The sequence below is a fragment of the Globicephala melas genome, chromosome X (genome assembly GCF_963455315.2).
Source record: "Globicephala melas chromosome X, mGloMel1.2, whole genome shotgun sequence".
In the NCBI taxonomy this organism is placed as follows: Eukaryota; Metazoa; Chordata; class Mammalia; order Artiodactyla; family Delphinidae; genus Globicephala; species Globicephala melas.
The window spans coordinates 13,175,092-13,319,270 of record NC_083335.1 but is presented as its reverse complement, the minus strand read 5'-3'; the positions used below and the strand labels follow the sequence as shown (position 1 = coordinate 13,319,270).

The following is a 144,179-nucleotide window of genomic DNA, read 5'->3' as shown; positions in this document are numbered from 1 at the left end:
ATAATCACCCCATGTCTCTGCATAAGTGGCAGAGACAACTAACTTTGAATCCTGGTTCTGCCACTTAATAGCTTTGCTAATTCGTTACTTTGGATGAGCCTCACTTTCCTGTTCTTAACATGGGGACATAATGATATTTACCTTATAGAGATTATTGTGAGGATCAAATGAGCTAACTTGTGAAAAATGCTTAGTACAGTGGCTGGCATGGAGTAGTTCCATAGTAAATGCTGCTATTATAAAGGTCATATGCTTAAGTGATAATAAGCCGTGTTTTTCTTTTTTATATCATTCTTATCTTTTGAATCTATTCTTACGTTTTTGTATCGTTTTTATCTGTATCATTCTTACCACATTTCCCTCTGAAGAGAATTTTAAGAAATATACCATATGTTTCAGTACTCAAGGATCATTTGTATAACATATCCTTCAAAGGCTTGGGGAAGAAAATCACCTTATAAATCCATCTGGCCTGGGTGTGTTTTGGAGCGTGTGAGTCTTTAATATTTCTCCTGTTTTCTTCTGCGTTTATTAGAACGTATTCAGATAATTCTGACAGTTTTGTCCAAGTGAAAGAAAAATATGAATTTCAGAAATTTTCTCTGCAACCTGAGAATGTTGATCTAGTCATTATCTATGTTTGCAATGATTTCAAGATGCAACTAGTTATTGGATGGCCTCATCACTCCTTCTGTAAGAAATACAGTCTGCATCATTTTACAAAGGGGTTACCTTGGAAGCTGACATTTATTTGACTGTCTAAACCTTTTTAAAAATGAGAGTCTGCTGTCTTTTTTTCCTGTTTATCTAATCAGAACCTTTGTGTGAACCCCAACCCCCCAATTCCCAGCTCTGAATGGAAAATGGAAAAGGCTTGTCAGAAATGGATGAATAATCAGTGTCTATAGCCCTTCAACCACCCTAAAATAGCCAGAGGCTTCTGTATGGAATGGCCACAAATGATGTCGTGGGGCTGCAGGCTGCGGAGCCATTGCTAGAACAGCAGCAGCAAACAGGACTATTTGCTAATGACATTAGGTGGTGACAATAATTCCACAGGTTCAAAAGAGAAAGGAGGTGCTTCACATTTTTGTGCATAGCACGACCCTGCCCGCATGTCCAATACTGTAGCATCAGTTGACCATCTTTGAAAAAGAATAATAAATGAGTTATGTGCCTTCGCAGAGGAGTAAAAACATAATTCTGGTAGAATAAGTTGAGAGTTCAAAAGTCCCTCAAAACCATGGGGCACTGATATCCGAGAGCGTTTTACTTTTCATCATCTTTAAAAACACAGCAACATTTGTTTGATGATGGATTACAATAATCCTTTTGTTACTAAACCATTACATAACTTTTAGAATTCTTTCCTGTATCCATCCAAGTTAATTAGATTTATTGGAAGAACAGGCCACTTGAGAGGCTGCTGCATCCTTACCTACAGTCTTAGCTTTACATCTGTATGTGTGTTAAGACATAACGAGAGTACATTCCCTAAGTGTATTTAAATGTTTGCTTACCTGCTGTATTTGACTGGCTGCAGGGAGAGGGACAGGAGTGAAAATTTAAATCCAAGTAATGTGAAGCACTGACCTTTGAAGATCCATTAGGAGCAGTGGTTCTGAGGCTATCCCAAAATGCAACGAGAGAAGTGTAAGTTATTCAGAGACTATAATGTACATACATTGTTTTCAGAACTCATCTAGTGGGTCAGTGAGTACACAACTTGATTTTTCCTGGGTCGTGATCCCAATCACGCTGAAGGAAAAGAGAAGAAAAGAAAACGTTGTCTAGCTCTACCCACTCCACTAAAGTGGAAAGTAATTCCAAGGTGAGTCTACCCCAGAGAGCAAATGGGCCCTTTTAAAATGCTGAGGGGAGGGGACAGCAATTTCCTACTGCCTTTGAAAACACTCCCTAATGACCTGGTGGCATGGAAATTTGCCTAGCTTCATTTGTCACACCACCCTGGATACAAGGGGGACAGTTTACCAGGCTCAAATTTGTTTATAAGGTTGTTCTCCCCTTCAGTGTGGAAAAGAGAGAATAATAAAGTCTCATTTGCAACTTTCACTGGTCAGAAATTTCCAGCAAGAGACAGTGTTGAAGCTGTGCTATGCTGAGAACCAGCAAACTGACCTACTTGTGACTTGAAATTTATGATAAAACAATTATTTCAGCCATGCAATAACAACAAAATCAAGCCAGCTTGTGTGGGATTAGGGAAAGCCAGAGTGTCCCACAGGAGATGTGGTTTGCCACGGTGGGCAGAGGTAAGGGAACCAGTGTTGACCCAAGTTATGTTTAGCATAAAGACTCCTTTGTTGACTCGCTGTGATAACAGTTCCTCATTTGTTAGATCATTGGGTATAAAGTTATATAATTCAGCCTTGCCCTTCTCTCCAGCCTACTGTGGTAGCCAACACCTCCTACTTTTAGCTATGGCAGTTCCTGGACTGCAAAAGCCATTTCCTATATGTCAGCCAACTTTGACTTTTAGAGTAGGGCAGGTCATTTGGCAAGTTGGAAGGGAGGTGGGGAAAGGTGGTTAGGAATGGAAGTGTCTTTTTTCCTTTTTTTTCAAATAACTAGAAACTCCTGCCTTCTGTTTGACTTATGCTACGATTCTACCCACTATTACAAACCTATCAGACACCGCCCCTGCACGTTGTCCTGATAACTTTCACAGTGTTTGTCAGATGCCACAAAGGGTTTTTCTCAATTATTTAAAGAGCACAAACTGCTCCTATTATCCCACATTTAACAGTGATTGATTTCTTGCCTAATATCAGCTGGAGAATTCTATTTGGATCAGTCGGGCAGAATTTTTTAAAACGTAATGAGCCTGAGAATTCACTCCACTCTTCTATCTCACTGCTGCTTAAATATCTCCTGTAATGTTTTTGCACTTTCTGCAGAGCATGTAGAACTCTGTACTGGGGTAAAGCAGTTCATTGCAGGAAAGCAGCCCATGAATTGCTATGAGCTTGTCACTGAGGATCCTGCATATGTGTGTGTTTTCAGCTACAACTGTCCTCCTAAGATTAAATAAAAGCATGCGTTTATTATTGTGGGGCTCCAATTAAGGGACAGCTGGTGTTCCTATTACACTTGCATTAAATCAGAACTTGTAATTTAGCTATCCAGATGTACATTATTTTAAGTCAAAATATATAATTGCATTTGCTTTGTACATTTGTCATTCAAAAGTATCTGGTACCCTACCTTAGGGCTCCTCCTACCCTTCAAACTCCGTTAAAGAGGGGGAACTATTCGCACAGATCAATGATTCCCTTTCTGAGGTTAGCGTCTTAAAGGCAAATAAAGGATTTATAGAAGGGACAGGACCCAGGAAGGCAGGTGTTGAGTATTGGTGTGTATATAAATATATTTTTTTTGCCTTCAGTGGGCCGACATATTTATTCACTAAGGTCATTTTTGGAATTACCTATTTCACCTTACCTGTATCCAAAGTGACTATAAAAGTACAGCTTTGAACCACACTGCATTTCTCATTGGCACTTCTGTTCCTGCAGCTCTAGAAACTTTGCTGCCTCCCTCCCCCGCCCCCTCCGGGGCTGTGTGCAAGCTCTGTTTGTTCTCACTTTTGTAAAACCTGAGCCTTATGATTTGTCCCCCCTCCCCTTCCCTTAACAATGAAATAAAAAGCCTTTGCAGCGGGGGCTGGGCCGGCGGGTTGGGGGGAAAAGGCGCCACACCCCCTGAGAATAAAGCCCGCGCTTCGCTCCGGGAGAACCGAGCACGAATGAACGAACCACACAAAGAATATATTTGGCGACGGAACAGCGCCCTACAGGAAGAAAGTGCCCGCACTCAGAGCGGGATCCGGCGCGCGACTTTTTGGCGCTCTCCGGGAGCAGCGAGAAGTAGGCGGAGGACAGAGAGTCCCGGGCTGGGCGCGGGAGCGGGGGCAGCACGCAGCCCCATTCCCACGCGTCCGGGGCTGGGAGCGGCGCGCGCCGGACCAGGTGAGGGCGGCGGCGGCGGCGGCGGCGGCGGCGGCGGCGGCGGCGGCGGCGGCGGCGGCGGCGGCGGCGGCGGCGGCGGCGGCGGCGGCGGCGGCGGCGGCGGCGGCGGCGCCGGTGCGTGGTGTGCCACGCTACCTGGCCGGGCGGGGCGGGGCCGGGCGGCCGAGGGCGGCAGCGTGCCGCCTCCCAGCCCGGGAGCGCCCGCGTGCCGCTCCACTGCCCGGCGGAGTTTGGCGGGAGTTGCCGTTCGGGCGCCCGAAGCCCCCTCGCCGGCGCCATGCCCTCGGCGCGCCGCGCGTGTGCCGGGCGCTGGGCGCCGCGAGGGCCTGCCCGCCGCAGGGGCCTGGGCCGCCGGGTCAGCGGGCGCTGCCGGGGGCCGGCGGGCGGAGGGCACGCCTTTGGTTGCGGCCGGGCGGGGTTTGGACCGGGGTTGCCATGGCAGCCGCTAGCCCGGCCCGGAGCCCCACGCCCGCCTGCCGCTGGGGAGCCGGGGAGCTCTAGGTGTGCTCCAAGTGGACTAAACCAAGCGCTAGGGAGGCGCGGGGAGGGCCGGCCCGGGTTCCCCGCTGTTCCCCGGCCCGCCGGCCGGCCCCGGGGAAGGGCCCCGAAGTAGTCGAGTAAAAGAAAATCTTCTGGCCTCTGGGCCCGAAAGGAGGCTCGCCAAAGCACGGGGCGTGGGGGGAAGAGGGGATCGGAGGGATTGTCGCCTCCGTCCTGGAGTCCCCGTGTGCGTGTCTCTCGCTTGACATTTTATACCCCACCGCGGCCGACTCGGAGCCGGGTTGCCCGTCCCAGCCCTGAAGTTCTGTAGGTGGGGCGGGCTTTAATTTGCTTATATCTAATGATTTCAGGAGCCTCGCTTTAAAATGGCGGCATTGAGTATCCACCCCTGCTAGAGGCTCTCCCGGCACCGGGGCCACCTCGCGCAGCGCTGCTTTTGCTTCTGCCGCTAACAGATGGCATGTGCTGCTGTCGCTGCCGCTGCCCCCGCCGCTGCCGCTGAGAGCGGGACCCCTTAGGCTCTGGGTTCGCAGTAGCAGCCGAAGGTAAGGATGGCGAGGAGTTGGGGTTGTTGAGCGTGGCTGCCTTCCTAGGACGCCGACGAAATCGAATGCCTTTTAAACTTTACTTTTCAAAATGGCAAAGAGAAGGAAAAGTAATCCTGCAACTTTTTGCAATTTTAGGGCTTTGATCTGTCTTATTGTTCTGCTTCCTTCTTTCTTTTTTCCCTTTCTTTTTACTTCTTCTTCCTTTATATATATTGCATATATAACCTATATATAATATACATTTTGTAATTTAAAGGAACTTGCATGGCATATTATCAGCAAATGCTTCTAGCCACTCATTTCCCCGTGGCCATGCGATATCGTGGGCAGTGCCCCAGCTTTCATGCTGAGCCGTGTCTCTTGCCGCTCTGGATCAACACATTTGGGCAGCTTGCTTTTACTACCGGCATCTGAAGGGCCTGAAGGTAGATTTTAGGAGACTATTGAAAAGGTAACTTTAATTTTTAGCGTTCACACAAATAGCTCTTATGGTCAGAAAATGAAATTAAATCAAGACGAGCAACCCAAGTTAACATTCAGGTGATTCAATTGTGTAGTTTTGTCATTAGTAGACCTACTGTGTGTTTTCTGACTATTGATTGGTATAGATTGATACAACAGTGAGGGTGAATTTATTGTTGCTGTAATTAAGGTAGTGTGTTTTCCAAAAGATCTTTTTTCTTAGATGTTCCTTAAATGCTAGTGTTTATGAATTGGGCATGGATCCCCACAGCCTAACGCTACACATGTATTGAGTTCATGGGAGACCATCAACTAAAACAAAACTACTGCAAGATTTAATTTTGAAATGGTTGATAATTTTTCGCTCTGTTGACTCCCTGGTTTAATGTCTTTGGGTGGTTACTGATATAATGGTTGGAAAGTAGACTGTTGAAATAGCTGTACAAAAGACTAGACATCGGTGTTTAATACAATTGACCTGAGGTTTTTTTCCCTTTGATGAAAGGCATATTGTCAATGAAGCTTAACAGAGACCTCAGATTTTTCTAGTTACATTCACATTTTCCATTTTGCCTATGAAAATCTAGTCCTTAATGGTTTTTTTAAATAAATTTATTTATTTATTTTTGGCTGAGTTGAGTCTTTGTTGCTGGGCACGGGCTTTCTCTAGTTGCAGCGAGCGGGGGCTACTCTTCGTTGCGGTGCGTGGGCTTCTCATTGCAGTGGCTTCTCTTGTTGCGGAGCTCGCGCTCTAGGCGTGCGGGCTTCAGTAGTTGTGGCTTGCGGGCTCTAGAGCGCAGGCTCAGTAGTTGTGGCGCATGGGCTTAGTTGCTCTGTGGCATGTGGGATCTTCCCGCACCAGGGCTCGAACCTGTGCCCCCTGCATTGGCAGACGGATTCTTAACCACTGCACCACCAGAGAAGCCCCTTAATGTTTAAATACTTTTAAAAGTTGTTTAAAAAATGTTTCTCAATATGTAATACTTTGGGGGGATGCTTTCATATTCATTGAAACTTCCCTAAACATAGCCTAAAAGGGCTTCTGCCCACAGCTCAGCTGATACTATTCTACCTCTGTCCACTTTCGACTTCTCCCAAAGCAGTAGAAGCTACTTGGCTGGCAGATTCTCCTGTTATTAAATTAAGCAAGCTTCTCGGGAGTGGCGGGGGGAAAAGAGATTGTTTTGCACTTATTAGAAATGGTGCAGTTTTCCTGCCCAGATGCTGTAGTGTGCCTAAAAAGAACTTAACTGTTTCCAGTGGAGTTACTATGTAATCCGTTTTCCAGATTATTGTTGGGAGAAGTGTTTGGGGCAGTTCATTGCTTCACATCTGAAAGGAGAGTTCCTCCTGCAGGTAGAGAAATAGATACTTGCATCCTTGCAAGAGAGCAGGGGTGACCAAAAGCAGCTTCCCACGTTTTTAGTGATTACATCCTTAGATTTCAGCTCATGAAGCTTTGCTTCCTCATGTGCTGCCTCGTTGCTGAATGACTTTGGACCAAATGCATCCTTAAAAAGGGGGTGCTGGGGTGGGTGCTAAACCTTGGGCCCAGAACAGACAAGCTGAACTAGTGTCAGAGACATTAGGAAGACATTTTGCCAGTTAAACATTCTGCGGCTTCATATAGTGATGAGATTGGAGACCTTGTGTGAAAACAGGTGAAGGAGTTTGTCAGAAAAAAAAATATTTTGAGAGAGAATTGATATAGTGCTGGGCTAGGGGTGGTGACTGAATGTTTCGCTCTATTTCTAAGAGCTACTTCATTTCTCTAATTTCCTTCGCTGCTTTAAGGCCTCATAATGATTCCCAGGACTATTATAAAGTCCCTTTTTTCCCTCAACTGTCCACTGAAGGCATTTCACAACAGCTGCATTTTAAGGGGGATAAAACCTATGATTCTGAGCTGGTATCTGAATTCTCTTTGGTAATCTCCTGAACCTACCTTTTACCTAAGCAATGCTTTGCACAAATTAGGTGCTTAATAAATGTGGAGTTAAAAAGAAAAATGAGTAGTCGGTAAACTCACAGAGGAGCAGATTTCGTGCTCAGCTTTTAATTTAAACAGAAGATTTTCTGTTTTTTGTGAGCTGGCAAGAACCTCAAAGTTTGAAGTAATTTACAACAGCATTCCCCTTAATTGCTTGCATTTTATTTGCCTCAAATGGGTTCTCTTGCTTCTCACCGCAGTGCTAGGCACTTGTGTAATTCATCCTTCTGACCAGTAGGTGTATTATTATCTGCCCAGCTCTACCATATGAAAAAGTAATCACAGCAGCCTGGGGAAGAAAGGTTTTGTCTTTGGAGGCTGTACAGTACTGCACGTGCTGGAACAGTGGCCATATGTGGGCTGCTGTTCAGATGCTGACAGTGTAGTCGGAAGTACAGTTTTGTTCTCCACCCAACTGTCTTTATATGCGAGACGGAAGGGAAGGAAAGAAGAGAGTGAGAAGCCCTAACGTGATGAAGATTTTCCTTCCGAAAAATGTACACTTATCCTGCTTAACAGCGCAGTCAATTCAGGAAGGTGGCAGAATTGTTCTGTTTCGAAATAAATCACGTTGTCTGATAGGATTACAAACAGGGATTGGGGCCTAGCAGACAAGAATAAGTTACAGTCCATGTTTGACAAGTAATTTGATCCTGTAATTAAAGTTAGATAATGGTCACTGCCATGTTAAAACTATCAAGTGTCTGAAAGAGCAGTCAGGCTACACTCACCTTGACTTCGTTAAGGTGCTTCCATACAGTTGAGTTTTCTTATAACAATGTCTAGTAGGGTGAACAGATGGATTTTTTTCCCATTATAAATGTATGTGATGTCAAGAAAGTAGAAATAAGTTTTGTTTCTTTGGGGGAATTTGCCTCTCCCTACGTGTGACGCACTTCTCGATCCAAAAAATAGAAAGAAACCCATGCCTCAGATAAAATGAAGTGGGCATTTTTCCTCTAAGAGAATAAACTGTTTGGGAGCAAGTAGTTTAATTGCCAACCAACCCAAAACAAACAAATACAAATTATGATCCAAAAGAAAGCAATTAAATCTGTATTAATGTAGGGTTTTAGATCTTAAGGAATCCAGATGGTCTGTGGCATTCTGCTCTTCCTCAATGGTTATATATTGCCTCAAGACAGCCAAATGACAATGTTGGAAAGGCACCTTCGAGAATTAGAATAAATAAGTTATCAGTTACATTACCGGGTGTTAATGACATCCATGTGACCTAAAAGGGGTCAGAAAAGTTTTTTTTCCAGATCATTCTAGTAAAGACAATATAAAACCATCATTTACTTCTACTTGGTTTTAAATAGAGTGACAGTGTTTTTAAAAGAGTGATGGAGAAATAATGCAATCTGGGAAGAGGGACCTTATTTTTATTTGAGAAATAAAGGTACTCCCAAGTTGTCTGGACACATGAAAGCACACACATGTGCACACATGTGCAAACTAGTCTTCATTTTACGACAATTTATACAGCCGGGCATTGATTTATTCCTGGAAGATTATGGGAAAAATACCTATTTTTACAGCAATCCTCCAACTCTAAGAATGAAAGAAAAAATGCTTCTTTTTTAAAAAGCATTCATAATAAATGCTTGTATTACATGATTCTCTCTGAGGCTCTGTATGTTCAATTCCAGTCAGTTAACTTTCAGAGAAAGGATACGTTGATCACAACTCAAGAGGAAACAGAAATGAAAGGAAGCTTGCTTTAAGCACGTGTGTGTGTTTGTGTGTGTATATGTAAGTGAATATACATATGAATGTATATAACATGTACATTGTATATAACATGTATGTTGTGTATATTCACATACGTATGTCACACACGTGTATATATATATATATATATACTTTTTTCTCTCTATATATGTATATGATCCTTTTCAATAAACTCAAGCATAGTAACCCCAGAACTCTTTATAATAGCCATGAGAACAAAGTGTTAAGGGGTAAAAAGGAGACCAATGAGAGATTTAGGAATCAATTAGGCACGCTTGTTAAAATATTATGTCCACTCTTAAGTCCTTCCTCCATCAGCATTAAGTTGGCTCATGAGTAGAAGGAGTGCTTTGTTTCTGACGTTAGGCAGGAGTTCATTTTATGCCCACACAGTGGGTGAACTTGAGGGGCCCAGAAGTGAAGGGCCTCCAGTTGAGAAAGGCAGTCTGGGCAGAATTGCAGGAGGTTGGTATTAGACTTCCAGCAGGCTCTGTGATCTCCTTAGGCCATGGGGGCATCCTAGGGACTGACAGTTTGGCGGATCTTGTTTTCCAGTGTGGATCACTCAAATTAGCTTAAAATTGTCCCCAACAGTTATTCTTTGAATCTCGAGCTTCTTGGCATTGCCCGCAACTGGTGTGGAAATCTGAAAATGGTTTCTAAGGCTTATTCAGGTTTCCTTGAATGTATGAGTAACTCCTTATTAGGCAAGTTCCTGGGTCTCCTTACCTCATATCACCAGTGCCTGGCACATACTAGGCAGTCAGTAAAACTTGGTTAAGTAAATGGGAGAATAGTCTTTCTAACTTGTTCTTTTATTTTATGAACAGCCTTCCTGTGATTTCAGGTAGCGTTATCTATTTTTGATTGACAAAAAAAAATTAACCCAACAACAAGCAGAATATCCTGCTGGAGGCGTTGATAACAGCTCTGTCACAAGTCCAGGGAAAAGCAAGAAATGGCAACCTTTGGGCTGAGACCTCGAGGAGTAGCCTGAAAACCAGTTGCTCTTTTTCTGTCACCTGTAGTTGCATTTAGTAGATCTCCAGCACATCCCAGAGAAATCAGTCTGCAACAAGAAGTCATGTAGCAACAGTCCTTCAAATCATTTCACCAGATAAAAAAAGGAACAAAATCAGAAATACCGTGACTCAGATGCCTCGTGTCATGTATAGTTTAGAAAGTGATGAAGTGAGACAAAACCCAAAAAGGACACTGAGAGCTGTCTCATTTTCAGTCAAACACTGATTGCCCATTTAGAGGGTGAATTTGCATAGGTTTTTATTTACCAAGATACAGGTATGAATAGCGCCTCTTTTTACTGTGTCCAGAAAGCAAAGTCCACACAGTGGAAGAGACAAGAGCTGCCATTTCAGATCCACCACAATCATCTTTTGTGCCCGGAGGACCATCAGTCTTTAGGTACAGCTTTTGTAGCCTCTCCTTATATAGCGGCATGAAGAAACCAAACAAGGGGGTGGGTTTTTATTTGGGGGGGGGGTGGCCTGTTAGCAAAAAATGAGAGTGAAAGAACCAGAGAGCTTGCATTTCACCTTTTGTTTTTAGTCTTCAACCTTCACGCGGGAAAACAAAACAAAGCAGAACAAAAGCACCGTGTACAATATTAGCTTGGGCATACATCCCATAGTATAATTCCCCAGCTGTTTGCTTTACAAACTTAGAAAATGAGATTGTCACCTAATGTTAAGGTGGCTGCTTTATTATGATTGGATTCATGTACTATATAGTGGTTTTTCTGAGTTCTGTTTAAAACGTATAGAGAAACGCGCTCAACCAGAGGCATGGCACAGTGGCAGAGATCACATTTCACCTCAGCACCCAACTGGAGTTTGCGTTTGTCCTCTGAAAAGCAGGCATTCAATAACTGGCCCAATTGTGGGTGCTATTTTGTTAAAGAACACGTTGATGTTTCCCCAAATTCTTGCTATCTGTGATAGATGAGGATTCCAAAGAAGAGAAGTGGATTCTTTTCAGAAGTGATTTTGAGAAAAATTTAAACTCCTAAGTCGTTGATGTCAGCATTTTTCCTAAGTAATTGGATAGCACCAAGAAAAACCTTATTAGCTCACGCAGAAGTATGAAGTGAAAAATAGTACAGATTATAGGGTCACATTTTATGTCTAAAGTCTTCAAATGCAGAAAAACATGGGGGGGCGTGGTCGAGGAGGTGCCGTGTAATCTGATCTGTTTCATGAATGCCTATAGCAGTGGCCTCAGCCACAGACACGGGCTGTGTCAATAAGTGCTCTGCGGCTTTCTGAAGCCAGGGTCTGGGCTGGAATCAGGTTGACAGGCTCCCCAAGGGAAGGCATTTTTTGAGAAAGACATTAGAGTTTGGCGGAACTTTGGCCAACTAGCTGCCCTGCTACCATTTATTAATCCTCTTTCTCAGAGAGATAAACCTGGTTTTGCTGGGGGACTCATTCGGACATACTGTAGCAATAATACGAGGGCAAAATGCTTGTGCTTCCCGACTGAAACTTCCCCTCCAAAGCTCTTTTGTGACTGAGGAGTTGACAGGCTGGAGAAATGTGACACAGGGCTTGGCATTTCACAGTGCTAGAAAAAGAAGAGAATACCTCCATATGTTGTGAAGAGTGTGGTGATAATAATAAAGGATCTAAAATGTGATTCCCTTAGAGAGCTCTCATACATGCACATACTTTGAAGTTGCACAAGTCATGTTGTGGGCTGGTGAGAGAGAGAAAGAGACAGAGAGTCAGAGGGAGAGAGAAACCAAATTTACGAAGCTAGTTCCTCTTCTCTGGGATATTGTAGTCTGCAGTTTTCTCTTACTAATCAGATGCATGCAAATTGTGGTTCTGAATATAAACCCAAAATTAACAGGAAACATCTAGGCTATCTAATGTCTGATTCTGAGCACTTTTACTTTTCCTAATGTGGTCTGTTATTCCTGTATTCATTAAAAGTGCAGAAGTTCAAGTGACTGGTTGTATGACCTGTGCTAAGGAAAATTTTTTGGAAAAGTTACTTTTTTCACTTGCAAGCTTAGATCATCTAATAGCCCTCCTCATTGCCCTTCCATCTATCCCCAAATAAGTTTCCATAGTATTTTTAGCCACCTATGAAAACAGTTCAGACGGAGGCAGTGAGAAATGGTGACAAGCAATGACAGGAAATGCCGTTTGCGCTGGTCTCCTTCATAACTTAGTGAGGCCACAGCTGGCTGATTTGATTTTAACTTCCTGTTTGGGGGCTACTTGGGTCAAAAGTAGCAGTGTTTTCTGTATAGAGATTTTTTTGGCTTTATTCTTTAGGGCCACAGTAAATCTGTCACTGGACTGCATGTTTTATATATTTTATGGACTATCATGTGGTTTGAGTTTAATTTGGAAGGCAGTGCTTTTACAGTCAAGATTCCCCACCACCACCACACACACACACACGTGCAGCTTTAGGGTCTGGGGTTGCATGGGCCTTTGAAAGTTTATAGCTCTATTTACACAATAGTGATTGCTGAGAAGGGCATTTCCTGCCAGTTAATGACTGGTCGGAAAGGCCAACAGTCCAAATCCAGGGAGAGACAACCATTCATTAAATGCCACTAAGGGACCAGGGCGCTTTTATCACGAAGTGGTTAGGAGAAAGTGAAAACGCAGTCTGCCTTTTGAAGAGCCCAAAGCAGCGCCGGCAGAACCAGATATGGATGTGCTGCCTTGTGGTATGAAGAACGGAGCTTCTTTTCATGACAGGGACCAACTGACTTTCCCACAGGGTGCCAAATCAAGACGTGGGTGAGGAGGGCATTTCCTTCAGGTTGATGACCCAGTGGAGAGGGGACAAATAAAGATAAGGGCCCTGAACTTGCCAAGTATTAGCTGCCTGAAAATGGTCAACTCACAGGTGTTACAGCTACCTTAAAAACCTTTAAGATCACATGGTTGAATTTCCCAATTGGTTGAATAACTGATCATTGCCAAAGTGGACAAGAATTTAGGGATGGAAAGAATGATCTCTTTTCAAGGTCAGTTTAGCAGGACACCGATATTCCGTTTCAATTCCCTAATATAAAGAAAAGGTAAATAATATGTATGAAGAATGCTTTGCCTCTTGTGGAAGCACCTTTGAGGGCTGTAATATTAACCATTTAACCTAAGACATTCCCAGGAAACAGTTTTGTCCGCAGTATAATTCTTGCCTGCTATAAAGCAGCTGAGGTGTGAAGAATTTGGCATTGATTTAGAGCGAAAACAGAATAGGACCGAGATTAGGTTCACATCCAGGAATTACTGACTTCCTGGCCTGTCCTTTGCTCCCTTAGCTTCCTAAGCCTTCAATTTGCTAAAATGTTAAATGTTTATAAAGGATAAACATCTGTTCTGAGTTCTTTAGTAGATACCTCCACATAAGGGAGGTTGTGGGACACCCTGACTTCAGAACTTGGCTTGGTCCTTTACCTTGAAATTTTCTTTCATATCTATCAGATTTGGTGGGGGGATGGCAGGGGTGGACTGAACCTCTAAAATACGGGCAATCATAATAGGCCAGACACCTGGGTTTCTTCATGGGATTGAGAAATCTGTCACAGGCGGCACAAACCAAATATTAAGTTTCATTTTTGGGTCTGGAAAATGTCATTACGTGCTTTTAAAATATTCAGTAATCCAAAGATTGCTGGTTATAACCAGTTCAAACAATAAAAGTTTTCCAAAGTTTAAAACACTACAAATGACCTGTATACCAATTACTGTTGTTATTATTAGATGCGGCCTCGAGCACATTTATAAACAAAGAAATGACTTGGATGAACTAAAAAAAAATTTGAAAACATGACTTTCTTATTTTGAGCATTCTTGCATTTGAATGTTAAGACACACTAAACTTCTGCGAGCTCAGATTAAAGACAATATTCTGATTTACAAAACGTTTTGGATTAGGAACAAATAAGGTTCTTCTGAGTAGATGTCCTATTACCTGAATTAACACACATTTGTAATTAGCAACACAGCTGCATTTAAATAATGATCCAGAAACCTTAGAAGTATCTTGTTCTAGGAGTTTAAGTACCCCGTCCATCTTCTTGACATCATGTTTTGTTTAGCAAACCCTTTCTTTGTAGGTTATCCCCAAATATATTTCAAGCTGGTTCGGATTCAGTTACCACAGTCTGTACTAGTGGCCTCAAAATTAATGAAGATTTACCCTACTATAAGTGAAGCCAATACCATTACCTTGTGGCGTGTGAAAAGTCTATTTGTTCTATCAGCGTAGTCTTCAAGTGGTGGGCAATAAGTCATTAGTGCATAATGAAGTCTGTTTAGTAGGTTATGACTAACATTACTTTTAAACAAAATTGAATAAAATATACAGCAAGAAAACATCAGACTATATCGTGTAGTAGGCTTAGATATTTTTTGTGAGACTTATTTCAGATCTATGCACATATGTACTTAGGATGTAAAATGTATTTCTCACTATTTGTTGCTGTTGAAAAGGTTTAAAAGTCAGTGTTTTAGTAGATGTTATTTCAAACCAGGTCAGAAATGTTTTTTCCTCTTTTTTTTGAAGGGAAAGTGGTCAAGGGATACTGGGGTCTTGGGTGCTGACATACTGAATGATGTTGGTTAAGTTCCTTCACAGTTGTGTGTCTGTTTTTCAAACTGAGAAATGAGACATACTGCTGTAGGAATGCTGTAAGATTTAACGTCTATGATATGTTGTAGTCCCGAGGGTATACACTTTATGTAAGTATTATGTATTTACCAAGTGTTATTGATAGACCATGAGACACAGAAAATAATGCTAGCTAGGAACAGAAGACAAAAAAAGACATCTTAGAAAAACAACAACAATAACTAAAAATCTTGGGATGGCTGGGTGTGAGGTGCTTGTAGCAGCAAAAGAATGGTTAAAAAGTTTAAATGTAGAAAAAAGCCCACATTAATATGAGTTTAATGAGTTCAAAAATTGGCTTTGATTTTTACAAATCTAAAATGGTCATATCAAGAGAGAAGAAAGCTGATTTTTAAATAAATATAAATGTACACATTTACCATGTTTGGAAGAAAACCTGTGGGTGGCTATTTTCTTCTGCAGTGAGAAAAGGCACACATTAAAATGAATTTTAAAATTGTGGATGGGAGGCATAAGCCGAGAGTCTGTTAAATATACCTAGATCAATAGATGGGAATGATTACACAAATAAAGACAATGGTAGTAACATAGCCTTTCTAATTACTTTTTTGTACTGATGAGAATTAGGCCCAGCAGTAGGAAAAAAAAGATTTACTCATATGAGGTACTGAGTATAATCCATTAAGAGACTGGAGGCCACCTTAGAAATCTGGACAATTTGTGCATATTCCTTTGAATTAGATCATTGTGAGGGGGAGGAAAATATTGCCTTCTGGGGTACTGTTGCATCTCTCCAGTACGTACAATCATAAGGATATTGTCCTTACCCACCCAGCCCCATCCCCAGTTCTCTGCCAGTGCCATGAAATCTCCTTTATGGCTGAACATGCTGACTTCATTCCCAAAGGTCTTTTACTGTGGACATCTTTCAGAGCCTTAATGCACTGCTGCTTTCTCCACACGGAGAATTTGAAATGAAATTAGGCTTTTCATCTCAGACATTTAAATGGTAAACTTAACTTACTACTCTGGAAATAAAATACAATCTCAGCTGTAATCAGTTGGTAACTAAATTCTGTCAATTGTAAATGAGTTCTTATCTCCCTCTTCAGATATACCATATTTAAAACTTGTTAAGAATAGAGAAAGGCTTACACATCTAATGGTTGTGTAATTAGCAATCAATTTATTAAATGGGATGTAAAACAAATTAAGCATCATAATAAAGTGTTATACCGTCACCGACAAAAACGTTCCATGCATTACTCTATTCATGATGATAAAAACTAAAAAATGATGGATTAATCTGCATACATTTCCCGATCTTTGGAGCGACAGGTTTTAACTATTTCTTATTCTGTTTGTTAAAGCTGTTTAGAGAGCGCTAATATGTATGTTTTTAGGCCACAGGATAACTCTGCCTATAGCATCTGTTTCACCATAAACAACATTTTAGTAGCGTAGAGTAGGTAGAATAAGATGTGGGCAGTTTAAGTGTGAGTTATTCAGGATTTTCAGTTGCAACAAGCATGTGGTTGTTTGTATGTTTTGGGCAAACAAAATTAGTCATTGGTTTAGGGTGTCAGCTACTTTTTAAAATTTTTAAATTTTTTATACAATTTTAAAGGTTACACTCCATTTACAGTTATTACAAAATATTGGCTATATTCCTTGTGTTGTACAGTACATCCTTGAGCCTTTCTTATACCCAATACCTCCCACTCCTTCACCCTTATATTGCCCCTCACCTCCCCACTGGTAGCCACTAGTTTGTTCTCTGTATCTGTGAGTCTGCCTCTTTTTTGTTATATTCACTAGTTTGTTGTACTTTTTAGATTCCACACATAAGTGATATTATACAGTATTTGTCTTTGTCTGACTTATTTCACTTAGCATAATGCCCTCCAAGTCCATTCATGTTGTTGCAAATGGCAAAATATCATTCTTTCTTATGGCTGAGTCGTATTGCAATATATGTATTTATTTTTATTTTTAAATTTTATTGAAGTATAGTTGATTTACAATGTTGTATTAGTTTTGGGTGTACAGCAAAGTGAGATATATATATATATATATATAAATTTTTTTTTCAGATTCCCTTCCCCTGTAGGTTATTACAAAATAGTGAATACAGTTCCCATGCTATACAGTAGGTCCTTGTTGATTATCTATTTTATATATAGTAGTGTGTATATGTTAATCCGAAACTCGTAATTTATCCCTTCCCTGATCTTTCCCCTTTGGTAACCATAAGTTTGTTTTTGAAGTCTGTGAGTCTGTTTCTGTTTTGTAAATAAGTTCATTTGTATCATTTTTTTAGATTCCACGTTTAAGTGATATCATATGATATTTGTGTTTATCTGTCTGACTTACCTCACTCAGTATGATAATCTCTAGGTCCGTCCATGTTGCTGCAGATGGCATTGTGTCATTCTTTTTTTGTGGCTAACTAGTATTCCATTTTGTGTGTGTGTGTGTGTGTGTGTGTGTGTGTGTGTGTGTACGTACATATCACATCCTCTTTATCCTTTCATCTGTTGATGAACACTTAGCTACTTTTTTCACTTTAGCCCTGTGGGTCTATTTTGTGAATACTTGGCAAATTAATAGTGATAAGAAAAAGCTATGGAAGAAGGTGTGCTAAATCCAACTAAACCCCAAGCTGTCATTCATTTTACACATCATCCTCGCTTTTCTCAGTCTGTGAAATATTATGATCCCTTGTGTAACACATCTGTCAAATTTCATTTAAAACTTCAAGGTATACATGGAACACAAGACCTTCGGCAGGTGAGTTTATTTTGTTTATTGTGAATGAAAATTTCCCTCAGAGGCAATGAGACTGTGAGGGCAAACTGTCTTCTAGAATGAAGAAGGAAGATGGAAAGAAAGAAAGAGATGCTAGATTTGCTAGTCTTTTGCTTGGATAATTCCTTTTATCATATTCATCATTTTCGTGGGACCCTATTGGCCAAAAGAAAATTAAGATGTTGGTATTGCTGTTGGCAGAGTTTTTCCTAACTGATAAGTGAGGAAAACCTCTTGGTTCCAAGAATCACCACCATTAGTGCTTTCAGGAAGCCTGCAACGATTGGACATAAGAAAAACAAAAGCCTGGTCATCTCAGCTCTAGGACAGGAGCTCTGGTTCCTGTTGTTCCTCATGTTGAGTAATAATTCAAACAAGACAAGACAAACCCCTCTTGAAATGAGAGGTTGGTTGGTTGGTTTGTTCTTAAGTGAAAATAAGCTGGGTTTCCTTGAATCCCTGTAGAAGGAGTGTTGTGAAGCACACATGCAAACTTCAGAGTCTTCAAATTTTTAGCTTCCTAGAGCAGGACAGAACTTAGGTAATAAGAAGTCAGAGGGCTTCCCTGGTGGCGCAGTGGTTGAGAGTCCGCCTGCCGATGCAGGGGACACAGGTTCGTGCCCCGGTCCGGGAAGATCCCACATGCCGTGGAGCGGCTGGGCCTGTGAGCCATGCCGCTGAGCCTGCGCGTCCGGAGCCTGTGCTCCGCAACGGGAGAGGCCACAGCAGTGAGAGGCCCGCGTACCGCCAAAAAAAAAAGAAGTCAGAAAGTAGAATCAACAACCATTGCTTTTGTGTCGTTGAGGGTCCGTTTCTGATTTGCTGGGTGTGAATAGTGGCATAGAACTTAACCACGTGAGATGTCAGAGGCCTGCGACTTCCCTTGACACCTTCTTATGCTGGCAGGCTCAGACATTGGCTCTTGGAGTTCTTGGGTGGCAGTGCTTACTACCACCTTCGCCTCCAATCTTAATATCTGTAGGCAGGAGTTTATATATAGGAATAAAATTTGAACCCCCGTTTTCAGGCCCAGTAAAAATGTCCTATAATAGACGTTTAGAGTCAACTGACATTTATCGAATACTTACTGTAGCCAGATGCTCTGCTACGTGCTTTCATTATTGTTATGACAACATTTTCCCTAGCTATGAAATGCAATTGGTTCTAGCCAGGCAAGTACTCTCTTTGGCATGAATAGATATCAGGCTAAAAATTGCACCTTCAGCTCTTTGCTCACTTTTTTTTTTTTTAACATCTTTATTGGGGTATAATTGCTTTACAATGGTGTGTAGTTTCTGCTTTATAACAAAGTGAATCGGTTATACATAAACATATGTTCCCATGTGTCTTCCCTCTTGCGTCTCCCTCCCTCCCACCCTCCCTATCCCACCCCTCCAGGCTGTCACAAAGCACCGAGCCAATATCCCTATGCCATGCGGCTGCTTCCCACTAGCTATCTACCTTACTACGTTTGTTAGTGTGTATATGTCCATGACTCTCTCTCGCACTGTCACAGCTCACCCTTCCCCCTCCCCATAACCTCAAGTCCGTTCTCCAGTAGGTCTGCGTCTTTATTCCTGCCTTACCCCTAGGTTCTTCATGACATTTTATTTTCTTAAATTCCATATATATGTGTTAGCATACGGTATTTGTCTTTTTCTTTCTGACTTACTTCACTCTGTATGACAGACTCTAGGTCTATCCACCTCATTACAAATAGCTCAATTTCGTTTCTTTTTATGGCTGAGTAATATTCCATTGTATATATGTGCCACATCTTCTTTATCCATTCATCCGATGATGGGCGCTTAGGTTGTTTCCATCTCCGGGCTATTGTAAATAGAGCTGCAATGAACATTTTGGTACATGACTCTTTTTGAATTTTGGTTTTCTCAGGGTATATGCCCAGTAGTGGGATTGCTGGGTCATATGGTAGTTCTATTTGTAGTTTTTTAAGGAACCTCCATACTGTTCTCCATAGTGGCTGAACCAATTCACATTCCCACCAGCAGTGCAAGAGGGTTCCCTTTTCTCCACACCCTATCCAGCATTTATTGTTTCTAGATTTTTTGATGATGGCCATTCTGACTGGTGTGAGATGATATCTCATTGTAGTTTTGATTTGCATTTCTCTAATGATTAACAATGTTGAGCATTCTTGCATGTGTTTGTTGGCAGTCTGTATATCTTCTTTGGAGAAATGTCTATTTAGGTCTTCTGCCCATTTTTGGATTGGGTTGTTTGTTTTTCTGATATTGAGCTGCATGAGCTGCTTGTAAATTTTGGAGATGAATCCTTTGTCAGTTGCTTCATTTGCAAATATTTTCTCCCATTCTGAGGGTTGTCTTTTCATCTTATTTATGGTTTCCTTTGCTGTGCAAAAGCTTTGAAGTTTCATTAGGTCCCATTTGTTTATTTTTGTTTTTATTTCCATTTCTCTAGGAGGTGGGTCAGAAAGGATCTTGCTGTGATTTATGTCATAGAGTGTTCTGCCTATGTTTTCCTCTAAGAGTTTGATAGTTTCTGGCCTTACATTTAGGTCTTTAATCCATTTTGAGCTTATTTTTGTGTATGGTGTTAGGGAGTGATCTAATCTCATACTGTTACATGTACCTGTCCAGTTTTCCCAGCACCACTTATTGAAGAGGCTGTCCTTTCTCCACTGTACATTCCTGCCACCTTTATCAAAGATAAGGTGTCCATATGTGCGTGGGTTTATCTCTGGGATTTCTATCCTGTTCCATTGATCTATCTTTCTGTTTTTGTGCCAGTACCATACTGTCTTGATTACTGTAGCTTTGTAGTATAGTCTGAAGTCAGGGAACCTGATTCCTCCAGCTCCTTTTTTCGTTCTCAAGATTGCTTTGGCTATTCGGGGTCTTTTGTGTTTCCATACAAATTGTGAAATTTTTTGTTCTAGTTCTGTGAAAAATGCCAGTGGTAGTTTGATAGGGATTGCATTGAATCTATAGATTGCTTTGGGTAGTAGAGTCATTTTCACAATGTTGATTCTTCCAATCCAAGAACATGGTATATCTCTCCATCTATTTGTATCATCTTTAATTTCTTTCATCAGTGTCTTATAATTTTCTGCATACAGGTCTTTTGTCTCCTTAGGTAGGTTTATTCCTAGATATTTTATTCTTTTTGTTGCAGTGGTACATGGGAGTGTTTTCTTGATTTCACTTTCAGATTTTTCATCATTAGTATATAGGAATGCCAGAGATTTCTGTGCATTAATTTTGTATCCTGCCACTTTACCAAATTCATTGATTAGCTCTAGTAGTTTTCTGGCAGCATCTTTAGGATTCTCTATGTATAGTATCATGTCATCTGCAAACAGTGACAGCTTTACTTCTTCTTTTCCGATTTGGATTCCTTTTATTTCCTTTTCTTCTCTGATTGCTGTGGCTAAAACTTCCAAAACTATGTTGAATAAGAGTGGTGAGAGTGGGCAACCTTGTCTCGTTCCTGATCTTAGTGGAAATGCTTTCAGTTTTTCACCATTGAGGATGATGTTGGCTGTGGGCTTGTCATATATGGCCTTTATTATGTTGAGGAAAGTTCCCTCTGTGCCTACTTTCTGCAGGGTTTTTATCATAAATGGGTGTTGAATTTTGTCAAAAGCTTTTTCTGCATCTATTGAGATGATCGTATGGTTTTTCTCCTTCAATTTGTTAATATGGTTTATCACATTGATAGATTTACGTATATTGAAGAATCCTTGCATTCCTGGAATAAACCCCACTTGATCATGGTGTATGATCCTTTTAATGTGCTGTTGGATTCTGTTTGCTAGTATTTTGTTGAGGATTTTTGCATCTATATTCATCAGTGATATTGGCCTGTAGTTTTCTTTCTTTATGACATCCTTGTCTGGTTTTGGTATCAAGGTGATGGTGGCCTCGTCGAATCAATTTGGGAGTGTTCCTCTCTCTGCTATATTTTGGAAGATTTTGAGAAGGATAGGTGATAGCTCTTCTCTAAATGTTTGATAGAATTCGCCTGTGAAGCCATCTGGTCCTGGGCTTTTGTTTGTTGGAAGATTTTTAATCACAGTTTCAATTTCAGTGCTTGTGATTGGTCTGTTCACATTTTCTATTTCTTCCTGATTCAGTCTTGGCAGGTTGTGCATTTCTAAGAATTTGTCCATTTCTTCCAGGTTGTCCATTTTATTGGCATAGAGTTGCTTGTAGTAATCTCTCATGATCCTTTGTATTTCTGCAGTGTCAGTTGTTACTTCTCCTTTTTCATTTCTAATTCTATTGATTTGAGTCTTCTCCCTTTTTTTCCTGATGAGTCTGGCTAATGGTTTATCTATTTTGTTTATCTTCTCAAAGAACCAGCTTTTAGTTTTATTGATCTTTGCTATCGTTTCCTTCATTTTTAAAAATTTATTTCGATCTGATTTTTATGATTTCTTTACTTCTGCTAACTTTGGGGTTTTTTTGTTCTTCTTTCTCTAATTGCTTTAGGTGCAAGGTTAGGTTGTTTATTCGAGATGTTTCCTGTTTCTTAAGGTGGGCTTTTATTGCTATAAACTTCCCTCTTAGAACTGCTTTTGCTGCATCCCATAGGTTTTGGGTCGTCGTGTCTCCATTGTCATTTGTTTCTAGGTATTTTTTGATTTCCTCTTTGATTTCTTCAGTGATCACTTCGTTATTAAGTAGTGTATTGTTTAGCCTCCATGTGTTTGTATTTTTTACAGGTCTTTTCCTGTAATTGATATCTAGTCTCGTAGCGTTGTGGTCGGAAAAGATACTTGACGCAATTTCAATTTTCTTAACTTTACCAAGACTTGATTTGTGACTCAAGATATGATCTATCCTGGAGAATGTTCCATGAGCACTTGAGAAAAATGTGTATTCTGTTGTTTTTGGATGGAGTGTCCTATAAATATCAATTAAGTCCATCTTGTTTAATGTATCATTTAAAGCTTGTGTTTCCTTATTTATTTTCATTCTGCATGATCTGTCCATTGGTGAAAGTGGGGTGTTAAAGTCCCCTTCTATGAATGTGTTACTGTCGATTTCCCCTTTTATGGCTGTTAGTATTTGCCTTACGTATTGAGGTGCTCCCACGTTGGGTGCATAAATATTTACAATTGTTATATCTTCTTCTTGGATTGATTGCTTGATCATTATGTAGTGTCCTTCTTTGTCTCTTCTAATAGTCTTTATTTTAAAGTCTATTTTGTCTGATGTGAGAATTGCTACTGCAGCTTTCCTTTGGTTTCCATTTACATGGAATATCTTTTTCCATCCCCTCACTTTCAGTCTGTATGTGTCTCTAGGTCTGAAGTGGGTCTCTTGTAGACCACAAATATATGGGTCTTCTTTTTGTATCCATTCAGCCAATCTGTGTCTTTTGGTGGGAGCATTTAGTCCATTTACATTTAAGGTAATTATCGATATGTATGTTCCTATTCCCATTTTCATAATTGTTTTGGGTTCATTATTGTAGGTCTTTTCCTTCTCTTGTGTTTCTTGCCTAGAGACGTTCCTTTAGCATTTGTTGTAAAGATGGTTTGGTGGTGCTGAACTCTCTCAACTTTTGCTTGTCTGTAAAGGTTTTAATTTCTCCATCAAATCTGAATGAGATCCTTGCTGGGTAGAGTAATCTTGGTTGCAGGTTTTTCTCCTTCATCACTTTAAATATGTCCTGCCAGTCCCTTCTGGCTTGCAGAGTTTCTGCTGAAAGATCAGCTGTTAACCTTATGGGGATTCCCTTGTGTGTTATTTGTTGTTTTTCCCTTGCTGCTTTTAATATGCTTTCTTTGTATTTCATTTTTGACAGTTTGATTAATATGTGTCTTGGCGTATTTCTCCTTGGCTTTATCCTGTATGGGACTCTCTGTGCTTCCTGGACTTGATTAACTATTTCCTTTCCCATATTAGGGAAGTTTTCAACTATAATCTCTTCAAATATTTTCTCAGTCCCTTTGTTTTTCTCTTCTTCTTCTGAAACCCCTATAATTCCAGTGTTGGTGCCTTTAATGTTGTCCCAGGGGTCTCTGAGACTGTCCTCAGTTCTTTTCATTCTTTTTTCTTTATTCTGCTCTGCAGTAGTTATTTCCACTGTTTCATCCTCCAGGTCACTTATCCATTCTTCTGCCTCAGTTATTCTGCTACTGATTCCTTCTAGAGAATTTTTCATTTCATTTATTGTGCTGTTCATCTTTGTTTGTTTCATCTTTAGTTCTTCTAGGTCCTTGTTAAATGTTTCTTGCATTTTGTCTATTCTATTACCAAGATTTTGGATCATCTTTACTATCATTATTCTGAATTCTTTTTCGGGAGAGTGCCTATTTCCTCTTCATTTGTTAGGTCTGGTGGGTTTTTATCTTGCTCCTTCATCTGCTGTGTGTTTTTCTGTCTTCTTATTTTGCTTATCTTACTGTGTTTGGGGTCTCCTTTTTGCAGGCTGCACGTTCGTAGTTCCCGTTGTTTTTGGTGTCTATCCCCAGTGGCTAAGATCGGTTCAGTGGGTTGTGTAGGCTTCCTGGTGGAGGGGACTAGTGCCTGTGTTCTGGTGGATGAGGCTGGATCTTGTCTCTCTGTTGGGCAGTTCCACATCTTGTGGTGTGTTTTGGGGTGTCTGTGGACTTATTATGATTTTAGACAGCCTCTCTGCCAATGGGTGGGGTTGTGTTCCTGTTTTGCTAGTTGTTTGGCATAGGGTGTCTGGCACTGTAGCTTGCTGGTCGTTGAGTGGAGTTGGGTGCTGGCATTGAGATGGAGATCTCTGGGAGATTTTTGCCATTTTATATTATGTGGAGCTGGGAGGTCTCTTGTTGACAAGTGTCCTGAAGTTGGCTCTCCCATCTCAGAGGCACAGCACTGACTCCTGGTTGCAGCACCAAGAGCCTTTCATCCACACGGCTCAGAATAAAAGGGAGAAAAGGTAGAGAGAAATAATTAGTAGAAGTAGGAAGAAAGAAAGAAGGAACGAAAGAAAGAAAGAAAGGAAGGAAGGAAGGAAGAAGAAAAGAAGGAAAGAAAGAGAGAAAGGAAGGAGGGAGGGAGGGAGGGTGGTACGGTGGGACGAAGGAAGGAAGGATGGAAGGCAGGAAGGCAGGAAATAAGAAAGATAGAAGATAAAGTAAAAAAAAATAGAGTAAAATGTAATAAAGTTATTAAATTAAAAAATAATTATGAAGAAAAAAAATTAAAAAAAAAACGGACGGATAGAACCTTAGGACAAATGGTGGAAGCAAAGCTATACAGACAAAATCTCATACAGAAGCATACACATACACACTCACAAAAATAGGAAAAGGGGAAGAAATCATAAATCTTGCTCTCAAAGTCCACCTCCTCAATTTGGGATGATTCGTTATCTAAAGGAGGGAAGGATGGAAGGAAGGAAGGAAGGAAAGAAAGAAAGAAAGAAAGAAAGAAAGAAAGAAAGAAAGAAAGAAAGAAAGAAAGAAAGAAAGGGAAAGGAAGGAAGGAAGGAAGGAAGAAAAGAAAGAAAGAAAGAAAAGAAAGAAAGAAAGATAAAGTAAAATAAAATAGAGTTATTAAAATTAAAATTAATTATTAAGAAAGAAAAAAAATTAAGAAAAAGACGGAGAGAACCCTAGGACAAGTGGTGGAAGCAAAGCTGTACAGACAAAATCTCACACAGAAGCATACACATACACACTCACAAAAAGAGGAAAAGGGGAAAAAATCATAAATCTTGCTCTCAAAGTCCACCTCCTCAATTTGGGATGATTCGTTGTCTATTCATGTATTCCACAGATGCAGGGTACATCAAGTTGATTGTGGAGAGTTAATCCGCTGCTTCTGAGGCTGCTGGGAGAGATTTCCCTTTCTCTTCTTTGTTCTCACAGCTCCCAGGGGCTCAGCTTTGGATTTGGCCCCGCCTCTGCGTGTAGGTCGCTGGAGGGTGTCTGTTGTTTGCTCAGACAAGATGGGGTTAAAGGAGCCGCTGGTTCGGGGTCTCTGGCTCACTCAGGCCGGGGGGAGGGAGGGGCACGGAGTGCGGGGCGAGCCTGCGTCGGGAGAGGGCAGCGTGACGTTACACCAGCCTGAGGCTCGCTGTGCGTTCTCCCGGGGAAATTGTCCCTGGATCCCGGGAACCCGGCAGTGGCTGGCTGCACAAGCTCCCCAGAAGGGGGGTGTGGATAGTGACCTGCGGTTGCACACAGGCTTCTTGGTGGCGACAGCAGCAGCCTTAGCGTCTCATGCCCGTCTCTGGGGTCTGCGCTGTTAGCCGCGGCTCGCGCCCGTCTCTGGAGCTGCTTTAAGCAGCGCTCTTAATCCCCTCTCCTCGCGCACCAGGGAACAAAGAGGCAAGAGAAAGTCTCTTGCCTCTTTGGCAGCTCCAGACCTTTTCCCGGACTCCCTCCCGGCTAGCCGTGGTGCACTAACCCCTTCAGGCTGTGTTCACGCCGCCAACCCCAGTCCTCTCCCTGCGCTCTGACCAAAGCCCAAGCCTCAGCTTGCAGCCCCGCCCGCCCCGGCGGGTGAGCAGACAAGCCTCTCGGGCTGGTGAGTGCCGGACAGCAGTGATCCTCTGTGCGGCAATCTCCCTGCTTTTCCCTCCGCACCCCTGTGGCTGCGCTCTCCTCCACAGCTCCGAAGCTTTCCGCCTCCGCCACCCACAGTCTCCGCCCGAGAAGGGGCTTCTTAGTGTGTGGAAACCTTTCCTCCTTTACAGCTCCCTCCCACTGGTGCAGGTCCCGTCCCTATTCTTTTGTCTCTGTTTTTTCTTTTTTTCTTTTGCCCTACCCAGGTACGTGGGGAGTTTCTTGCCTTTTGGGAGGTCTGAGGTCTTCTGCCAGCGTTCAGTAGGTGTTCTGTAGGAGTTGTTCCACGTGTAGATGTATTTCTGTTGTATCTGTGGGGAGGAAGGTGATCTCCACATCTTACTTTTCCGCCATCTTCCCCTCCCTCTCTTGTTGCTGTTTTTAGGGTAGGAGTGACTTAGATGTGCTGACAGGGACGCAGAGGTGAAGCAGAGCTTTCATTCTATATTTACTCATCAAGTGTAGAAATGTCTGTAAATCACCAAATATGCATCGAGTGCCTATATTACTTGCCCAGCGTCTCGGTTAATATGCACAGTATTATTTGTGCAGTCTGATTAATCTGTGAAGAGCTCTGGTGTTTATTCGTTTTGCCCTTAAGGTAAAGGATTAAGCTTGTCATTAAAGAACTGGGATAGCTTTGGACAAAAAAAAAAAAAAAAAAGACAGTGGAATTCACCCAAAATAATAGATAGGATTGTTTTTAAATGGCTTTAGAGACAAGTCAGTGCTACTGAATTAGTGAAAATGTGACTGACATCTTTCTATAGGTCAGGCTCAGTGAAAACAAAAGAGAAGGTGGGAAAAGCTATAAAAAATAATAAGGATTCCAATATAACTGCCAAGGATGGACTTTTACTCTATGATTTCCCTTTAGACTAAGATTCAGTGTCAGTCCTTCATCAAGTTAGAAATTTTAACATGTGCAGCAGCTTCCCTGGGTCACATCTGGCAACTTCAGTTTTTTGTGGATTTTATATTTTAACATGTAATTTAAAAAGTAAACCTTGGGTCCAGATTCAATTCCCCTCGTTTTAATCACTATCCCAGTTCTTTCTTCTTGAACATATTTTGTTCTTCCTTTATTAGAAGCTGATGATTATTGGTACAAATATCTCTAATGTAAGCCTTGTATATAATGTCTAGGGTGATGTTTGATTCTAGTCAAAAAGAAATGGTTGCTGCTTTGAGGTTCTGAAAATGCTTTTTACTCTATAGAGAAGATGCAAATTTTGTGACATGTTGAAAAACTTAAATCTTTGAAGTTATTGTAAAGGTACTAATTATCTAAATCAGGATTTCCTAAACTGTGTTTATTTTGCCATATATTCCAGGAAGTAAAAAAGGGCTTCTTAGGTGGAATGCCTGGGAATTGATGGTTAAAATGAATACCATATTCTGAGGATTAAATTGTACTAAAGCTACATTCCCTCTTCCCCCCTAAACTATATATACACACACACACACGCACACATACATATTTATACACACACACATATATGTATACATATATGCATACATATATGAGTGAGTGTATATATGTATATAATTTTTTTCAGCTTTTGGCTTTTTGTGCTGCATTTCAAATTACTGTGCAAACATGACTTGTTGATAAGAATTTAAGACTACTCCATCAACAGGAATCAAAATGGTTTAATAACATCTTCCTGCCAAGAGAACACACTGCACAAAGTCAGCAGTAACTTAGATTAAAAGATTCCCCCTACTGCAGGGAAAATGTTAAGTGTAATTCTAAAATGACTATGAAGAATTTGCCTTTAATTTCTTGTTTATGATTTGTAGCTTCAACTTCTTCCTTACCATTTTGTACTGGAGAAAATAGATTTCTGTACTATCCTAAATAGAGAAGCACACCAAATGGTTTCACATTTCAGTTACTGAGAGTATATTTTACTCTGTTCAGGTAAAAATAGGCAGCAGATCCAAACTTGAAATAATAGCCTGGATGGGCTGATTAAATCTGTGATCAACAATTTTCAACTCTTTGCTTGATAATTGGAAGAATTGCAAACGAAGGCAAGTTTATATGGTTGGTTTCAATTAAGGCTATTGTTTTGAGAGAATCAGACAGCTTGGTAATCAAGTTGTGAACTCTATGCATCTCTTAACGAACTAATTTAATCTGATATCTCTTCAAAGGCTGTGTTCTGTATTACCAATTAACTATACCTCTCAGGTATCCCAGCTCCTCTACCTGGGGTCTGCTCTCTGGTTGATAATTTTTTATTGGATTCAGTAAAGACATTGAATTTGCAAATGGATTCTTTTGGGGTTTGTATAGTATCAATAATAACAACCCCAGAGTCCTTTTGCTCAGTGAAATTATGTTTTTTAACAACAAGCTTTACACATTGAAATTAACTAAGCAAAATTATTAACACTCATTTGAATGTTTAATAATTAATGATTTAAATAATTAAAATTAAAATACATGTAGAAAATGTATTTTTTCCCAGTCTTTACTGCATTATCTTTGTGTGTCTCTGTGTGTGTTTGCCTGTATGATTAACGACTTGTTTGTCGAGCTTCAAGTGGAAAAATTCCAGCAACGAAGACAAAAGTGAGTGATGAGAGAGTATTTCCAAACAGACCTCTCTTAAAATGGCTTTTCAGTAAAAGCCTTTGCCTCCACTTCTGCCCAGCTGCATTAAGTTGCGAGAAACATTTAATTTACTTTAGGATGCCAAGTACCTTGTCTTTTTCAAAGCTAAGGAAGTCTGGTTTTGTCGGACTTGCTGTCTTTTTTTTTTTTTTTAATAGAAAGGACTTGCCAACTTTGAGAGGTAGTTACTCATTTCTTCAGATTCCAATTCTATTCGATTTCTTTTGTGTCTGTTCATCATCGGAGCTCCCTCTTATCTCAAAAGGTAAGCTTAAGTTTGGCCCTTTAGCCTCAGTTCCTGGAACAACATTAATGTTCCTAAATATCCGTGTTGACATCCAAAGGTCTGTAGCCTCTTTTCTTGGAAGGAATTTGATTCTTCCAATATTCAAATTGAACACTGTACTCTTATATGTGCAGAGCAGTAGATAGAAAAAGGGGAAAGGGGGCAATTTATCTTGACTCCAGTCAACAAGCTACACAAATTCATATGAAAAAAGTGAATCTGCAAAAAATGCATGGAGAAAAATTAGGTACACCAGCTATGTGTGATTTTTGCAGTTGATTTTCTACAGCATATCAACCCTGGCACCCCTCCAAAGCAGCCTTTGACCAGGAAATCACTATATGTACAACCTTGGAAAATTGCCTCAACAATAAAATATCTTAGACAGTGTATCTTCTTTTTGTTTGAAAAGCATATTTACGATTACGTGTTTATTAGGAGTTTATAATAGGGTATCCTACGTACTAAATGCCTCCCTCCCCAACACATATTCACACAAACACACACAGGAACAGTTTTAACTTCTATTTAAACCTGAGTTCTGGAGTAGATTATGGTTGTATTATAGATATGTAGTATCTTTGGATCTTTTTCAAGTATATCTTCCCATGTAATATCTGACCTAAAATAAAACAGTCATTCCTTTTTCTTTAAATATAACATTAATTGATAACCAGTTTTTAGTTGCAGAGAAGGCCTAACTCTAGAACAATTTACTAGGGAGAAAAAAGGAAGATAAAACGAATATTAAGAAGTGATAGGAAGAGGTGATGTAATTTTGTATTCTTTTCTAATGGAAACAGCTACTGACTTTGTGCCAGGCACTGTGATAAGCACTTTACACATATTATCTCATCTCATCCTCATTGCAGCCCTGTGAGGTCGGTGTTATTATTTATCTCCTTTTTACAGATGGGGAACCTCAGGCTCCGAGAGATTAGGTAGCGTGCCCAAAGACATTCTACTAGTAAACAGCAGCATCCAAACTTGAACTTAACTTTCTAACTCCATAGTCTATGTTTATAACCCCTGTGGCTATATTATGGAAACATAAAAAAGGCTTCATTGGGAACCTGAGTTTGCTGCTTGTCTCTTTCATTATGTATTAGTGATCTAGGACTGAGCACTGGATAAAGACAGTGCTGCTTGAAGGAAGTAAACATCTGGAATGACCAGATGCTGTAGACTTTGCAATACACTTCCAAGTTATAGAACTATGTATTGTTAGAAGTGGAAGGGGGTTGTTGATCTACTTTTAAAGAGAAGCAATGGATTGGGACATGTTGGGATTCCCACTTATTCTGTAACCTTTATGGGGAAAGTTGATTTCTTACATAAAGACTCACGCTGACCATTTCTGTTCTTTGGGGTGCCTCCTTTATTGGTCCCACCATATACTGGGCACTTTGCCTTGCTACCCTGCATGTGGACCAAATCTTTGTTTGCCCACCAGCACAATGTCTTCCATATAGCAGATGTTCACTACTTACATTGGTTTAGCAAGTATTTGTTAGGAACTTAGTATATATGAGGTATTGAGCAGACACTGAAGATGAATAACACATGCCCTTGAGGAGCTGACATTCGAGCAAACAGAGAGGCAAGGGTTCCACTATAGTGTGACAAGTGTTGAGATGGAGGTGGCCAGGCATGTTTGATGGGGATGCTGAAACCTTGAGTATGGTTCGGTGTCTGGATCTCATTCATCCACTCATCTGATATGCATATCCCATCTGAGGCATTCTCCCCTACATTGGAGCACATCCAATAAGAAGGCACTCACTTTTTACCAAGAAGAAGTTAAACTGCATTTTTCTAATCTACCAAATGCCATGTATTTTGACATTAAATCTATGAATGCAATGCAATTACATATTTCATTTGTAAATAAAACTTAAGTAGAGCTGTTGTTAGTATTGCTTGGCACCTCCAGAAATCATATAATATCTTAATAGAACTTAAAGGTTCTGGGATTCATTCTGTGCCAAAATATGTACCTAGGAATAAGCCTTTAAATTTTAGGTTATGTTTGTTCACTTTTGTGCCCATGGGAGGCAGTACAGAGTAGTGATTGACAGCAAGCATTCTAGAGCATGCCTGAATTTGACCCGGCTCTTCCACTCATCCACTGTATGACCTTGGACCAAATTACTTGTCTTTCAGTATCTCAGTTTCCTCATCTATAAAATGGGGGAAATGCTGGTATCTACTTCATAGGATTGTTATGAACAGTAAATAATGTACGTGAAAATGCTAAGGTTAGTGCCAGGCACGTAGTAAACACAGTGTGCATATTTCCTGTTATTATATTTTCAATTCATCTGAACTTTCATGCTTTATTACTCTGTTTTTCATAAATCATACACACTCACCTTTAAATGAAATTCAGATAATTAGAAATTGATGTGAACTTTTCTCTTACACAGAGTCCATAGTCCTTTGAGTCTTTTCACACCAAAAGCCGAGTAGGCTCTCTATTATCTCTGCTTGGAAACGAGAGGTCAACTTTGACATTCCTTTCTGCTCCTTTTACAAGGCCACAGCATTTTACAATAAATTACGTGACTATCTCCTATCAGTTATCTTGATAAAATTTCTGTAGCTCACGCACTAGCTTGTGCTAAGGGATCAATGCTGTTAGAATGTTTGATGTGTAGTTTAAAATCCCCAAGAAATAAAGCATACAACAGAGTTGGATTTACATTTCTTGACTGCATTGATGCCATTCTGTTTGCCAGTCTTGTGATTTATGTGGACATTTTTTTAGTCAGCCACTAGCATCATTGGCCAATATGCTGTCTAGGGGCCAGAATTTAGTGGTGACTTTCAGTCTCCTACTGCTGATAAAGGTTTTTGGCAGTGTTTTGGAATTCTGCTTGGCCAAAACAGTTGACAAATACAAAGTCATTTAGAATAATAATAAACTAACATCGAGATTACTGTTTTTGCCTTAGTTCACATTATTGTTAGCCTTTCATCTTTCTATATTATGTCACATTTATTATTTCTATTACAATGATGATATAGTCATTTTCAGGATTAAGCACATGAAAAAATGCTGAAAATGACAGGAAGGAGTGAGGGAGCCAGTTTGGCTCAGAAAACAGAAGACTGGTGGGACTAGATGCTATACTAAGTGCAGCTCATCCGGGGTCCAGGGGAAATCCACTTTGTTCTTCCAGCCTTTATGGACCAAGTTGTTGCAATGTCCTCATCATTATACTTAGATTACAATTTTATCTTTGTCATTAAATGGAAACATATTAATATTGTGCCCACCAAGAAAGCTTCCTCAGTAGCAATAAGTAAATGGGTTAATTACAGCTTTCACATGTATGGTCATTATCAATTTTTAATCTGAAGTTCCCTTAAATAAAATATGTAAGCAGTGAAGTTGGGCTTAGAAATTTACCCACAAGTAGTCTTTATAACCTACTGTAATTATCTCTAGAAATCATCATGTGTTCAAGTGACTAACTCTCCAAAGTTTGTACTAAGATAAATAAACAGAAGCAGCAATAACCAGTTCCCTTGTATTTCCTAATCATTGGCATGCCTTTTAGTCATATTTTAGATTTAAGAAGGGCTCTGTCTCTCCCTAGGAATCCAAACTATGCTTTCTCTTATTTGGCTTCCTGGAAAATCTAAGCCTCCCTCTCGCTCAACAACTTAAGTTCAAACAAGCTTTTGTACATCCCTTTACACTGTGCACGTAATGTCAAGGGATCTGAGCATGTGGCATGCGTTAGCAAGCACCTAGCACAAAGTATCAGTGTGATAGTCCAGCAGTATACATCCGTATGGGCATATCTTACTGAAATATTTATTGGAATAATTCCTTATTAGTTGGTAAATAGGCACTGACCAGAGCACGCTTTCCACTGCTCACTTCCTGGTCACCCCCATGATTCAGGGGGAGAAAAAAAAGGCAATTCCTAGCAGAGTAGCATCAGTCCTGCTTGGCTTGTGCCCATCCTAGAAGTGTTGTTTAATATTTTGGATATCATTCCTGGCTCATAGCCAATTGTGAGATCTATCCCTTTCCCACCACCCATGCCATTGGAGCTCTAAGACCTTCACGGTCCTTTCATGGACTGTTTCCTCCCGGTTGCATCTTAAATGCTAACTAGCATTCTGAGAGAAGAGTCATGTCCCATAAAGAGATGGGGCACTACTTCCAGACCTCAGCTTCTAAACAGACACTTGAGATCTCATGAAAGCCAGATCCTAAAGCTTTTGAACTGCCCTCATAGAGAAGCCCCCAAGCGCTCCCTAAGAGCATTCCAGAGCCCACGTCATTTGTATTTCAAGACACAAATCTAGCATGTTTGAGTTAACACCTTACACAGAGCAGTTGTCTGCTATGTTTTCTTTGATTGAATCTGGTTTTGTAAAACAGAAAATTTAATCAGTGTGTTTGTAGGGCAGGTAACAGAGGCAGTTGTACTCTTGAAGTCACAGCTAATAAATACTTGCCAGTGAGGAGGAAGACAGACAGACTATAAAAGTAGGCATGAGGATTCCAAGCACACAGGCATTTGGGACATTTAAAAAGTGCTCAACATTTCCTTCAAGGCATGACTAATGTTTCTTTGTAATGATGACCTAGAATTATCAGAAAAAGTATAACTTTTCTTTTTTTACTGTCTTAAGTCTAAGGAAGCAACAAAATTTTAAAAACATTTCAGAAAGATTTGTCTCCAGGTCGATGATGAGACAAATATTCATGTTTAAGAGTTTTGTTTTTTGAAATCTCAATTTTATTGAATACCTCCTTGCCCGATAGTGTTCCAATAAATGAGGTGTTATTGTAACAAGACCCTAATGTGAACTTATGGACTTTTGTAATATCTGATGGGCCAGCAATATTAATAAAAATCATTTGTCATAGAAATTATAGCATTGAGAAAATTACTTTGGGACCAGAATCATTATCAAAAAGAGGTAGCTGCTTTCAGTTTAAGCACTTGCAAATTCATAGAGTTTGTTGGGGGGAAAGAATACAGAATATTAATCTTCTGTGTCCTCTTTTTCAATGAAATATAATTGAAGAATTATTTTCTCACTAATAGTAGTATAAGGCAGCCTGGTAAAAAAGAGTCTAAAACTGGTATCACCACTGAATTTTTGCGTGTGCACCTTTTTTAAAAAATAAATATGCATTTGTATCTGGAGGGAAGATTATTTTCTTTCATCAGTATCATACACACTCCAAAATATTTGTTCATTGTTTAGAAATAGAAATGTGGGCTAAAAGTAGAATAAAGATGAACACTTTACAATGTTTTTTGAGTTTCAGTTTGCCAGTGGAAGTTTTTCCAAATAACAGTAACACTTTGCTTATGCAAGGATTTTCAAGTTCTGTGTGGATGGAATGCTCGTGCTACCCTGTGTTAGAGGGAGTAATCTCCTGAAAAGAATACCATACAGATGGAAATGTCGCTTGTGTGTGCTTAGCGGAAAACCGCATGCATTTTCTTCAGAAGCAGAGCTTTCAAAGTTAAGTTCAGCTTTGTATCATTCACAGTATAATGAGCAACAAATATTCTAATTTATTTAAGAGAGTTACTGCTATCATAACAAAATAAATACATAGTAGTTTACAAGATGTGCCCTAAATAGAGTTTTCTAGGTGCGAATATATATACTCAAAGTAATTTACTCGAGGGAGGCTTTTTGATTGGCTCTATGTTAGAATTCGATATTTACACTAACATGTATTTGTGAAAACCTACTATGCACTCAGCACTAAAAAGTCTGTTTTAGCTCCCTTTTTTCTGCATTACTCCCTTCCCTTTTCTTTTTTGATCCTGTTTTATCATTTCAGCTTACAGCTGCTTTTAGGAAACGGCATTTCTGTTGCATCAGATAGTTTTTAAAGCATGCTCTTCTTACCTCTGCTTAGCATAACTGGTATATTTGGATAGCAAACACAGTATACCATTTAGTAGGTACAGCACTATTCCACTTATTACTAATCGTTTTCCTGATTTATCTATTGGTATGAATAACCTAGTAAAGAAATGGAATATGGAATGAGTTGTTTTCTCAGGTTTTAAGTCTCATTTCTAGTTCCTACTAGATGTGAAAATTGAATGTTCTTCCATTCTTTATGTTATCAACCTTTGCAATTCTAAGGAGCAGTTTTTCTTGATTTTAGCTAGCATTATAAGATATATTTAATTTTGAATTTACATTGTAAGATCATCATTTTCCTTTTACTGAGGGTTGTTGATACATTTTGTGAAATACAGTGAACTGTTAAATGGAACTCAACTGTCTGAAACCCACAATCAATAAGAATTTTATCTGCATTTGGTCATTAGGAGAAATAAAATATGAATTTACCAGAGATTATAAGAAAAAAAACTACCTGTGTTGTAGTCTAAGGTCAATTCATATTCAAGCCAAACCCCAACAGCTTCTATTAACCTTGAGAAGAATTGATGTCCAGGAATGCTGGCCTTTAGCCATTATAATATCTCTAGTAATGAAAGAAAGATTTAGTTAGGTTTACTGTATGTTGTTTATTAAGACCAAAAGCAAAAAATAAAAAAAAGGGGGACATGTATTGAAAAGATTTCTACCAAAGTGATTTCTAGTAACCATGACTTTTAAAAAGGATCACCCAGGACTTTCCTGGTGGCACAGTGGTTAAGAATCCGCCTGCCGATGCAGGGGACACGGGTTCGTGCCCCGGTCTGGGAAGATCCCACATGCTGCGGAGCGGCTGGGCCCGTGAGCCATGGCCGCTGAGCCTGCGCGTCCCGAGCCTGTGCTCCGCAACGGGAAAGGCCACAACAGTGAGAGGCCCGCGTACCACAAAAAAAAAAAAAAAAAGTAAGTAAATAAATAAAAAGCAAATAAATATAAAAAAATAAAAAGGATCACCCAGTGTTTTTATTAATTGAATCTATTTTATATGAGCTATAGATTTTGGACAATAGTGTGCTTTATCTTTTCATAAAACTGATGAAGAAAAGCTATTTCTTCTCATGCAGTCATTTTATTTTTTAGAAGATGTTGGGGGTAGGAGTTTATTAATTTATTTATTTTGGCTGTGTTGGGTCTTCATTTCTGTGCGAGGGCTTTCTCTAGTTGTGGCAAGCGGGGGCCACTCTTCATTGCGGTGCGCGGGCCTCTCACTATCGCAGCCTCTCTTGTTGCGGAGCACAGGCTTCAGACGCGCAGGCTCAGTAGTTGTGGCTCATGGGCCCAGTTGCTCCGCAGCATGTGAGATCTTCCCAGACCAGGACTCGAACCCGTGTCCCCTGCATTAGCAGGCGGATTCTCAACCACTGCGCCACCAGGGAAGCCCCAGTCATTTTTTATGTTCACAATTTAATGCCAGATTATTCTCCTCTTATCCCTTAAAAAAATTTCAGCCAACCTCTTTTTAGGTACAGTGATGGCTGGACCTTTGTTTAATTTACCATCTATACAGATCATGTTTGTTTGATTGATTATGAATGAGAAATCCACTCATTTTCTAAATCTTATCCATTGATAGAAATTGCTGTGCAATTGATTCAGCTGTAATAATATGAATGTATTTTAAATTCTACCAAAGTGAGAAAAGCAGTTATTGTAAAGACATAGCCTTAGTTATTTGGTGACATTTTTGAGATATTACATATTTCTTCCTAAATTATGCTTGTACAGCTAGCCTTATTCAGGCAAGCCACTATGCTTTCAATTCTGTTAGCTGACGCTAGGTCGTGCCTGTTTGTAAATTGTAACCATCTGGGCTTCCCACGTGTGAATAACAGTGAGAATAGGTTTATAGTACACAAGTGAATCAGATTTTTTCAATGAAAATTAATTATTAAAATGATCAATATAAATATTCCATCAGTTACCTATTATAGACAGGTTGATACACCATTTTTAGTAATATTTAAGGAAATGAAAGTGCATGACTATGAGTACCTTTCTCCCATCAAACTTTGTTATTAATAACCTCATATGCTTTCTTTGGTTTTTTCCTTTAGGGAGAATTTTTCTCTTCCTTTTAACTTTGTGTATTAAGAAGCTTTGGGCTATATGCCTTTATACAGCTTCCCATAGGCTTTCTGCTTATAGCTTTCTCTTCTACTGCCCTAGTTAATTGCTTTGCTGCTAGTTCTAGTTGCCCTAAATGACTAAGGTCTGATTTCTTTAGGTCTCAGATGAAGTATTATTTCTTGGCACTTTTTATATAGGAAAGAACCATGTCATGTATTCAGTACAGTCTCACTAGTTTTAACCCCCTTTTAGCCAGCAGTCATAAGATTCTATCCCTTACCCAACAACACACACACACACACACGCATGCGCGCGCACACACACACACACACACACACACACACACACCCCGAGTGCGTGCACCCTTCCCTCCCTTCATGCATTGGCTTCCAGCAGTATAATATACACATGTAGATAAGTGGCTGTAACTTCTTTTAGTCTCTGAAAAATCCCGTGGTGGTCTCTCTTCCACCAGCTAGCTGCCAGCCACTGTCACTAATTCTAACTCCTGCTTTCCTTTGGACTTTGATGCTTGGATTGTTTTAAAAGCTAATTTGCATCAAATAGTAAAGATCATCTATTAACTTCCCTAGCAAGTTCCTGGCAGTTTTATAGTCTGCTTTGTAAAAAGATGCCATTACTCTATTTCTTCTGAACCTTTGAAAGCATTTATTTCAACTTCCCTTTCAATAAATAGAATGGTTTTAAGTAGAGACATAGTGGCTTCAGTTATGATCACATGTGTTCTCATGCTGTGAAAATTAAGAGTTTAAATATGAAGAGAAAGAAGAAAGAGAGAGAGAATGATACTGATGGAGGAAGGGAAGAAGGGAGGAGAGAGAGACACACAGAGAGAGAGACAGAGACAGAGAGAGAAACAGAAAGAAAGAAAGAAAGAAAGAAAGAAAGAAAGAAAGAAAGAAAGAAAGAAAAGAAAGAAAGAAAGAGAAAGAAAGAAAAGAAAGAAAGAAAGGAAAGAAAGAAAGAAAGAAAAAAAAGAAAAGAAAGAAAGAAAGAAAGAAAAAGAAAGATATTAAAACTTCTCCAAGATGTAGAACAAAGTATTCAATTTTGGTTGTTAGAACTGAGCTCCTGTGCTGGCTGTGTCACTAACTTTCTTGTAACTGTGACCAAGTGATTTCTCATTTATAGTCCTGTTATCTTGTCTGGAAAATGAAGGAATTGGCCTGTAGATCATCATTGCCCACATTGTGAGTCTGTGACTCAGGCTCGTATTAAAGCAAAAATGTGGGGAATGTATCTTAGCTTCAGGTCTGCTTGAGTTCATGACTAAACAACTCAACTACCAATAAAAGGCACAGATTTTTATGTGTGATAAAAATGTATAGGTTCACTCTTTCTCCTCTCCTTTCCTGCATTGCCTGGACCTGCTGCTGTCAAGGCAGTGCTTCACATTTGGGAGACACTGGTAGATATAACACTTTCATATTCACACTAAAGGAAAACAGGAACCCTGGGATGCTTATTTCTTTCATTCACATAGACACAGTCATTCTGATTTACAAGAAATATTACCTTTGGATAAGAGAGAGTATTCTAAGAGGGCACAGCTTCTCTCTGTATTTCTAGGAGTTTGTGGTTATAAAGCAAGGGACATTCAGAACTTAGTCGTATGCTACCTCTAATAATTTGGAGAGGTGAGGTTGTCTCCTCAAATAGATTATAAACTCCTTGAGGGAAGAGAATCTATCTTATATGCATTTTTTTTGTCGCTCAAAGACCAAATGCAGTGCTATGCACATAGCCTACAAGTTAGCAGTGCACTTCCTCTCTCTGACAAAAAGTTACTGACTCATGGCATCTTAGCCTCGTATGGTGATTTTGATGTTTCTAGTCCAACTTCCCATTCAGTGTGATAGAAACCCAGTGCAGAGGAGCGCACCACCTAGCAAAGCAGGTCAGTGCACTGTTGGACAGTTCAAGCTCTGAGCTGGTCCTTCACTGTGTTGAGCTAACATGTGTCTCTCTATATATTTTCACCCCTAGATCCTTCTGGAGAAACAGAAAACAAGTCAACTGCTTGCCTTTATATTGTTCATCTCCAGAGTTCCTCATTTCCTAAGTATTTATATAAGGAACTTGATGGCTTCAGAGTAAATACATAGCAAAACATTAAAAAAATTTTTTTAGTCATTGTAGTCATGGGATGAGGTTTGTGAGATTCCTATTTCCATATTGAACAAAATGAATTCTGATGATTTATTTCAGAAGCACTTTTTAGTGCCAAGCACTCTTCAGAGTGCTTTATAAATATTAACACACTTTAATCTACAATCCAACCCTGTGAGATTGATACTGTCATTGACACCATTTTATGGATGAGGAAACTGAAGTACAGATGATTTAGATAACTTGCCCAAGATCTTTCATCTGGTAAGAGGTAAGATTATGAATAAGGGCTTCTTGTTCCAAAATCCTATTCTCAACCACTAGGCAAAGATGGGATATCTTTTAGGGTTTTTTTAAATTTATTTTTTAAGCTGGGTCATTTAATTTTTTTCTCTTTTTCATTCTCATAAATTAGTACTTAGCTGTTTAAAGTTTCCAATTTTTCATGAGACTTATTTAAAATTGTTTCCTTTTTAAAGGTCTGGAAAAGGTACTGCTTAAAGATCTTTCATTTATTGTTTGTTTTTGCCACCTTGAAGCACTATACCTTTATTCTGATTATATAAAACTTTTTCCAATTTAGTTAACTGATGTTGCTAATATCTGGGAAAGTTCTACTCCAGTCTGTAAGGATGCTGTTACATCAGCTCTGTTTTCTGTCCCTAGGGAAGCTCTACTTTTTTCCATCTAGGTCTTTTGCACTCTCCTACACTGAATTTATTTAAATGTTTGCTTTGGCTCAAGCCTAAAACATCAAATAAATACCATAATTTGCTCATTTATATATTTTTCACTTTCTTTAAATTCCTAACAACTGTCCTACCATGTCTAAAACCAGTTCTGTGTCATTAACCTGGATCTTGGATTTATGGAGTGCCTACCTCACACCAGGGATTTTCACATCTGTCATATGATTTAATCCTGCAAGGAAACTGAGATGCTGAGGTTAAATATCTTGACCAAAGGTCAAATCCAGGTCTTTGTGATTCTAAAGCTCATTCTATACAGTCCAGAACAACTAGCCTTTCTTCACTTTCCTGGGCCTTAGTTTTCTCATCTGTGCAATGAAAACAAATGGATTGAGAGCCTATTAAGTGTCACGTACCAGGCTAGGTCCTGCGCAAAAGTGGTTCACAGAAATAGCTACACAACTATGACATAATAAACTCGTGGCGGAGAGTTCTGTTTGAGCACCCGGTGATGCCTTCTTCTTGGTAGAGGTGAGAAGCTGCCCCTAGAGGAAAAAGTGAGATTTCTCCCTTTCTAAAGAAGCACATTCTATAATTCTATTCTACCATAAAATAGATACATTGAAAAAAATCATGTTGTACTCTTCTTTCTATAAACAGGTTTATTAAGTGTGTGGCATCACAATTATAGTTTGCTAGACTACTAAAGTCCATGAGAAGAGGAACCATGTCCAGTGCCTCGTATATAGTACTTAATACATATTTGGAGGATGAATGAAGGAAAAAAGACATTTTTGTAAATATATGGACTCTTACCTACACACGACTGACAATTCAAAGATTTTTTAATGAGTAACTACTATCTTATGCCTACTGCCACCTCTGTTATTTATATAATTTTCAACTCAGCTAACACTTATTGAGAACCTAGTTGTGCTAGGTACTGTGCTTGGGAAGGTAACAGTGAACGTACCTACAGCTCTAGCAATGTTTAATTCAAATTAGCATTGTTCTTGAATGCAGTTGTAGAATGTAGAACAGTTTTAATAGAATGGTGGAGATGGAATCCATCTTGTAGTGAGTGCAGGAGTGATTGAGACTGAGGAAGAGGAGGAATCAGTTTGAAGATATTCCAGCAATGAAGGCTTAGGAAGCCTTCCTTGAGAGAGAGGCAGAGCTGAACTGTAGAAAAGTTGCATGGATGTTTGTGGGAGAGACAGAATTGCAGCTCAAGAGATCATGGGAAGGGCTTCCCTGGTGACACAGTGGTTAAGAATCCGCCTGGTTCAAGCCCTGGTCCGGGAAGATCCCACATGCTGTGGAGCAACTAATCCCGTGCACCACAAGTACTGAGACTGCGCTCTAGAGCCCGCGAGCCACAATTACTGAGCCCGCGAGCCACAATTACTGAGCCCACGAGCCACAACTACTGAAGTCTGTGCCCCTAGAGCCCATGCTCCGCAACAAGAGAAGCCACCGCAATGAGAAGCCCACACACCACAACAAAGAATAGCCCCCACTCGCTGCAACTAGAGAAAGCCCGTGTGCAGCAATGAAGACCCAACACAGCCAAAAATAAATAAATAAATTTATTTTTTTTTAAAGAAATAATGGGAAGATTCCTGAGAAACATGGTCACACGTGGAGTGAATGAGTTCCTGAGGATATTATGGTTTGGCCTATTCATCAGTAACCTTGTGGGCCTAAACATAAGTTTTTTTTAAATGAAAGTTATATAACATCTGGATTCCTGAAATCACGTCACCTATCCACTAAGATTATCTTTTCCAAATTTTTTTGAAATTTTAAAAATAAAATGCAAACACGAGGAGCTGTGGCTTATCTGTGTTTATAGCCTTGACATCTAGTTATGTGTTCCTGAAGTTAGTCCTTAATAAATGTTTGTTTGAAGAATGTATTTATGAAAGAGAAATTATGGAGAACTACTATCAATATGTATTCAGTAACTGGATATGAGCCATCTACCTGAATGGTTTAGAGTCCTTCATTTACTTACCTGAAGGTAATGAGCTAGATTTGATCTTTCAGGATTACTTGCAACTCTAGCATTCTTAAAGTCTTTATCCTTTGATGAACGAGTCTTGTTTGACTTTTGACAAACCTAATAACCCAAGCTGTATTGTTTCAGTGATTACTAATGTGAAAGTTGTTTTGTTCCTTGAGGCTTGAATGGTTTTAGTGGAACAAGTACATGTGATTGATGATATCATCCGTATTTGGACCCTGGGAATTTAAGTTCAGTTTTATGTCAGTGTGAGTTGAAGAAGTTTCTGTTATGCTGAGAACTTTATGATCTTTTGTGAGATATACTGTTATTTAAGATAGAATCAAGGCATTTTGGTTTCCTTCACTGATACATTGAATTATATGGCAGTCCAATTTAATCATTTTAGTCATTCAGTACTTGGTGATATAGATGATATCATGTTAACCTAATTTCCTCATCATTCCTATAAGGTATACTCACATGATTTTAAACTGATGAACACAACATGGTAACTACAGTATAGCATTTATCAGTTTTAATGGGATTCCGTTCACCTGAGTATAAATGTAAATGCTCTCTTTAATCCAATATTTAAGCCATTACTCCTTCTCCTCCTTTTTTGCTTGGCCATTTAAAAATGAGTCGATTTTTTGAATGATTCTTATCTATAGGTATTTTCTTAGTTTCCATATATGTTCGTGCTTACCTTAGTGTACAGACTTCCTTGCTGGTTTGACTTCAGCATTTTCCTTGAGTTTTATTTTCAAATCCTGCTTTCTTTTCAGGCTCTTACTCAGATCATGTCGTGAAATCCTCGTGTGGAGAAATCTTTTTTATTTTGTCTTCTCCTTTTGATTTGCATACTCCAGGTTTTGATATAACAAGCTTACAAATTAGCAACAGAGAGAGTTTTAATAGGTGCTGGCTACTTTGCTATAGTATTATAGCTTCACAGTTTTTTCATAATTTCTCAATCTTGGTTCAAAGTTTTCACTTTGATTTGGATAAGCATTTTTTTTTGTAGAGAGTTTTATTATTGGGGGAGGGATTTAGTATGCCCAAAGGCTTTTATGCTTCCCTTCTGCCAGCTGGATGCCAGATTTCTGGACCACATGTTCTTTTGAATGGGAGATTTTAAACCCAATGTGTCAAGCATTTTCTAACTTATTTGCCAGACATGCATGAAAAGATATATTCAAAAAATTATAAGCAATTCAGGATCCTCTGGCTTCCATGGATAGGAAGTAATGAGCTTTCATATTGTAATTACAGGAAGCTGGGAAGAAAATTGAGAAACTGGAGATTTTTAAATTAGTGCCCATAGCTCTATTATTATGACATCTGAGAACTTTAAATATTGAAAAACTCAATACTACTATTTGGTGACAAGTCTGGAACTGAGATTTGTGACAGATTTTGTTTTGAAATTAGACTTTAACATTGCTCCTTAATATTATCTACTTCATAGAGTATTGGGATGATTGAATGAGATAATGAATATAAAACTCTTAACACAGTGTCTGGCACAGAATACGAGCTCCATAAATGTTAAGTATTATTAACCTCTAGAAATACCAGTTCTTTAATAACTAAGATACCACTTTAGAATACATCATTAAATCTGCTCAGCAAAGCAAATTTATCCTTCTTATTGTGTTTTAGTGGTTATTTTGTGAACCCTAAACTCACTTTTGGAATTTTTACTCAGTAAAATTCCCAGTGTCTCAATTGATTCGAAATTGATATAGAGAATATTCTTAATGGAATAGTTGGTATTTATGTTTATCCTGACCACAGAGGATAGCAGGAGAAATGGACTCTCATAGGTAGAAATAGGAAAAGAGAAGCCAAAACCAAACATTTGGTTAGCAGGAGAAATATGCCAGATCATATGTTTTGGCTAGCAATAGACTGTGGCCGGGAGGGTCAGTCAGATGGTTATAAGCAGGTACACTGATTCTGATTCTAAAAGGTTTTAGAAATTAAAGAAGACCAGGTAGACCATCATAGAAAAGTAGAGTCTAAAGTTTGTCTACAGTAGAGAGGCAGTTGGGACAAAATCGTGTGTAAAGAAGGTGGTGGTCTCTGAAACTGAAAGAGGGTGTCAAGGCAGTTGCACTGAAATTAATGGAAGACACAGACTCACAGGGGTCAATAAATCCTTATAATATCAGTGGCAAGGGACTGCCTTTCGCCAGGGATTCAAAGCTTCAGAGAGTGCCCTTCTGGTTTTCAGCAATGTGAAATTCATCCATAGCCAGGAATTAAGCTCAAACATGGATATGTGCTGTCAGTGAAAGAAACTAAATGAATCAGGACAATTGGGTTAAACTTTGGGAATCTGCCCACCCATTCTGACCGCAGATGGACAAGGTATCAGATATGATGAAATCGGACCATGTGCTCTTCATGTGTACACTAACAGTTTCAGGCATTTTAGCCAAGTAGATGAACCATTCTGGGCCACTGTTCAAGGTTGAAATAATCAATAGGTTACTTTGCTCCTCATTGGCTTTGATAATTATTTTTACTTTATTTTATTTTATGTATTTATTTTATGTATTTATTTTTGGCTGTGTTGGGTCTTCGTTGCTGTGCACGGGCTGTCTCTAGTTGCGGCAAGCGGGGGCTACTCTTCGTTGCGGTGCACGGGCTTCTCATTGCAGTGGCTTCTCTTGTTGTGGAGCACGGGCTCTAGGAGCACTGGCTTCAGGAGTTGTGGCTCGCAGGCTCTAGAGCTCAGGCTCAGTAGTTGTGGTGCACAGGCTCAGTTGTTCCGCGGCATGTGGGACCTTCCCAGACCAGGGATCGAACCCCTGTCCCCTGCATTGGCAGGCAGATTCTTAACCACTACACCACCAGGGAAGCCCTGGCTTTGATAATTCTGCTGTGACCACATTTACAGTTATTTGGGGTATTTTCATATTTGATGTGGGCTTGATTTTTCTATACCTTCCTTTTAAAATCTGAAATCTGGATTTAAGTTATATACCTTACAGAAGTAGGAACATAAGTTATTTCCCCATTTATTGAGGCAAACCAGAGTTGAAATTGATAGATTTCACAGAACTGTTCTTATAGAAGATGAGTATTACATTTCAGGGTTTAGGTGCTGCTTTCCATTTTCATGGTACAATTGAAGCAATCTTCTTCCTCGCCCCCCTCTGCTTTGGGAGTTTTGTAATCTTTCCTTTGAGATTTGTTGAGATTGACTGAACGACAGAGGAGAACTATTCTATCTGGGCCAGGAAGACAACTTTATAATGACAGTATTATAGTTACACACCTTTCTTTAGTGTTAGCAAGGGCATTGACTACTTGTCCAAAATTCAGTTAAAAGGTGTTAAAAAGACAGCCCATTTTACATTTTCTCTAAATTTTTCTATAAAGAGACACCCATAATTTCCAATCCAGTATAAATCACTCTGAAATATCAAGAGAAAAGTGGAATTCTTATTTTAGAGGCTGTTAAGGATACTCTCAGGCCAGTGTGAAGTTTGGGAAATGTAGAACTTAAGATTCTGACCTGTCTGTGCTCTGAACTCTTCACTCCTAATTCTTTTTTTAAAATTCAATTTATTTAAACAAACAAAAATATTCACCCATTTCTCCCACTCCCATCCCCCACCTCTGACAGCCATCAATCTGTTCTCTATATGTATGAACACTTGGATTTTATGTGTGTGTGTGTGTGTGTGTGTGTGTGTGTGTGTGTGTATTTTTTCCCACATGTAAGAGAAACTATATGGTATTTGTCTTTCTCTGTCTGACTTATTTCACTTACAATAAAGCCCTCAAGGTCCATCCATGTTGTCACAAATGGGAAGATTTCATTCATTTTTATGGCTGATAATATTCCATTATGTCTACTTATATATCACAATTTCTTCATCTGTTCATCCATCCATGGACACTTGGGTTGTTTCCATACCTTGGCTACTGTAAATAATGCTGCAGTGAACACGGAGGTGCATATATCTTTTCAAATTAGTGTTTTCGTTTTCTTTGAATAAATACCCAGAAGTGGGATTGTTGTATCATATGGTAGTTCTATTTTTAATTTTTTGAAGAACCTCCATACTGGTTTTCATGGTGTCTGTACCAATTTACATTCCCACCAACAGTGCACTAGGATTCCCTTTTCTCCACATCCTCACCAACATTTGTTATTTCTAGTCTTTTTGATAATAGCCATCCTGACTGGTGTGAGGTGGTATCTCGTTGTGGTTTCTCTGATGGTTAATGTTGTAGAGCATCTTTTCATGTATCTGTTGGCCATCTGTATATCCTCGTTGGAAAAATATCTATTAAGATCTTCTGCACATTTTAAAATCAGATTATTTGGGGGTTTTTTGGCTATTGAATTGTATGAGTTCTTTATATATTTTGGATATTAGCCCTTTATCAGATATATGCTTTGCAAATATTTCCTCCCATTCAGTAGGTTGCCTTTTTATTCCATTGGTGGTTTCCTCTGCTGTGCAGAAGCATTTTATTTCGATGTAGTCCTACTTGTTTATTTTTGCTTTTGTTGTGTTCACTTTTGGTGTCAGATTCAAAAAAATCATTGCCAGGACCTATGTCAAGGGGCTTATTACTACCTATGTTTTCTTCTAGGAGTTTTATGGTTTCAGGTCTTATACTCAAATCTTTAATCCATTTTGAGTTAATTTTTGTGTGTGGTGTAAGATAGTGGTTTAGTTTCGTTATTTTGCACGTGGCTGTCCAATTTTCCCAACACTGTTTATTGAAGACACTATCCTTTCCTCACTGTACATTCTTGGCTTCTTTAGTCATAAATTAACTGACCATATATGAGTGGGTTTATTGATGGGCTGTCTATTCTGTTCCATTGATCTATGCATCTGTTTTTATGCCAATACCATTAATTACTATAGCTTTGTAATATAGTTTGAAATCAAGGACCATGGTGTGGTGCCTCCAGCTTTGTTCTTTCTCAAGATTGCTTTGGCTGTTTGGGGTCTTTTATGGTTCCATATAAATTTTAGGACTGTTTTTCTATTTTTGTAAAAAATCTCATTGGAATTTTGGTAGGGATAGTATTGAACCTGTATATTGCTTTGGCTAGTATGGATGTTTTAACAATATTAATTCTTTCAATCCATGTGCACAGAATATCTTTTTATTTATTTCTGTCTTCTTCAATTTCTTTCATTAATGTCTTATAGTTTTCAATATATAGGTCTTTTACCTCCTTGGTTAAATTTATTCCTAGGTATTTTATTCTTTTTGATGCAATGGTAAATAGGATTGTTTTCTTTTTTTTAAACATCTTTAATGGAGGATAATTGCTTTGCCATGGTGTGTTAGTTTTTGCTTTATAACAAAGTGAATCAGTTATGCATATACATATGTCCCCATATCTCTTCCCTTTTGCATCTCCCTCCATCCCACCCTCCCTAGCCCACCCCTTTGGTGGTCACAGAGCACCGAGCTGATCTCCATGTGCTATGCAGCTGCTTCCCACTATCTATCCATCTTACGTTTGGAAGTGTATATATGTCCATGCCACTCTCTCACTTTGTCCCAGCTTACCCTTCCCCCTCCTTGTATCCTCAAGTCCATTCTCTAGTAGGTCTGCATCTTTATTCCCGTCTTGCCCCTAGGTTCTTCTGACCATTTTTTTCTTTTCTTTTTTAGATTCCATATATAAATGTTAGCATATGGTATTTGTTTTTCTCGTTCTGATTTACTTTACTCTGTGTGACAGTCTCTAGGTCCATCCACCTCACTACAAATAGCTCAGTTTCATTCCTTTTTATGGCTGAGTAATATTCCATTGTATATATGTGCCACATCTTCTTTATCCATTCATCTGTTGATGGACACTTAGGTTGCTTCCATGTCCTGGCTATTGTAAATAGAGCTGCAGTGAACATGTTGGTACATGACTCTTTTTGAATTATGGTTTTCTCAGGGTATATGCCCAGCAGTGGGATTGCTGGGTCGTATGGTAGTTCTATTTTTAGTTTTTTAAGGAACCTCCGTACTGTTCTCCATAGTGGCTGTATCAATTTACATTCCCACCAACAGTGCAAGAGGGTTCCCTTTTCTCCACACCCTCTTCAGCATTTATTGTTTGTAGATTTTTTGATGATGGCCATTCTGACCAGTGTGAGATGATATCTCATTGTAGTTTTGATTTGCATTTCTCTAATGATTAATGATGTTGAGCATTCTTTCGTGTGTTTGTTGGCAATCTGTATATCTTCTTTGGAGAAATGTCTATTTAGGTCTTCTGCCCAGTTTTGGATTGGGTTGTTTGTTCTTTTGATACTGAGCTGCATGAGTTGCTTGTATGTTTTGGAGATTACTCATTTGTCAGTTGCTTCATTTGCAAATATTTTCTCCCATTCTGAGGGTTGTCTTTTCATCTTATTTATGGTTTCCTTTGCTGTGCAAAAGCTTTGAAGTTTCATTAGGCCCCATTTGTTTATTTTTGTTTTTATTTCCATTTCTCTAGGAGGTGGGTCAAAAAGGATCTTGCTGTGATTTATGTCCTAGAGTGTTCTGCCTATGTTTTCCTCTAAGAGTTTGATGGTGTCTGGCCTTACATTTAGGTCTTTAATCCATTTTGAGTTTATTTTTGTGTATGGCGTTAGGGAGTGTTCTAATTTCATTCTTTTACATGTAGCTGTCCAGTTTTCCCAGTACCACTTATTGAAGAGGCTGTCTTTTCTCCACTGTATATTCTTGCCTCCTTATCAAAGATAAGGTGACCATATGTGTGTGGGTTTATCTCTGGGCTTTCTATCCTGTTCCATTGATCTATATTTCTGTTTTTGTGCCAGTACCATACTGCCTTGATTACTGTAGCTTTGTAGTATAGTCTGAAGTCAGGGAGCCTGATTCCTCCAGCTCCGTTTTTCGTTCTCAAGATTGCTTTGGCTATTCGGGGTCTTTTGTGTTTCCATACAAATTGTGTTCTAGTTCTGTGAAAAATGCCAGTGGTAGTTTGATAAGGATTGCATTGAATCTGTAGATTGCTTTGGGTAGTAGAATCATTTTCACAATGTTGATTCTTCCAATCCAAGAACATGGTATATCTCTCCATCTATTTGTATCATCTTTAATTTCTTTCATCAGTGTCTTATAATTTTCTGCATACAGGTCTTTTGTCTCCTTAGGTAGGTTTATTCCTAGATATTTTACTCTTTTTGTTGCAATGGTAAATGGGAGTGTTTTCTTAATTTCACTTTCACATTTTTCATCGTTAGTGTATAGGAATGCAAGAGATTTCTGTGCATTAATTTTGTGTCCTGCTACTTTAGGATTGTTTTCTTAATTACTCTTTCTGATACTTCATTATTAGTGTATAGAAACACAGCAGACTTTTGTGTATTGATTCTGTATCCTGCAACTTTACTGAATCCACTTATTTGTTTTAGGAATTTTCTGATGGAATCTTTAGAGTTTTCTATATGTAATATCATGTCATCTGCAAATAGCGACTGTTTTACTTCTTCCCATCCAATTTGGATTTCTTTTATTTCTTTTTCTTGAATAATTGCTCTGGGTAGGATTCCCAATTCTATGTTGAATAAAAGTTTCTGAAAATGGGCATCCTTCTCTGGCTCCTGATATTAGCAGAAAAGCTTTAAGCTTTCAACCATTGAGTTGTTATATATGTCCTTTACTGTGTTCCTCTCTACCCACTTTGTTGAGAGTTTTTATCATAAATGGGTGTTGAATTTTGTCAAATGCTTTTTCTGCATTTGTTGAGATGATCATATGATTCTTATCCTTCATTTTTTTTTTGTTTTGCTTTTTTTGCGGTACGCAGGCCTCTCACTGTTGTGGCCTCTCCCGTTGCAGAGCACAGGCTCCGGAAGCGCAGGCTCATCAGCCATGGCTCACGGGCCCAGCCGCTCCACGGCATGTGGGATCCTCCCGGACTGGGGCACGAACCCGTGTCCCCCACATTGGCAGGTGGACTCTCAACCACTGCGCCACCAGGGAAGCCCCTTCATTTTGTTAATGTTGTGTACCACATTGACTGATATGCAGATGCTGAACCATCTTTCCATCCCTGGAATAAATCCCACTTGATCTTGGAGTATGAACCTTTTAATATATTGTTGAATTCAGTTTCCTAATATTTTGTTGAGAATTTTTGTATCTATGTTCATCAGGGAAATTGGCCTGTAATTTTCTTTCCTTGTGGCATTTTAAAATTTATTTATTTAGTTAGTTAGTTTTGGTTGTGTTGGGTCTATGTTGCTGTGCGTGGGCTTTCTCTAGTTGCAGCGAGTGGGGGCTACTCTTTGTTGCAGTGTGCAGGCTTCTCATTGTGGTGGCTTCTCTTGTTGCGCAGCATGGGCTCTAGGCGCACAGGCTTCAGTAGTTGTGGCACGTGGGCTCTAGAGCACAGGTCTTCAGTAGTTGTGGTGCATGGGCTTAGTTGCTTCACGATATGTGGGATCTTCCTGGACCAGTGCTCAAACCCATGTCCCGTGCATTGGCAGGCAGATTCTTAACCACTGCGCCACCAGGGAATCCTGTTGTGGCATTTTTGACTGGTTTTGATATTAGGGTAATGCAGGCCTTGTGAAATGAGTTTGGAAGACTTCCATTCTCTTCTATTTTTTTGGAAGAGTTTGAGAAGGATTGATATTAATTCTTTGAATGTTTGGTAGAATTCACCAGTGAAGCCATCTGATCCTGGACTTTTGTTTGTTGGGAGGCTTTTGATTACTGATTTGATCACCTTATTTGTTATTGGTCTGTTCGTGTTTTCTATTTCACCATGATTTGGACTTAGTAGGTAGTATGTTTCTAGGAATTTATCCAGTATTTCTAGATTGTCCAATTTGTTAGCATATAATTCCTCATAGTACTCCCATAATCCTTTGTATTTCTGTGACATCAGTTGTAATATCTACTCTTTTATTTCTGATTTTGAGTCGTCTCCCTATTTTTTCTTGATGAATAATTCTTTACTAAAGTACCCAGCTTTCCAATTAACTCTAGGCAGTTAGCTTACAGATATGTCACAGTTGTGTATAATATGAATGTGAAATAATGCCTCTAGCAACAGTAACTTCAGACATAGATGATAGAACTCTTGTGTATACTTGCTTAAGAAATTTACTTTCCCAGAAAACTCCCTTCAAGTCTTACTAGAACTTTTGGCATTGATGTATTAAATTACTTGGTCCTTGAAATCAGGGTACCTTTGGTCCTCTCCCAACTTTTTTAGCCATAAAGCTTTTTTCCTCAGTCTTTCACTAGTCTTATAAGTGCTCCTAATAAGGATTGGAGGCTTTGTGCTGAGATTGAGAATCTGAATTTATTGGGCATAATACCAGTGATGAAGTCGGGTAAGGAAGCCCTCACTGGATGCTTACTAGATACAGTGATGAATCCCTTTACATGATCAAATCACTTAGATGCTAGTTTAGTTTACCTCTCTGACAAATAATCATACTTATGTGACTCACAAATTTGACTAGAGAGTTACTTGAGCTGTTCAAGTATTTAAAGGATAAATAAACATTTTGTGATAGCTTCTGATGATTGTTTTCCAATGTGTGTGTGTTTGTGTGTGTGTGTGTTGGTGAATAGTGAATGTTCAACCAAATCTTATCAGTGAGTAAATTGGTCCTGAAAATTGAATTGAGTTCAATTCAGTATGTACTTTGGGAGGAGCACGAACACTTTCCAGCCACTGGGGTGCTGGTTAAAGTCCTGTAGCAGGAATTTACAGGATGCCATTACAGCCAAAAAGTTGCTATCTAAATTTAACTCCTGGCATGAGCTTGTTCTGTAGCAAAATCTAACTGAAGAAAAGAAATTCTTGCTGAAGTTTCAACTACATTTTTAATAGGAATTTACCTTGCAGAGAGTAAGACTGAAAAACATTTGAGTCACTTCGTAAAATAGGAATACAGTTATGTGTCCTTAATGATGGGGGTCATTGATAAATGTGTAATTAGCAAAATGAAAGCAAGAAGCTGCACTTTTCAGTTTGTTTTTTTACCCACTTTTCATGACAGCCTGACTTGAATCACTGCCTGTCCTATCCTCACAGAGCCTGTGAACTAGAGAAACACTCTGACATCCACCCACTTCTCTCTCATCTTTTGTTCTTCCAGAGTATGTCAGATGTGTAAACTTTGCTCTGATTGTGTGTTGTGGGCTCCTTAAATAAAACAATTTTGCAAGGGCAGATCATTGTTACCATACTGCATTTATGGCCACTAAGTTTCTACTCTGCTTAAAATCTTTGAGAGCGGCTCCTATTTCTATAATAAACATTACAGTCCTTGAGCCATTTTCAAGGATCTTCAGAAACAACCCACAAATGATTTGTCTTCCACAGTATGAACCTGCCATCCTAGCCCGCCCATGTGTGCTCACCATCCTACAAATACCTGATACCTAATCTTCTCATCCTCATTCGTGCTGTTCCTCTTTCCAGGAAGTCTCTCTGCCCCTCCATCCTCACCTAGGTCCTTCTCATTCTTTAAGACCCAGCTCCACTTTCTCCTCTTGGAAAACTCCCTTGACAACTTCAGGCCTGAGTGACATCCTCTTCTCAGAACTCTCATCACATTTGTTGTTAATGTTACTAAATTTTGCTCTTAATTGTCTACATTGTTTGCTTTTATTTCATATTATGTTGTTCTTGTCTCCCCAACTCAAAAGAGGTTTCTTGAGTACACAGGCAGTGTTTTAAAGCTCGTCTGGTTCCCCGGAAGCGTGTGACACAAGTCTGTGCATATTGTTGGTGGACACAATAAATGTTTGTTGATTAACTGACACTTTCCCACGTGAACATTTTCATTTTTATTTATTTATTTATTTATTGAGATATAGTTGATTTACGATATTATAAAAGTTTCAGGTATACAACAAGTGATTCACAATTTTTAAAAGATTATACTCCGTTTATAGATATTATAAAATATTGGCTATATTCCCTGTTCTGTACAATATATCCTTGTAGCTTATTTTATACATAATAGTTTGTACTTCTTAATCCCCTACCCTTATCTTGCCCCTCCCCCCTTTCCTCTCCCCACTGGCAACCACTAGTTTGTTCTATATATCTGTGAGTCTATTTCTTTTTTGATACATTCACTAGTGTGTTTTATTTTTTAAATTCCACATATAAGTGATAACATACAGTATTTATCTTTCTCTGACTTATTTCAGCAAGCATAATACCCTTTAAGTCCATCCATGTTGTTGCAAATGGCAACATTTCATTCTTTTTTATGGCTGAGTAGTATTCCATTGTATATTGTTTACTATATCTTCTTTATCCATTCATCTGTTGATGGACACTTAGGTTGCTTCCATATCTTGGCTATTATAAATAATGCTCCTCTGAACATTGGGGTGCATGTATCTTTTCAAATTAGTGTTTTCATTTCTTGGGATATATGCCCAGGAGTGGGATTGCTGAATCATATGGTAGTTCTGTTTTTAGTTTTTTGAGGAACCTTTGTACTGTTCTCCATAGTGGCTGCACCAATTTACGCTCCCACCAACAGTGTACAAGGGTTCCCTTTCCTTCACATCCTCACCAACATTTGTTATTCCACATGAACATTTTTAAAGACCTCATTGGCTTGAATTTTAGGGAATCATAATAGATATTTGTTAAATGGATAAAATGAATGACGGATATGATTTTTTATTTATTTTCGCCACCCCCCCATCCCCATTCGTGGCCAACCAATTGAATGTATGATTCTCAGGACAGGGATTTAATCTTCTTGTTCAACTTTGCATCCCCAGCACCTAGATCAGTGCCTAGGTCATATTAGATGCCCAATAAATATTTGTTGAATGAATCTTCAGCAAAATCACCCTGCATATATTAAATGCAATGTCTTGTGACATTTTGTATTTCTCTCATCTCAAATGCTTGAGCATTATAGGACTTAAATTGCCAAATATGTTAAGTTCTTACTGTCTTCAATTTTAAATCCAGTTTTTTGGTGATCTTTTAATGGCTCTGGGATTTCTGTCCCATGGACATAAGCAAGCAATTAACCAGTGTTGTTTGATAACAACTGTGTGCAGAATCCAGGTTTTGGGTTGTTTTTATATTAAATTGGATTAGTTTAAAATATTTAAATGGCATTTATTAGCAAGTTCTCATAATTTCATATATTATTTTAAAAGAGATATATCTTTTTTTAAAAAAAAGATGAACTCCTCTGACTAACAAAACCAATCACATTTGTTGCTAGAGCTATGTTTGAAAGAGACAGGGTAGCACCTGTTTTTTTTTCTTTTTATGACCATATATATGCACTGAGGTGGGTCTTTTAATTGCTTTATGAAACAGAATAACTTGATTTACCTGCTTTTTGTAAAAGATAAATTTGTTACCCTGGGAATATTGTGAAAAAAATTCAATGAAACTTAAAAGAAAAGCTTAATGAAAAAGTTCTGCACATAGGTGAAATGTCCTTATTTTCACACTTATTTTTTTCAGACATAAAACTCAGTTTTCTATAGGATGCTTGTGAAATCATGGCTTCCATCTACAGTGCTGAGGACCTCTCATATGCCTTAAAGAACTGGATTGGTGGACCACTAAGCTAAATATGTGAGGGAAATAGAACTTGAAGCAAATTAGAAAACTTGTAAGCTTTTAAGCCTTGTTAGCCTGCCAATTCAAGCAGCATGTAGCAGGCGTGTCATATATTCGTAGAGCCAAAATAAATGGCCACAAGGAATTCCTTGTGGTAATACAGATGTAAGGAAAGCTTAAAATGGAAAGAAAGAAAACATTGTTTTCATTGTTTATTCCGGAGGTCGATAAATACATTTAAAGAAATGCCTCTTCAGATATTGCTTTAGGTGCCAAAGAGCGTCTTTGTGATCTTCTGGACCAGACACTGGCAATGTTTCTATGTTATGTGCTGGCTTGTGAAGGGAAGGCAAAAGAAAGGAGGAGACGAGGAAAGTGTAAGAAAAAGTGGGACAAAAGTAACTGCTGGCAGTGGCCTTGCAAGCCACTCTGGAACAAGGTACTATTTCCATTATATCAGTAGAAAATATTTATTTATTTTGTTTTACCATCAAGAACAACTCCATGAGAAAATGTTTGAATCCTTAAAAATATAGATAATCTACTTAATAATGAATCTAGTGTGTATGTAATTTTAAAGTAAAAACTTTTTTTAAATTGAAGTATAGCTGATTTACAATGTTGTGTTCGTTTCTGGTGTACAGCAAGGTGATTCAGGTGTGTGTGTATATACATTCTTTTCCACTATAGCTTACTATAAGCTATTAGATATAGTTCACTATGCTATAGAGTAGGACCTTGTGTTTATCTGTTTTATATGTAGTAGTTTGTATCTGCTAACCCCAAACTCCTAATTTCTCTCTCCCCCTCCCTTTCCCCTTTGGTAACCATAAGTTTTTTTTCTGTGTCTGTGAGTCTGGTTCTGTTTTGTAAATAAGAAGTTCATTTGTATCATATTTTAGATTCCACATCTAAGTGATATCATATGATATTTGTCTTTCTCTGTCTGATATTTCACTTAATATGCTATTCCCTGGGTCCATCCATGTTGCTGCAAATGGGTATATTTCATTCTTTTTTATGGCTCAGTAGTATTCCATTATATATATATACACACACACACACACACACACACACACACACACACACCCCACATTTTCTTTGTCCAGTCATCAGTTGATGGGCACTTGGATTGTTTCCATGTCTTGGCTATTGCAAATGGTGCTGCAATGAGACTGTCTTCTCGCCATTGTATATTCTTGCCTCCTTTGTCAAAAATTAATTGACTGTAAGTGTGTCGGTTTATTTCTGGGCTCTATTCTGTTCCATTGATCCATATGTCTGTTTTTTGTGTCAATATCATGCTTTTTGATTACTGTAGCTTTATAGTATAGCCTAAAGTCAGGGAGAACGATGCCTCCTGCTTTGTTCTTTTTCCTCAGGATTGCTTTGGCAATTTAGGGTCTTTTATGGTTCCATATGAATTTTAGGATTATTTGTTCCAGTTCTGTGAAAAATGTCATGGATATTTTGATAGGGATCACATTAAATCTGTAGATTTCTTTGGGTAGTATGGCCATTTTAACAAGATTAATTCTTCCAGTCCAAGAACATGGGATATCTTTCTATTTCTTTAAATCATCTTCAATTCCCTTTATCAATGTTTTATAGTTCTCAGCATATAAGTCTTTTAACTTCCTTGGTCAGGTTTATTCCTAAGTGTTTTTAATGTGATTTTTAAAAGGGATTGTTTTCTTGAAGTAAAAACATTTTTTATTTTCCTTATGTTATATCTAATATAGAATTTTTGTAAAGGAGCATTAATTAAAATTCAAAAATAACTCCTTTACTTTCAAGGAAAAATATGTACTTTGGGGATGTTTCTTGTTTCTTCCTGTGGCTCAAAGTGAAATCTCCTTCACCCCACTCCCAGTTCAGTTTCATCACACTGATTCTTGGGCAAAAACATTCCAAAAATTAACCTACTATCCAAAGATATAGAGAAAAGTCATTTGGTTATCTCATATTTTTACTCTAAATCCAAGATAAGATCTTGCTGTTACCAAAAGAGCAGGAATAGACCATTCTTTATCGAAACTGAGTGCTCTATATATCAAGAATTGCAGGTATTAACATTTCAATTTGAAAGCTAGAATTATGAGAAAATACTCAACTTTACAGATCTGATAGATATGAAACTGACAGAGGTGGCCAAAGCTCAGCCAGCCTAGAGGATGCTCAACTGACAAAAATCCTTGCTTGGAAGGGTTAAGTTACCATTTAATCTTTGACCTTTTGAAGTAAGAATCCTGAGAAATGCTGTCATGCTCTAACTTCCAATGAGAAGATAGAGTCAGCAAAACTAAGTAAAACATGATCTCTACTTTTGTGGAATTTACAGTCTGATAAGGGAGAAAACTTAAGGGACTATAATAAGAATGTGATCCGTGCCATAAGGGAGACACAGTATCATGACATGACTAAGAAGGTGGGCTCTGGTCGCAGACTGCCTGAGTTTGAACCATGGCTTGAGGGGAGCTACATGAAGTTGTGCAAGACTTAACCCTTCTCCACCTCTGTTTCCCCACTGTAAAATGGGAACAGTAGTACTGTCTTCAAGAGGAGTCCGGAGAGCAGTAAGACTTGGTGTGGTAATTTCTGGGGTGTTCCTTTTAGTGACTTGTTTCTATGCAATAGTGTTTGAGTGTGTGTTTAAGAGTATTGTTAAGTTAGAGTGCTTGGTGTACCATTCATGGGAGAATGAGAGACCTGTGTTGGAATCAGAATACCTAGAGTCTGCTTCCACCGCTTCATAAACTCTCATAATCATTTCTCTTTGCTATGCCTTTGGTTTCTTCTCTATTTAAATGAGCATGGGAAGTTCTACGACAGCAGGGACCTTATCAGTCTTGTTCCACATCTAGAACGGTGCTTGGCATATAGTGGATGTGGATAAATGTTGGTGCAGCACAACACAGGAATATTATGAAGATGGCACTGCAACAGGCATGAACATAATTTTGAGAAGGAATCATAAGTACTACGCAAAAATGACTGGCTTTCGTTGTTTAAGATTCCCAAGAGAGACAAGAGATAAGAAATGATCACTGCTACATTTCTCTGCCAGGATCTAAGCATGACATTTAGAGTCGGAGGATCTTGCCTGGAGCCATGGTTCTACCACTTAAGGCTTTGTAACTTCAGATAAGTAATTTAGCTTCCTTGAGCTTCATTTCCTTCATTGGTCTTTTTGGGTTATCACCCATGGTTTAGAGTATTTTTTAGAGCTCCAAAGATCAATGAAATAAAAACACTTGCAAGCTGCGAATACCATACAAGTACAAATGTACTAAGAAACGGTAACTTTTCATGTTCTACATTAGAGGACTATAAATCATGAAAAACAAACTCGTATTCCTATTACTCAAGTCTAAAGTAGTGAAGATAAAGTTGTATTGTCCCCCAAACAAAGTTGATCTTTAAAATGGACCCCCCTCCCCATCTTTTATACAGAGATGAGCGGCACGGCAGGACGGAACATCTCTCCACTGTCACACCAGCTCTTTTTAGTTGTTGCACCTAGCTTCTTCTGTGCCAGCACCAAAAATAGTTCCAGTTTGAAGGAAGACATGCAGATATGCGCTGGCTAGAACTGTTTTGAGGAGCTGGCCAGGGTCCCATCAGAGGTTACAGGTCAATTTTAAAAATGAAGAAAATTCCTTCTCCCATTCCCCCTGTCTTACATAAAATGCAGGGCCAGAGTTCAATTCCTGTTTGTATTTTTTCATTTGTAAAAGTTTAAAATTCAAATTTATTATTTGTTTCTATACTGATAGACCTCTGTAGAGAAATCTTTCTCCAGACCCTCACTCACCGTTTATGTTCTGAGGAAAAAACCCATTATATATATATTTCTTTTTCATTATTTTTCTTTCAAATGTGTTCAGGCAGCCCATGTAATTTAGTTATAGGATTAAATTTGAATATATCTTTAAATCTAAACTTACAAACTCACAGAACATACTCTTTTATTAGAGTACTTTCTATAATACAAGCGTGGAAATGAATTTACTCTTGAAATTCAACTTCAGAACACTACTTAGAAGAATGTGTGTCTAAGAAGAATCTAAGAAAGAAAAGATTGGGGTAGCCAATTCCATCACTTATGAAGCTTTTTTTGTTGTTGTTGTCATGTCTCTTTAGACTTAAAAAATAGCTTTATTGATATATAATTCACATATTATCCAATTCACTCATTTAAAGTATACAGTTTAGTGAATGGGCTTTGGTATATTCAAAACATTGTGCAACCATCACCACTGTCTAATTCCAGAATATTTTCGTCACCCCCAAAGGAGACCCCATACACATTCAGCAGTTGCTCCACTTTCTCCCCTTCCCCAGGCCCTCACAACCACTAATTTGCTTTCTGACTCTATGGATTCACTTATTCTGGATATTTAATATAAATGGAACCATACAATATGTGGCCGCTGTGACTGGCTTCTTCCACTTAGCATCATTTTTGGGGGGTTCATTCGTGTTGTGGCATGTGTCAGTACTTTATTCCTTTTTATGGTAGAGTAATATTTCATTGTGTTGACGTATCACATTTTGTGTATCCACTCATCCGCTGATGGACACTTGGGTTGTTTCTACCTCTTGGCGATTGTGAATAGTGCTGCTATGAACATGAGTGTACACATATGTCTTCGAGATCCTGCTTTCAATTTTTTTGGGTATATACCTAGGCATGGAACTGCTAGGTCATATTGTAACTGCTTAACATTTTGAGGAACTGTTATACTGCTGCAGCAGCTGCACTATTTTACATTCCCACCAGCAATGTACGATAGTTTCAATTTCTCCAATTTTTCTTTTTTTTTTTTCTTATTTTTTGCGGTATGCGGGCCTCTCACTGTTGTGGCCTCTCCCGTTGCGGAGCACAGGGGGTCCGGATGCGGAGGCTCAGTGTCCATGGCTCACGGGCACAGCCGCTCCGCGGCATGTGGGATCTTCCCGGACCGGGGCACGAACCCGTGTCCCCTGCGTCGGCAGGCGGACTGTCAACCACTGCACCACCAGGGAAACCCCTCCAGTTTTTCTTTTTTATTGTAGCTATCCTAATGGGTGTGAAGTGGTATCACATTGTGATTTTCATTTGCATTTCCCCCATCTGGCTGTTTAAAATAGATATCTATTTTAAATATTTTTAGAGGTCATTCACCTGGCAACCTTAACCCTCTAGAACATGGTCCTGAATGGAACATATTGCAAAAGGGTTTCCAAACCAGTAAGAGTAGTCACAGACCTTCTGCATGAAAGCCCTGCACTTTGCCCACAGGCCCCTCATACAGTGAGTAACTAACTCTTATTCAGCCTCATGATTAGCTATTATGTATTCCAGAAAGGAGCTGGACAATCCACCATGGCAGATATTGTGGCAGGAAGGGAAGTGACAGTAGAAGTGACAATTAACAATCTGCCACTGAAAGAGAACTATAATACTTCCCAGGGCATTTTATGACCCCAAGTCTTCAACCAGAGCCCAAATTATGTTCAGTATTTTTTAAGAAGGCAAAGCTACATATAATACATTTTAGAAATATTTCCATGAAGAATGACTTAGAGAAACACGTTTTGCTCTTAAATGGATAAGCCTGCATGGATTTTCTATATACTTAATTTCCTAATGGTATCTGAAAAATTAGGTGATATTGAGTTTCATCTTGAATGCGGAAAGAATAAAGCAAAAATCCAGATTCTGTAAAATTATTGAAGAAACTGTTTTAAAAAGTAAATGAAATGTTTTCAAGAACTTTAATTCTACTTTTTTGATGAAGTTAACAATTAGTTGATTTGTCTGATACTCAGAGCTTACTTTTGCTTTAGAAAATCCCTGTTATTTTGGTATGTGTTCATGGCATAATGCCAATAAATTAACATTTAATCTATCTTCTCAGCTGAGTTCCTAGAAATTGTTGCTGGTCGACACTGGTTTAAAGTACAAACCCTAAAGCTGCACAGTATTTAATGTATGGCCAGTGTATGAACAGTGCTTTCGGTCTCACTTATTTGTCCATGCTGAAACCTCCTTCTGAGTTGTTCCAATATCCCTTCATAAAGACTAAGAACTAATAGAGCATACACAGAAAAAAAAATCCAGCATCTTTTCAAAGGATTTCTTTCTTGATCTGAAGCACATTTTACATTTCACAGTCTCTCCCCTACCTCATTTGCAGTGGGTCTCCAGCTAGTTATGTCATATCTGTTTTGTGTGATCATCAACAATTACATTTCAAATACACAGTTACCTCTTGGAGCATCTTAAATTTTCCTAGCAATTTCTGTTTTCTGGATTTTGAGAGCAGATCATCAAGCCTTCGATCAGATCATAGTAAAGCCAGTTTAATGGCAGGTCTTTGGTAGCCTCTAAAACCTGAAGACACACAGGTGGATCATGACTACATAAAGCGCTGACATGTCAGGCTCTGGCTCTTTCTGTGCAGTGGACCCCTGAATGAATTTCTGCCCCCAAACAGACCAAAATGAAATAATCTTTTTTTTTCTTTTTAATTGGGTTGTTGCCCAGTCTTGTATCTCAACAGTAAATCGAAGTGGTTGCTTCCTTTTACTATGTACAGTTCTACACTGGGAAATGCCCTTTTTATTGACAATGGCTGACTGTCTCCTACGTTGCACTGTCAGTATCTAGATGCTTCCTGTTTTAAAGAGGATATATTACTACTTTTCCAAATCTAGAGTTTAAAACGGAAGCAATGTGTTATATTAGCTAATTTTATTTTATTTTATTTTATTTTTTGCAGGTTTCTGGAAAGTGCCTTTTCTGAAAACTGCTGATTGGATTCCACTTTCGAGCTGCCTCTTTATAAACCCCTCTCCCTACCACCATCACTGCCACCTCTCCTCGCCCCGCCCCCACAAAAAAACCCTGGTGTGCTTGTAGTTCATTCTCAGCAACTCGTTCATTCTTTTTTTCTTTGATTCTCAATTTTCATAGTCATTTTTCCTCCTCCCGATTTTGCAGCAAAAACAAAAAAAAATTGCAGTTGTAACATCCTATTAATCTTTAAAGCCAAGAGATAGGTAAAAAAACTTTTCTCCCCTTGACTTGAGACCATTCCACACATTGACAGGCAGCCAGCAGCATATGCTTTTTGCGAGAATAATTGAAAATATCAACTGGAGAGCACAGAATCCTTTTGAAACTCTGCCAGTTATTTGAAGTAACTTCAGCAGAGGAAAAAAATAAAGCACTCAATATCTTAACCTTGACGGCTGCCTTCTTAGGAGTTGGTCTCTAATTTGATTTTTAGTTATTCTGATACGATTTTTATTTTATAGTGGGCTTTTTGTTTGACTAGACCACCAAATTTGACTTAAATGAAAACTTAAGTGCTAACAAAGAAACCTTTCACCAAAGCAACCAGTTATCTCTTCACATTTAGCTTGAATTTATTTTTAACCTTTCAACCACAGCAGTAATAGTGTTGTAGAGAGGGTGCACTTGATTTTAACTTTGCTTTCAATATGACGGCTGTCAATGTTGCCCTGGTTCGTGATACCAAGTGGCTGACTTTGGAAGTCTGTAGAGAATTTCAGAGAGGAACCTGCTCTCGAGCTGATGCAGATTGCAAGTTTGCCCATCCGCCAAGAGTTTGCCATGTGGAAAATGGTCGTGTGATGGCTTGTTTTGATTCTTTAAAGGTGAGTCTCATCTAAATGCACATCATTTTTAATTGAAACTTGTTGATTTCTCTGGGTTTTTTTTGAAATATGTTGTGCCTTGAAATTAGTCAAGTTAATGATACCATGAAAGCAGTAAGTTTGTTTGTTTTTTAAGACAGGATGTAGACTTTGTAGAACTAAGCCAGACTAAAGCTCACCAATCAAAGCTCACTGACCGAGATAGATAGACTTAAATAAAAAAAAAATTCAAGAATTTTTGTAGGAGTGAGAAGTTGTAGCCTTGCTGTACTTTACGTCTGTGTATATTATTTAGATTTTAATACAGTGGTCATAGTCCTCAACATAGAGAAGTCCTTCACTGAAATATAGCTTATTATCTATATTATCAAAATATACTTGGCAGGGACCAATCAGAGGATAAATAAAGTCAGACAGAGAAAGTATAAGGTGAAAATCTGACCATCCAGGAGGAAAATGATGGTATTTTGAATTTTCTTAGTTAAAGGATATTTTGAACCTTTAACTTAAACATATTTGCTACAAAACTAGGTTCATGTAATTTTCTTCCTGAGCAACTGATTGACCAATTTCATATTTGTGAGCACATTTTATAAGGAAAGGTCTATTGCCAAGGTGATCAAACCTGAATATTATGTACATGAGTATAAACAAAATATGAGGACAGGTGAGATATTATGTAGAATAGAACATATATGATTGCAGAATGAAAAATGCACTGATTTTCATGTTTTATCCATGGTTATTCTTAAATTAAGCATAAACGTACAAATTAAAGCATAAGAGTAAAAAATGATAATAGATTCCTGGTTGAATTAGTAAGATTTGCTGTGATTCATTTTAGATTTTTTTTCAAAATATGTTAAAATAGATATGGGGGGGGAAATGAATTAACCTTAATAACCATTTCAATTTCTTTTTTTTTTAACATCTTTATTGGAGTATAATTGCTTTACAATGGTGTGTTAGTTTCTGCTTTACAACAAAATGAATCAGTTATATATATACATATGTTCCCATATCTCTTCCCTCTTGCATCTCCCTCCCTCCTAGCCTCCCTATCCCACCCCTCCAGGCGGTCACAAAGCACCGAGCTTATCTCCCTGTGCGGCTGCTTCCCACTAGCTATCTACCTTACGTTTGGTAGTGTATATATGTCCATGCCTCTCTCGCTCACTTTGTCACAGCTTACCCTTCCCCCTCCCCATATCCTCAAGTCCATTCTCTAGTAGGTCTGTGTCTTTATTCCTGTCTTACCCCTAGGTTCTACATGACATTTTTTTTCTTAAATTCCATATATATGTGTTAGAATACAGTATTTGTCTTTCTCTTTCTGACTTACTTCACTCTGTATGACAGACTCTAGGTCCATCCACCTCATTACAAATAGCTCAATTTCGTTTCTTTTATGGCTGAGTAATATTCCGTTGTATATATGTGCCACATCTTCTTTATCCATTCATCCGATGATGGGCACTTAGATTGTTTCCATCTCCAGGCTATTGTAAATAGAGCTGCAATGAACATTTTGGTACATGACTCTTTTTGAATTATGTTTTTCTCAGGGTATATGCCCAGTAGTGGGATTGCTGGGTCATATGATAGTTCTATTTGTAGTTTTTTAAGGAACCTCATACTGTTCTCCACAGTGGCTGTATCAATTTACATTCCCACCAACAGTGCAAGAGGGTTCCCTTTTCTCCACACCCTCTCCAGCATTTATTGTTTCTAGATTTTTTGATGATGGCCATTCTGACCGGTGTGAGATGATATCTCATTGTAGTCTTGATTTGCATTTCTCTAATGATTAGTGATGTTGAGAATTCTTTCATGTGTTTGTTGGCAGTCTGTATATCTTTTTTGGAGAAATGTCTATTTAGGTCTTCTGCCCAGTTTTGGATTGGGTTGTTTGTTTTTTTGTTATTAACCTCCATGAGCTGCTTATAAATTTTGGAGATTAATCCTTTGTCAGTTGCTTCATTTGCAAATATTTTCTCCCATTCTGAGGGTTGTCTCTTCATCTTGTTTACGGTTTCCTTTGCTGTGCAACAGCTTTGAAGTTTCATTAGGTCCAATTTGTTTATTTTTGTTTTTATTTCCATTTCTCTAGGAGGTGGGTCAAAAAGGATCTTGCTGTGATTTATGTCTTAGAGTGTTCTGCCTATGTTTTCCTCTAAGAGTTTGATAGTTTCTGGCCTTACATTTAGGTCTTTAATCCATTTTGAGTTTATTTTTGCGTATGGTGTTAGGGAGTGATCTAATCTCATATTTTACGTGTACCTGTCCAGTTTTCCCAGCACCACTTATTGAAGAGGCTGTCCTTTCTCCACTGTACATTCCTGCCTCCTTTATCAAAGGTAAGGTGACCATATGTGCGTGGGTTTATCTCTGGGATTTCTATCCTGTTCCATTGATCTATCTTTCTGTTTCTGCACCAGTACCATACTGTCCTGATTACTGTAGCTTTGTAGTATAGTCTGAAGTCAGGGAGCCTGATTCCTCCAGCTCCGTTTTTCATTCTCAGGATTGCTTTGGCTATTCGGGGTCTTTTGTGTTTCCATACAAATTGTGAAATTTTTTGTTCTAGTTCTGTTAAAAGTGCCAGTGGTAGTTTGATAGGGATTGCATTGAATCTGTAGATTGCTTTGGGTAGTAGAGTCATTTTCACAATGTTGATTCTTCCAATCCAAGAACATGGTATATCTCTCCATCTATTTGTATCATCTTTAATTTCTTTCATCAGTGTCTTATAATTTTCTGCATACAGGTCTTTTGTCTCCTTAGGTAGGTTTATTCCTGGATATTTTTTTCTTTTTGTTGCAATGGTAAATGGGAGTGTTTTCTTGATTTCGCTTTCAGATTTTTCATCATTAGTGTATAGGAATGCCAGAAATTTCTGGGCATTAATTTTGTATCCTGCTACTTTACCAAATTCATTGATTAGCTCTAGTAGTTTTTTGGTAGCATCTTTAGGATTCTCTATGTATAGTGTCATGTCATTTGCAAACAGTGACAGCTTTACTTCTTCTTTTCCAATTTGGATTCCTTTTATTTCCTTTTCTTCTCTGATTGATGTGGCTAAAACTTCCAAAACTATGTTGAATAAGAGGGGTGAGAGTGGGCAACCTTGTCTTGTTCCTGATCTTAGTGGAAATGCTTTCAGTTTTTCACCATTGAGGACAATGTTGGCTGTGGGTTTGTCATATATGGCCTTTATTATGTTGAGGAAAGTTCCCTCTATGCCTGCTTTCTGGAGGGTTTTTATCATAAATGGGTGTTGAATTTTGTCAAAAGCTTTTTCTGCATCTATTGAGATGATCGTATGGTTTTTCTCCTTCAGTTTGTTGATATGGTGTATCACGTTGATTGATTTGTGTATATTGAAGAATCCTTGCATTCCTGGAATAAACCCCACTTGATCATGGTGTATGATCCGTTTAATGTGCTGTTGGATTCTGTTTGCTAGTATTTTGTTGAGGATTTTTGCATCTATGTTCATCAGTGATATTGGCCTGTAGTTTTCTTTCTTTGTGACATCCTTGTCTGGTTTTGGTATCAGGGTGATGGTGGCCTCATAGAATGAGTTTGGGAGTGTTCCTCCTTCTGCTATATTGTAGAAGAGTTTGAGAAGGATAGGTGATAGCTCTTCTCTAAATGTTTGAGAGAATTCGCCTGTGAAGCCATCTGGTCCTGGGCTTTTGTTTGTTGGAAGATTTTTAATCACAGTTTCAATTTCAGTGCTTGTGATTGGTCTGTTCATATTTTCTATTTCTTCCTGATTCAGTCTTGGCAGGTTGTGCATTTCTAAGAATTTGTCCATTTCTTCCAGGTTGTCCATTTTATTGGCATAGAGTTGCTTGTAGTAATCTCTCATAATCTTTTGTATTTCTGCAGTGTCACTTGTTACTTCTCCTTTTTCATTTCTAATTGTATTGATTTGAGTCTTTTCCCTTTTTTCCTTGATGAGTCTGGCAAATGGTTTATCTATTTTGTTTATCTTCTCAAAGAACCAGCTTTTAGTTTTATTGATCTTTGCTACTGTTTCCTTCATTTCTTTTCCGTTTATTTCTGATCCGATTTTTATGATTTCTTTCCTTCTGCTAACTTTGGGGGTTTTTTGTTCTTTCTCTAATTGTTTTAGGTGCAAGGTTAGGTTGTTTATTCAAGATGTTTCCTGTTTCTTAAGGTGGGCTTGTATTGCTATAAACTTCCCTTTTAGAACTGCTTTTGCTCATCCCATAGATTTTGGGTCGTCGTGTCTCCATTGTCATTTGTTTCTAGGAATTTTTTTATTTCCTCTTTGATTTCTTCAGTGATCACTTCGTTATTAAGTAGTGTATTGTTTAGCCTCCATGTGTTTGTATTTTTTACAGGTCTTTTCCTGTAATTGATGTCTAGTCTCATAGCATTGCGGTCGGAAAAGATACTTGATACAATTTCAGTTTTCTTAAATTTACCAAGGCTTGATTTGTGACCCAAGATATGATCTATCCTGGAGAATGTTCCATGAGCACTTGAGAAAAATGTGTATTCTGTTGTTTTTGGATGGAATGTCCTATGAATATCAGTTAAGTCCATCTTGTTTAATGTATCATTTAAAGCTTGTGTTTCCTTATTTATTTTCATTTTGGATGATCTGTCCATTGGTGAAAGTGGGGTGTTGAAGGCCCCTACTATGAATGTGTTTCTGTCAATTTCCCCTTTTATGGCTGTTAGTATTTGCCCGATGTATTGAGGTGCTCCTATGTTGGGTGCATAAATATTTACAATTGTTATATCTTCTTCTTGGATCGATCCCTTGATCATTATGTAGTGTCCTTCTTTGTCTCTTCTAATAGTCTTTATTTTAAAGTCTATTTTGTCTGATGTGAGAATTGCTACTCCAGCTTTCTTTTGGTTTCCATTTGCATGGAATATCTTTTTCCATCCCCTCACTTTGTGTCTCTAGGTCTGAAGTGGGTCTCTTGTAGACTGCAAATATATGGGTCTTGTTTTTGTATCCATTCAGCCAATCTGTGTCTTTTGGTGGGAGCATTTAGTCCATCTACATTTAAGGTAATTATCGATATGTATGTTCCTATTCCCATTTTCTTAATTGTTTTGGGTTCATTATTGTAGGTCTTTTCCTTCTCTTGTGTTTCTTGCCTAGAGAAGTTCCTTTAGCAGTTGTTGTAGAGCTGGTTTGGTGGTGCTGAACTCTCTCAGCTTTTGCTTGTCTGTAAAGGTTTTAATTTCTCCATCAAATCTGAATGAGATCCATGCTGGATAGAGTAATCTTGGTTGCAGGTTTTTCTCCTTCATTACTTTCAATATGTCCTGCCAGTCCCTTCTGGCTTGCAGAGTTTCTGCTGAAAGATCAGCTGTTATCCTTATGGGGATTCCCTTGTGTGTTATTTGTTGTTTTTCCCTTGCTGCTTTTAATATGTTTTCTTTGTATTTCATTTTTGACAGTTTGATTAATATGTGTCTTGGCGTATTTCTCCTTGGATTTATCCTGTAAGGGACTCTCTGTGCTTCCTAGACTTGATTAACTATTTCTTTCCCATATTACGGAAGTTTTCAACTATAATCTCTTCAAATATTTTCTCAGTCCCTTTCTTTTTCTCTTCTTCTTCTGGAACCCCTATAATTCGAATGTTGGTGCCTTTAATGTTGTCCCAGAGGTCTCTGCGACTGTCCTCAGTTCTTTTCATTCTTTTTTCTTTATTCTGCTCTGCAGTAGTTATTTCTACTATTTTATTTTCCAGGTCACTTATCCGTTCTTCTGCCTCAGTTATTCTGCTCTTGATCCCATCTAGAGTATTTTTAATTTCATTTATTGTGCTGTTCATTGTTGTTTGTTTCATCTTTAGTTCTTCTAGGTCCTTGTTAAATGTTTCTTGCATTTTGTCTATTCTGTTTTCAAGATTTTGGATCATCTTTACTATCATTATTCTGAATTCTTTTTCAGGTGGACTGCCTATTTCCTCTTCATTTGTTAGGTCTGATGGGTTTTTATCTTGCTCCTTCATCTACTGTGTGTTTTTCTGTCTTCTCATTTTGCTTATCTTACTGTGTTTGGGGTATCCTTTTTGCAGGCTGTAGGTTCGTAGTTCCCGTTGTTTTCTGGTGTCTGTCCCCAGTGGCTAAGGTTGGTTCAGTGGGTTGTGTAGGCTTCCTGGTGGAGGGGACTAGTGCCTGTGTTCTGGTGGATGACGCATGATCTTGTCTTTCTGGTGGGCAGGTCCACGTCTGTTGCTGTGTTTTGGGGTGCCTGTGGACTTATTATGATTTTAGGCAGCCTCTCTGCTAATGGGTGGGGTTGTGTTCCTGTCTTGCTAGTTGTTTGGCATAGGATGTCCAACACTGTAGCTTGCTGGTCGTTGAGTGAAGCTGAGTGCTGGTGTTGAGATGGAGATCTCTGGGAGATTTTTGCCGTTTGATATTATGTGGAGCTGGGAGGTCTCTTGTGGACCAGTGTCCTGAAGTTGGCTCTCCCGCCTCAGAGGCACAGCACTGACTCCTGGCTGCAGCACTAAGATTCTTTCATCCACATGGCTCAGTATAAAAGGGAGAAAAAGTAGAAAGAAAGAATTAGAAGTAGAAAGAAAGAAAGAAAGGAGGGAGGGAGGGAGGGAGGAAGGAAGGAAAAAAGAAAGAAGATAAGGTAAAATAAAGTATGATAAACTATAATAAAGTTATTAAAATAAAAAAATAATTATTAAGAGAAAAACAAACAAACAAAAAAACGGATGGATAGAACCCTAGGACAAATGGTGGAAGCAAAGCTATACAGACAAAATCTCACACAGAAGCATATACATACACACTCACAGAAAGAGGAAAAGGGGAAAAAATCATAAATCTAGCTCTCAAAGTTCACCTTCTCAATTTGGGATGATTCGTTGTCTAAAGGAGGGAAGGAAGGAAAGAAAGAACGAATATAAAGTAAAATAAAGTTATTAAAATAAAAGGTAATTATCAAGAAAAAAATTTTTAAAAAAACCGGATGGATAGAACCCTCGGACAAATGGTGGAAGCAAAGCTATACAGACAAAATCTCACACAGAAGCATACACATACACACTCACAAAAAGAGGAAAAGGGGGAAAAATCATAAATCTTGCTTTCAAAGTTCACCTCCTCAATTTGGGATGATTTGTTGTCTATTCATGTATTCCACAGATGAAGGGCACATCACGTTGATTGTGGAGAGTTAATCCGCTGCTCCTGAGGCTGCTGGGAGAGATTTCCCTTTCTCTTCTTTGTTCTCACAGCTCCCAGGGGCTCAGCTTTGGATTTGGCCCCGCCTCTGCGTGTAGGTCGCTGGAGGGTGTCTGTTCTTCGCTCGGACAGGACGGGGTTAAAGGAGCCGCTGATTCGGGGGCTCTGGCTCACTCAGGCCGGGGGGAGGGAGGGGTACGGAGTGCGGGGCGAGCCTGCGGCGGCAGAGGCCAGCGTGATGTTGTACCAGCCTGAGGCGCGCCGTGTGTTCTCCCGGGGAAGTTGTCCCTGGGTCCCGGGACCCTGGCAGTGGCGGGCTGCACAGGCTCCCGGGAGGGGAGGTGTGGATGGTGACCTGTGCTCGCACACAGGCTTCTTGGTGGCGGCAGCAGCAGCCTTAGCGTCCCATGCCCGTCTCTGGGGTCCGCGCTTTTAGCCGTGGCTCACACCCGTCTCTGGAGCTCCTTTAAGCGGCGCTCTTAATCCCCTCGCCTCGCGCACCAGGAAACGAAGTGGGAAGAAAAAGTCTCTTGCCTCTTCGGCAGGTCCAGACTTTTTCCCGGACTCCCTCCCGGCTAGGCATGGTGCACTAACCCCCTTCAGGCTGTGTTCAAGCCGCCAGCCCCAGTCCTCTCCCGGTGCTCCGACCAAAGCCCAAGCCTCAGCTCCCGGCCCCGCCCGCCCCGGCGGGTGAGCAGACAAGCATCTCGGGCTGGTGAGTGCCGGTTGGCACCGATCCTCTGTGCGGGAATCTCTCTGCTTTGCCCTCTGCACCCCTGTTACTGTGCTCTCCTCCGCGGCTCCAAAGCTTTCCCCCTTCGTCACCCGCAGTCTCCGCCTGCGAAGGGGCCTCCTAGTGTGTGGAAACCTTTCCTCCTTCACAGCTCCCTCCCACTGGTGCAGGTCCCTTCCCTATCCTTTTGTCTCTGTTTATTATTTTTTCTGTTGCCCTACCCAGGTACGTGGGGAGTTTCTTGCCTTTTGGGAGGTCTGAGGTCTTCTGCCAGTGCTCAGTAGGTGTTCTGTAGGAGTTGTTCCACGTGTAGATGTATTTCTGGTGTATCTATGGGGAAGAAGGTGATCTCCGCGTCTTACTCTTCCACCATCTTGCCCAACCAAGCCTCAATTTCTTGATATTGTTTTATCCTCATCATGACCAATTTTACCTCATTCACATTTTTATTTATGGCTGCTTTGGCTAATAGAGATGTATTCCTTCCTGTGATCATTTATTCAGAAAACATGTTATCGTGATATCCTACTTAAGTAGTTACTTTTGCTTATTTCATGGTTGCTAGTTTTTGTTGCAGACCATTCCAGTTCAAGAATGGGAACTAGTTATAAAGATAATGGCAATTCCTAACATTGAAAATGTCTGAATTGCTCTTTTTTGTAGCAGATATTATAACTAAAGGGCTTATTCTGTTTTCTTTATTTCATTTTCATTCAGGTTTCATCTACAATTATTTTATGTATTATTTAAATCTTCTGTGTATTACTTAAATCAAGGACTGTGCAGTGCCTTAAATGGAAAAGAGCACTGGACTAGTTTAAGGGGGAAAAAAGGAGATGTCTTTTAGCCAGTTCATATAGAGTGTCCAGCACTGCACTAGTCACTTTACAGATCTTGTTTCAGGAGTCCCAGCCCCACTACTGTTTTTGACTTTAGCTACTTAATCTGACAGAGCTTGAGTTGCTTTATCTGTAATGCATGGGTAATTCTTCTCTACCTTACTTCCATGAATATTGTGGAGATTCCAATGAGATAACATAAATGAAAAGCCATGTATCACTATAAAAGTGAATTAAGGACTTCCCTGGCAGTCCAGTGGTTAGGAATCGGCGCTTTGACTCCATGGCCCCGGGTTTAGTCCCTGGTTGGGGAAGATCCTGCAAGCCGCATAACATGCCCCCCCCAAAAAAAAGTGAATTAAATGAAAAGTTATCTTCTTACTATTAACTAAGATGCTTATTTTAGGAGTTCTTCAAAACAGTTCTATTTAGTTAGGGTTTTATTATCTAAAACTACACATTAATGTTTCAAATGGACATGCCCACATCCAGTTGCCATGAGTGTGATGTTAGTTCTTCAAGCTAAGTATCACTGTTTTTATGGCTTACTCTTAGATATAGAGTTCCTTGCAGGCTTTGTAAATTCTGTCTTTTCAGGTGTCTGGCGGAAAGAGATGTGTGATATTACTAATCATTGATATACTTCAGATCAGTTCTCCCATTTAAAGGCAAAAGAATGCCATAATGGAAACATTTTGAAAAAGTAATATGGAACATGATTGTTAACAAAATGCATACTGCACTACCACTTTAAAGCTTGGAAAATGTTTAATTCAGAGACTAAATAGATAATGGCCAATGAATAGTAATAAGCCACTTAATTATTTAAATACACTGTCTACTCAGTATATCCAGTGTTTTTAAAATAATTTTTCGTATGTTAAAATCTTGATGACCAGTCGCACAAGATAAAGATGATTTACATAATCCTTACATCCTCAAATTTTAATGAAAATCTTAGTATTTGAAACATACAGTGCCTTTCAAACAATTAATTAGTCATTTAGATAGCACATGCATCACAGTTCCACGTCTGCATAAAAGCTTTGTAGTTCTCGTATATTATTCCTTATCCATGATAAGCATGAAAACTATACCAGGTTGACAATAGTTGACCTACGTGGGTTGTACTACTATCATATCTATAATACACAAATAACAAAATAACATACCTCGATGGTTATTGCAGCATTTGCTACCCACTTTGAGTTTCTGTGCTTGAAACACTTTTGAGATGTATCTGTGCACTGTTTCTTCTTCCATGAGTGGTTAAATAACAAGCAATCACTTGATGAGTTTTGGGCAGCTGCTTTTGTTTTTGTTGTTTTTATAAGGATTCCATTAGCGCTAGGTACTCTACCAGATGGTGATGGTTCTTTGCCTTCGTAATAGGCACAATAGTTAACAATATCCTATACTCACCTTATAATGAGGGAATGTTATGAAAATAAGGAGGGCAAGCTTGATGGCTAATTGTGCATTGTGCTGAAGTGCTGTGCCCATCACTCCATGAATGTTGAGTGTTCAGGGATGAAGTTTGCACCATCTTCAGATAGAGATCTAGATAGCACAGCCCATAGATTAATTTCCAGCTACGTAAAAGAGTCTTGTGTCATGTTGATATGCAGCTGTTTTTTGACTCAATTGCCTAGTCGGCTTGGCACAATTTATTTCAGAATTTCTCTCCAAAGTATTGCTTCACCCATTCTGTGCCAATTTCTTGATATTACAGTTTGCAATTGATCTAGGTTGGTATTTTTAGCGACTGTCCCTTGACTTTAACAAAAGATCATTCCTGAAAATACTAGAAAATACTGAAAATACTAGAATCTGTGATTGTTTTCGTAGCCAATATTGTCTTCATGTATTCTGCTTCAGCAATTTCATGTGTCTTAAACCTTCTTCTCCATACTTGAAGCACTGTGATACCTGCCACTTGTTATCTAGGGAGGATATATATGCTGTCATTATTTAATTATGAAAGATCAACACCCATCACATCTGCCCACTGCACTCACCACCTTGGGTAGTTTTGTGACAAAAATCTCCTGGCAAGGGCCTTAGCAGCAGGCATGGTCAGAGGACTGGGTGAGGAAAACACAAAACAGCCCCATACTATGTCTTCAAACATCACATATGATCGCAAGCATAATAATATTTTGGCAAGTGAAACTGGTTTTATAGACGTATGGGTGTGAATCTATCCTTGTAGGTCAATTTGTCCTGAGTTACCAGTATATTCTGTACTAGTATCACTAGTCACAGCAGTTTTCACCAGTTTAAAATTTGATTATTTTTTAGTGAATATTTACCTCATCCCTGCTTGCTAAGGGAAAACTTACTGGGAGCAGAAGACTCCTAGCAACATAATCCCAAGGGTTGCTGAATTATGCAAGATTTAGAATCATTTATGAGCTTGATCAGAGGGGTCTGCCTGTATTATAAAGATACATAGACAGCACCTGTCATCCTGAGACTCAAGGAAAATAACATTTTACTTAAGGATCTCTATCTTCTATTATTGACCTTAAAAAGGATGTATCTTTGACCAGTAAAAGTCAATGCTATTTTGGACATTTCAAAAATCTCTTTTGAAAGAAAAATGGAATTACAGTCAGTACCCAATGAAATACATATTGATAGCTCAGCCTCACTTGTTAAACTTTTTATTTTGAAATAATTTTAGGCTTACAGAAAAGTTGCAAAAATAGTACAAGGAGTTCCTGCATACCCTTCACCCAGCTTCCTGTAATGTCAACAACTTACATACCATACATAGCACAGTTATCAAAACCAGGAAATAACTCTAGTTCAATACCATTAAGTAAACTAGAGACCTTATTTGAATTTCACCAATTTTCCCTCTAATGTCCTTTCTCTGCTCCAGGACCCCACATTGCATTTACTTGTCATGTTTATTTAGTCTCCTCCAATCTGTGACAGTTCCTCAGCCTTTCCTTGTCTTTCATGACCCTGACACTTTGGATGAGTACTGGTCAGTTATTTTGTAGAATGCCTCTCAGTTTGGGTTTGTCAAATGCATTCTCATGATTTGACTGAGGTCATGCATTTTTGGCAAGAAAACCATAGAAATGATGTGCGTCATATTCGAGGGTACTTGATGTTGATGTATCTTCTCTCTCATGTTAACCTTAATCACCTGATAAAGATGGTGTCTGCTGGGTTTCTGTGCTGTAAAGTTTTCCTCTTGTGAAAATCGATAAATATCTTCTTCATTTATTCAACATCTCCTCAACATACCATTGATGGTAAGGATCATCCCAATATCCAAGATGTCAAAATGTGGAAGTGTCCATCTTAGAAGTGATGGGTAACACACTTCTCTACTAACTGTCAGTCAAGAAAGGGAGGGAGGAGAAAATGGACCAAGAGATGAGGAAAGACTGAGAAACTGTCACAGATTGGAGGAGACTAAATAAACATGACAAGTAAATGCAATATGGGATCCTGGATTGGATACTGGAGCAGAGAAAGGACATTAGGGGAAAAATTGGTGAAATTCAAATAAGGTCTCTAGTTTATTTAATGGTATTGTAGTAAAGATAATTTCCTGGTTTTTATAACTGTGCTATGTATGGTATGTAAGTTATAGACATTACAGAATCTGAGTTAAGGGTCTCCAGGGGCGTTCTGTACTATTTTTGTAATTTCTCTGTAAGTCTAAAATTATTTCAAAGTTAAATGTTTTAAAAAGAACTTTCTTAGTCTTGCACATGCATCTCCTGTCTTTTGATGCTCAGAAATACAGTGGAGTATTATTGTTTCTTTTTTAAAATCTTTTTAATTAATTAATTAATTTATTTATTTATTTAATTTTGGGCTGCATTGGGTCTTTGTTGCTGTGTGCGGACTTTCCCTAGTTGCGGCGAGCGGGGGCTACTCTTGGTTGCGATGCGCGGTCTTCTCATTGCTGTGGCTTCTCTTGTTGCGGAGCACGGGCTTCAGTAGTTGTGGCTCACGGGCTCTAGAGCGCAAGCTAAGTAGTTGTGGCGCACGGGCTTATTTGCTTCACAGCATATGGGATCTTCCCAGACCAGGGCTTGAACCTGTGTCCCCTGCATTGGCAGGTGGATTCTTAACCACTGTGCCACCAGGAAAGTCCTAATGTTTCTTTTACTTTCTTCTCTTTTTTAAACTTTGGGTGTGGTAATGAGAAAACTCTGAAATGCATGGAGTGGCTGGTCTTGGGACTAACCTCAACTAACTAGATGGGTTGGATAATTTAAATAGTTAAGAAAGCACTCATACCCATAACAGCGCTTCACAAACCTAGCAAATCAAAAACTTTGAATGTAGAACATTCATTTCAGATTGTCACCATTTACAGATAGGAAACTGGAGATCCAGTGAGGGAGAGTCCCTTGTCCAACGTCACATAAGCAGTTATCAAAAGATCCTGAGAACTCCAGTGTTCTTCCAATCATTTCAGTCTTTTTTCCTGTGGTGAAGAAGGAGATGGAGAAAACATCATTTGGGCTTATTGTGTTTTGTTTGTTTTTGATCTTTGCAGCATTCGTTTAATTCTAAGAGAAGAAACATACTGCTCAAAAATATGGAACGCGTCACGAATTTTCGTGTCATCCGTGTGCGGGAGCCATGCTAGTCTTCTCTGTATCTTTCCAATTTTAGAATATGTGCTGTCGAAGCAAGCACTGGGCTATTGTTTTACTAAACCAAAAGCATCCAGTGCTTATCACGTCAGACTGTCCCACATGACATTGGGATGCCCTGTTTTCAACGTTTTGTGTTTCTCCTTCACTTTCTGTTATTTCAAAAGGGGCAAAAAGTCAACTTTCCCTTTCCTAATCTCTCCCTCATTTATTGTTTCATGACACTGTGTTTAGATGAAGACTTTAATTAAAGTTTCATATTTAGTTCTCTGACAGTCATTTGGGCTATTAATTTTGAAAAGAAGGAGGAAGAGAGGCAGGGTGTTTTTATTTTTAGACCATGTTATCTAACTTAGTGATACTAAGCTTTGTTTAATCACCAAGAGTCAGAACACTGAGCTGTCTCTACTCCCTCGTCCATCCTTTTCTTCACACCCTGCATTGCTGAGTTAGCTAGCCAGAGTCGGGGATTGTAACGGGCTGTGGATCACGTATATCTTCACTGCATGAAACTCTTTGATGTCTGATGCTGTTATAGATATACTCATTAGTACAAAGTCCTGGCCAGCTAAGGAGGTACCTGTCACAGATTAACTGAAAATGTTGCACTAGCAGCTCAGCCTTGTTATGGGTCAAATACAGTTTTGTAAAAGAATTTGGAATCTAATCCAATGAATTTAAAACGTTGTTTTATGGAAGCATAGCTCAAGATCATTTCTCTCTCCCCCTTGCAGCCAAGGTTGCAATTGGCTACCTGGTAAGAAAGGACTTGTGATATGGCCAGGGATGTATTCTTCAACCAAAATTTGGTACCATTAAGATGGACCCTTTGTCACAGGAACCCCATTTAGTACAAGAGATCTGAATATCTGAAGTTTGAGAACTGTCTACTATATGTCAACTCTTTTGTGTGGAAGAAGCTCTTTACATGTTATGGAAATAGATGTCTGATCTTACTTGATCATATAATAATTCTCTCATGTCACATAGCTATATGAAGTCATTATAAATATTGTTTTTTTCTTTACTTCACGTTTTTGTGAAACGTGGATACAAGGTACTTCTGTGCATCTGGAAATAGCAATTAGTTCTTCTAGGAACATGACTTTATTCATAGAACATCATTTACTCACTGGTGTTTTTGCCCTTACAGATTAGGTTTCTGATTGTAAAGTCCCCAGGTTTGCCTTGTTTTCCTCTGTCTCAGCTGGCCGCTTGATTGTTGACCTACAGGGGTATATATTCCAGAGGAATTTTAGCCATCTGGCCATCTGTTCTTTCCTCATTATCTCTAAATAATCTTTTCATTTTTTTTCTGTATTTCCTCCACTGTGTAATCAGTCTTTGGTTTCTTAAATTTATGTGTGTGTTTTTTTTTTTTTTTTTGTGGTACGCGGGCCCCTCAATGTTGTGGCCTCTCCCGTTGTGGAGCACAGGTTCCGGACGCGCAGGCTCAGCGGCCATGGTTCACGGGCCCAGCCGCTCCACGGCATGTGGGATCCTCCCGGACGGGGGCACAAAGCCGTGTCCCCTGCATTGGCAGGCGGACTCTCAACCACTGCGCCACCAGGGAAGCCCCAAATTTATGGTTTTTGTTGCTGTTGCTGTCTAATCCAGATTTGCAACCCTGCTTAGGTTTTCAATGTTTTTATTTCTGTGCCTTCAGTTCTCACCACAAAGTCAAGTTTTACTGCTCGACATAATGAGAAGTTTAACTCATGCTTTTTCCTGTCTTTCTTGATACTGTTTTCTTAAAAGTCAGTGAATGATTCCATTTGGTCTACGACCTTTTGTTTTGTAAATCATCTCCACTATTTGGACTTAACCATGTTGTCTAGAGTTGGAGTAAATTATTTTTCCAATATTATTCCTGATGAGCTTGTATAATATGGCTTAGTGTCATGTCAAACTCTGTTACTTACAGAAGTAGATGTGACAAAACGATCCATCGGTTTTTGCGGCTGTTGCTTGGTCATAGGCATGTCAATGTATGCTTTCAATTGGACTGTTTTTTCTATTGTAAATGGACATATTTTTTGTTGTTGTTGAAACTCAGATTTTTATTTACCCACTGGGAATTTGTAGAAAAGAGATTAGCCTTTTGCTCCTACACATGTTCTTGTGGGTAGACAGTGAAGGCAGTTTCCACACTGAAAACCATCCAACAGCTTGAAAACATAGAGTCACAGTGATATAACTGTGTTAAATATGGCAAATTTCCTGAACTAAGTAAGAGATATCCTATGTGTCAGCCATGATTTGCCAGCTAACTAGATAGTACTAAGGTTCTAATTTCTGTCTCTAGGATGCAGAAATGCAAACAGAAAACCTTTTTCTCTGTGACTTTAAACTCTTTTTTTTAACATCTTTATTGGAGTATAATTGCTTTACAATGGTGTGTTAGTTTCTGCTTTACAACAAAGTGAATCAGTTATATATATACATATGTTCCCATATCTCTTCCCTCTTGCGTCTCCCTCCCTCCCACCCTCCTATCCCACCCCTCCAGGCGGTCACGTGCTTTGTGACTTTAAACTCTTAACCCATCTTTTACATGTGTCTAGGTACATTGAGTAGGCAGCATTATAGTATCAATCATCTCTTATTCCATTCCAAATACATTTTGGAGACTGTATTTTTAAGATGACATTGTTTTAAGATCACATTGTCATATTGCCTTAAAATTGTTCATCCTATTTATGAAAAAATAGTAACCCTGAAGTAACCGTTTGAGAACGTTGAATATATTTAAGAACTCTGTGTGGTTTTAAAATGTTTGCTAAATACTTATCCCAGAAGTTGTTTTTCTGTTGTTAATGTTTATATTTATCACATACTTTATTCAACAAACTTAAATTTTTTCCAACTTGTATAAAAACATAATCTCTAGAGGTGTTTTGTTTGTTTGTTTGTTTTGCCATTTCCTGGTTATTTCGCTTTTTCTATTAGCCGGAAAAGCATTCTATATAGAAACAAATTCAATCTTAACTTACTTCCAAGTAACTGAAAAAAAATTTTTTAATTGTCCATTTTTATTCTGCTAGTACCCCACTAGAGGAAGGATTTTTTCCAGCTTTAGTGAGATTTAATTGACATATAACATTGTGTAAGTTTACGGTGTACAACATGATGATTTGATACAAGTATATATTGGGAAATGATGACCACCTCACATAGTTACTCTTTTTGTGGTAAGAACAGTTTAAGACTTACTGTCTTAAGCAACTGTCAAGTATATAATACAGTTTTGTTCACTATAGTCACGATGCTGTATCTTAGATTACCATAACATATTCACCTTATAACTGGAAGTTTGTACCCTTTGACCACATCTCTCCATTTTCCCCACCCCCAGTCCCTGGTAACCTCCATTCTACTCTGTTTCTATGAGTTTAGCTTTTTTAGATTCCTCATATCAGTGAAATTGTACAGTATTTGTCTTTCTGTGTCTGGCCTTCAAGGTACATGCATATTGCCAAAAAAGGCAGGATTTCCTTCTTTCTCATGGCTGAATAATATTTCATTGTATGTATTTTGGAATATTGTCTTATTTTTCATAGAGGCCTTAGAGGTAGTCTTGATAAATGCCTCTTTCTTGGGTGAACAACAGATGTAACCATGGAAATGCTTGATGTGAAACATGGTATCAGCAAGTGGCATAAACATAGAAAATGCTGACTTGTAATAACAGCTCTAACCAAGGCTCCTTGTGTGGCCTTGAGGAAGTCATGAGAATCCTACCTACCTCTGTTTCTCTTCATACAAGAGCAAGCAGCAGTACTCAATTTGCAGGACTATTGCTTGTGGTTTACTACATGGATTTTATAAATGTCAGGGGTCATTTAATGCTGAAAGTCCTGTTAAATCCATTAAGAGTTCTATCTATATACATTCAATTCCCCAAGGAAATGATTCATTCAACAGACATTTATTGAAAACTATTACTTGTTAGGCACAGGGCTGAGTACTGCACAGAATACAAAGTTATGGAAGATATGGTCCCTGCCTGACCTTTTAGTATGAAGCTGCTTGTGTTATGTGCCATAAGCCAGGTACAAACGAACCACTAAAAGAGTCCAAGGGAGGAGGGAGGGCTGGGATTATATCCAGCTGTGGTGGTTAAAGAAGTAGTCATGGGAGAGGTACCGTGTGAGATATTCTTGGAAGGAGAGACAGGAGGACATTCCAGGCAGAAAGGACAACCTAAGCAAAGACAGAGGGGAAAAAACTGTAGTGTGGATTTGGGGAGTCGAGTGTTAAGTCAGCCTGGCTGAAGCATAGAGCCTGTGTTGGTAGAGGAGTAGCCTTAAAAGGAAGTGAGGAGCTTGAACTTGATTTTGTAGCACTGTGGAATCTGACAATTTTGAGTAGAGAAATGGCATCATCAGCCTATGCAAGATGAATGAATAGAGCAAAAGAGACTGGCCACAGGGGGACCTCTTAGAAAGCTGCTATTGAAGCTTAGAGAGCTTCATATTGAAGGTATGAAATGATAAGAATTTGAATTAGGGGGTGGCCGTGGGAAGGAGAAGCCAGTGATGGAGTTGAGATGCTGCTCAAGTCAACATGGTTAAGTAAGAGGGGGTTGGTTGAAATACTACTTCCACCTACTGCTATTGTGTTCACCTTAATATCCAATTTCATTGAATTTGAAATGAAGATTTGTCATACTTTTTTTTGGTTTCACATTAGACGGTGTCTTGTTCACCACCACAGCTTTTGTGCGTAGCACACATAGTAAATATTGGGAGCTTGAAAAGTGGTCCCTGAATGAAACATGAGCTTGTTGAATCGCTTTGACAGAGGGAGAACCAATATGGGCTCCCCTGCAAGGTGCCTAGTCATCTCTCCACCTGCATCTGTACTTCTACTCCCAGTTCAGTTTTTACCTAAATATGAATGAAAATTGTATACACCCATGTGCCAACTTTCCTCACTCAACCACATTTTAACCTAGATTTCATGGCCTACAGATTGCTGATTTTTGTGAATTTAATTCTGTCCCTTGGCATTATAGAAATGTTCATTGGCCAAACGCCTTGGATACTCTCCAAATTTAGCATTTGAGTGTTTTTACCCTCTATGTGGATTTTTAAAAAATTTACTGAATGGCCACTGTTACATATTATTTTAAAGTAATTAGTGTGATAATCTAGTAATATTCAAGCATCATCTTCTGCCTTAAAATAGTTGAAATTGAATTTTACAGCAAGTGGCTAGCTTGCAAATAAAGGTATTCTTGGAAGCATGATTAGCACTAATAAGGTCATTCTGAGTCAAGTACCAGGTCATAATCTGCAGAAAAGGGTTTTGTGTAAAAGGTGACTGCCTAATCCAGTAAAAATATATATTTAAAGTTTAATCAATAATGATTGCTTCGAATGTACAGTGATATTTAAAAAGTCTGAAGAGTTTCAGCTTAGAAAGGCAAAGAAAAATTCTTAGAGAGAGAGCCTGTGCATTGACTTTTTAAGATAAACTTAGCTAGCAATCTGCTTTTTAAAAGAAATGGGAAAGTAATAAGAAATGGGAAACTAATTTCAAGATGGAATTTAAAAAAGGATTTCTAGGCTTATGAGCTGTACCTTGGTATTTGTGCAGTCAGCTCAATCTCTTACACCTTCTCCATCTTCATCTCCATTTGGCATAGTGATTTCTGTTTTTCAGGACAGACATCCTGAGGCCTTGGGTGCAATCCTTAGTAATCGAGATGTGATTCAGGTTTGGGCAACTGACCCTACTTCAAAAATAAGAAAAGTACCTGGACCATTTTAGAAAAATGTTTCAACAAAGAAGGAAACTTAAAATGGTTTTAAGTATTTAGCAGCATTCAGCTGATGTCATTAATAGTTTACAATAATATCCATAATTGTGACTTGCATATCTTAATAGGCAACTGACAGCTAAGACAAAACCAAGACCCTCTTTCACTCTTCCCAAATTCTCAAGGCCTCACTCCGGTGGCACATGACATTTATTCCATCTACGAAATATTGCTGATAAAATGTATTTAATCATATTTCACTATTCCTCCCCCAAATCTCCTATTCTCCTCACTAGAGAAACACTTAAGGAAAAAAATGACATTACTTCCATGCCGGAGATTGTAGAGAAAAAAAGAAGAAATTCGGAGACACCTATCTGAGAAAAGCTTTTCATTCTGAAATACTTCAGCTCCAATAATAATGTATTTGAAGCGAAACCAGAATGAAAGTGTAATGAATAAAGTAACATACTAATGAAGGGGGGGGGATAGAGAAAGTGAGACTCTGCCAGAGAGAGAATTATTTGTGCCATTTTTATCACACATTATAAACTCCTTGGCTTTCCTTGAAGCAAAAATGAAGAGCTGTGATTAATTATGGCTCAGAGACGTCTCATTCTCCCCATCAAATTTCTCCTCCTCCTCAATAGCACCTCTAGACCCCTAGTTTAGTCACCTTTGATTTCTACCCCACTGTTTTCCTTTGATTTCTATCCCATAATGTCAAGTGCTAGAGCCCCTCTCAGCAACAGTCCTCAGGCCTCTGCAGTTGCAGAAGAGATAAGATAGGCAAACTCCTTGTGGGCAGGTTCCCTGCCCTATTCATTGTCTTCCATAGTATCCAGCAGTCTCTTTTACAGAGAGGTGCTTATTAACCAGTGTACTTTCCTTTATCAAGCAATAAGAACAATGCAGTTCAATACATTTTCCTCTTTACAGTGGTTGCCAGAAAGCGCAGAGCTACATTTAGGGCCCAGCTGAAGCAATTAACCTTATCTAGATTTTTGAAGTTTTTGATGTAATTATCACCACCTTCCCCATTATATCACTCTTACTCTTTAGGCCCATGATAATGGTGTTTTTGGAAGTGTGTCTTTCCTGTAAGTTGTTTCCAAGCCCTTGTGGAAGAATGGAGTTGTATACCTAGTGAGAGGGCAAGGGAAGGGGCTAATTCTATTTCTGAATTTCTTATTTACAGCTTATTAAGCTATTTGAGTGTTTTTCATTTAGACGTGCCAATGTATTGCAAGCATTATGGTATTGCAAACTGGGGGCTTCAGATTTAAATAGGCTGCCAGTGATAGAAGTAAACCGAGTACTGCTGAGACTATTCTTAATCAGAAAGGAAATGATAACAAATACTTGGAACTCCTTAGCCAGGTATTTATTTTCTTCACAATGAAAAGGACAAAGTGTTGTATGGGATGTCCTGTTTCCTTACTGCATCACTGCAGGGTACAACGGATGAACTTTGTATTTGGTGCTTGCTTTGAGGTTTGGGAGTCTATCAATACTTCACCTTTTGGTTATCCATGTTGAAATGCTGTGGTCAACATTGGGTTGTTTGCTTATTTGATGTGAAAAGTATTTCCCTCCTTTGAGCTTGTCTTTTTTCCAGATACCTTTTTTGGGGGTGAGGAGAAGAGGTAGTACTTTCAAATGAGTGTGGTTTCTGCAGTGAGTAAAGGTATTAATTTATTAGAGAGCCGAGGAGCGTTTACTAGAAAATCCTTTATCTGCTTAAATTTGGGTATGTAGCAAACATTTTGAAAAACACTCTGGGGAGATTTGTAGAGCAAACATAGGCAACTTGTAATACAGAGCTCTTATATACTTACCTTTATAACTAATAGCACTACTTTGTAAACAGAAAATGAATGTGTTTTCTAGGAATAGTAGAATAGAATCTTGAGAGGTCCAATCCTTTTTTTGTGTGACCTGGACTGGCCTTCTTTTATACGACTGCTAACATCATTACTGAGGTCAGAGATGTGGAATTAAGATATCAAAACCCCGTCTATATGACCTTTTAGAAACTGATTATTAGCGACATAAGAAAATGCTTAGTAAATAGCTAAATCTATTGTTCCGTAAGACAGCCATTCCCACAGTGTTGGGAAAGTGTTGTTGGCTGACTGGCAGCACCACCTTCACCTGGGTACTTGTTAGAAATGCAAATTCTTGGGCCCTACCCAGGACTGCTGAATCAGAAACTTTGAAGGTGAATCTGACAGTCTGTGTTTTACAAAGCCTTCCTGGTGATTCTGATGAACACTCAAGTTTGAGGACCACTGGTTTAGAGAAAACCCTAACAGTCCAAGAGAGTATCAACTAAAGATAATGTTTCTCAGTTTCAGAATTCTCAGCACTCTGGCTTATTGTTTATACTCAGATCTGGTGGAAAGAAAATGACATCTGTTCTGGAAGACTTATATATCTTTGGGAAACTTATTATATTTCTCTCCCCAGGGAGCACCACAGTGCTTATTAGCTGAGATAAGGCTCTGAGACGTACTGCACGAAAGAGCAGTTTACTTCTGTTACACTCAACATTTCTCAAAATTCTTTTACCACAGAAACCCTATTTTTGTGGAGCACATAGAAACTTCCCATTGAACATCTCATCACAGGTAGCTGGACAAGAATAACATTGGTGTGTAAATGTGTGAAACCAAGAAGAAAAAGATTATTTTAATCACTTGTCTCTTGTAACCCTTTGGAAGGATTAGTGACTTTTTTTATACCCCAAAAGGTCTATTGTAGGTGTTACTAGCTGCCACAAGTGGACTTTCAAAGTTTTATATGCAGCAAGTGTGGGGACAAAAAGGGCTTATATGTGTATATAACATATATAATATATATTTGTATATAATATATATTTATTATTAGTTCTTTACAATAGAAATACATATTCAATATAATTTTCAGTACAATAAGAATATTCAATGTATAAGTATATATGTTCCAACATGTTTCACATTTATATGAGTCAATCTTGGCTTCTAAGCAGTTGGGCCTGTTGAGATGAAAAATAAGAAAAATGAAAATCTGTTCAAATAGTTAGAAACAGTTTTATAATGAGATTCATTATTATTTTACCAACTTATATAAATAATATTCAAAATCCCTTTGCTATAATTAATTACTTGTTAGTATTTTAAGCACCATTAACATCTTCTCTTATAGCCTAAAGCTTGTTTTGCTTTATCCTCCTAACTTACCAGGAAAAAAATGACTTGCTTGATTTCTTTATATCCTTTTAATATGTGTTATAAATAAAATATAACAGCAGTTTTGGCAAAATTAAAATATAAAAAGTACCAACCAAAAAATGTGACGCTCCCAAGTTTTTCATATGATAGAGATTACTTTGAACGTTTTATTCATTATGATTCTAAAGTGAATTTTCATTATGTGAGATCTTAAAGTAAGAAGCTTGTGATGGTAGAGAAGTGCCTCTTGACTAGGTAAACTGGTCTTCTAAGTAGGCACTGGCTTATTGCCAGTTGTAAAGGGAGCAATAATTCCTTTCTCTTTTCAGTTATTTGCAAGGATAAGATTAAAGCTTGGATCTGCTTCTTTATCCTCTGCTCTTTCACCTACCATTACTACTGAGTTGTGGGAGCAGCAACTGTAACAATATCTGGTTCTAAGAAGAGAAGTGTCCTTGGTTTTCTAACATTGTATATAAATTCCCTCTCTAGACACATGATAATTTATATTACTCACAAAATCAAGGATTCCTCATATAATAGTGCATTATCTTCTGTGGGGAGGTAAAATGGTAAAACATAATTTGTAATCTATTGAATTTTTTATACTTAATTCACAGCAACAATTTTAGTTCTAACTAACTAATAAAGAAAATAAATATTTTTTTTTTTACTGATTTTACTTCCAAAGCATACTAAATTTCACTTGTTCCCTTTATTCTTTCAAAGTACTTATGAAGTATGTAGGGGCGGGAATTATTCCTAGAAAAACTGATTAACAGAATTGGAAAATAATTTAGCCATGATCTAAAGGTAATTAGAATCCAGGACACTTAAATCCCAGTTTAGCCCTCTTCCTAATAAAATGCTGCATTCGTATTTAGTAAAATACTGCATTCATATTAAAAATTTAGATTTGTTCCTGCTTTGTCTCAGAATAAATGTGTTAGAAGTCAGAGTATGAACTGCCTGCAACCTGATTCCAAACAGCTGATTCATTTCAACTTTGGATTTGTTTATCATTATTATTTTCCCCATCAAATTGTCTTTAAAAGTATAAGTACCCTTTTGGATTCTACACGTTCAATTGTCTAGTCACTTATATAAGATCTAGGTTCCCTACTACATCATCAGCAAATACCTAGAATATTTTGTCTTTTAAAAGCTGTGGAAAAACCTAAATGCTAAGTTAGAGTGAATAGAATTGATGTGTTTACATCATGTTTATATGTTTACCTGATGCATTTACATGTTGATTTGCATTTGAAGTCTTTAGTCTTATTTTGTGAGTAATGTTTACTTAACCAAAAATAAATTGACAATATAGAAAAGAAAATAAATAAACATAACTTGCTCACAGGCAGAGTTGAAGCACTGAAAAAGTCAAATCCTAGTTCCCAGGCCCACAAATCATCACCCCATGTTGCACATGGGGTGCATGTGTTTTATACATGCACCCATGTATAAGTTTATATATTTTTATACATTCTCTAGTCATTTAAGTCAAATCCCCACTAAAACTGAGCTTTTGGTGGCGTAGTCTTTTGTGAGATGGTATGTGTGGTGTGTGTGAATCCTTATTTGTCTGTTCTTTGTGGAATGAAATGCTTCAGAAGAACACTTTGTACTTCTTTGTGATAAGGTTGATCTTTTGTCATCGTTTGGGATTTTCTCTGCTTTGTCATAGTGTTGAACCTACAGCACCCAGACATTTATGGTCTGAGTAAACCTGCTTCTAAATGGCACTGCCGTGGTGTTTTTTTTTTTAAGATTCTTCTTTTAGAGTGGTAATAATAATAGCCACAAAAAGGCACACAACCAACCCTTTCATTGAGCCCCACTTCCATCTGTTCTCTATGTCCATGGGGTTTTGCAGGACTGTTACTTTTGTCAGGCCATGGTCATTTGTGCTTAAGCTCTTATAACCCGACTCCTGATTCCAGGACACTGCTTCTCCCAGACCAACTGGCAAAATTCTATCATGTAGACATTTGCTAAAAAGCTGTGCTAAGAGATGAGATAGATGTACTAATTGTTCTGCTTTGGTTAGGATGAAAGACTTCATAATCCGTTTAAAGCACTTTGAACAGTGCCCAGCACATGGTAAATACACAGTAAAGTTATTCAGGTGGATGTGGTGTAAAAAACATTGGACACTCAGTTATCTTGTCTTATTCGTTTTCAAGTCACCTATGATCCCCAGGTGCTTAACAAAACATCCCACTTGGCATACATTTATCTATTAAATAGTTTCTAGACATACCTAACGGCCAGTTGGTATGCAATCTTTATTATAATCTTAGAAGGAAAATAGTGACCCAACCATTAGAAATATTTGAACGAGCTCATTCCTCAGTTTAGCACACCATGGTGTTGTGAGGCATTAGTGTACGGGTTAGGAATGTGAGCTGCAGACTCAGTCCACCTGGGTTCAAATCACAGCTCTGCGACATTTGTTCTGTTACCTTGAGCGTGTTTCTTCACATCTCTGTGCCTCAGTTCTTCAGTAAAACACTGACTTCCTAGGGTTATATTGTGAAGACTATATGAGGTAATGCACGTAAAGCACTTTGAACAGTGTCTGGCACATGGTAAATATACCTACGATAAAGTCAGTTGTTATTATTATTCAGGTGGTCATGATGTGAAAAAAAAATGCAAACCTGACCACAGCGTTCAATAATTCCCTCAAATGAGTTGTGTCATTATGACTACTTTCATGATATTAATGGAAAATATAATTTTACAGGGGCCTCAACGTGGTCTCTAAATGTGTGTCAACAGTCATCTCATGCCAAGTTACATGAGCTAAACCTGTAGATACAGTTATTCTGTAGCCCACTCATAAATGGTCAGAATTAGTTCACATCTGAAAGGTCATTTGACCTTATATACTAGAGTCTGTAAAACATGAAACAAAACAAAAACGGTTAAATGCTCCAGTCACCTTTAGTAGAAAAAGAACTGTGAAATATTGGCACACCGATGTTTTATATGGCCTAGTTTATTTCTCTATCACTTGATCAAATATTTTTCTAGAATAGAATTTGATTTACCTTGTATAAGAGACATATAAACTGGGCTCTTTTTTTTTCCAGAAAGACATGTTTTCTGAAGTTTTCTAATTTTATTCTGATTTTCAGGGAAGGCACAATGAAGCTAGGGATTTGTTTTATTTTTCCTATTTTTCCCCTCACCAGAATAAGGATTCCACTAATTAAAAGGCAGTGACTAGACCTTAGAAACCTTGTTGTGCTTAATATAGAGGGTTTATGGTTTTAAGAAACACTGCATCCTTACAAGTGCACTGTTCACCCACTAACTCTTCTAGCTGCTTAAACTGACTTGCGGAGAACAATTAATAGATTTTTAAAACTAATTAACTTTCGCTGTCCTTTGCTTTACTTTGTTTTAGATTTGGAGATAGGCATTCTTTGGCAGGGGTCATATTTCAACTTCTTCTCTGTAAAGATATGAGACATTTATGGTTGAGGGATTGATTTATTTTAAAATGTAAAACTTCCATTTATCATTCTATCTTCTTTAAACAACCCCATTTCTAGTTACATTGTTTGTGGATGGCCTTGTTTAGTTCTTTAAATACCAGGAACAGTTTCATCATCATCAAATATTAACTGCTCACTGAAAGCAGAAGGTGAGTTTAACAAGGTTGCTATATTTACTAAGACTGAGAGAGGATCATTTTTAAACATATTCTTTAAAAAAGTAGTCTCGGTAGTTTCATCTAGAGCATTGTCAGTTCTGTTCACATCTCTGAAATACATTTTGGATGAAACTTAATATATTTGGTAAATAATCAGGCCAGGCAGAATAGATCTTTATTTTTAAAAGAGAAAGAATTTATATCAATAAATTGCTTGCTTTTATGTCAGAACAGAAACAAACAGCAACTTGGCCTAATAAAGAATCACTTGGCTAAAAAAAAAACCCCACTTTATTTAAATACACAGTGCATTTGGAGTTTGGAGTTTTCTTTGGAGATTTGTCTGATACTCTAAAATGCCTACAGTTTTAATAACAAGTTAGCATAAAGGTTTCAGTAAGGCTTTTGGTGATAAAAATATATTTATCATTAACGAAATGTAGAGCTAGTCCATGCCTCAAAGCATTTTAATGCAGTCCATGTCACCAAGTAAACCTTTCTGCTTGGAAATTGCATATTTGGTATTAGTTTGGTAGTTGGGTAGGATTGTGAGAAAAATGCATATTTTAAAGTGGATACATTTGGCTCCGGCGTTTGAAACATGATTTCTACTTATGAATTTAGCAAGACCCTGTAAACAACCATTTGGTATCATGCTTTTAAATTTCTTTATCTGAAAGAAAACTTATGTCTAGCAAAAAAAAAAAAAAAGGACTGATTTTTATCTCTGTGCCTCTAATTTCAAAAATGCAGAGGTAAATCAATAACCGTATCTGCCCTTTATATAACCTCTGGGTGGAGGGGTACATGGCTGGCTCTAGAGATGTAATTATTTAATTTATTCTTAGCAGCATACTGAGCGTTGCAAAGATAAATTGTTTACATCTGAACAATAATCAGTGCCTTTCTCACCTTTTACTCCCCTTAAGTTTGCAAGATATTTGTCTACATTTAATTCTTCTTTGAAATTTTCTTTTTGCTTGGAGACAGGAAATTTAACTTTGCCAGGTGGAAACCACAAGGTTTAAGTTTAGTGCACAACTAAGACCCTTAGGAATTGGAGGGATTGCCAAATACATTCCTACTTCCCAAGTTTTAGTGCCGTTAAAACTCACTTGAGACCCTTAAGTCATGGAAAACCTAAGGTAACTGGCATGGTTTCAAGGGATAGAAGTCACAGTGTAGGAAAGCCAGTTAGACAGAGAAGGCTTGAAGTTGTGATTTCAGAAGTTACCTGACTGAAGCATTCAAACAAAAGAAGAAAGGCCCGGCAGCCATTTGGAAAGCTCTGGCAGAACTTACGACTTTGGCAAGGAGCGCTGGGAAGCTGACTGTGGGATCTTTCTTTGTAGCCATCATAGAAAAAATCTACATCTTGTTAGCTGTGCAGAGATCGAGTATGGGCAGGAGTGTTCAATGTCATTTCGACGGACGATCCAGTTCCTTGGAGTTCACTGTATGCCATGGGGCTTGCTTTGAGCTTTAGTAGGAGGGAGTTGAATTTAATCAGTATTTTCATAACGATTCTCTAACGAAATATGTTAAAAGGTATTTTATGGAAAAAAAAAAAGAGGCATGGTTTCTGCGATTGAACTGTGTTTCAGTTAACAGAAGTCAGCAGGTTTCTTTACTCTAAGACATGTGAGGGGGAACCTTTAGTGTGCTCCGGTGGACTGTTAATCTCCAAGAGGGGAATAGAGGGTACCATTCCTTACAAGTATTTCACCAGGAAGCTCAGTTTCTGAGGCTCCTCTCTTGGGAATAGTGGTCTGTGGTACACAGACTGAAGGATCTCTAAGAGCCTTTCCAGCTTTAATGTTTCCATGACATGTTGTCTATAACATATAAGCTTCCCCAGTGAAGTACAATTTCATTCTCTCTGACCTTACTAATTCTGACTCTTTGATAATTCCAACAAAGGAGACTGCAATCTTAATAAAAAATAAATTCAGGATTGTGTCTAATAACTGATTCCTAAATGTTCACCATTGCCACTTTTGTGATATACCTGTTCTGTCATGTGGGGCTGTTATGGATTGCCATTTTTGCTGAGTATATTATTTTGTTCATTAGAATTAACCATGCCCCTCTACATCTCCCTCTCTTTTAATATGAGTAATCAAGGGTTGACTGAAAAAGACATCTATGCAAATAATGGCTATTCATGCCATTTTTTGCAGGTTTTGAATATGTATCTGCATCGATCTTATGTGTGCATGTGGAAACATAATACTTAAGCAGATGTTTTCCTGGGCTTTAATGGATGACTTCTGCTTGAATTTAAGAATACCACCGACAGGACTGAAGAAATTAAGGTTAACCTGTCCTCCTCTCCCTCCCCCCACTAACAAAAACCTTAAAAACATAAGAGCCTCATCTTCCTGTAATAACTCATATGTTCAAAAATGTATATGAATTTAGAGTCAGGAGTTCCGGCATGGTGGTCACTCACCACACCCTCCCCCATCCCAGTTTAAAGGAGGAGCTCCGGCAGGCAGGCATCAAAGTCATTTGAATATACAGTTGCGCCACGGTGGTTGGGAAAGTGGACTGGCTGACTGGGTAGGGAGACGTGCGAAGCTTTTGGTGGGAGGAGCCAGGGAATAAAAAATTGCTTTCTCCAACAGTCAACTTCCTTAAATTCCTTGCAGCTGGTCAGGTAAGCTGGGGCTGAGAGTGCCTTCTGCTTTGCTCCAGGCAACTGAAGGCCTAGTAGAGCCTGGGCTGATTCCATAGAGGGGGCTGCTTATGACCTTAAGGTAACGGGATGAAAATGGGTTTTTGAGGATTTGACTTTATTTAGCTCAACTCACAAGGGTGGAGAATAGATAGGGAGAGGGTTGCCGTATAATATTTTGTATGGGGCATACTTATCCTAAAAAATTAGTCCTTGTTCATTTAAAATTCAAATTTGATTGGGAATCCTGTGTTTTCATTTGATAAATCTGGCAACCCTAGATAGGATCCCAGGCAGAAGCCCTAGCTGGGAAGAAAGGGTGCAAGCAGCCGGCATCCTTTTTGTCCTGGTTCCAAATCGCTGTGGTTAGTGACTGGATGGGGTGTCCGGAGAAGGAAGCCGTGAGAACCCTGGGAGCCAGAGATTTGACTGCCTAAGGGCCAAGGGAGAGACCCCTTTATGTTGTTTTGTAACAAAGCCTATGTAGTAAGTAGCTTCTTGAAGTTGCATGATTTTGTGTATTTGTTTTCTTGGAGTAACATTCAATGTCATTCTTTTTTTCTTTCCTTTTTTTCTGTATTTTAATGACATTTTACACTGGCAGCCATCAGCTACTTTAAAGACAGCGTCCGTGAATCCTTAGCATTGGAAACGCCTTCTGACTTTCGGTAACTCGGCACCAGTGTGCTTCAGTTGTCTTTGGGTTTTAATTTGATTCTGGTTGGCTGTTTTGTAAACAGAGATCATACATTCCTGAGGAGCATATTATTGAACAGATATCCAGTTAATATTTTTCTCAAGCAGTTGAAGGTATTTGATTAGACCAGAGGGGAAAAATTGGGGGGTGGGCAGGAAGCAGATCTGGGGTATTGGGGAGGCAGGCTTGGTTTCACTATGGCCGCAACTATGATTTTTGGTGTTATTTGTTCTTCAAAAAATTTTCAAGCTAATGATTATTTGAAAATAAATGTTTAATGTGAATGCAGCTGAACATGGGTCTTAAAGCACAGCGGGAACATTTTTCTTGTAAGAAGTCAGCATATGCAATAGAGATGCACAAGAAGGCTCCACTCCATGTGATTATCCTGAAGCCACCTTTGTCTCAGTGGCTTCAGGGAATTTGACTTGCAGCTGGTTAGAGAAATGCAGGGTGGGGATGGAGCAGTTGAAGAAGGCAGTTTATTCTAAGCTGACCCTAGAAATGCAGTGCTCCCCTTGGGCAGGCCCAGGTGCTGATTAAATGTGAATCTGCTGCAGGTTCCTTTATTCTGCTCTGTGGGCCGCTATATCCTGGGGGTTCTTGTGACCACAGACCCCTGGGAATTAGACCAGGGTTTGTGTCTGTGCCTCATGGGTTCCTAACATTTCTGATTCAGTTATACTGAATTACCAGGATTTTTCAGCCATGATGATCACACACACCCCAGAGTATATATTCATAGAAAAAAAATTGTTACGAAGTAGCTATTTTCTGGACCTGAATAGAATAACGGTTCATTTGCAACAGAAAACCAGGAACAGCCTCAGTCATATGTTGCCTCTTGTTCTCTTCTTGGAGGAAGAAGAAAGAACTTAGGAAAGGAAATGGCGAGAGAAGCAATTAGGCCTCTAAGGCCGACTTAGTGTGATGCCCTATAAAATTATTCTCACAAAGTTTATTCATTCATTCAGCAAACTTTTATGGAGTGGTCACTATTCACCAGGCACAGAAACAGACCTGGAGGTTCAAAGATGAGTAAGACATAGTCCTGCCTTTAGACAAACTCAAGGTGGAATGGGGAGATAGGCATGCAAACAATGTATCAATGTACACAGTGATAAGTGCTATGATAAAAGGGAGTACAAGACGCAGCTGGAGACACAAACGAGGGAGAGGGAGAGGGAAGTGGGGGTGGGGTGGGGAGAGGGGTTCAGGAAGATCTTTACAGAGAAAGAGTCATTTGAAGTGAAAATCCATATTGGGTAGTGAGAGTCTGCAAACTTGGCTTCTGTCCTTACTGAGCTGCTTGTTAATTAGGACAAGCCATCTCATCAATTTGGCCTTCACTTTCTCTGTAAGATAAAAGTGCACAGATGTTCCTTAAAATCCGGTTCAGCCCTAAATGTTCCGATTCTGGTAATCAGGTTATCTTAGCGGGCTGCTGCAGAGAACAATGGTGTGATTGTTGAGCCTACTCCTCCCTTCATCTTTTGGAGGTCACCACTTGCAAGATTTCTTGAGGCAGATAGGCGAGAAAATTCTTCTGCCCTCCTTCCAGCTTCTTACCTATTCAGACTTGGTGTCTGGTTTGCACCGAAGTCATTGCCCTGTATATGTGTATATGGGATGTCAAGAAAGCAGAGTTCATGAGTTTGGGATTAGCAGATGCAAACTATATGTAGGATGGATAAACAACGAGGTCCTGCTGTACAGCACAAGGCGCTATATTCAATATCCTGTGGTAAACCGTAATGGAAAAGAGTATGAAAAAGAATGTATACATATGTATAACTGAGTCACTTTGCTGTACAGCTGAAATTAACATGACAGTGTAAATCAACTATACTTCAATAAAATGTAAAAAGAGGAAGGCAGAGTGCAGCAGAGATGCAGTGCTGACTGCAGTGGGGGAGTGCTTGGCTGGCTCATTCATTTTGCCTTCAATAAACTCAGGAAATGGTTTAATAAAGACTTTTTTAGAGAGAGTCATGGACATATACACACTAACAAACGTAGTAAGGTAGATAGCTAGTGGGAAGCAGCCGCATGGCACAGGGATATTGGCTCGGTGCTTTGTGACAGCCTGGAGGGGTGGGATAGGGAGGGTGGGAGGGAGGGAGACGCAAGAGGGAAGAGATATGGGAACATATGTATATGTATAACTGATTCACTTTGTTATAAAGCAGAAACTAACACACCATTGTAAAGCAATTATACCCCAATAAAGATGTTAAAAAAAAAAGACTTTTTAAAAAAGATTTTTTGTCTGCATCCCAAATTTAAATTAAAAGTTGTATGCAAGATTTTAAGGATGCTTTTTGTGCGTATATGATGTCAATATTCATAGATGGTACAATACTGGAGGATATCCATTTTTATAAAGACAGAACTCTAAGAGGAAGAAAGTGGGAAGTTTGCCTTTACTATACTGATATCTGGCTAACACTCAGTTTATGTTCATGTTGCCTCACTTTTAGCCATTTCAGATTGTTCCTAGCCCTTAATAGGTCCGTGATGGTTGTAGGAACCAGGCAACCTACTACGTATCATTTGTAATTCTAAAATTACTGTTACTTCCTCTGAGAAGCCATGTCTATGCATATGTAAGTACGTTTCAGTGGGGCAGTATAATCAAGAGGGTTTTTCATTTAACACATGATCATTAAAATGAAATAACTTTTTTCATAGAAATCAAATCATCTCTTCATTGCCTTTATTTAACATTTAACTTTTAACTCTTGATAGTCTAGCAGAGCAGTGAGATGTCTTTGAAAAAGTAATCCAGTTACCACTGTATTTGAGAGCTTTTTCCCCCCATAATTCCTAATGTATTTGAAGAAGCAAGTCATTCTGCAAACAGCTGTTCCTGTTAATATACTGGTGATTGACAAAGGGTAATTTTCAGCTTCCTGGGGTCCTTTTCTTATTCTGATGGATGGTAGAGCTTTCTCTCATGAACATAAAAAAGTACACTTCACAGGGGGTTTCTACCACCAAGTGCCCGGGAAGTCTTGTCTCTGACAGACTCTCACTCTCATAACTCCCAAGACTTGGGTGGGATTTGAATCTCTACAATGCTACTTTTCTCTTTCACTCAAGTACTCTTTGTGCTCATTTGTGAAAAGCCTGAAGGTAGGAAAAAGGAAATAGATTGAATTTGGGAGGTTTTATGAATGCTCTGCAACTTTTTCCTTTGTCTGTCATCAACTTTTTGATGTATTTCAGAAATTTCATTGGTCATTTATTCCCCTGCTGCTTTTCGGGTGCTTTTTCAAAGAGAGTAGATGGGAAAGGGGAGAGGGAAGCTTCATAGATATACTAGTGCTTATTTCAGCAGAGAATCACTTTCCCATTGAATCACCTTGCTATTTTCTTGACTCCGTATCACAGTGAAAAACCCAATGAGGCCAAAGGAAATGGAAAAGGAGTGAAATTGAGGCAAGCCTAAATGAGCTTGCACTCTAATCTCTTCAATGCTTTAATTTTGGGTGTCTGTGGAGGGGAGGGAGAGAGGTTTACACATCTTGACCAGCCTTAGCTGCTGTTTTTAGGATAGAGCCAGCTCTACCAGTGGATGGCAATTTTCACAGGTACGACATTTAGAGTCGTTTATGACATGGTGTCCTACTTTGCACTGAGCACATGGCAACTCTGAACCTGTGGCTCTAGAAGGAGGGCTTGGACAACATTGACTTGGCTTGGGAAACACAATGGGTGATTTTTTTTTCAGCGCAAGATGGTTTCTGGGCTGTTATAGACCTGATGTGATAGGGAGTCTTGTGGCCCATTCAAGAGTGCTTAGCTGGCCTCAGGAAAACATTGGAACCTTTCTAGTCCATAGTCTCTGGTTTTCCAAAGGATAAAAACAATAAGTGATTACATACTGTGCTGGGCAGATCCCTCCTCAGCCTCCACCCCATCCCATTCATACTTGCTTACCAAAGCCTTAATCCCCTCCAAGGACTAAAAGCAAATGTTAGCAAACGTCAAGAGCAAAGTTTGCCACCCTCTCCTCAGCTCCAATGAAAGTATTTTGGCCTGTAATTAAGTTTGGGCACCTTGAAGAATTAATACAGGGGAGATTTGTTATCACCAAGTGTTGTGCATATAAATATATTATCCTGAGTCCTAAAGTCGTTTTGAAAAAACTTGAGGGGCTTGGCTTTCTTTTGAAATATTGTGTTCCACAGATAACATTGATGTTAAATTATTTGTTCTCATCTATTGTTTGGATAGAAAATGCAGGTTGTTTTTTTTTCTTTATAAGCTTTCTTTAACATAAGAAGCAGTCTCTGGTAAGGTAGTGTTTCTGTGCATTTGCATTGTTATAGAATTAAATGATGGATTCTGTCATTCAGAAGAGAATGCTTTATAAATCAAGTAAAATCTCATAACTAAGATGAATAAGTTTTTTAAAATCTTATGCTGCCTCATATTCCATACTTTAGTTTTAGAGCCTAACTTGATGTAATTTTTAAAGTGTAATTTTTTTTCTATTTCTGTGTACCATTTTTGATTTGTAAAAATGTCATTAGTTTCCCAAGAAAAAGCTTAAGAAAAGTTATTATATATAAAGGACAGTAACATAACAGCACAAAGGCAGGTAGCAATTCTTTATCTGTAGATTGGCAGGAAATGTGCCAAATACACCATGTTCTCTCACTCCCTTCCATTCTCCTCTCCTCTCTGATGACATTCAGTGTAAATGACGTTAAAACTCTAAACTGTAACAAATGGCAAAAATCTTAAGGTATTCCTTTTCCTTTTTTTTTTTAACTGATCTATTGTTTGGAATTCCTGAATGTAAGAGAGAGTCCTCATCTAATTTTGGGGGCGCAGGGAGTGGGTTACAAATTGTGTTCTGTTTAAATGTTTATGGTTGTGTTTGCCACTTGTCTGGGAAAGCTATCAAGGTGGGTTTGTGATCCTAAGGCAATCCTGCTCAGCAGGTGCCTGGTTTCTTTTTTCAGGGCTGCTATGCAACTGTCCCAAAGCCTGGGAATTGGAGCAATGGCCCTAAATGCTAGTAGGCAGCAAGAGGAAAGATAGTCTAAGGAGAAGGAAGGTCAGGACTAAGTTGCTTAGACCTGGTTAGGGGGCAGGATTTCCAAATGCAGCTGCAGGTAGTGATAAAAAAGACCTGAAATTCAGAAGAGGGGTCAGAGGTAGAGATAGAGATTTAAGATCTGAGCAATTGCAGTGAGAGATGAAATTTTACCAGCACTTCATTTCTCCAGGGGAAAGAGATTAAGGAGGAGAGCAGAGGATTTAGGACTGTACCTTGGGGAAATCTTTAATGTTAGGGTGTGGGAGGAAAAGAGAAACCCCGGAAGTATAAACTACCATGCTTGGCCCTGGAAGCCACCAAGTGTCACTACTTCCCCTGAGCTGTTAATTCTGAACCAGATAATCCCAGTTATACTGGGTAGAGGGTGGAGAATCTGGGAACTAAAATCCTTGTGACTATCTTTGCTTTGATGCAGGTTGTAGTAGGTGTAAAAAGAAGCTTATGGGGCTTCCCTGGTGGCACAGTGGTTGAGAGTCTGCCTGCCGCTGCAGGGGACACGGGTTCGTGCCCCGGTCCGGGAAGATCCCACGTGCCGTGGAGCGGCTGGGCCCATGAGCCATGGCCGCTGAGCCTGTGCGTCCGGAGCCTGTGCTCCGCAACGGGAGAGGCCACAACAGTGAGAGGCCCGCGTAACGCAAAAAACAAACAAAAAAAAGAAGCTTATGTTTTCTCTTAGGGGGGACATCACTGGGGGGAACCCTCCATTACCGCAATTTTTAGCCCATATAAGGATTTCCTTATAGTCCTTATATGTACTAAAATTATGTAGCTGTTTCCTAGGCTACTTAATGAGTTCAGGAAGACTGGGTTCATACCACCCTCAACTCTTACTACCAAGAAATTCTTCCTTTTCCAGGATTTCCAGAGAAATATAAAAACACATTGAAACTAGGGTATTATTTGATTTTATAAATAATTTGATTAAAAATTTGATCAAACTGAGAAACAACAGGACAAGCCTGACGGAAAACAATAGTGGCTTCCTTGACTTCTCAAGCTATGTTTTAAGTTATACTCAGCTTCCTGCCAGGGGAGATAAAATAAAAGAGCCACCTCGTCCCACTGATCTGATATTTAAAAGAGCAGTTGCAGTGCATCTGGTTTTGCTTTATAGGTAACTCTCTAAAATTTTGAAGGACACACCTTGATTCTCAGTGAAATTATAGGAATGCTTGGATAACAAGATAACTAAATATGGAGAAGTGATTACATAATCCATTAAGGCATCATAAATAGGGAAAATTCGTAGCATGTGTTGAAAACACTTGATGAACTAACTGACTTTCTCCTGGGAATTCGGGTGGCCTAGCAACTTGCGCTCTTGGGTTCAAAAAAAAGTTGCCTTTTTTTCCCACCCCTCCCTCCAGTAAGCTCACGCACTATGAAGGATCTTAGCTACTGTGGGAAAAAGAATGGCTTGCAGTTGTGCTTATCTTAAAAGGATTATGGCAGACCTAGTAATCCAAATGAGAGAATCATTAGCTGCTTTGCCCAGTGCTCAAGAGTTAAACAAACACAACAGGTCACATTTGAGAATGTGATAAATACCTGTTCAGTGACATCCTTTGCTACCACATAGTCAACACCATAATTATCAGCCATATCAGCATTTAGGTAATACCAAACGCATGTTTGGTTCCACAGGACTGACATATGATCCTGTCTGGAAGTGCTTCATCCATAAAACATTCGAATACCAGACACTCCCAAGTACACTTTGGTCTCAATTATCCAAGTGATCCAGGGCCAGTGCCTCCGGAATCTACAGAACAGCATAGCCCCAAGGTAGAGATTTATTCTTTGATTAACAAAATATCAGTGGATTTCAGGATGTTTCTCACATTGTATGGATTCAGGAAAAAACTTGAGAGCCAAAATTGTCCAGAATAATGGATCTAAAAGTTTTAAGATACATTTATGTGTATATATGTAACATTTTCCCTCAGTTTTCCTGATTGTATATGTAGATACACACCCTAAATCATATTTAACATGCATGATGTCTCATGTTGGGAAATTTTTATATAAATCTGTAATGTTATGATGATACACTATTCCTAATGTTTTATATTTTAAACATAAGTTGATGCGTATCAAAGTAGAGCAGAGCAAAGTGGCTAAGAGAATAAGTTCTGGAATCAGACTAGACTAACTGGGTTTTAGTTCTGGTTTTGTCACATGTTAGCTGTGCAAGCTTCTCTCAGTCTCAGTTTCCTCACCTGGAAGATGAAGATTATGAGAGTATCAGTCTTAGCAGCCTTGTATGAAGACTGAATGCATTCATTCAAGTAAAGTACTTATGACATATACATAAGTACATCACATATGCTAAGAGATTAATAAACTTTTCTTATTTTCTTAGCCACACCAAATTTTTAGAAATATTAATGTAAATTCATCTAATCCTTCATTTTCAGGGTCGGTGTGCTAGAGAGAACTGCAAGTACCTTCACCCTCCTCCGCATTTAAAAACGCAGCTGGAAATTAATGGACGGAACAATCTGATTCAACAAAAGACTGCTGCAGCCATGTTTGCCCAGCAGATGCAGTTTATGCTCCAAAATGGTCAAATGCCATCACTTGTAAGTCACAGTGCTGCTTTTTCAAAATTGCATATGTATGTCTTTTATTTTTTAAGGATATATATCTACATTGGAATAACCTTGCAGGGCCTTTGGGAAGTTAGTCACCAAAGTATTGAGGATGCAGGCTGATAGGTAATTGACACTACAAAGCTGCTGTGCACATGAAGGGAGCAATCAGGTGCGTTGGATTTAAAACCTGGGTTGCAGGAACCATGAATGTAGTTTATAGAAGAATATTAATAAAGGAGCAGGGACATTTTAAGAGGAGGAAGAGGTTTGATTATTATTACATATAACCCTTTTAATTTTAGGATATTAATTCAAACAAATTTCCTTGCTCTCTGATGGTAGTTTTGTTGTGACTTTTTAATAGACTTTTTATTTTAAAATAATTTTAGATTTAAAGAAAAGTTGCAAACATAGTACAGAGAGTTCCCATATTACCCCTCACCTGGTTTCCCCCACTGTTAATATCTTATATTTCCATGGTATATTTGTCAAAACTAAGGAACTGACATTTACACATTACTATTAACTGAACTCCAGACTTTATTCAGACTTCACCAGATTTTCCATTAGTGTACCCTTTCTGTTCCAGTGTCCAATCCAGGATACCACAGTGCATTTATTTGAATCCTGTCTCCCCTCTCTCCTCTGGTCTGTGACCATTTCTCAGTCTTTCCCTGTTTCCCATGACCTTGACAGTCTTGAGGAATACTGGCCAGGTAGTTGATGGGGGTTTTAACTTAATCTAGCCACAGTTTCCCTTTGCTGAAATTAATAATATTTTGGCGTCATTCTAGACCAATGTCTAGTATTTGTGTGGATCAGTGAGTTTAAATGGATCACCTAAAAAGTAATTTTGTCCTACGGAGAATTCATCTTGTCCTGATACCTTAAAATATAAAGTTGTAGTTTGGTCTTAGAGTTTTAAGGGGGAATTGAAAACTGTCCCTGTCTACTGAGTTCTTCCAGGTCTCAAATTTAGTTCCGTGGTGTCTCATTCTAATTCCAGCTGGCCTGTTTCCTTTTAACCATTATCCGGATACTAATTTGAAAGGCTTATGTTTTCTTTTTTGTAACCCACTTCATTGGTGACTATATAATGAACACACTGAAAACTGAAAGATGTATATAGTATTTAGATGCAACAAAAATGTGGGAATAGGTCAATCTGCTCTCAGCAAAGTGTATCTCATTAGAAAGTTGTTTCTCAGAATTCAAGGACATCTGTATAGATAGGGTACTCCTTAATTGGTACATCTTTATAGATAATGCAAAAAACAGGTGCTTGAGGCATTGACAAGTCACTAAAATTCTGTACCATGATACTCTTTCCAGAATGTCTAGAAAATTTTAAGTAGCATAAATAGATTTCATGTTTTACGCTATTCATTTGCCAAAAACATTTGCCTTGGAATTCAGTGCTGATTAATTACATTGATAAATTCGTTCCCAGAAGGTCACCAGTGAGCTCCCTGGAGTTCCCCTTTGATCTTTAGTAATACTTTACATGGTTGAACTCCTTCAAACTCTGTCCTTAGCTTTCAAACACTGAAGTATTTCAGTTTGTCCTTACTCCTGAAGGGATAAGGAAGAGAAAGTGTTCTAGATACTGAGAATAGTATGAACAAAGCCACAGAGAAATGAATATGCTTGGTGAGTCCAGAAAATGTGAGTAGATGGGGAATAAAGCAAGGGAGCCTTTAACCCACCATTACTCCTCTTGGCCTCTTGTGGGATGTCCCAATTTCAGACTGAGCAAAGAATAGGAGCCAGATTTTATCACACACCTGAGCCCAGCATTTCCTATACAGCTGGAGCATATATTTTTTCACAGGTCAAGGGACATCAGTCAACTACCCTATTTCAGGGAATCATAGAGCAAGGGCCTGGGGTAAAATAGGGGTAAAGACAGAAGGCAGACTATTCATCTTCCCTTCAGCCTCCAGTCAAGTATCTCCAAGCCAAGTCTCAACCCTTCATGCATTATTGATTAGGGAGTGGCTTTTTAGAGTCCAGTGAGAGATTCATTGAGTTTTTCAGCCTCTTGTGCTTTCTAATTTGATCCTCCATGCTTTCTATAACAGAATACATTTCCCTTTTTTCTTCAATGAGGGCAATTTCAGGCTGCAGAATATGACTGATATGACTCACAGGAATACAATTTATTTTATAGCATATCACAAGACACAAGACATTGTTTAGAAGACCCCAGGGAACAATTGGAAATTGCTTTTCTGCCTTGTAGATTATTTAACAGTAGCTGTTGTGATGTGATAAACTGATAAAAGATTGATTTCTGTAGTTACTGTGTGTACAAAAAGCTAACCTCGAGATGTTTGATATGATCTTCTCTTGTGGTCTAGAAAGCTGCCTTGTGGGCATGTTGTAATTGAGCTAGTGTGAGCAATTTTAAGTGACATTTACCAGTCTGACTTGAAAGAACTGTTCTTTATTATGGATCTTGATTTTACTATGGAAGCAATGTATAATTTTACTTCATTTCCTTGGTACCTACTCTCCCCAAACAACTCTCTATCCCTTCTAACCGCACCCCCCTCCCGCCCTGATCATCTGATTCTTTTCTCTAAAATATTCAAGCTTTTGTTTAAATTTCCAGTCCTGCTGTTTGTCTGGCTGCATATTAAGACCCATTTGGTATCACTGCCTTGAACCTCAGGTCTTCCCACAAAGCACACTTTGATCTGTTTCTAGGATAACAGAAGAGCACATCTGCTTTTGGAAAATCGAGTCTGTTTTGCTTATTATAAGCCCCCAGATAAAGGGAACGTCAACCTAAATGTAGCTAGAGAACAGCTTCTGTTCAGTGTGACTGAACAATGAATAAAAGCCACACCTAGTCAATTCGGGTAGAATGCTTGCTGTAGCAGGCAAGTTTGTTCACTGTATCTAACAGGTCTAAATTGACATTTGCACGTATAAAATTCCACCTCAGAAAGCTCTTGTTAGCTTTATTGAGGAAGTTTAGCAAGTGAGGCAAAGGGTGTGACTCCCTAATATTTTTCAGTGCAGTTTAAGAGAGATAGTTGCTGATGTTCACAGCAAAAAATTGTACAATTAAGAACTCCCCTTGGCATAATTAAGAGGCAGACACGAGCACTGGAGAAGAATTTTAGGGCAAGCAGACACATTGGATTCCAACTCTCAAGCAAAGCTAATGTTTCAAAATTTCAGGTCTTTTCACAACTTGGAATCTTCATTACAGAAAGAAATTTCCAAGGAAGGATTCTCACTGCTGGATGTAATATATGCATGTAAAAGGTGGATATGATGTTAGAAGGCTATTAAAAATATTTTTGGCTCAGACATTTTGTATAATCTAGACCTGTCTATATCTAGTAAATTCCTTTTGCTTCTCTGTTTGAATGTGATGATTCACGTAGAACCAGTTCTTTACACACAGGTAAACTTGACCCAGTCGGGTGTATTCACCTGATGATTCATACAGAGATTACTGGATCATCCATCACGGTGTGCCAAGTCCTCCGGTCTGCTGTATGCTTTTCATGACTTGCATTCCTGTGGCCAAGTCATGGTGTTCCAAACCACAGAGGCTATAAACACGGGACTTCAGTCTTTTTCTTTATCACAGATAGAATCATCTCATGTCTGTCTGGACCCTCCCCACCTTTTTGCATCATTTTTACAATTCTATTTACCAAATATATTTCTCAGAAACAAGCTTATATGTCTGTCTGACATTAATATAGTAAGGAATGAAGGTGATGTAACACTTCAGGACCAAATGGGGAAAAATAGGAAGTTGCAGTAGATAAGAGGAAGGGAGATATACTAATTAGTGAATAATTTCAGTATTTTTAGGCTCCCGTGTTTTGAACGTTTTTCTTCTTTAATTAAATAGGACCTCTAAGATATTATATTACTCTATGCAACTTTGGACCGGGACAGATTTAAGTGAATAGAAGTAAAATTGCAAAATATTTATTTACTTTTTAACTTTTGAAAATATTAAATGATTTTGTAGTTAAAGATGAAAGGATAATATCCTTCCCTCACCAAGATACATTCTACATTTTGCATATTCATCCAGAGTTATAGTTTTTCTAGCTCACATAAATTAGTTTGATTGACTGAAGTATATATGCTATCTCCCTGTTGTCAGGGCTCTTCTATTAAAAAATTATCATTAAAAAGGTGAGCAAGACATTTTGTAGATTTAATGGAAAAGGAAATTCTATCCATTTTCCAGATTACCAGTCTCATGGACAATACAGAAATTACAGTGAATTTTAATGAAGATTCTTCAGTGAGTCTCTCAGTTTACCTACTCATGAAACGATGAATGACAACCTTTACGTCTTTCATCTCAATGTGGTGACATTCGGTGTTTTGTAAAGTGATTTTTGCAAAATGTTCAAGTCAGTGGACGACGGGCATTATGTAATTATAAGATTAATATGCTCTTAATATAATTATGACTGTCATTATCATGTGAAATTCCACATTGACCGAGGTTGAGCAGATCATATCACAGGAGTGTTTGGAGTGATACCATGCTAAAAGCCCAAAGTTTTATCAAGATTTTACTAAGTTTTCTAAAAAATTAGAAAAGATTTTACTTTTAGATGTAGCAACTGAGACCTAATATTATGTATTTGTTCCACAAATTGTTCCCAGGTGTAGGCTTACCTCGAGGTTAGTGAAGGCTCAGGGCCCCTCATTAGCGTGGTGTCATGCCAGGGCCCCGGGAGGAGGCGTAGCAATGTGTTTACAGTGTGTTTGTAAAATTTGCCAAAAATATTTGAGTATCCTTTGTTCTGAAGGCCTAAACTTGGGGCCCCACAGATCCTGGATTCACTCCTGATTGCAATTACTTGTCCAAAGTAGAGTAGTTATTCAGGTCCTTTCCCGAGGCTGTGCATGTCACACAGCTTAAAGCTCCTTTTAGAGTAAAGCAAAATAAATCACACCAGCTGGAGGTTTGCTGCCTTGCCCCACTCGGCTTAATAGACAATGTGAAATCTGTTTTTTTAAAAAGTGAAATGAAAATGCTGTACTTTTGCTGTCAAACAGAGGGCATTTGTACATGATATCTTTACAGTGCGCAGTTTCTTTGATAGTGAGGAATCTCAACACTCTCCCTTTATCCTCCCTCATATATTCCCAGGAGATAAATTAAAATGTAATCTCCTCTCAGCCCATTTTGTGTCCTCCTCCGGATCTGGTTAGGTCGGTTGGTGAGAGGCTGGTGCTAATGAGATCATGTGGGCCCGTTAGCTTTCCTGCTTGCGGTCACAGTCTAAGCTCCAGCAGCTACCTCAGCATGGCTTGCCGTTCATCACCGGTGAGATGAAGGCAGGGAAGTTGGGAGGATCTGTGAAAATCGTTTTCCCTGACGGAGGATAAAAAATCACAACAGCAACGAGAAACAAAGCCAATGCTTGGCAATCTCACCTAGAGAGGATGATATTTTTTTTCTTATCACCATCCTCTTGCTCAGATCAGTAGAGTTCAGTGGTTTGTCACTGAGAGGGCCATCAGGAGACCTAGTGTGAAAAAATGTGGTTGCCCTCCCCACCTGATAATAATCTTTCCCCCAAAAATCCTAATCTGCCATAATAATCTTTATAGATGTACTAAATATTATTTGAAAACCTTCTTCACCTAGTCTCCCCTCTTAAACCATTCTGTGGATATCAGAAACATTAGCAATTCAATCGTCCCCTGGGACCACACATTTTGTAATAAGAAGTTGCATATTTCAGTCTGTAGTATCACTAAACCGTTTTTTTTTCCAGACTCTTTATTGGATACCTTTTGATACTGATGATTTAGCCACTCCAATTAAAAACTGCCACGCATACATATGTGTGGGTGTGCGTACGTGCATGTGCACATGCATGTGTATGTGTTATACAGTACCCTGTGCTTCTAATACTGTTTAGCATTTCAAAAGACCGTTTGGGAGTGGCCTTCTGCTTAAAGTTTTCCGAGATAGAGACCAAAACTGATGGATTTTTCAATCTCTCTGCCACTAACTTTCGATCCCTGAGTGTTTCTTTTGTTTGGTGATTTTTGATTTGGATTTTTCTAACTGGTAAACCTAAAAGTAATCAATGGCTTAGGAATCCCTTTTGACTCAATTCACTAAATATTTCTTGAGCATCTACTCTGTGCCAGGCATTTATAAGAGTAAGAGATGGATTAAAAGGTGAATTAGAAACAGTCTCTACCCTCTAGGAATATATGATCTAACAGTAGTGAAATGGTGGATTAATGTTTTCGTGATCCCCATCGTTTCTGCTTTGTACCTGATCCTCCGTATTTTTATAGCTTTGGGCTTTTTTCCTCCGTAGAGTATTTTTATATTAGCCATGCAAGGTTTCGTTTTAGTTCGTGTTGTTGTTTTGGTGGCGGTGGTGGTGGTGCTTTGTTGAACCTCTGATAATTATAACCCTTTGCATCCATTTATCCTGGATTTGCACTGAGATGTCTCTAGTCTCCAGGCTTCCTGTGGGTTCTTTGCTTTTCTCAGCTCTTGCCATTTCCCCCTGCCCCCAAACCCTTCCTTTTTTCATACCCGTTGTTAAAATTGGGTAACCACTTGATTTTTTAAGTACTTTTTCTTTCCTAGTGGTATACTAAAGTTAATTGAATTGTCACTGTTATTACATAGTGATTCACCAACAAATAATTTTTAGGGCAGTTCTTGTTCACGTCTCAGGAGCAAAGTTAAAATCCCCTCACCCATCTGAGGAAGAAGTCATTTACCCTTCTGCCAGATCCTTACCTCTAGGAATCAGCTGTGGATTATAATTCCTGACCTGCTCTGCAGCTTCTCCCACCACCTACAGGCAGATCCAAACCATGACTTGTTCCCTCTTTCTTGTGATACTTTACACCTTTTATACGCACAATAATCTATCGACCCTTCCCCTACCTGTCTTCCTTCAATGCTCCCCCTTATTTGGAGACTTCCATGATTAGTAAGGTCAGAAAAGCCAGGTCTAGGTGAAGATAACTATTCACTTTGACCCTTGAATGTATTTGTTTTTCTTCACTCTCTCTTGGGCCACAGTGACTTATTCATTAACAAGTGTGATTAGTACATAAACACCACTATCGGCTTGCATCTGTTTATAAAGTTCACTCTCAATTATTGAGGGACCAATTAACTAGTCTGGAGGTTATGTGGGCCTCCTGCAGTGTGCCTTTTGGCCACTGCAGTCCCCCTAGAACAACGCTCAGAGAATGTGGAGATGACCAAGCAAAAACTGTGAAACAAAAACGATTCAGTTGTGCTCCTCGTCAACAGCTAGTAAAGTCTGATGGAAACAAAAATGATACATTTCATTGTGCTTTGGGATTATCTAAGGATAGAAATATGCATGGTGACTGGGGAAAGGGGCTTCCTTTTGTACTGTATAAATGCTTGTAAATGAGTAATAAAATTAAGGTCTTATGAGTGATAAAGTTAAGAGTGCTATTTTTCTGGTATTAAAATCAAGTCAACAAATTGTTACCAAATGTTTACCATCCTATAAAAGAAAATGTTTAGTCGTCCACCTTTAGACAGGAATTTAGAGAGAGGAGACCTCAATTATGATGTTGACTTCAGGCCAGGATTAGCCTAAGAGACTTAAGTGTCTTGCATTCATCCAACAATAATTGTAACTGACCTTGGATATTATTCAGGTAACTACAAATAGATCTAGGCTGTGGGGAGATACAGAGATGGATTTAGCATAACATTTAATTTTTTTCTTTATACTAGCTTGAGGAATAACTCATTTTAAGTAATAAATCAGTGTTACTAAGATGTATATGTGAACTAGACATATTTATTTGAGGCATCATTTTTCACTGAGCTGTATTATTATTCAGAGGTGCTTCAGAATCCTTTAAGGCCAAAATGTGGTGGCTCCTAAAATTTTACCTTTACAGGAGTCCATCTATCTCCCCATTCTTAGTCACTGAGTAGTTATTGTTTTATAAACAAATAGTTAAGAACATGAATTTTACTAACTATGTAAAAGAACATTTTAGTGAATACTTTAGTATCTGTTTGTAAAGTTTAACTTCTTCAGCTTATGGAATCTTGCTACAAGTATTAAATTCACACCAATAGATTTTTATATAATTAGTGCTTTACTTCAGAAATTGATGGAGTGCTTTATTTTTTGGAATCCTTTAGAATGAGGGTCAGCAAAATTTTCTCTAAATGACTAATAAAAGTATTTGAGGATTTGTGGGAAAGAAACAAAGTTGAGGATATTATGTAGGTACTTCTGTAACAAGAGAGAAAACAGATATCCACACTTTTTGTTATATAGGCCTACGAGTGAGTGCAGTGGAATTTATTTATGGACACTGAAACACGAATTGCATATAATTTTCATGTGTTATGAAATATTACTTATCTTGTACCTTTTTTCAACCATTTAAAAAGGTAGAGAATAACAAATGTTGGAGAGGGTGTGGAAAAAAAGGGAACCCTCCTACACTGTTGGTGGGAATGTAAATTGGTACAACCGCTATGGAGAACAGTATGGAGGTTCCTCAAAAGACTACAAAATAGAGTTGCTATATGATCCATCAATCCCACTCCTGGGCATATATCCAGACAAAACTATAATTTGGAAAGATACATGCACCCCTATGTTCATAGCAGCATTATTTACAATAGCCAAGACATGGAAACAATCTAAATGTCCATCAATGGATGAATGGATAAAGAAGATGTGGTATATGTATACAATGGAATATTACTCAGCCATAAAAAAGAATGAATTAATGCCATTTGCAGCAACATGGATGGACCTAGAGATTATCATACTAAGTAAAGTAAGTCAGAAAGAGAAAGACAAATACCATATGATATCACTTACATGTGGAATCTAAAATGTGACACAAATGAACTTATCTACAAAACAGAGACAGACTCACAGACATAGAGAACAGACTTGTGGTTGCCAGGGGGGAGGGGTGGGGGGGTTGAATTGGGAGTTTGGGACTAGCAGTTGCAAACTAATACGTATAGAATGCGTAAACAACAAGGTCCTACTGTATAGCACAGGGAACTATATTTAATATCCTATAATAAACCATAATGGAAAAGAATATGAAAAAGTAGTATATGTGTGTGTGTGTGTGTGTGTATATATATATATATATATACTGAATCACTTTGCTGTACACCAGAAACTAACACAACATTGTATATCAACTATAATTCAAATAAAATTTAAAAAAAAATAAAATAAAAATGTAGAAACCTCTCTTACCATTCTGGCCATACAAAAACAGGGCAGGCTGGATTTGGTTCAGGAGATGTGGTTTGCCAACCGTTACCCTAGAACACAAGCTCTTAAACAGTAAGTCGTCCATAACCCCACACCAGGGGTGAGTTTCATGAGGTCCTTGAACTTCTTGAGATCACATGCAGTTTATGCACATATGAATTTTTCCGTGGACAGGGTCTACAGCTCTCATCAGACTCTCAGAGAAGTTCAGGACTCGAAAAAGATTAGGTGCCTCTGTTCTAAAGGCAATTCACCAAATTTTAGAAGGCATTTCCTAAGGCCCTGATAGTTCCTAGGTACTGTGCAAGTAACTGGTAGCTCGCGGGAATTCCTACCCTAGCAGCTAATACTGCAAGAGACATTGAGGGTAAATAATTGTCTAGGTGATCGTTTTATTCATATAGTCAGTTGTCGCCATCATTCGTGTTGGTTTTATAAGTCTCAGAGAAAGATGAAAATCCATACCCCCTGTTCTAGGAGGGAAAGTTTTCTCATATTTTCAAATATTTAGGAAATAATTTAGGTTTGAGTGAATATCTGAAACATATTTAAGTGCCCAGACCATTCAGGTTGTAAATAGAAATCAGATTCAACCTGTTAGGAACCTTTTTCTTTAATATTAAGATTACCCCACTAATTGGTTCATGTTAGCTCAACTGACATCAAAGGCTGCAATACAGGTATAGGAAGGATTAAAGTCGCTTATTAAAATTGAATGTGTGAACTTGCAGGCTGCCTGATATAACAGGTGGCTGTTAACTAAAGCTAAGCCCTTGAATGTTCACATTCATGAAAATGGAGTGGTTACCGTGGGGCAGAGGTGGTGGTGAGAAACAGAAATGTCCATTTGAAAATAAATAAGAAACTCAGGAGTTCCTCCCTGTGCCCGAGGGTTGGGAATAAAAAAAACCTGCTTCTTCTCAATAAACAGTTATAGAATGAAGTTTATACCAAGGAGGAAAATGGTTATAAAATCTACAATACTAACTTTAAAACCTAAACATGGCACAGTATAACCTTACAAACCCTAAACTTTTTCAGCAAGTCCCTTGCACTATTTATATAGACTTTTCATTTTCAGCTTGTTTTCATACAATTGGAACATATAACAAACGTGAGAGGGTTAAAACATATTCTAAAGAAAGCAGAAGTTAACCAGGAAATTTCCCCCAAAAAAGGAAGGAAAAAATACAGAAGTTCAGAGCTATTATAAATAGGAAGCATTGCTTACATGTACATTATTCTTAAATATTATTGATCGGTTATTTATTAGTGATTAATGATTTTTTAATCTGGAAAATTCACTCACCTGCAAGTTTTCCTTTTAATTCAATAGTTTTCATTCCATGAGAAGTATGACATGTCCCTATTCCCTGTGACATCACAGCGCTAGTTAGGCTGGGTCAGCCCTTGGCTTTTGTCCTCAAACCTTAAAGCACCTCCCTGACTGCCCCATCATCTTTCCTGCCACCTGACGTCACCCCTTTCCTCTTAAAGCTCTTGGCCACCATGCCTTCTCTGCTTAACCCTGGTGAGTCTTGCCAGTTTGGGGAGGAGGGGGCATGCTCTTTCTGCCCTTCCAAATTTGCCAGTTAGCTAATGATAAACTCATCTAAGGTAGAGTGCTAATGGGGAAGTCCTTCCTTCCAAGCTGAATGTTGTTTATAACAGGGGTTTCACGGAGAAGGCTGTGCTATTGAAAGTTTCAAGTCCGACTAGGGTGTGGCGCCATGAATATAGATCGCCCCCCACTTCATACTCAATAGACTTCTATTCTGCCTGCATTTAGAGCTGTTCCTATTAATGTGATTTAGCAGAAGGTGTGGGCATAGCTTGGCAGTGCAACAGATTATTGTTTTAGTGGAAGAAATAAAAAGAAAGCAAGAAAGAACAATGCTATTAGTAATACATGAGACATCACCATTTGCATGACAATGCGCTACCTACCTTATAAAGTCACTATTAGAAATGTCCTATATTTAACCATGATTTGTTATTCATTCATTAAAATGCTTACATTATTTTTAAATTATGTCATTGATTATATCAGTCATTCACTATATATTGGGTACTATAGGGGAGACAAGAGAACTATCAAAGAAATTATGACCACATGGAGAAGAAAAGACACCCACATAGGGAACAAACTGGAAAACAGCACAGTAAAGTGATAAATTATGTGGTTACAGATAATAAAGGCAGTACATATATGAAACTCTTTGAGATCAGGACTACCTAGAGGGGTGGGATAGGGAGGGTGGGAGGGAGACGCAAGAGGGAGGATATATGGGGATATATGTATATGTACAGCTGATTCACTTTGTTATACAGCAGAAACTAACACAACAATGTAAAGCAATTATACTCCAATAAAGATGTCAAAAAAAAAGAAAAACCAAACATTTGACTAAAAGTTTTCAATAATTTCCATTTAGATTAAGTGAGAATTAATAACAAAACTGTGTATCATCTAGAGTGAAGTGTTTATAACTATGCTGTGTTACCATACATTATATGTATTTGTCAGTTCAGAATTTATTTTCAATTAGCCTAAATTAGTTTTTTGTTGTCTCCATAAAGGTTGAGTATTTATGGAGATTAACATTTTTTGTGATGTTTACAATAAGATTTGAGTCAAATAAAATAACCTGTTAATAAAAAAAAATAGAAAAACCAGTAAGATTCCTTTGCATTTCCAAGACTTTTCTTTACAAGTTATACTCTAGTGTATGTACCTTATAATCCTGTTATCTCTTCCTGCCTAATAGGGATTCTCGTAGCATGTTCAGGGCCCCCTTTTTAACTGTGCACATCATCTGATCCCTCAGATAAAGACAAGGCTAGGCAAGTCAGATTCATTTGTAAAATAAGACCTCTAAAAAAAATGACCGTACTAATTTCATTTTGGATAGACAGCAAGAAGCTCTTACAGCTCTCACTTTTCAAAATCTACCCCTTTCTTCCTGCCTTCTTGCTTTCTTCCTTAATTGATAGTGGGCCAAGAAGCAAGTGTTTGGTAGGGCAGTTGGGAACCATGGTAGGACCAGCAGCTTTGGAGCCAAGCAGTACTGCGAGGAAGGGGAAGGGAAGGAAGAGGGTGGCATGAAGGGGGAGAACCTGAAGTCTGTGTGCAAAGGCCATGCTTGTGTGAGGAGATAAGGCAGATTGCCCACGTATTTGATATCGTTGGTGACATGGTTTTTAGGTAAAAATGGAAGTGCTAGAGAAAACACATTTGGAACAGACTCCATCAGTGGGATTTAATTTACTTATGACTGTTAAAATTATGTGGCTTGGCTTATCAGGTTACCAATAAATTTGTTACTCAAAGAGATTTGTGGTTTTAAAAGGAACTCCTCCTTTATGGGAATTAGTATGAGACTAAAAATAAAGCAGAAAATACAATGGTAACTTTTGATATGACTTGAGCTTTTTGAAAGAATGCTTCCTTGTGTAATAATAGGAATATTCTATTGACCTCTAACACCTTTTTTTCTCTTTTAATCATACAGACTTCTTTTCCTGTGACTCCATCCCTGGCAGCTAATCCTGCCATGGCTTTCAATCCCTACTTACCTCATCCTGGGATGGGCCTGGTCCCTGCCGAACTTTTACCAAATGCACCTGTGCTGATTTCTGGAAACCCGCCTCTCCCACTGCCAGGAGCTCCTGGTCCAAAACCGATGCGTTCAGATAAACTGGAGGTATTTGTGTAGAAATATATAAATCCCTATGGGGTAGATATTAACCTTATGCATAAACATTCTTAGAGCCCAATGTTTTCAATGCTTTAAATAAGTACATCTGAATTTTAAGCTTATGGAATATAACTTCAGAGAAATGTTAGACATTTTATTACTGCAATTTTACCCTGTTATGAAGTGCACGGTTGTATAGTAGGTCAAACAATGTCTTAGTGTACCCAGCTGCAGACTGTGCATCTCCTTTGCTATGGCACAGAAAGTCTGGTGGGAATGCTCCTTTCAGCCAGGCTCCAGCTTTGCAGAGTGGGATTACTGTATTCGTTGATGAGTCTCTACTTGCTAGAATAATCAAAAATTCAGCTCCATTGGCAGCTCCTTAAATGCCTTGCCATGTATTGAACTGGAATCTGTGCATGTCCTTTAGTCATGGTCCACAAGTCTGCTTGTAAAAAGCACATTGCCAGACTTCCCTGGTGGCGCAGTGGTTAAGAATCTGCCTGCCAATGCAGGGGACACGGTTCGAGCCCTGGTCCAGGAAGATCCCACGTGCTGCGGAGCAACTAAGCCTGTGCACCACAGCTACTGAGCCTGCACTCTAGAGCCCGCGAGCCACAACTACTGAGCCTGTGTGCCACAACTACTGAAGCCCGCACACCTAGAGCCCGTGCTCCGTAACAAGAGAAGCCACCGCAATGAGAAGCCCGCGCACCGCAATGAAGAGTAGTCCCCGCTAGCCACAACTAGAGAAAGCCCCCGCGCAGCAACGAAGACCCAATGCAGGCCAAAAATAAATAAATTAATTTTAAAAAAAAAAGAAAGCACATTGCTGTGTAATAAAGACACATCTTGGAGCTTAACAAAATAACCCCCTCTTGCAAACTTAGCTAATTACACTTTAGGCTGTGTATCAAGTGGAGGATTAAAAACTGGTTTTCAACAATACTTGCATTTCAATGTAAGGAAAGCAGACAAACTTTTCCTTTGGGAAGATTGGAGTTTTTCTTCCTCGGAATAGAAATTTTGTTTAGGTTTACATCTCATAGTGAATATGGCTCGACATTATCCTTCAGCTTTTAGAATTTTTCCTAAATAGATGACAAAAGAATGTATACTGTTGCTCTTATACATTCACTGGCAAAATAAATAAAAGCTAATCACCTTCCAAGCATCAATGTGATTTTTTTTTTCTTTAAGGTTTGCCGTGAATTTCAGCGTGGAAATTGTACCCGTGGTGAGAACGATTGCCGCTATGCTCACCCTACTGATGTTTCCATGATTGAGGCAAGTGATAATACCGTGACCATCTGCATGGATTATATCAAAGGTCGATGCTCCCGGGAGAAATGCAAGTACTTTCATCCTCCTGCGCACTTGCAAGCCAGACTCAAGGCAGCTCATCACCAGATGAACCATTCAGCTGCCACTGCCATGGTAAGAACAGGCCAGGACTCGTCGACTGTTTGGGGATAAATGATTCTTATATCCCTCAATTTGTCTAATATCCTGGAACCATGATCTTGGATGGTCATGAGGGGACCTTAAAATGAATTGCCCAGGTTATAAGCTGGAAAAGAGAGAACCTATTTATTCTAGTTCACTAAAATTTTCTAAAAATAACTATTTAAAATCTTTCCTAATGATTTTAACTTACTGTGCTTTTTCTCCCATTTTTAAAGAAAGAGTAAATTATACAACTTAAACAGTAAATTATTTTGGAGTGGTTTTATAGCCTAACTAACCTTAATATCGTAAAAAGGCAGAAAGTTGCCTTTCTGCCCCGTGAGCCACCTAGATGGTCACTTTGCTGGTAACATCCTTAATGCCTTTCACAAACAGAGGACTTGGAGGATGGGGTGGAAAATAGGTTCTAATTTCCCAAAGGTTAATGATTTCAAGTCAGCAGCCAGCCAAGGCTGGGGGGGAATTTCTACATGGTTGGAGAAGAGGCCTGGCTATTGAGTTGCCCTAGTAAGTAAATTTGGGGGAAAAGTTAGTCCTACTGAACCACGAAAAGATAGGAGGTAGGAAACTATTTGCATGACACTATAGCGTGATAGGTTAAAAAATAGGAATTACGATTACTTACGCTTGTCACAGCTGTCAATTATTTTGATAGGCTGTGGGCTATTCATTTCTTTTATAGTCTGGGCTTTTCCTCATGTAATAGGGTATAACCCCAATAAGGGACAAAACCCTGAGGAAACCTCATTTTTCCCGGCTGTGGAAAAAAAATCACCTCCATGACCCTGAAGCCCATGACAGAGACCTTTCCTTTTCATAAGAGAGATACATTTGTTTTCAGACTTCCCTATTTGTTGAGAAGGTTTTCCTCATACTAAGTTAAAATCTACCTTGTTGTAACTGGAACTTACACTTAGTTTATTGCAAAACATGCCAATCCCTATTTCATAGGAGCCTGATTCTCATGTCTTTTCCCTAAGCCAAACACCCCAAATTTGGACTTGTTCTCTTTCTCAGTACCCCTGCTCTCTCAAAACTGAACCCAATACTTTGTGAAAGAGCTGAGTACCAAAATAGAACAAACTTATTTTCTGGCTTGATCTGGACAGCGGAATTTGTTAACGAACGTCAAAAAAGACTTCACCAAATATTTTTTGTCTTAAATTATTTTGGATGAGGGAATTTTAAGCTATGAAAATAGGAAGGTATCCAGAATATTCAATGCAGAATTTAAGCCTCCAATTGTTAGGTTATTTCTGTTGGTGGCATACAGTTCAGAAACAACGCACCCTATTGTAAAGGAGAGGAATACAGTTGGCCCCCTAAAAATAAAGGTTCTCATATGCATGGGATGTACAAGGAATACCGTGCCTGTGCCATGGTGTACCTACCTGTCCAATGCTCAGTCATGGAGCCTTCGTATGTATGTGCCTATTTCTGATGATTTTGGTGTGTTTGTTAGAATGCATATAAGTCAGCCCCAAATATCCATGTAGAGAGTTAAACATACTATATATAGTAAGGTCTTCAACTGGTACTTTTGAACGTCAATATAGAATTCTTTTCTGAGTGACTGATCAGAGCAGCGTCTTAAAGGTAAAGTAACACTGGCCCATAGGAATTTGTTTGAGGTAAGATTAAACAAAGGAGGCTGCATGAAGAAATTTAAGCTTTCTATATTTTAAAGATTCAGAGTTGAAATGCTTTGTGAAGCAGAGATTTTTACCCTGTTCGTGTTCATGTGCACAGCTCAGGTTGTCTTTACTGAAAGCAGCTTGTATGCATTTAAAAGGAAAGACTTGAAGGCGTGATATTTATTTCCCAAATGAAAATAGAGGTACCATTAGGCCTTCTTGTCCATAGGAATAAGGAGGTCATGGCATGCCCCTTTTCGGCTTGTGGAAGGCTAGATACTCAGCATAAGTGTGCCCGTCTCCTTAAGAATTTGGAGCATACCCAATCGTTGTTGCTGGGACAAGTTTTTAAAGTACTGTGCAATTTGCTGAGGAAAAAATGTAAAGTAATGTCAAATTTCTCCAATGAATCTGATCCAGGGGGAGCTTTGACTGAATATTTTAAGCACAGTGGGATTTTGAAAGAATTGTAGACATGAAAGGAGGATTTTAAAACGCTAAGAGGTTTCAGAATTAAACCTTACAACAAAGCAAGCAGTACATACCGAAATGCACAGCAAGTCTCTCTAAGTGAGAACTGCATACATTTTGCTATCTATGCTATCTGGGTGAGGTGGCGGGGGCAGATTAATTCATTTGCTTTTTCCTTACATGTTAGTTGGGAAATATACAGTTATAGGGTTTGGACCTGAAATCCTTGTATAAATTGAATTTTGGATTTTGGAGCTTTAGACTCTGATCTACTGACATCTGTTTTTTCACCTACATACCATTTATCTCCTAGATTTATATTGGAATTGTAACTGGCAAAAATTTCTTTTCTGCTATATCTGTTGCTTCTGCTAATCTCATTTTAATAGGTTAGGAGATGAGCATCCTTTAGATGTTAATTTTAAATGATTATTTGCTGTCAACAGCATCCTGTCACATCCAGCCCACACGATGAGGTCCTTTTCAGCTTCATTAATTTGTCTAAATTAGTGAAGTTGAAAAGCTTCTTTTCCCCCCTGTATGTTTATTTTCTGTTTTGGACTGAGTATGTACTCATATAGTCAACGGCTTCATCTCTGAAGTTGGTTACCTTGCTCAATGGCGACCCTTGCAAAGGGTTCCCAGGCCAGACCTTATCTAACTGCTGCTTGCTTGGTTTGTGTACATATTTTACTTTCCTTAATACTATTTATTAATCCACCCTTCCCTCACAGGCCCTGCAGCCCGGTGCACTTCAACTGATACCAAAGAGATCAGCACTTGAAAAGACCAATGGTGCCACCCCGGTCTTTAATCCCAGTGTTTTCCACTGCCAGCAGGCTCTGGCTAACCTGCAACTCCCGCAGCCGGCATTTATCCCTGCAGGTGAGAACGGGGCTCTGGGCACCATGAGTTGCTTGATGTTGCGAATGAATACAGTGCCCACCAGCTTCCAAAGAGCATTTATGTGAGAACGGTCAACAGATATTGTGGTTAGAAATAAAACAAGGCAGCTATGCTCAATCTGTTTGTATACTGAACAAACTGCTTTCCTATGATTCCTGATAATTAATGGTTTTGAAATCAAACTAGGAAACACTGTCAACATTTTTCTTTTGAGCATTTCCTAATTTTTGCGTCTCATGTTTGATTCACTTGTTTCAGTCTCAAACTAATTCCTTGATTCTTAGGTATCACTTTCAAAGACAATGGTCTGCCCTCAAAAAAAAAAAAGAAAGTTTCCAAGCTTCAGCATTGCAAAAATAGGTAGTCCATATATCTTTGATATGCCAAAGATAGTTATAATAAAACTACCCTTGCATTTACAATATAATACAGTGTAGTATATATATAAAACAGGTAGTTTTAGCCTCTAACTCTTAAACCAGTTAATATAAAATATATAGCAGTTTATCACATTTTCCTGACACTTTGTGGCATATTTTATTACCTCCTACATTCAACTATATTTAATAGCATAACAGTTTTGCACTAAATTGAAAAGAAAAATTTAAGCCATAATTTTTTCAAATAAATATCATAGGGGGCTTCCCTGGTGGCACAGTGGTTAAGAATCCACCTGCCAGTGCAGGGGACACGGGTTCGAGCCCTGGTCCGGCAAGATCCCACATGCTGCTGGTTGATTTGTAGCTGGCAAAATGAAATTATTTCCATGACCAGATATGGTCTCAAACCAGCATTCATGCAGGCCCAGAAGCAGAAGAGCTGAGGTCAAACAAATATCATATATGAGGGGAATTACTTTTCTTCCAGTGGTTCAGTACTTTAAGAACAAGCATATAGTCTCTTAGGCATAAGTTGAAAATACTAACCCCTGGGAGTATGGTAGATTTTTTTTTTTGTCAGAATCATAAATGCCCCAGTTTGGAAACTGTTAAATGAAAGTTACATGCTTTAAAAATTAATTTAGAAACCTTGTTAATTATAAACATACTAAGCACATGGTATTGTATGCCTGGACTTGAAGAAACCCATTGGTTAACTGATACATTAATCAGTTAATTAATTTTGAAAGAAGCCATAAAAATCCAGTCTTTTGTCTAGTTAACTAACCACAATAGTTCCTCATGATATCATTTAAAAACACAATTTTTAGACTTGTTGGGCTGGATTTGGCTAATTTAAAATCTAGATTTACAAGCAAAAACATCAGAAGAATCCCTTTCTCCTTAATTAATAGCAAAAGAAAAACTTGTCAGGCTGAGAGCCCCCTCTTGATGAAAAGCCTGTTTGCCATATGTTCACAGTCAAGTCCTTGGTTGCGAGGTGGAGAAAGCAATGATAATAGATTAGTGCCCTAAGTACAACTTATTGGCACCAGCTGCCAGATCCTGGTGCATATTTTGAAAATTGTACGTATAATAAATTAAAATTCTTCCTTTCATAATAAAAATCACTTAGGATGTATTCGTCCAGAATAAATATGTAATTTAAGTGAGCTAATACCTTTAAAGAAAAATTAATGTTCATTTTTATACCTAAGAATCCAAGAATTACTTTGATTACCTGGGTTTGGGATCTTAAGCTGTAATTGTGAGCATGGGAGATTACTGGATATGCATGTGCTGATTGATTAATATTGCTAAGAATATCTTTCTAGTTAGAAATTATTTCTATCAGTAAAACTTCAATAATGAAATATCTCTTTTCTTTACTTTTCACGCTTTTCTGCATGGTGTACAGGGCCAATACTGTGCATGGTACCTGCTTCAAGTATTGGTAGGTTTTGTACAAAAATTCTCAACTTTTTACAGTCTGAAAAAAAGTGTTTTTCTGTTGTGACTATGAAAGAGACAAGCAACTGGATGACGTGGCTGGACATTTTCTGAGTATTTAAGGTTTAATATGGTGCTGTCTGTTACATGTCTTTGTGGAATCACAACAGTCCTACACTCTCACAGTTGGTTGCCACTGTGGTCAAATACCGACCCTGCCATTTCTGTATTTTCACCCTAAAAATAGTAGCTGAAATATTTTGAAACATTTCCTTATCTAGCCAGAATGGGCAGTTTTATTCTTAGCTTTACATCTGTTACTAAGAAATTGTAAAATATTTAAAATATTTTAAATGTATAATTTGTAAAGTACAACACAACAATTCCTCCAAAACAAAGTTATCCATAAGATCAAAATCATTCAATACTCAGATGTTGCAAAAAAGCAAAGCTAGAGCATTCTGTAGTGTTTTGTGATGATTTCTATAGTGTTCTAGGATGAAGTGCTATCTGCACGGAAACCAGGCACCACAGAATCATTTCAAAATGACTCTTTGGGGGTATGTGATTTTTAATAACCAGTTGCACACAGATCCTTTAATTAGCCACCTATCCAATATGGTAGCCATCTCGAAACCATTTTGTACATCACTAACACCGAAGAAGACAAGGAAAGGGACTTGTTTCCCTGTCAGAACTCCTAGGGAGTTCACAGCTCCTATAGTTTCCATGGGCACCAGGAACAGACCAGGAGAAAATAGCTCTGTTCCATACAGGGAGGAATTATCCCACCTCACCCCACCATCTCATATCAATCCAGTTCCTTTTATTCTTTTTGAGAGTTCGCAACAGCTTTGACCTCCATCCCATTGGTCAACCAAAGTCGATGCAGAACCCAAAAGGGACTAACAGGTTTATCAAGATAAAACAAAAAAAGTCAAAATGACAACTACATAGTAGTAGCACTCACTAACAGGTGAGGCCCCTGTTATTAGCTGTGCTCTGTCAGAATTAAAAACATTTCCACTGGTACTAACAGAAGCATCATATGCATGTGATTAGAAGAGCATACTTCTGCAAGTTCGTGAAATGTGTCTCCATCTTCCCATTTTGTGACTCTGCTCCCTTGTCCTTTCACCTAAGAGCTCAGTGTAGGAATGCAAACTGCATGCTTCAGTGGTGCTGCTTTCTGCACAGTTCTTGTGCTCCCAAAGGGAAAACAAGAGTGTTTTTAGAATTGGCATGTGCTACAATAAGGGATGTTGATAGGTAATGGATAACTAGAGATGAGCATGAGAGATAACTACAGAGTTTCTGTTAATCGCCATTTGGGGTACATTTGTGGTTTCTGTGACGTTGCATGTGTTGATTTTCCTCTCTCCAGGCCATTCACTTTCTCTGTAGACTTTCAGAAAATCTGAACTCAATCGATATATTATAGATGCAAATTATCACATATGCACACGTGCCATTCACACATTAATTCCTTGGCTTGCTATCCAAAATGAGCTAGAAATAAGGAAAGCATCCCAGCAGCTTTCAAAATGACATAGAAACTAGAAAAGGCAAAGAGAAATCAGCCTGAAAGAGATGTTGCAGCTGCTAGTCATTGTCGCTGTAATATTGCAGTGAATACAAGATTCTGTCAGATATTTACTATGAAGTACCCCTTGGAAATTTCGGCTATTTATGAAACAATAAATAAATGGCCTACGTTGTTTCATAAGTAGCCTAAGTTTGCAAGGGGTTTGCCAGAGGTGTGCTGAAAAACCTGCGTGCATAGGCCACTGTATTCTTTATCTGCTCCCCTACCGCATACCCACCAAGCAAACTATGATCTTTTTGTATACAGATCAGGTAAGTATATCTTCGCACCTGCAAATCCAGTGACAGCGCTCATGTCTGTCATGAGTTAGCGAAACCAAACACCAATTCACAGTTCCCTACTCCCGTTTTGAATGCACAGCCCAGTTACTTTTCTGCTTGACTAGCTGTTCATAGCGATTTCTGCCTGACTAGCTGTCCACAGAGATAGCCTTGGTAAACTCAGATTTGTCATAGGTACCCATTGTAACCCCTTCTGAAAATTTGGCCCTTGAAGTCAACTACAGTGTGATTCTGCTCAAAAACTAACTAAATGTTGAGAATGATTCCATTTTCCTTAATGGTAACTATAATTGGCTTTCCCCTTTTCTCTTTTTAAATATTTCCCCCTTCCATGCTGTGTTGCTTTGCACTGACTGTGATTGCATGTTGCACCCTGGTGTATCCATCATGATGATGTTACATGGCTTGTTGCTGTGATACCTGCCACGCCCCATTCCATCGTGTATGTCACGGTTACGTAAATGCTCCACCCCCTCGTGTGTTGCTTCCATGATTTCCTACTGAAAGTGCCCATGATGCACGGTGCTACACCTACCACTGTGTCTGCAGCAACACCACCTGCCACCAGCGTTCCCTTCGCTGCAACAGCTACAATCAATCAGGTTTGGCCATTTATTTCACCTGTTCAGACCTAGCTAACTAAGGTGTGTTGGTAAGGCACAGTATATGCTTTTGGGATTGGTGAGAGACATTAGTCCCTATTCTTAAGTGTTTCTTTAGCCATTGTTACATTTAGAATTTCTCTTTTTGTGTATATTCTAGAGGGATGTTCCTGCTTTGCTGTTCATCCTGAGATGAGTCAGCAGAGTGTTTTTTTAATTGGTTACAGATGTCACTCTTGACATCTTATATATATAGTTGTTGCTTCCACACCAATCCTCAAAGGTATATACTAAATATTTTTTAAATGTTTCTTCATTGGTTGAGAGGAGAATTTATTTTAGTTGACTACCATTTTTGGTTATTGCGTTTGAACTTTCACTTAGTACTATCATCACCTTTACCTTTAGATCTACTGGAAAGAAAGATAACACATTTCTTTCCAAGGCACAGATATGCTTATCATTACCCAGTGATTACATCCGAAATTCCTTCTCATACCGACATGAGATGTGCTTGTGTTGTTTTAATTTTCATTTGCTTGAGGTTTTTACAGGCAGTCACAAGGCAAATTATGAGTTTGGGGTGAGTCTTGAAATTATAAGGAGATACTTAGAATAATTATTGTGTAATATTATGGCCATTTTGCCTTGTTAAAGTGGTAACCACTCTTAAAGACTGCAAGTTCCACTGCTGTTTCAATTACAAGTATGATAAACATTTAGGACACAGAGCATTAATCCATTGGGGAAACAAACCACATTCTAACCTGTGCTTTTCGCAAAGTTAACTATTATTGGATATGGTTAGTATGTCTAAATTTTTCTGTGAAATTGGTTACGGTTATTGATTACCATGTCCAAGCAGTGAACAAAATAAATGGAATTCTCTCAAGAAACTATTTTAATCTAAAATCTTTTTTACTACTATAGATACCCCCATTATCAATAGATGAACTGAATAGCAGCATGTTTGTTTCACAGATGTAGAAGTTACCAGTAGAACAGTAAGTCTCTTTAAGTATTAATATAATATTTGTAGGTTATATCTTTTATCTACACAGTTGCATTTGCTAAAGGCTTTGGTAAATATTTTCATTAATAGGCACTGCTTATAACTTAGAGCTTGATTTAAGCATTCCAAATTTTCCACAATGAAATATGGACAGCAAATATGCAATTTTTTAATATGAAAATGACAGCTGGTATTGTATTTTCCCAATGAGCTTACAAATTCCCAAATGTTTTCCCATTATTAAAGGGGTATGATTGGTTAGCCAAAGGCACAGATCGATTTTGAATTTTAATCTTTTAACATTTTTCTAGCTTTGTTTTATTTTAATTGAAATAAAGCAAAGTAATTTTGTCACAATTTGATTAAGATGGTTATCTTAAAGACAGTAGGCAGTATGCTTTTTCTAAAGACGTTATGGAAAATAGCGCTTTTACATTCTGCCACTTTGTGTTGCTTCCCATGTAAGTCTAGCAGAATTGCTCCAGCTGTTTTCAATTTTGAGTGACATAATTTAATAATTTAATCATTATTTTCACTCACATCATGGCACCTTTTTTTTGGTAATTTTTGTTGTTGTTTTCGGCTTTTTCCCCCTTCACTTTTGATTTCCTTTGCCTGGTCCAGAGCCTGTAATGGCAACACACTTAATTTGAGCAATTGTTCACTTGGAACATGTGACTTTTAAAGTCACTCAAGACGCTGAGGCATCTTAATTAATAATTATAGGGAGTTATTAAACAAATACACTGATTCTGAGTTGCATCCATTAGTCATTGAAAGCTTGAAGTTCTCACACCTGGAGTGTTTCACTTGGTTGAAGAAGGCAACAGTTCTGTTCTCTTGATGGACTAGTTCCCCAGAACCTGGCTAGCATTTCTTTCCTGCTGAGGACACACAGGCCCAGAAGACTAACTGTTCTGGACAGAGCATATAGATAGCTGTACATTAGATAACAGGTCCCTTCAATCATAAGGAGCGTTTTAAAAAAGACATCTTTGAGTACACGGAATAACTGAAGTAGCTGTATATTGTAGTAGTTTTCAGGGGTATCATTTTGGATAGTGGCAAGTTGGGAATAGCAACGAACAGGAGAATAATAGGCTTTGTAAACACTTCCCTGATTCTCATGGGCTGCTTCACATCAAGGTAAACAAAAGTGGTCAAATATATTTAACTTTCCAACAGAACATGTTTGGGAATAGTGATTCTTTTTTACTTGATTCCATTAGAAAATTTAGAGGTATTTGGCACATCATAATCATTGCAATATGTAACAGCTGTTGAAAATTTCTCCAGAGTGCAAAAATGTAATTTTGTAAAATACTGTATACCGAGAATTCACACTTAGGCTATTCCTGCACTGCTCCAAAACATACAGAAAAAAGTTTAAAGTTTGTTTAATATTTGCATATTTCAAAATGGAATCCAGTATGTTTTGTCAATATATGCTTGTTGGAGGAAGTGGATGGATGGGTGGATGTTCATGGTGTAGACAGTGCCTTAAACAACCGAGTGTATCTCTGTTAACTTAGGGCAACTGTCCACACTGTCACTCAGCGAGAACCATAGACTATCAGACTGTCATGCTATGTGACTCCTTAGTGAGCATTTCCAACAGCTCGATTTTCGTAGATTCAGAGTGGGGAATATCTTGGCATATGGTTCACACACAGAACTGGAACAAGAACCAAGTATCCTGACCCCTACTTCAATAACCCTCCAATATTTCTCACTCTTTTTTTTCTTCCATTTCAGTTGAAATTCTGAACAACAGAGTTATGGAGTATCAGAATCTCTCCGTGAGAACCTCCATATGGCCTTTCTATGTATATTCACGTATGTCCTCTTCTACCAACACAACAATAAGCATGGTGCAGTCAATATATTAAACAAAACAAACATACCAACCAACAAATTTGAATAAAAAACAAAGCATCAAACAATCAATGGAGATGTTAAAACACCAACAGAAAACTAACAACTACCATCTGTCTATCTTATTTGAATTATTAGGTAGAACAGCATAACATTTTGTAATTTATCACACTATTCTTTGTGATTTTCCAATAACCATTATGCTGAGTGAATCTCTACAGTGGACTGCTGGCTTATTGTGCATTCTTGGTGGATAAATGTTCGGTCTGTTTGGAAGTGTTACCTTACCATTTTGTTTACACAGTAGTCTGTTGGTTTGATTCAGGATGTAACAAATATATCCAATACCATTTTCCCCATTACTGTATTTCATTGTATTGTATTGTGGTGTGTTGTGTTAGGTTTTTACATACTATAGTGTTTTGCTGTAATGTGTGGTGTTTGATTTTAACTAAAATGCTATTAATGGGAAACAGAAACACATGTGCTTGAAAAACATGATAGGTTAATGTTGATATGCTCTCCCTCTCTCTTTAGAATATTTCTGTAGGTTTCTTGAGGCAGACGTTTAAAAGGCCTCACTTTTGAGTGTGTCCAAAACCTGTTCATAAACATGCATGTGTATAATTTGTACCTGTAGATCTGACCTTGCATAGTACAATCACATTACTGGATTTTTTTTGTGAGAGAGAAATAATTACCTGAAAATAACAGGGAACTTCTTAAAACATTAACCCGAATTTCACTCCTTAAGTAGATTGAAAAACTAGAATTTACCTTTAAGTGAATTTCTCAGCGTATATACTAAAAATTATGTAAAGTGCCCATTACATTTTTTGTGGCTCAAGGATCCTGTCTTCTAGGTTGAGTGTCTAAAACGGAGCCATTTGTCATTTTCAGCTGAAAAATTGGTTCTTGGAAGCTTAAAGGTATTCTAATGACAGGTTATAAATTAAGCAGAGAGAGGGGGGCTTGGAGCTAGTTTTTACATATTGGAGGAAAGTGTGTAAAAACCATTGCAATGTAACCTTTGATACAAGTGCCACTTTCTGAATGCAAATGGCTCACGCTCTTTAGACTACTCTTTGAATAATAAGTAAGATGCAGTCTGGAAAAGTCAGTCAGGGTGAAGGAGAATTGGTTCCAAGTGAGGCCTTTCCTCCCCAAATGGACAGTCTCTTCTGTTCGTCACAGCTGGAATCTGAGTATAGATTTGGAGAAATGGCGGGACTGGGGAGGGAGGGAGGGAGCCATTTGAAATTACTCTTCGATTTATTTAAAAGTTCTAAGAAGGATGTCCACAGTTGTCTTTAGCCTCAGTTCAGCTGAGTTTCCAGTTTTGTTAAACATTTCAGTGAAGGAGCAAGTGCCTGTGATATGTTAAGTGTTGCCCTTCCCAAACTTTATTAACAGCAGAATCTCTCATATCATAACCAAGCCTCTTTTTTTGTTTGTTTGGATTTCTTTGTTTTTATATGTTTTGAAAATCATAATAGAGACGAATAGAGAGGTTTGTAACACCCTTTGGATGAGACAGAGTGGCTACACTCCACAGAGCTGACCTGAATTCACATTACTAATACTTTTGAAATAATTGTATAACCAAGTAAAATAGCAATTAATTCCCATGGTATGTCACATACTTCTTCCACCCTACTCAGTAATTAAAGTTACTATTATTAATCAGTGGTAGAACCATATGATAGTTTGCATTGATTTAGATAGATTTAATATTTTCTACTAAATATGTGTTCTCTCACTGGAAAGTATAAAATCATCAAATTTGATGTTCATACCAAGTTTATTTTTCTCCTTCATGAAAATGACAAGCAAAGGGAAAATCTGATTTAGGATACCTTAAGCCGGCTAGTAGTGTTTGAATCACAGAACAGTGGAACTGGCAAAACCTTTTCACAGCCAGGGCATGTGATTCACCCAGGGCTGCCTAACTACTTGGTAGCAGCTGGACCCAGAAATATCTCCTGACTCCTGGTTGTTCACCTTTTTCACATTGTTTGTGCTTCAGAACATTTGAGACTCCATCCCAAAGCAGATCATTTTGGCTCAGAATACAAAAGAGCAAAATTAACTCCTCAGTAGCTGATATCCTGTTGATCTTAATTATCAATCCAAATCATGATCATCAGGGATTTCTAAATGGTCTTGCTTGTACTGAGCCATTGTCATCTGCTAACAGTATTGTCTGGAGTTAGAGAGCAAGAGGTGTCTTGACTTTTACCTTTTGGTCCTTTGAACTACTTAATTTCTGTTTCCCAAAATCTTGACATTGCTAGAGAAGAAAGTAGAATATGCCTTTGTGAAATTACTTGTGTTTGGAACTGAGTTTTGTAAAACCTGTGCTGGTGCCTCTCAGGAAGGGCAGATTTGATCACATGAATCCAGGAGGGATGCACCTGAGCTACTCTAGATGTATTCCTTAAAAGAGACAGAGACATTTTCAGTGTGAAATGAACTTTTGTGTCATTTCACATTTTGATACAGCATACTGTCTCACTTAACTTTTTAAACTTCTGACAAAGATGTACATGGACAGTAAACCTAGAGTACAGCTGTTTGCATGTTGCCTTAAGCACTGGAAGACATGAATAATGATGTATTTTTTAGTAAGAGGTTCAGTGAGAGATATTCAGGGTAGTGGTATTTTTGGTGCAACAATTTTTGATATTGTTGGCATTTTAAAAGTTGCTTTGTGAGTGAATTTAAAGAAAGAAAACTCAAAGCACTAAGGTTTTGATCAGAGGTGAAAGAATTTTGACAAAAATGCAATTTTAAGATAGCACTCTTTAACTAGTTGTGCAATGACTTATTCAAGTGATCTTTATTCAAGAAAAGAAAAGAAGTCATTAGACTATAAGTTTCTGGTGAAAAAGACAAGTCACAAAACTAATCAGTGACTCTAAACAACAATTTACTGGATGGACTGTATATATAAAATTCTAATCACTTGTGATTCTTAGTTAACATTTTATAAGCTTTTTAATTTACAAGGGCCTCTTTTTATTTATCCAAAATTATTGTTTTTGTCCATTCCTCTCAGCCTTTTGCAAAAATACGCAAGCGTGCTGAAACTTGGATAAAACAGGTCATGTATACAGAGAAAATAATCTAAAGGTTTTCTTTTAAGAGGGTTTTAGTAGTGTCAGATTTTTTAAAGCACTATGTGACCACAACGTAAGTATATTCTAAAGAGGATTAAGAAACTTAAATTAAATGGATTCATAAAATCCGTGCAGTATTTGCTTTTGCAATTGGAGCATGATTCCTCAACTAGCTGTCGCATTTCATTGCATTTGTCTAAATTAGAGTCTTTAATTTGTAGTTAATCATGATACGAAAAGCTATCCTCTCCCTATTCCATCAGTCTTTGCCATCCATTTCTGAACACGCTAAAGCACTTTGATCTTGCCATAAGTGTTGTCCTACACCACTAGGCTGTGTTCACTAATGGGCAGCCTCAGCTCACCAGCTCTCCAATGGGGGCAAAGCAAGTACCTCCTCCTTACCATCAGCAGGAACCAAATAAAATTCATCTTTACAACATGAATCTCTTTTTCATGGCATGACCAGTAAGCACAGTGATGTCTGATTAAGGACAGCATTGACATCAAATTTTATTAAATAGTACGTAGGGAAGGCCTGTGTGCTACTTGGAATGTTATTTGGTCCTTCCTCCACTCCTTTGGAGAGTACATGAGGATGCTCTTAGGTAAAATGCAGCCACACATTTTCAAGTTATTTCAGTCTGTAGGGTAGGCTGTGATGCACAGAACGAATGGAAACTGGAATCTTCTTTCTTTGATCTCTTCTACATTTCACACACTTTGAAATAGAAATAGGGAAATATGATTGAGGGAAATATGATTTCCCAATTCTGTTGAATAGATTTAGGAAGATAGTGGCCTCATTTTTAATTCTACCAGTGCCTGTCAAAGGCAATAGAATAAACACTATGTAAAAGAGTATGACAAGTTTTTTTGCAAGTTTAGTTGACAGCCTAATCAAACTGTAAATATAATGACAAATAGAGGTTCTGGGCACCAACTCACTAACTGGTGCCACGTTTTCATTTTTCTTATTACTTTTTAAAGTTTTTATTTTATTCCCTTTTCATATCTTTAAGTATCATTAGTATGAATTTAATTTTGAAGGAGAGTTAGAGAAGCTTTAAGATTTTACTACAGGCATTCAACCCGCCTAGATAGGTCCTCAACTGACACTGAAAAACAACAAGGTATATAGTTCATAACTATTCCTTACAGTTCACAGTTTAAGAACAAACTTAACTTTATATACAAATAATAATTTTTAACTAATTGTATTTAGTTGTTGCTTTAGCAACAAACCTACAACATGGCTACCTTTAGACATTTTTTTGTGCGTGAAAATTTTACTTGTAAACTCTGTGGTTTTTGACAGTGTGAGCATGTAGCAGATACAGCTCAAAGCTCAGAAATAGATATGGTGGATTTTTCTTTTTAATCCAAATTCCCATGTGAAAACTGAATTTGTGTCCTTGTGTGACTTTTTTGAGCAAAAAGTTTACAACATCTGGATTCTAGAATCAGGCTTTAGAGCTGATAGAATTTGTTGTGTGGATAGGGTTATTCCACAGTATTTAGACTCCAAAACACAATCGTATTTATAATATGCCCCGATCTCTTTCCATAACCTTACTTATTCAGAATCATTCTATTCAAGTGGCATAGCTGTAGCTACAAAAATTCTCTTTTACAAATCTATCCAAATGAGGGTTAAAGAATGACAAAAGCACAGATTAAATTAATTCATCTTTGTGAAACCATCCATACAGATACTGTGGAATGACCCCATAACAGTGTTGAAGAGACATATGCTGCAGTTAACTGATGGTCTCAGTTAGGGTGCGAACGTGTGAGACACACTTTTTTTGCACTTATGTACATAGTCCATGAGAGCGATCCTTGGAGCTTTTTTTTTTTTTTTGATATAAGAAGTCTGTGATAATAGTGGAAAAGTTAGTAAGAGAGAGTTATTTCTAAGGCTTTGAGAAGAAGGGTTTGTTTTTTTTTTGCTACAAGACTTAACTAAAACATGATGTTGCTTTGCTGTTGTGGAGGCTTTCTAGTTTGCTCGGGCTCGTCATAAGACAAGACTGGTTACAGGTTAACAGGTCAACTTGAGCTAACGGCACTAAACAAAAGTTAAGGTACTTCAGCTTTTAGCAAGATTGCTAGCAGAGATCGTTTGTTTTTAAATTAATCCTTACTGTAAACACACACACACACACACACACACACACACACACACACACAGGCAGCAGGTTTCTGGCTGAGGTCTTTTTTCAGTGGTTGCAAGGAGTTGTAAATTGCAAGATGGATATTCCCATTCTGATCTACGTAGATTTCATCTTTCACAGAAAATGGTCGATTGAGATATATCGGTTACATCGATTAATATGTATTTAAGTGACAAATTGCTAACATTTGCCACTATTTCCCCTTCAAGATCCAGAAGCCGAAACCAAATTGGCAACTACTGAAAGATGTAATTGAACAGTTAAGTATGGCCAGCACAGAGCATTTCATTCCCTTCAGCAAAGGAAAAAATGCTTCTGGCACAATTTTAGAAATGGCTGTTTTCTGACTTACCTTTACCAGATGAGACAGCGCTTCACTGTGCCACTTCAGCCTCCTACTCTTTTAACGAAACAGAAGAGAACTAGCCGAAATCTTGTGTACATCAGAGCTGTAAAAGAATGTTTCAATCAGATCACCTCTGCCAATTTCAGCTCCCACATCACCTACAGATCACCATTTATCTTTTTGTTGCCTCCAGGCGATGAGGCCTAGAAAAGGTCGAGGTTAGAAAGGTTTAAGGATAGATCACCATGAGGGCTTTGAGTCCTTCCCATCTTGAGGCCTGTTGTCCTTGTCCTGGAGAAGGAGCCCATCTTGGGATTGAGGGAGTTGTTATTACTATTGCTACCCATTTTGATAGTTCTCACTTACAGAGACAGGAAAATAAGCCAAAGCCAGAAAGCAATCCAAGCCTTACAGTTGTCCAATAGCTCAGGGCCAGTTGGTTAGAAATGTCCTTTTTTTCCCCCCCTTGAGCCCATAACCACATAGAGTCAGCCATACAGCTAACAGCCTGACCATCTGACCAGTATTTCCATTGATAGAAAATGTAAGCATTCACTCCTTCTGTAGTTAGGAACTCCAACTTTAACCTTATCACCAACATATTTCCCCAACTTAACCCATGTTCTTGTGTTGACATTTCCTTGTGAAACTATAAGCCACACGAATATATTTTCATAAGGTCAATAGAAATATAGTAAGATTTTAAGTCAGGCAGAATCACCTATAAAATAGTAAGAATGAACCTAGAAGCATCACAAAAGATAACCAGTTAATTGATGGCATGTGGTACATACTGACAGCCACTATGTCACACTCTTTGGAGCTTAAACACAGTGCTGTCTTTTAAGTAAGTAAAATTAGAGAATGAAAGGACCTCTATTATTAAGCCCAGGAAAGGATTTAGTTTGACTAATTCAGTTTCCAGCCCCTCCACTTGTTCTTTCCTGAAAGAGAACCACCCATCAATACTCCAGAGCAGGGTTATTCCAGAGGAATTTTATCTTTAAATAGAACCCATCCTCAATTATAGCATATCACTGTGAAATAAGTCACAGGTATATCATTATTACTTTAATTTTTAAAAAAACCCCTGTAACAAGACCTAAAAGTAACCCAACTTTAAGCAGTGCTCTTTTCTCCCCAAACACACAACCTACAACATTGATCTGTCACAGAACTGCATGATTCCAAAGCTATATTCCGGTATACAGATGCTGTTTGTTAATGATGGAAACCAAATTATTTTCTTGCTGTGTCTTTTGTGTCTAGCAGTTGAGAGAATTACATGACCATTATATCATTGGACTCTGGGATTGCCCTTTTCAAAATAAGTTTCCTTTTATTATTGTTGTTGCTTTAATCATTAGAAAATGAACAATTTGTGACATGCCCCCAAATTACAATAATTTAAATAAGTTTTCTTTAAAAGATGCTCCAAATATACTCTTTTAAAGGGCTAATTTTATGCATTTGTATAACAACAATCCAGTATAATGTAGAAAATGGAAGCACATATTTTGGGCAGAAAAATGCCAATTTAAAAATACTTATCAATAAGAAAATTATTAGCCCTGTGCAACACTTATAGATTTAAATAATGATCACTGTATTTAATAAATGTAAACTGTTCCCATAATGTTTTGCCTCCAAAATGCAATAGCTCATTCCCTCAACTGCTATCAATAGGGCAGATGCTTTGATTTTGGGGTGTTTTTTTTCCAAGTTATAGCGCTGTACTGCTTGTTTGTGTTTAGAAGTGTGCATTATGGAATTCATTTTAGTATGCTATTTCTATGTTGTTTATTTTTTGTTCTTTCAATAAAATGTGTAAATTTCTTGGTTTTGTCTTTTTTTATGAATCCATATTCACACATTACGAGTTCACCTAAAAGCTATTTGTCTTCTAGTATATTAATCCTAATAGTAATTCTAATATAAGATTTGATTTGGTTCAGTGCTATATTTCATACATAGAATAAATTTATTACTAAATATATACCTTCAGTATTTTGAATTATATAGCTAATACATCCATTGTATTAGATGTATACACAAGAAAGACACACTTATATTTTAGCAAAAGAACACTAAAAATTTTGTGATAACGCTTACTGGTTTCTATTGTGCTTCAGAAATTCTGAGGCATATTCTAAGATACATTATTATTATTAGTTTGTATTTTCCTATTATTCATTTCTATCCTGCATGTTGAGTGTAACATATGAAACCAGTGTCATTCATTTTATTCTTTTCAAGATGGGCATCAATGGTCTCATAACAACGGGATGCATGACTTTTTCCATTAAAATGTTTTATCTCACTTAAAATTGGTTATCTCCAACAAATGGCACAGGAATGAACAGATAATCGGTTTTGTTCTTTAAAGAAAGCAAAATGTAACTTGGTAATTCATTATTCGGTCAGATTTGTAAACACTTAAAAACACTAATCAGGAACTTCTCCATATCGCTGCTGTTCAGTAGTCAGGCTGATAGAAAAGTGATGTGAAAAGACTTTGGATGAGAGGTTGTAACAGAGTAAAGTATTATTCACGTGTCTAGAACAGTAAAAAGGGCCAGGGAGGAGGTTGGGTCCTTGTCCAATATCAGCTGAATCACACAGAGCTACTAGCTGCCTTGCCCTTTGTGCCCTGCTTGACTATTTCTAAGTGTGGTTCCCGCTGTGGCATCTCCTGATTAGCCAACTTTGAGCCCTTTGACGTGTTTGATATGTTTCTGTGACTCTCATAATTCCAGCACTAAAACCAGTTCAGTATATAGACATTTACAAGAGGTCTTTAGCCTCTAAATAATTCAGCTAATGTCCCTCTCTTTGAAGCTGCTGAATGATAGAAGGAAGAATTCAGGGCAGGCATTCTCCATGGTCATCAAAATGGAGTTTCTATTGGTCAGAAGAAAGTTGACTCAGGGGCAAAACCAGATGTCAACCAAGTTTACCTTGACACTTTTCAGCCTTTTCCCAGCATCCTTTTAAGCCCCTCCTTTTCTCATCCCCCATGGTGGCCTCTGGCCTTCTAGAAGCCCCATGGTAGCAGCTTATCAGGCCTGCTTCCCCAGATACATAATGGATTTTTTTCCTTCAGAACTTTCCTGGTGGGCATCTCAGGCTATGGAGAGCAGCTCATAGCTGCTAAGAGACAAATCACACTAAGGTGTTATAGACCAGAAGTGCTTAATGCACGGCCCCTCCTGGGAGTGTTTGTATTTAAAAAGTCATGACTCTCCAGTGTTCAAATATCAGACGGCCACGTGCGTAGATGACGGAGAAATGCTTTAGTGAAGCAAAAATCTGGGCACTTGAATCACAGCATTTAACCAGCAACCAAATTCCCATGGAGGGGTGGTACCGTCATTCACCACATCAAGAAGGCCGAAAAAGGAAGGCTCCTGTCATTTTGTTATTGTCAGGAAAGTTCTGATACCATAATGAACCTAAAATACTGACTTGATACTGAGCACCCCCGAATTCCACAGACCTGAATCCACGCCATGGTCCACCTCTGTAGTAAAGAGCATAACAGAGTGATGGGCCTGACAAATGGTCACATTTCTGGAGTAGCCTCATGCCTGTGCTTGCTAATATCCAACATACTCTGACTTTTTACTTGACTCTTCCCTGTACTAGAAGTGCCCATTTAACTGAGCCCTCCCAGCTTTTCCTTTCTGTGCCTGGACTTAGACTTCTCCCTTCAGCAGGAGGACAGTGGGAGTCTGGGGAACAAAAGCCAAGGGCTCCACTGATAAGAAGGGCAGCCACCCAGACAGAAAGGTGAGGTTTGTGAGAGGAACAGAGATTTGATTCCTGTCCTTTCAAATAGATGCCCCATTCCAAAGTGGTTGTAGCAATTGGTATGAGAAGGAAGTTCTGGTCAGCCCAGCATTTTCGTGTTTTGCACGTAAACAGAGTGCAGTGCAAAGGCAGGCAGGACACCTGGGGCAAAACGGATAGATGCAAGAAAAATCAGAGATTTTCCTGATGAGAGAGAGGGAGGTTTCACCCCATAAGTGATTCAGTGCACAGCATGCATGTCCGAGTGCAAAGAGAGAAGTTGGTGAAAAATCATAGAGTAACTGGATGAATGGCAGCAAGCAGTAGCGACAGCACCTGTTAAAGCAGACACAGCCTGTTCGTGAACTGGACCTGAGGATGGAGAAAGAACCTGAGGAGTCTCTGCAGCCAGCATGCTCCTAGAGACATTATGGCTACAGAAAATGATGGTTAACTCTGAAGATCAACGCAGTTCTCAAGAAGAGGGCGGGGAATAATAAGGTCAGGACTGAGACTTTGCCCTTAGCCTTCGTGCCCTGAAGAGTCGGACAATTCTTTGTTGAGGAAATTGGAAGTTAAGAATCATATCTGTGTTTTATATATATATATATATATATATATATATATATATATATATGGTAAGTGGTTATTGATGTGCCTTTGTTAACTATTTAATAAATGTGTATGTAGTTCATTCACAGTGTTTTGATTCTTCTCAATTTCTGTTTACAAAGTCCCAGGTGCCGAAATCCATTTATGGGTTGTTATACTAGGAAAGCCTGAACTCACATGAATCAATGGTAACTGTTGGGGGCTTCCAGCAGGGGTTGCCAATAAATGAGGCATTTGAGCTAACCGGCACACCGCAGTTTGGCTGGTGTACAGGACCCCACTGAATATCAAGCAAGTGTTTATCATAAACTCAGCACCAGCCAATAGCAGAGACCACTGTAATAAGCAACTCCCCTTCTCCTGATGGAAATCATCAGAGATAGTCTAGTTCCTGAAGACACTACTCTCCACATCCTGGAGAAATGTCCCTGTGGTAAAAATTAAAATATATAAATCCAGGGCTTCCCTGGTGGCGCAGTGGTTGAGAGTCCGCCTGCCGATGCAGGGGACGCAGGTTCGTGACCCGGTCCGGGAGGATCCCACATGCCGCGGAGCGGCTGGGCCCGTGAGCCACGGCCGCTGAGCCTGCGCGTCCGGAGCCTGTGCTCTGCAACGGGAGAGGCCACAACAGTGAGAGGCCCGCGTACCGCAAAACAAAACAAAACAAAACAAAAATCCAGATATTCATAGGGGCCTTAGGGAAAGGCCAGTCCAAGAATAACCTATGAGTAGTAACACACTAAGAAAGCCCTTAACTAGTATTTTTCAATTATTATTGTGTCCACATGCAGTGCTATGACACTAGACCCTTCTCCCTTCCAACCCACCCTATATGTTACTGCTGGAGTCATTTTTCTAAGGTCGAACATTACGTCATTTCCCTGTCTGAAATTCTCCCATAGCTCCTCCCCCTGCCTGTGGAATAACACTGACCTGCTCACATAGCACACTTGTGCTCTGGCCTTATGCTCACCTTCTCGTTTCATCTCTCCCCTGCCTTCTGTAACCTGTACACTCTAGACAAACCAAACCTCTGTTGGGGAAATTGAAAAAATGAGATCTTCCAATGCCCAAATCCTCTCCACAAAGGTAGTCATGAAAGAAAACATTTTTATTATTGAATGAACATTAAAGTGGAATGGGATGAGCATCAGAGGCACCCCACTAAGTGATTGCAGAGACAGAAAGGAATCTCACCCCCCTCATGTAATCAAACAGATACAACCCATTCCATACTTGTTTTCGGGGTAAACAATAACTAGTCCTCAACTAAGAGGACTTGATGGGACCTGTGGTCATTCAGAGTTCATCCTAACTTTCTCATCCACTGGGGAGGCCACCTGTGTTGACTTTATCTGTAGGAGAAACAAACTTATCATATCTTTATCAAAGATAGTCTTGCAAATTGGAGCAAGGTGCCCAGGGAAGTTAGGCTCCTAAACTCCCACAGCAACTGAAAGATGGGGCTCTATCCCCCTTGATGTTTGCATTCAAAGAGATGGCTCCCAGATCCTTGAGGAAACATCCCGGAGTTGTGAGACTATCGAGAGGTTGATTTAGCCATTATTGAGATTTACATTCATTTGTAAGGGACAGGGAAAGAAATTTGGAAAGAAATGGGAGACATCTCCTCACTTATTTTCAACAAGGAGAATTAAGCATCTCAGTTTTAATCTGAATTTGCCCTTACACCACTCACCGTTTCCCACACGCACCCCATCGGTTCCCATATCTTTGTGCTATTTTTCTCTCTATTTGGAACATCTTCCCCTCTTCTTCCTCCTCTTCTTTGCCCTCATCATTCAAGGTATATATCAACTATCACCTCTTCCTTGGAGTCTCCTCTGACCTTACTAGATACCACTGAGATGCAGCTACTACAGATAGTTCCCAACTTTCGATTTTTTGATCTTACAATGCCAGTCAGCCACGTGGTCACGAGGGTGACCATCCAAAACACAACCATTCTGGACCCATAAGACTGTTCTGGTTTTCACCTTTAGCACAATATTAAAGAAATTACATGAGATATTCCACACTTTATTATAAAATAAGCTTTGTGTTAGATGACTTGGCCCAACTGCAGGCTAATATAAGCATTCTGAGCACGTTTACCGTAGACTAGGCTAAGCTTCAATGTTTGGTGGGTTTGGTGTATTAAGTGCATTTTCGACTTATGATATCTTCACCTTCAAATGGGTTTATGGGGGTGTAACTCCATCGTAAGTTAAGGAAGATCTGTATTTATTTAGTTCTTACCAAGTAATCTCAAATCTCAGCAGCCACCTCCCCTACAGGGCTTCTAACATTATCTATATTCCTCCTACATTAAACGGGGCCTCTCAAGGGCAATAACCCTTGCTGACCTTGCTATCATTTTTTTTTTTTTTTCTGTACGTGGGCCTCTCACTGTTGCGGCCTCTCCCGTTGCAGAGCACAGGCTCCGGACGCACAGGCTCAGCGGCCATGGCTCACGGGCCCAGCCGCTCCGCGGCATGTGGGATCTTCCCGCACCAGGGCACGAACCCCTGTCCCCTGCATCGGCAGGCGGACTCCCAACCACTGCGCCACCAGGGAAGCCCGACCTTGCTATCATTTATGATGTCTTGTACAGTGGCCACACAGTAAATGCACAATATGTTTTTGGAAAAATAATCGACTAAGAAATCGGGGCATTTTTATTATAAAGAAGAAAACCCCATTCAAATAAAAGGGATTTATGCAGTGATGCAGGGAAATTTCACAAATTCCAGTTGCAGGAAGAACAACTGGGACTCATGTTACCGGGAAGTTATCAGGTAGCTTGTTTCTCCTCTCTTTGTCTCTCTGCCTCTGTTTCTCTGTGTCTATCTGTCTGTCTCTCTCTTTTCAGTCTCCTGCTTCTCTCTGCAAACCAGCTTCCTCTGCTTACTTATCAGCACTTGGGTGATTCATCAGGGTTCCTCTCAGAATGGCAGTCTTATCCCAAGAGTCTCTATCAATGATAGCCTGCACCAGAAGGGAGGTTTGTAAAACATATATTACTGGGACCCATTCAAGAGTCTCTGAATCAGTAGCTAGGGGATGAAGTATGAGAATTTGAATTTCTAACAAGTTCTCAAATGATTCTGATAATCTGGGGATGCAATTTGAGAATGATGGATCTATTGGACCTTCAAGCTTGGTTCCCCACCAAACTGACTAAGTCATGGGGCCCCAATGCCTGATTCTCATGAGAGATCATTTGAATGATGAGTCAAATGTTTCTCCCTATAACACGCAGCTGTGGACAAAGTGTGAAGTCACATGGCATATACAAAAGGTTGCCCTTTTGAGGCTGTGGAATGGAAAACTTTTCAAAGAAGGTGGATCTCTGGTATAGTCATTCCCATAAGAATTTCCACACTGAACTGGATTCTTGGTCTCTGCAGCTCAATTCTCCATAGCCAATAGAGCCAATAAGAACATAATGACCATCTATTGGGCATCTCCAGCCAGTCATCTCAAAGTAAATCAAATCTTTACATCCAGCCCTAAAATCATAATCTTCCCTCTTAAATATGCTGCTCCTCCACCCAGTGGTCCAAGCGAGAAACCTGGGAATCACTTTTGACTCCTCCTCCCCCACCCTCTATCTTTAATCTAGCAAGTCCCATCAGTTCTATCTCCTAGTTATTTTCTCTATCCCTACTATACCTGGTTGATAGCTTGCTTCCGGTGCTGTTTTCCTCCAATCTGTTCTTCACATGACTGTCAGAATGATCTATCTAAAACACCTTCCCAACCTTAGCTCCTGAGACAGCTGTGTTGGACCTGGGGCAGCTAAAGTCTGGTCCTGTCATCTCCAGCAGCATGCAGCTGCAAGTACACCTACCTCAGAATGCCACACAAATCTCATCATGCTATGTATACCATGATGGAATATGAAGAAAGATTGGAAAGGTCTGATCTAAAACACAAGTTTCACTATATAACTCCTCTGCTTAAAACCCTTGAATGACTCTCCATAGCTCTCAGGATAAAGCATAAACACACCTTACAACAGCCTACAACATCTGGCATGACCAGTCCCTGTCTAGCTCTCCAGCCTCATCCCTTGCCACTGCCTACATTGGACTTGCCACTTCAACAGCAGGTAAATGCTTGGAGTTTCCAGCACATCCCCTACTGTTCTATGCCTGCAAACCATTGCTCATCACTTCCTTTCTGCCTGAATGTGCACCCCACCCCTTTTTTGCCTGGCTAGCATCCTTTGAGACTCTGTTTAAGTACCATATCACCCAAGAAAACTTCCACGTCTGTTTCCCACCTCCACTAGTGTACCCCTCTTTGAAACTCTCATAATACATTGAGCATACAATTATCACTGGATTCACCACACTGCATTAGAATATTGTCTGCTTCTCCCACTAGCTTGTGAGTTTCTTGAGGACACAGTCTGTGTCTTACCCATTGCTATATTTCCAGCACCTAACTTAGGGATTTTAAAAGCATAATCATACAACCCAACAACAAAAAACCAAATAACTCAATTCAAAAATGGTCAAAGGAAGGACTTGAACAGATATTTCTCCAAAGAAGATATACAAATGGCCAATAAACACATGAAAAGATGCTCCACATCATCTTAGAGAAATGCAAATCAAAACTATAATGAGCTGCCACGTCATACTCACTAAGATAGCTATAATTTTTAAAATGGAAAATAACTAGTGTTGCTGAGGATGTAGAGAAATTGGAACCCTTCTGCTTTGCTGGTAGCCATGTGAAATGGTATAGCCATTTTGGAAAACAGTTCATCAGTTTCTCAAAAATTTAAACATAGAATTACCATATGAATTAGCAGTATATACCACACCTGGGTATATACCCAAAAGACTTGAAAGCAGGGACTCAGATACTTGTACACCAGTGTTCCTAGCAGCATTATTCACAATAGCTAAAAGGTGAAAATAATCCAATTATCCATCAACAGATGAATGGATAAATAAAATGTGGTACATATGTACAATGGAATACATTCAGCCATTAAAAGGAACGAAATTCTGACACATGCTACAACATGTATGAACCTTGAGAACATTATGCTAAGTGAAATAAGCCAGACACAAAAGGCAAACATTGGATGATTCCACTTACATTAGGTCTTAGATTAGGAAAATGTATAGAGACAAAAGGTAAAATAGGGGTTACCAGGGGGTAGGGGGAGCGGGGAATGGCGAGTTATTGTTTAGTGGGTAAAGGATTTCTATTAGGGATGATGGAAAATTTCTGGATCTGGATGGTGGTGATGATTGCACAACACTGTGAATGTAGTGCACTGAACTGTACACTTAAAGTTGTTAAAATTTTACACTATAAACATATGTAACCACACTTTTTAAAAAGTAGTATCCTATGTTGAATGAAAGATCATAGAATGGCCCTTTGTCCTCTCTGATAGCTTTAGAGTTGAGATTTATCACTGATCGCTTAGGAGCATGTCATACAATTAAACTTTTTATTTTTTTCAATTAACCTTTTTTGTGTGTGATACTTCTCCTATGTGGAATAAAAAGAAACTGCTCAGACTTGGATTCTGTTGCAAAGACCTTATAGACTAAGAGAGGAGAAAATAGAGTCAAGTCTCGTTTTGCAGCAAGTAATGAAAATTTAGTCAAATCAGTATAGCAGCTATGAAAATACTCTACAAAATGGGTATAAGGAATTTCCCTATTTCTCCAATTTAAATTTAATCTTCTCTGAGTCCCCACCTGATGGACTGGTAAAGAATTAAAAACTCCCCCACCACTGCCCCCTACCCCAGATGCTCATTCAAGGACCTTGAGTGTTTTGCAGAGCCATAAACATTCAGAGAGAGGTATTCTGGTCTTATGTCCACACTAGTTGCCACAAATATGCTCTTTATCCAAGCTTTCATGTTTCTTTAAAAGTAAATGACTTGACTGAAAGCAGGGACTCAGATATTTGTACACCCATGTACATAGCAGTACTATTCACAATAGCCAAAATGTGGAAGCAACACATGTCCATCAATGGATGAATGGATAAATAAAATGTGGCATATACATACAATGGAATATAATTCAACCTTAGAAAGGAAGGAAATACTGATACATGCAACAACATGGATGAATTTTGAGGCCATTATGCTAAGTGAAATAAGCTAGTCACAAAAGGACAAATACTACTTATATGAGGTACCTAGAGAGATCGAAAATAGAATGGTGACTGCCAGGGACTGGGGAGTTATTGTTTAATGGGTACAGAGTTTCAGGTTTGAAAGATGAAAAAAGTTCTGGAAGTGAATGCTGGTGATGGTTTCACGATAACATGAACGAACTTAAATGCCACTGAACTGTACACTTAAAAATGGTTAAGATAGTAAATTTTTTCCAGCTTTATTGAGATATAGTTGTATAACTTGTGTAAGTTTAAAGTGTACAATGTGATGATTTGATACACATATATATAGCTAGGTGTTTACCAAAATAAGGTTAATTAACACATCCTTCACCGCACATAATTGCCGTTTTGTTGTTGTTGTCATGGTGAGAACATGAAAGCTCTACTATCATAGCAACTTTCAAGCATACAATATAGTATTAACTACAGTCACTATGTTGTACTTTATGATCCCAGAACTTATTCTTCTTATAACCGGAAGTTTGTACCCTTTGACCAACATCTCCCCATTTTCCCCACCCCTCAGCCCCTGGCAACCACCATTCTACTCTCTGCTTCTATGAGTTCAATGTACTCAGATTCCATATATATGTGAGATCATACAGTGTCTTCTTCTGTCTAGCTTATTTCACTTAGCATAATGCCCTCGAGGTCCATCCATGTTGTTGCAAATGGCAGGATTTCCTTCTTTTTTATGGCTGAATAATATTTCATTATATATGTATACATATATATATATATATATATCACCTTTTCTTTATTCATCTTAAGATGGCAAATTTTATGTTATGTATATTTTTCCACAATTAAAAAAAAAAGCACATGAATCCACTGCTACTTCTATTCTAAGCTTGGACATAAGAATCCCACTTGCAAGACTGGGAGCCACAGTTCTTAGGATCTGCCTCCCTCATTGTACCACCCAGTCATTTCCTTCCGAGGTTCTGCCATATCCCCCAGAGCACTGAGAGGGTACAGAGTGCACAACAAAATAGCAATAGCTTCCTAATTGAATACCCTTCCTCCTGTTTGGTCTTCTAGGTCTCCCAGGAAGTTTTCCAAACCTTCCTCCCATTTTGCCTTCTCTGTCTTTTGCATCTCCAAGCCTTCACCTCTATTCTTTCTCCCTTTAGGACTATCCAGAATAGTTCTTTACACAAGGCAATGCTTAAAAACAAGCAGCATCAACAAACAGGATGGGAGTTGGCTTCTCACGTGTGGCTTAAAAGCAGATCAGAAGAGCCACTATGGAGAACAGTATGGAGGTTCCTTTAAAAACTAAAAATAGAACTACCATACGACCCAGCAATCACACTACTGGGCATATACCCTGAGAAAACCATAATTCAAAAAGAGTCATGTATCACAATGTTCATTGCAGCTCTATTTACAATAGCCAGGACATGGAAGCAGCCTAAATTTCTGTCGACAGGTGAATGGATAAAGAAGATGTGGCATATATATACAATGGAATATTACTCAGCCATAAAAAGGAATGAAACTGAGTTATTTGTAGTGAGGTGGATGGACCTAGAGACTGTCACACAGAGTGAAATAAGTCAGAAAGAGAAAAACAAATACCGTATGCTAACACATATATATGGAATCTAAAAAAAAAAAATGGTCATGAAGAACCTAGGGGCAAGATGGGAATAAAGATGCAGACCTACTAGAGAATGGACTTGAGAATACGGAGAGGGGGAAGGGTAAGCTGGGACAAAGTGAGAGTGGCATGGACATATACACTACCAAAAGTAAAATAGACAGCTAGTGGGAAGCAGCTGCATAGCACAGGGAGATCAGCTCGATGCGCTGTGACCACCTAGAGGGTGGGATAGGGAGGGTGGGAGGGAGGGAGATGCAAGAGGGAAGAGATATGGGGATATATGTATGTATATGTATAGCTGATTCACTTTGTTATACAGCAGAAACTAAAGCAATTGTACTCCATTGTAAAGCAATTATACTTCAATAAAGATGTTTTTTTTTAAAAAAAAAAAAGCAGATCAGACAAGGAAGAATAAATATGGAAGGGAAAAATACCAATAGCCCTGAGAAAAAACCACAAGCTACTATCAGTAAATGATTCTTAGCATAAGTATAATGGGGGCAGGGGTGCATTACGAGGATATGGGTGTCTATTTGTCAGAGTTCTTCTGATTATAAACGATTGAATTCAAAATAAACTGGTTTAAAAAAGGAGGGCATGTATTAGGTCATATAGTTGAAAGGTCCATGGATGGTTTAGTTTCAGGCACAGCTGTATGCTGGTGCTCAAGCTCTGTGTTTATCACTGGAAGGTCCACACTTAGATCTCACTAGATTAGCAATCCAGAAGAAGAGAGTGCATTGTTCCCAATAGTTCCACTGTAATTCCAAGGGCTGGTTCACTGGCCTAGTTTTGGGCACATGATTATACCAGCTTAGATCACATGCCCATTCTTGAAGCCAGGTTAGAGTTTATGCACCTACTCTTTGAACCAGGGAATGGGACAGGGAATGGGACATCTCTGCTCAAACCTGTGGATTGAAAGAGAGAGAGCTGGTTCCTTAGAGGGAAAACAGGATGAACTAAATAAAACCTCCCATTTGGAAATGGAAAAAAATTGATACAATATACAAAGATTACTTAAACAATATCATATCCATTTATGTACCATATACATGAATAGTAAGAGCTCCTTGACTTGGCAATAGAGTGAGTTCTTGTTCAAACCAGCTGGATATCTCAGATTCTGTTCTCTGAGAGTATCTCCCTTGTCCATTTTCCTACTTGGCTACTCCTGAAAGGGGCATTGGGAAGGTTTATCCTTCTGGGGACTGTACCATTTCAGCAACTCACTTCCTGTAGATGCGAGTTCAGTGACTTGGGGATTGCCTTAGGGGTTGAAAAATCATAGGCCTTTGGGTATTTTGTTTGTTTGTTTTGGCCAGGCTTTGCTTTTGTCTGGCAATGTACTTCCTTAAAATTAGTAGATATATCACTTAGTATTAAATTTAGTTTCCTATAAGATAACAACCCAAAGAATAGTGTCCTACTCAAGATTAAAGTTTCTTTCCTTCATAAGTCTGGAGGTAAATCATCCAGAGCTGGTATGAAGTACACAACTTCCTTTTGGCTCTCTGTTCCACTATCCCTAGGGTATGGCTGTCATCTTCATGGCCCAAGATGGCTGAGAGAACTCCAGCTATCATATCCACATTCCAGGCAGTAGGATGGGGAAATGTGAAGAAGGGAAAGCCTCCTCCCTTCTAAGCAGATTTCTCAGAAGGCCCACAAAACACTATTGCCTATGTCTCATTAACGAGAACTTAAATGCATGGCCTTGTCTAAGTAAGAGAGGTAGGGAAATGTTGTCTAGTTTTTCATTCCAAATGGCAATATGCCCAGATAAGAACCGGGAATCTGTTACTAAAGAAGGAGAAAATAGATGTTGGGGTAGGCAATTAAAATTCTACCTTCTACCACAATAGATTTGATTTAAATTCTCTTCCATGGGGTGGTAGTCAAAGGAAGAGTTGTCGTCAACTCACGTCCTTGAATCTTCACACTAGCCTAGAAATTTCTGTCTTAAGTTTAGCAACAGGCCCTAGGACTCTGCCGAGGTCCCCTAGTCCCTCAATTACCTTAGGGTAGCAGAGGCACAGCTAATCTTCCCCTTTATTTTAAGAGGCATCTGAGGTATTGGCTCTCCTTTTGATAAAAGTAGGTGCTTGGGGGATACCAGGGGGATCTGAATTTTTCCAGGCCCTATTATTATGCTCCACTGTGTTTTCTTTTCTTTTTTTTTTTTTAAAGTATCTCTTTTTTATCTACTCATCTCTGCACTTGGATTTCCCTAGGCCTAAAATAACCTTGGTTGATGAGACATCATTCATATCTGGGTCATTGTCAACAGAGTTTTCCCTTTGGTCTGGCAGAGGATTTTTTAACAGAACCTGCTTGAGAAAGGCCTAGACCACTAATTGTATCCTCTGCTGTGCCTGCCATTCTTTGCCACTGATTGTGCCAGCTTCAGTTTTGAGATACAGGAGCCTGTGGTTTTTACAATCCTGTAAGGCTC

The 144,179-nt window shown here is 38.7% G+C and overlaps 1 protein-coding gene and 1 non-coding gene across 3 annotated transcripts; one reads left to right on the top strand and one right to left on the bottom strand.

The window, feature by feature from the left end:
• Positions 1-61,986: 61,986 nt before the first annotated feature.
• MBNL3 (muscleblind like splicing regulator 3) lies at positions 61,987-122,007 on the top strand. 2 transcript variants are annotated; one of them, XM_060292167.1, is made up of 8 exons: positions 61,987-62,163; positions 99,072-99,236; positions 112,039-112,230; positions 113,425-113,661; positions 116,636-116,681; positions 118,500-118,535; positions 120,926-121,020; positions 121,951-122,007. In XM_060292167.1, the coding sequence occupies exons 1-8, from the start codon at positions 61,987-61,989 to the stop codon at positions 122,005-122,007; spliced, it is 1,005 nt and encodes a 334-aa protein (XP_060148150.1). The 2 variants fall into 2 exon arrangements, with proteins under 2 accessions (XP_060148150.1, XP_030702384.1); XM_030846524.2 differs by having other exon boundaries at positions 116,531-116,681.
• LOC115847086 (U6 spliceosomal RNA) lies at positions 75,506-75,612 on the bottom strand. The gene has a single exon (XR_004037167.1). It is a non-coding gene; the product is annotated as a U6 spliceosomal RNA (small nuclear RNA).
• Positions 122,008-144,179: the final 22,172 nt, after the last annotated feature.

Coding starts and splice junctions, on each gene's coding strand:
- MBNL3 (XM_030846524.2), top strand. CDS start 61,987: ATGACGGCTGTCAATGTTGCCCTGGTTCGTGATACCAAGTGGCTGACT. Junction 112,231..113,424: donor TGCGTTCAGATAAACTGGAG/GTATTTGTGTAG, acceptor TTTTTCTTTAAG/GTTTGCCGTGAATTTCAGCG. Junction 118,536..120,925: donor GGTACCTGCTTCAAGTATTG/GTAGGTTTTGTA, acceptor TCCTACTGAAAG/TGCCCATGATGCACGGTGCT.